The sequence below is a fragment of the Molothrus ater genome, chromosome 22 (genome assembly GCF_012460135.2).
Source record: "Molothrus ater isolate BHLD 08-10-18 breed brown headed cowbird chromosome 22, BPBGC_Mater_1.1, whole genome shotgun sequence".
NCBI classification, from domain to species: Eukaryota; Metazoa; Chordata; class Aves; order Passeriformes; family Icteridae; genus Molothrus; species Molothrus ater.
In genome coordinates, this window is record NC_050499.2 from 4,577,897 (window position 1) to 4,720,350 (window position 142,454).

The 142,454-nt window shown below is 45.7% G+C and overlaps 2 protein-coding genes and 3 non-coding genes across 5 annotated transcripts; all 5 read left to right on the forward strand.

The window, feature by feature from the left end:
• Positions 1 to 57,707: 57,707 nt before the first annotated feature.
• Positions 57,708 to 113,227, forward strand: CLMP (CXADR like membrane protein). The gene is made up of 7 exons (XM_036397535.2): positions 57,708 to 57,829; positions 100,412 to 100,569; positions 101,829 to 102,030; positions 102,802 to 102,969; positions 103,673 to 103,795; positions 107,460 to 107,601; positions 112,044 to 113,227. The coding sequence occupies exons 1-7, from the start codon at positions 57,724 to 57,726 to the stop codon at positions 112,333 to 112,335; spliced, it is 1,191 nt and encodes a 396-aa protein (XP_036253428.1). The 5' UTR covers positions 57,708 to 57,723; the 3' UTR covers positions 112,336 to 113,227.
• Positions 113,228 to 122,544: 9,317 nt separating this feature from the next.
• Positions 122,545 to 128,511, forward strand: HSPA8 (heat shock protein family A (Hsp70) member 8). The gene is made up of 9 exons (XM_036397534.1): positions 122,545 to 122,650; positions 123,699 to 123,908; positions 124,365 to 124,570; positions 124,656 to 124,808; positions 125,434 to 125,989; positions 126,432 to 126,634; positions 126,921 to 127,119; positions 127,384 to 127,616; positions 128,002 to 128,511. The coding sequence occupies exons 2-9, from the start codon at positions 123,704 to 123,706 to the stop codon at positions 128,185 to 128,187; spliced, it is 1,941 nt and encodes a 646-aa protein (XP_036253427.1). The 5' UTR covers positions 122,545 to 122,650; positions 123,699 to 123,703; the 3' UTR covers positions 128,188 to 128,511.
• Positions 126,062 to 126,158, forward strand: LOC118695834 (small nucleolar RNA SNORD14). The gene has a single exon (XR_004981595.1). It is a non-coding gene; the product is annotated as a small nucleolar RNA SNORD14 (small nucleolar RNA).
• Positions 126,749 to 126,845, forward strand: LOC118695836 (small nucleolar RNA SNORD14). The gene has a single exon (XR_004981597.1). It is a non-coding gene; the product is annotated as a small nucleolar RNA SNORD14 (small nucleolar RNA).
• On the forward strand, positions 127,673 to 127,769 carry LOC118695835 (small nucleolar RNA SNORD14). The gene has a single exon (XR_004981596.1). It is a non-coding gene; the product is annotated as a small nucleolar RNA SNORD14 (small nucleolar RNA).
• Positions 128,512 to 142,454: the final 13,943 nt, after the last annotated feature.

A 142,454-nucleotide genomic window follows, 5' to 3' on the forward strand; every position in this document is an offset into this window, starting at 1 on the left:
ATTCCAAATGTATCAGTTTGTTGCCTGTGTTCCTCGGGCTAGCACAGCAATTCCAAATATTTGATAATTTAATTGCACAATTACCATAAAATGCCATTTTCACCGCGGAGGTGGCAGCTCAGAGCCACAAGCAGGGGACATTGTCCACAGGTCTGCAGTGACAATCAGAATTCCAGCGCAGGCAGAGCAGCCACCCCTCAGGGCTGCATTTCCAGCCCTGAATGACCCTGACAGACTGTGGAGTGTTTATTTGTTCTGCTCTAAATCCATCTTCCCCAGACTGCCACGTCCTGTTAGCTCCTCATTTCCCTCCTTCAATCACTTCATTATTTCCATTTCTCTCTGATGCTGATGCATGAACTTACATCTTTTGTCAAACCTGAGCTCTCCCCTTTTAGTGAGAACCTTTGCCTTTTTTTACTTTTTCTACTCTACTTTTTTTTTTGAGCTTATTCCTTAATCCTTCATTCCTTTTTTTACTTTTCTTTTATTGCCTCATTCCTTATTGCAAGACACTCAGGGAGGTGTAGGAGTTCCTGACTTCATTTTCTCCTTAGATCAGAGGAAGCTGATCTACACTTTTCCAGTAAAGCACAACAGTCAGCAGGATTAACCCCTCTAAGAATAAAAAAAACCAAAAGAAAAATCATCTCAGAAACTCAGCCTGGGGCCAAGGGTGCTGAAGAAAGGAACAACACACAAATAATGATCAGCAAGCTCTGCAGAGCTCTCCCAGCAAACACACAGATGGCACACAGACACTCAAATGCTGCACACACATTTCATGACATTTTGGAAGCAGCACATTTGGGTTTGAATACCCCAAGCTGTTACTCAGAGCAGCTTTTTTTTCTTTTTTTCTCCCTTTTTTTTTTTTTTTGCCACCAGCAAAACTCTGCCTCGTTTATTTTCATATTTCAACGCACCCACAGCACAGATCTTTGAGCGTGCTTGTAGTAAAACTATTAACATGGATTTGGATGTTGCTGTGATCACTCTGCTTCTCCCTCTGGAGTCAGAGGGAGCCAGAAGCCAACGGAAAAAGAAAAAGCAATGCATAAACCCATCAGGAGGAGACCTAAAGGATCAGACCCCTTCAGAAACTCTTCCTGTTCCTGGAAGTGCTCCTTGAAGTGACTTTGAGGTGCCTCTGCCAGGTTGGTAAAGCTCTGTAGGAACAGCCCCAGCAGCCCTGAGCTTTCTCTGCCCACCTGTCCTGGATTGCCAAGCACATTGTGTTCTGTCTGCCGTGTGCATGGCAGCTGGCTTCTGCTCAGTGGGCAGTTTGCCTTATCTCTTCCACAATCACTCCTCCCTCTGGGAGACACCTGCTGATAACAGCTACGGAATGTCCCTGCATGGCTGATAAGAACTACAGCATCCCATTGGGAGATGTGAGCCCGGGGGGAGGAGCCAAGCATTCCTACCTGGATATAATCTGGAGATTCTGGAACACCAGCCAAGCATTCCTGCCTGGATATAATCTGGAGATTCTGGAACACCAGCACGGCTTCTGCACTGGATTTCCCAGAGGAGCAGCAGCTGCCTCTTGCCCTGGATCTTCAGAGGCAGAGACTGCACCTTTCTCCAGGATCCCTGCTCCAGCAGAACCAGCCCTGGCACTGCAGGAGGGCTGAGCCACAATTCCAATGGTTCTGCTGCCAACACCCTGACCCACAGGGTGTCAGCCTGGGTTCTGACTCTGGCAGTGTTGGTTTAGTTCACTGCATTGTTTATTTTATCCTTTTCTTTTCCTCCCTATTAAAGAACTTTTATTTCCTGCTCCCATATTTTTTGCCTGAGAGCCCCTTAATTTAAAATTTATAGCGATTCAGAGGGGAGGATTCACATTTTCCATTTCAGGAGAGGCTCCTGCCTTCCTTAGCAGACACTTGGCTTTCCAAACCGAGACACCACCACAGAGAGGTTTTTTGCCATCTTCATTCTTCCCAGCCCATGCAGAAATGAAGATGCCCCAGTTCCCCTTCTAAAATCAGATTCAAACTGTCCCTGGCAGCTCTGCAGCCAGCACAATCCCGCTCCATGGCACTCATACATCAGATTTATGAGTGCTGATATATGCTAATTAAATAAAAGCCATTTCTCAGGTTTTATATTCAGTGGGGTTTTTACTGAGGAAGCAGAGCTGGCCATCCACCAGCTGCCGCAGCAGCCAGGGATAACCCTCACCTGAGCCCTCCTGCAGGGTCTGTGCCAGAAATCAGAGACTCGGTGCTGCCATACCCCAAACAGCCCCTTTAGCCACAAATCCCACAGTTTGTGTAAAGTTTGATCACCTCTCAAAAAAAAAAAAAAATAAAGGCAAAGAAAACACTCCCTCACTCCCTCATGGGCAGGGTTTATGACAGGAATCAGAGACTCAGTTACTGCCATACCCCAAAGAGTCCCTTCAGCCACAAGTCACATTTATTTAAAGTTTTATCGCATCTCAAAAAAGCAGAAGAAAACATTCCCTCGTGGGCAGGGTTTACAGGTTTTGGCCTCCAGCAAATCTCACCCTTCAGGAAGGGGGGGATGTCTCCAGAGAGAGCCGAGCATTAGTAAGCAGATCATCTCAGCTCTAATTACACTTGGCATTCAAACAATATTTTAAACCCAGGATAATTTTGTTTAGGCCTTCACTGACTAATAGAGGAAATAAAAGACATCAATGCTGTGTCCAGCTCTGGGCCCTCAGCTTGGGAAGGACCTTGAGAGTCTTGGATGTGTCCAGAGGGGACAGCGAGGCTGGAGAGGGGCTGGGAACACAAACCCTGAGAGGAACCCCTGAGGGAGCTGGGGGTGCTCAGCCTGGAGAAAAGGAGACTCAGGGGTGCCCCCATCACTGCACAGCTCCTGAAAGGTGCCTGTGCTCAGCTGGGGCTGGGCTCTTTCTCCAGGAGCTGACACAACCAGAGCACACAGCCTCGAGCTGCACAAGGGAAATACAGGCTGGATAGCAGGAAACAGTATTTTCCAAAAAGGGTGATAAAGTTCTGGAATGTTCTGCCCAGGGAGGTGGTGGAGTCCCCATCCCTGGGTGTGTTTAACAAAGCCTGGATGTGGCACTGGGTGCCAGGGTTGAGTTGAGCTGTTGGGGCTTTGATGATCTTTAGGGTCTCTTCCAGCCTGGTCATTCTGTGATTCTCTAAATTCTGTGATAAACATCGCAGAGGGACGACAGGCTGGATTCAGAGCAGAGCTGAACGTCTTCCATCCCTGCACTCCAGGAATTCCTCGTAAATGGGGCAAGGGAAGCTGCAAAAGCCCAGCCTGGGGAGCTTGGCTGCATCTGGAGCACAACCAGCCTCAACAGCCACGGCGGGGGCTCTCAGAAACAAATGTGAAAACCAAAGTGCATTCAGAAATAAACACTGCAGCTCTGGGTTAGGAATGGGTTTCAAGGGCCTGGAATTTGAGCCATGGTACTGAACAACACCAGCTTTAGCAAAAGCCTCTCCAATTTAGTTTTAACCATCCAGCAGTTTTCTTGTCTTGTCCTTACAGTGCCAGTCAAAATTCTTCTGTGTTTAAACTGAGTGCTCAGCGTTTAAACAGATCTTGAGCCATCTCCCCTTTCACATCCAAATTGAAGATTTGAATGCTGTCAGTTGCCATTTCAACAAGTCTGAGATACAATCAACTTAGGACCAGCACTTTGAACTATTTTTAAAATTATTTCTGCCTTCAGTTGCAATGCCTGCAGGAAGCAATAAGCCATATAAAGATATCCCTTATCTTCAATAGATCCAAATAGGCCAACATATAGGATATAGGGTATAGGATTTAGGGGATCCCTTATCTGGCTCCCACACCCATTCTGCTCTTCACACCCCATAAAGCACTGCCGGGAATCCACCTGGCTGCTGGGTTCACTCTGGATTTCAGGGATTGCCAGGAATTCTCCTGGCTGCTGGGTTCACTCTGGATTTCAGGGATTGCCAGGAATCCACCTGGCTGCTGGGTTCACTTTCAATCTTGGGCACTGCCAGGAATCCACCTGGCTGTTCAGTTCACTCTGGATTTCAGGAATTGCCAGGAATTCTCCTGGCTGTTCAGTTCACTCTGGATTTCAGGAATTGCCAGGAATTCTCCTGGCTGTTCAGTTCACTCTGGATTTCAGGAATTGCCAGGAATTCTCCTGGCTGCTGGGTTCACTCTCAATCTTGGGCACTGCCAGGAATCCACCTGGCTGTTCAGTTCACTCTGGATTTCAGGAATTGCCAGGAATCCACCTGGCTGTTCAGCTCACTCTGGATTTCAGGAACTGCCAGCCAGAGGGGACGATGAATGGAAGGATGCAGCCACATGAAAGCACAGCCTGGCAGTGGCAGAGGAACCCTGCCGGGAGCACATTAAAAACAAATCACTGCAGGAGCAGCTCCATTGATTCCTGCAGAGCTGCTCGGGAGCAGGGGGAGCTGGGCTTTGCAATCCAGATAAGCTGGGCTCTGCTACAAGTGTGCTCCCCTGGAAAAACACAACAGGCTCCATGTAAACTGCTAACGAGGTTTAAAAGCTTGTTTTTATCTCAGATGCGCTGCTCCCTGGGAAATTCCTCCTGTCCATCCCCCCCATCACACAACCAGGGATGTCACCAGCACCAGGACAGAGCCATGTGTGTGACAAGGAGCTCCTGGCCAGGGCAGGGCCTGACACTTCAAATGTCGGCAGCTCCTGAGAGCCTGGGCCTTCCTCAAAGACACATTAGGAGATAAAAATCTTATCTGCACAAATAGTAAACATCCAGCTGGCCTGAGCTGCTTTCCCCAGCCCCGGGCTTGGGAGGGCTTGGAGAGGGAGCACAAAGCGCTCTGAGATCTTTGGGGGTTTGGACAGGGAGCATAAAGAGCCCTGAGATCTCTGAGGGTTTGGAAAAGGAGCACAAAGTGCCCTGAGCTCTCTGAGGGTTTGGAAAAGGAGCACAAAGTGCCCTGAACTCTCTGAGAGTTTGGAAAAGGAGCACAAAGACCCCTGAGCTCTCTGAGGGTTTGGAAAGGAGCACAAATATCCCTGAGCCTTGTGAGGGTTTGGAAAAGGAAAACAAAGTCACCCTGAGCTCTCTGAGGGCTCCTTGGCTGAGGGGCTGCATTGGTGCAGAGCATTTCCAGATCTGAGGTGCCACAGACGGCCCAAAATCAGACAAAAACGATGATGGAAGGTGACCTGGCAGGGCAGGGGCTGGAACATTCCCAGTCCCGAGCAGCCCTGCCTTTGGAGCTAAAAGCTTCAGGGACACGGCCTTGTGCTGCTCTCACCAGAGCTGATGAGTGGGGAGATCAGCTCCAGCTCCCTCTGCACCCCAAGGTCTCATTAAAATAAAATTAACAGCTCCTGTCAGACTACCCAGAGCCTCTGTCCACACCAGGCATTCCTTTAACCTTCCCTTGCCTGTGGCACAGGGGGGAATTCTCTCAACACTTAGGCTGCTCTAAAAGGAAATAATTAAGATTTCCCCCTTCTCTATCCAGCCTAGATGCCCAAAGCTTTCCCTGGCAAAGGCAAGGAAGAGCAGATGCTCAGGTCAGGTGAGATTAAAGGGAAATGTCCCATATTCCTGTAAAAGAAAAGGTAGAGACTAAAATGAAAGTCAAGGGAGAAGATCTCAGATTTGATAACTGGTTCTGCTGCTAAAAGTGACAAGAAATTGGCTAAAACGTGGCAGGACCGAAGAACTTGGCTTCAAAAATTACCTTGGCCTGAGGAACTGGTTCCACTCTATTGAATTTATCTTGCCAGCCACTCATACGGCTCAGAAATGAAAATGTGAAATCCTAATTATTTCTTGGGCACCCCAGAGGCAGGAAAAATTAAATATTAGAAGGGAAAAGAATAATGGTAGAAGGAAAAGAAAAAGGGAAGGGAAGGGAAGGGAAGGGAAGGGAAGGGAAGGGAAGGGAAGGGAAGGGAAGGGAAGGGAAGGGAAGGGAAGGGAAGGGAAGGGAAGGGAAGGGAAGGGAAGGGAAGGGAAGGGAAGGGAAGGGAAGGGAAGGGAAGGGAAGGGAAGGGAAGGGAAGGGAAGGGAAGGGAAGGGAAGGGAAGGGAAGGGAAGGGAAGGGAAGGGAAGGGAAGGGAAAGGAAGGGAAAGGAAAGGAAGGGAAAGGAAAGGAAAGGAAAGGAAAGGAAAGGAAAGGAAAGGAAAGGAAAGGAAAGGAAAGGAAAGGAAAGGAAAGGAAAGGAAAGGAAAGGAAAGGAAAGGAAAGGAAAGGAAAGGAAAGGAAAGGAAAGGAAAGGAAAGGAAAGGATCAGGAAGAGCCAAGGAGACATTGATAAATTAGGTTAGAATAAGAAGTTTCTATGTGTGCATCTGGGCTGGGTGACTCATGAGATAAAACATCACCCAGCCAATGGAGCTGTTTGAAGAAGTCTCCAGGGAGGAAAGCAAGGAAAAAGGGAATAAAAATGAGCCAAGACAATGATGTGGATGTTCCTTTCAGTCACAACACAGCCCGAGTGGAGGGTGGGGAGGTGGGTGAGGTGTGTGGGTTGAGACACAAACAAGCATTAAAGGCATTTTGTTCAGCCTGGATCCAGATAAAAGTTTGCAATTTCCAGCTTGGTGATCTGAAACAGATTATTCTGTGAGCATTTCCCAGCACAAAGGGTGGAACTGATTGTGGAAAGGAGCAATTATTCCCTGATGTTCATTAGGGCTGCACCAGCCCCAGCACAGCCACGGAGAACAGCAAACACTCACAAGGGTGGGATGAAGGAGCTGCTGATTTTCTCCATCCTGCTTTCCCAACTTTTCCAGGAGTCCTGTTTCCTGCAGAGCTTTTTCTAGCCCAGGGTCCTGCAGTCCTAAGTGTGATCAAGGACCTGCCATGGCCATGAAACCAGGTCCTGAAAGCTTCTCCCCAGCAGGGCTGGGGGCAAGCCTGCCTGGTTTGGCTCAGGGGTTTGGAGCACACTGCTGTCACCAAGCTTTTCATCTTTATCTCTGCTAATCCCACTAATCTCTTGCTCTTTAGTTAAATTAGGCCCTCAGTAGTTACCAGTATTTCTGCTCTGATGATTCAGAATGGGGTTACAGCAAATCCAATTTCTGTTCCCTCTTGAGTGAAATGTCAGAAGTCTCACTAAAGCAGGTAAGAAATACTAAATTAACCTTTTTTTGTGAGCTTCTGAAGCACCCCACAAGGGAATCCACAAAAAGAAAGGCACATACCCCAAAGAGAACAGACTCTGGACACCTTAACATGAAATTACACAAATTAAATGCTCTCTCCACTGATTTCCTCACCTGTAAAAGAAGGAGAGCATAAAAAAGCATCAGGACTGTAAGTTCTAGGACAAAGCAGCACCACTGAAAGGCAGTGCTGATCCAGGCCTAACAGAGCTGTCATTTCCCTCCCCAGAATTTCAGGTTTCAGGACTAAAACTGGTAACAAGAAGTGGGTTTGCAGCTGGCAGGTAAATGCAGAACAAGCAGGTTCCAAGGCTGAGGAAAGGTGTGAGGAAAGGCTTCAGAGGAAGGACAGCGAGGGGACAGGGGCCAAAGCTGAGCAGAGGAAGGGAGCAGGCAGCAAACCACGGAATAAGAATAGCTTGGGTGAGTTTCTCATTTTGTTTGCCATTAACATGTTACTGAAGAAAAAAATCACCCTGGATTAATGTGTTTCTTGTTCTCTTAGAGCTGCATCCAACAAAAGGAGTTTCCAGAGCAGCCCACAGCTCCAGCCTGATTCTTCCTCTGCCTGGAGTATTTACTGGGCATAAAGTTCCTATTTTGTATTTTCTTGTCATAGAGTTCCTATTTTTGGCTTCACAAGTGCCTTGAGCATCTCATTTCCAGCCCTGGGAGTCTGCCTGAGCTCTACCAAAACCACACTTTCAACTCTCCCAGTCACTGCTCCAAGGCCACAGTCCCTGACACAAATTCTCACAAAGATTTTGTGTCACAAAATCAGACTCTGGGTCACAAAATCCACCTGGATACAACTTTAACAGATTCCAGGTGTACAGAATGCTGTCCAAACTTGAGGTGCAAGGCTCTGGCTTTGACAGAAGCTATCCTTAATATCCTTAATGATATCATGGAGGTAAAAAGGAGGATTGTCCCCTTCAATGTGGACATAACAACATTTAGTTTTTCCATAGATACCCACAGGAAGAGCACCCACTCGGGGTACATTGAAATTCAGATCCTCTTTTAGAAGCAGCCACTTTGAGACCCATTGTGGCATTCACATTCTCTCAAAAATCCCTTTGCCCAGGATTCTTCTCCTGGGAAGCTGAGAAACCTCAGAGAAAAAGGAAAACAATTCTGATCTCATTTGCTTCTCCTGTGTTGTGCTGATGTGGAATGTGTTTGGAGATTGTTCACCCACAGGTGATTGTTCCAGTGGATTCTGCTGGGAGTTGTTTTGACTCTTTGGCCAATCAGGGCCAAGCTGTGTCAGGACTCTGGAGAGAGTCACGAGTTTTCATTCTTATCTTTTTAACATTCTATAAGTATCCTTTTTTTATTCTTTAGTATAGTATAGTTTAGTATTCTTTAATATAAAATAGTACCATAAAGTAATAAATTAACCTTCTGAGAACATGGAGTCAGATTCATCATTCCTTCCTTCGTCTGGGGACAACACAAATACAACAGCAAATCTGTTAAAAAATGACTTTAGCCATTACAGAATCCTGATTTTCAGCCTGGTTTTAACGAGTTTGGGTGTCCATGTGCTTGAGAACCTGCTGGAGCTCCTGCAGGGCCTGGCCCCAGCCCCAGGTGCAGAGGAGCTGCTGCACACTCATGCATGGCTGGGATGTGTTTGGAGATTGTTCACCCACAGGTGATTGTTCCATTGGTTAATGTAAATTGTTTTGATTCATTGGCCAATCGGGGCCAAGCTGTGTCAGGACTCTGGAGAGAGTCACAAGTTTTCATTATTGTCTTTTTAGCCTTCTGTAAGTCTCCTTTCTGTATTCTTCAGTATAGTATTCTTTAATATAACATAGTATCATAAAATAATAGATCAGCCTTCTGAGAACATGGAGTCAGATTCATCATTCCTGCCTTCATCAGGGCATTCCCTGCAAATACAATAACCCGTCACTTAATTGAACTGGAGCCCTCCCTTGCAATAATTAATTGTGCCGGGGAAGTTTCTGGAAAGTGCAATCCAAGCCCCCAGCTGGCGCCTTGCATGTGGGGAATCGCAGGTGGGTGCAATAAACATTCCTCAGCCAGCTCCCTCCCTCCCCAGCGCCTGCAAATGCTCTGCCAGCAAATCCTGGGAGCTGAGAGCTCATTGATCACTTGGGTACAAAAGGAATATTAACCCAGCCGTGCTCGCTCCTGGGAGCGGCCTCAGGCGGGCACTCAGTCACGGGCTGGGCTCTGCAGCTCCACCCCACTCACAGCAGGGCACACAGCAGCTCCTTGATTCATCCTTTATTTCAACACAGATTATCTGGTAATGGTTGAGGCTATTTGTCCATTTTCCCTGCCAGGGAGTTAATTAAAAGTGTAACAAAGAGCAGCACACAGTTCCAGGAGTGAGTTTGTCCTGTGGTGTCATCACAGAACCTAAGGTGGAGATAATGCCAAGTCCCTCCTTCCTGACCCCCAGATTCTCACAAGAGCTACTTCAAATTTTCTATTTGAAGTATTTTATTTTACTTTATTTCATTTTATTTCTCTCTCTTGTGAGAGTAGCTCTTTATCCAAGTCCCTCCTTCCTGACCCCCAGATTCTCACATAAGCTACTTCAAATTTTCTATTTTATTTTATTTTATTACTCTCTTGTGAGAGTAGCTCTTTATCCAAGTCCCTCCTTCCTGACCGCCCAGATTCTCACAAGAGCTACTTCAAATTGTCTCTTTGAAGTGTTTTATTTCATTTTATTACTCTCTCCTGTGAGAGCAGCTCTTTATTCCTGGACAGAGAATCGGGCTGGAGCAAACCTGTGGCTGTGTGCAGTCAGAGCCCTGCCAGCCAGGCATGGGTGCTGCACATGACCTCGTTAGGAATGGAAATGTGGGCGAGAGCTGCAGAAATCTCAGCAGCACCGCAGCCCATCCTGAGCCTTGGCTTCCCCCTCGCTGCCCTACCAGGAGCAGAGACCCCTCCCACCAAAGGCATTGTGAAAATGGGTATTTTATGATTGGCTTTTTGCAGGTATTCAAATGAATATTATATGTCTCATGTTAGAAAGTGATGCTGTATTAATTTTCTTAAGTAGTGTGTTAAATATAGTTTTAGGTTATAACAGTGTTAAAATAGAAACTCTGCTATGTAAGATACATTTTTAAAGACAGGACTCGCAGTGAGCTAGCAGCCACAGGACACCTGAATCATTCAGAGAAAGAGAATTTATTGCTCCATTATCAGGAGAAACGAACTTCTTCCTGCCTCACTCAGGATTCAGAGGGAGAAGCTGACACTGCCCAGACAGAATCCTGTGCTTGAATGGAATTTATGCATCATGGATGAGGTGTATGAATATGCAACAGGCTGCTGCTTTTAAGGGTTAACCCTCTGTTAACGTGGGTCCTTTTTCAGGCTTATTTTGCTCAGAAAAGGTACCCAGACTGTCCCTAAATCTTTGTTTTTATTGTCTCATATTGTCCAAATTATTATTACTCTAATTATATTACTATTTTTATAACCATTTTTAAAATTTACAAACACTAAAAACAATCACTAAAAACAAGTGATTGGCATTTTTCACAGCGCCAACACTTTCAGGTTCTGACTTTGGGTTCTGATTTGGGCTCTGCAGCTCAGCCCAGCAGAGCTCAGGGCAGGATCCACCCTCCTCTGCAGGAGTGACAGGGGGTAGGATGGTCAGGATGGATGGGGATGAGAGATCTCTGCAGCCAGGGCTGGAATTTGGGGTTTATTGCAAAGGGCCTGGGTGCAGGGCCCTGCTGGGAGCTGCCAGGAACAGCTCAGAGCAGGACTGAGAGAAGAGAGGGGAGAGAGGATGAGAGGGTGAGAGAGTAAAAGAGTAAGGGAGTAAAGGGGTGAGAGTGAGGTTCCTGTTACAATACCATAAATCTTCTTCTGTGTTGAATATTCTGATTCTCACTAACCAATCTAGTACAAGATACAAATCCTATAGCATTTCCACACAGCCTATAAGAATCATTACATCACCATCCTGTGTTACATTTTAAACCCTAAAAACTCCTCTTTGGGCCCCTTCTGCCAAGCTGCAGGGTCTGCTCTGCCCCTTGGGCCTGTCTGCAGGCAGAGGGTGTTGTTCCATCAAAAGGGGATCACCTTCAGCAGCCACACCATTGTTTTCCAGTTGTTCAGTAACTGAGGGATCTCAAAGCTTGCTTTCATTTCCATCTCGCTCATAGTTTCCATATTCTCCAAATCTTTTGCCAGGCAATCACATTGATGAGGCTCTCCTGTTTCATCTTCCCCAGCATTCCTCCCCTCGTTGCTGCCTTCCCCAGTTAGCTGGGAGCCAAGGCTGTCACATCGGCTGAGCCCTTCCCGGGTGGATTGGCTCCCTCCTCGCTGCAGGGCCAGGAGGGCAGCGAGGCTCTGCAGCCCCAGGCTCCCTGCCCTTTCCACTGTGCCATGTGTCACAGCCGTGAGTGTCACAGCACAGCAGCCTGCTCTCCCTCATTAGCTTCTCCCGGCAGACACAAGCGCTGGAGGTGCTCCTCGTTATCTCCAAACAGAAATCCCAGCCCCTCTTCCTCCTCTGGTAGGTGAGGAATGCCCTGCTTGACTCTCACAATTGAAAGGTAAATATTATGGATGTGTTAAGAGAGGCTTTATAGGTTTGTAGTGATGTTTCACCCCCCTTTTGTTGTTTTCAGGGAGTAGTCAGCACATCAGAGACACTGGACAGCAAAGGAGTCAATTACAAGACTTTGAGAGAGGCTAAAGGGTTAAAAGGCAAAATATCCACTGTGTGGGTGAGCACAAGGAGGAAAAATCCTTTGCTCCTGGCACTGTAATATTTTCTCTACTCAGAACAGTCTTCTGTTGTATTTTTTGATAAGGTTTATTAAAAACCTTTTTAAATGATTTGAAAGTGAGCAGCATTTCTCACACTCCCAAAACAGCAGGCGCAGGACACGAGCAGCAGCAGCAGGAGGAGGAGGAGGAGGTGGAAAAACTCAGGGCAACAGCTCAGAACTGGGGGGTGGGTCCCAGAAAAGCCTGAAACACCAGAGCACAAACCTAAAACCCAGCATGGGCACCCCCATCTATCCCTCCTGCCTCTTGTGGGAGCAGATCTGAGACTTCAGCTCCTCCAGCCCCGAGTTTCTAGGATATTCCCCTTCCCTTACAATTGTCACTCCATCTTCACCTGGTTTAGACACCCAGGTGTCACCAGCCTGGACCAAAGCAGGATATTCCCCTTCCCTTACAATTGTCACTGTTTTTATCTGGTTTAGACACCCAGGTGTCACCAGGCTGGACCAAAGAAGGACATTTTCCATCCCTTACAATTGTCACTCTGGTTTAGGCAGCCAAGCGTCACCAGCCTGGCCCAAAGCAGGACATTCCCCTTCCCCTACAATTGTCACTCCCTTTTCACCTGGTTTAGACACCCAGGTGTCACCAGGCTGGCCCAAAGCAGGATATTCCCCTTCCCTTACAATTGTCACTCTGTTTTTATGTGGTTTAGACACCCAGGTCTCACCAGCCTGGCTCAAAGCAGGAAATTTCCCTTCCTTACAATTGTCACTCCCTTTTCACCTGGCCAGTTGTCACCAGCCTGGCCCAAAGCAGGACATTTCCCATCCATTACAATTGTCACTCTGTTTTTATGTGGTTTAGACACCCAGGTGTCACCAGCCTGGCCCAAAGCAGGACATTTCCCATCCATTACAATTGTCACTCTGTTTTTGCCTGGTTTAGACACCCAGGTGTCACCAGCCTGGCCCAAAGCAGGACATTTCCCTTCCTTGAAATTCTCACTCCCTTTTCACCTGATTTAGGAGCCAGGTGTCACCAGGCTGAGCCAAAGCAGGACATTTCCAGTCCCTTACAATTGTCACTCCCTTTTCACCTGGTTTAGACAGCCAGGTGTCACCAGCCTTTCTAAAATCCCAATTCCTTTGTGTCCATCTTGCCAAGCAGCCAGGGGACTGGCAAGAAGATGAAGAGAGGCCCAGGAATGGAGAGGAGGCTGGGGAGAGGATGCAGAAGGGCCCAGGGGAGGAAGGGAAGCTGGGGGGAGGATGCAGAGAGGCGTGGGCAGGTGTGAGAAGTGCTGGGAGCAGCACAAAGCTGCTAACAGAAATAAAACTGTGCCTCCACAGGAGCTGGATGAGCTGAAAAACACAACACCTCTGCTGGGTTTGCAGACAGGAGACACCACGTGGGACACACCGCCCCCGGTTCTGGGGCTGCAATTGCAGAGCTGGATCATCCAGCACCTCAGGAGAACCCTCAGACTTGTTTCAACCCACAGCATTATTTGTGCAATTGCAAATAAACACATCAGGGCAGACCCCACAGCAGGGAGATACCCACAAACCCAGGGCTGGGAAGAAGCTGGGACAGAATAATTCTGTGAAAAGGAGCATCAGCAGCCTCTGGCACAGGCTTTAGGACCACTGTGAGGTTTCCCATAGCAGTTTCAAGGCAAATCCCACAACCAGACATGGGGATGGGCCAGCCAGAGGTCTCAGATGACCCAAAGGCAAGGAAAAGGGTTTAGGGTTTAGCTCTCACAGGCTGTCATTGGTTTGGCTGCAAGTAAGAGAGGAAAATGGGCCCAAACCAGGCAAATTTAGGAAGTCTGGAGGAGAGCAAGAGAAAGGAAAAGCTGTAGTGCCAGTCTGGTTCCCACTACAACTGCAGAACATTTTCTGTGTTTGTCATCCCAGCATCCTCCAGAATGGTGCTGGCAGCCACAGGCACAGCTCTGCTCACTCAGCACTGAGAGAGCCCCAAAATCACAGCCACCAATGCCTGACCCTGAATGGAGCCCCAAAATCACAGCCACCAATGCCTGACCCTGAATGGAGCCCCAAAATCACAGCCACCAATGCCTGACCCTGAATGGAGCCCCAGAATCACAGCCACCAATGCCTGACCCTGAATGGAGCCCCAAAATCACAGCCACCAATGCCTGACCCTGAATGGAGCCCCAAAATCAACACCAGCACAGCCAAGAAGTGCCTGACCCTAAATTAAACCCCAAAATCATCACCCAGTACAATCATCAATGCCTGACCCTAAATGGAGCCCCAAAATCACAGCCATCAATGCCTGACCATAAATAAAGGCCCAAAATCAACTCCAGTACAATCAACAAGTGCCTGACCCTAAATGAAGCCCCAAAATCAGCACCAGCACAATAATCAGGTTCTGACCCTAAATGAAGCCCTAAAATCAGCACAATCAACAATTGCCTGACCCTAAATGAAGCCCCAAAATCAGCACCAGCACAATCATCAATACCTGATCCTAAATGAAGCCCCAAAATTAACTCCAGCACAACCATCAATGCCTGACCCTGAATGAGCCTGGTGGAGCAGGGGCAGAGCTCTGTAATAATTCACTTTATCTTTAAATTAAAGTTTAAAACACAGATCCCAGCCTCTGGCAGGGTGGATCCCGCTGTTCATGGAGGGACAAACCCAAGGCCTTTGGGATCCAGGCCAGAGTTTCAAACAAATTTCAAACCAACTGCTCAAATAATTCCAAATAAACATTTGTTAATCTGAAGGTGTGAAAGAGAGAATTCCCCAGTGAGCACAGTGAGTGCACACCTGACCCACTCAAATTCTGTAAGAAAATAATTTATTTCAAAAACCCCAGCGCTAAACCCAAATGTTTTTGACTCCACTCTGCACCTGCATGCCCAATGAAGATTTATCAGAGCATGGAAGCACAGGAGAGTTCCTGATTTGCATCTCATTAGCATGAATGTTTATTGCACTCTGCAGCTCCAGCTCTGATTCCAGGGCGCAATTGGGATAAACTCGTGCCCCACAACCCTTTGGGACAGGCAAAGTGCACAGGGCAGCTGAGCTCCAAATGAAGATAAAAATGGAAAATTGGGGAAAAAAAATTTGAATAAAAAATTGGGAAATATGGTGTTATAATCAGCAATTTTACTTTTTGGCTCAAAAAATAAAACATGCCATAAAAACACTGAAAATGTGACAATTCCTTAGGGGATTGCTGTGCTTTCTCCCTCTTTTTTTCCTACTGTGTTTTTTACTTTCTGCTGCTTCACATTTCTGTTCAGCCCCAAACCAGCTGAAGATTTTTTTTACCTGACCAAGAGCACACAACTCCAGCAACCTCAGCCCTTATCAAATTTGCTGCAAGAGAAATCTTGCATAAATCAAATTTGGTGCAAGAGAAAAGCTTGAAAATCTGGAAGTAATGGAATAAAAAAAATTGGAATAAAAAATCGTGAAGAAGACACCCCAAAAGCCCCATGAGTGTGAATAGTTCTAGTAATCTTAATTAAGATATATTTATAAGTTCCTCGTGTTATTAAAGAGCAACAGATGCTTTGAGTTCTCTGTAAAATAGATCAAACTTAAATTCCCCTTTGACATGTGCACGTCACTGCCTAAAATCCACATTATTCACAGGCAATTCCAAGTTATTTGTCTTCTGTAAATGGAAGTTTTGCAGAAAGTTTAGCAGAACCACAACAGGACCATTCCCTCTCAGGTGTTGCCCTGTGTTTCCTTCTCCTCCTCAGGGTCTCTCTCAAGACTCAGAATTTTTTGGAGACACCAGGGAATCACTCCTGTGTTTGCTGCTTTCCAAAACACCTCATATGATTCTATTATAAAAAATTTAATTAAATATTAAACCAAATTTAGGATTAAATATTATTCAATTATTCACTTGTTAGTTATCCTGGTCTTGGGATCCAAAATTTAGAATTAAATATTATTTAATGATTCACTTGTTAGTTATCCTGGTCTTGGGATCCAAAATTTAGAATTAAATATTATTTAATGATTCACTTGTTAGTTATCCTGGTCTTGGGGTCCAAAATTTAGAATTAAATATTATTCTATTATTCACTTGTTAGTTATCCTGGTCTAGGGGTCCAAAATTTAGAATTTGATATTATTCTATTATTCACTTGTTAGTTATCCTGGTCTTGGAGTCCAAAATTTAGAAAATTTAGAATTAAATATTATTCTATTATTCACTTGTTAGTTATTCTGGTCTTGGGGTCCAAAATTTAGAATTAAATATTATTCTATTATTCACTTGTTAGTTATCCTGGTCTTGGAGTCCAAAATTTAGAAAATTTAGAACTAAATATTATTCTATTATTCACTTGTTAGTTATCCTGGTCTTGGGGTCCAAAATTTAGAATTTAATATTATTCTATTATTCACTTGTTAGTTATCCTGGTCTTGGGGTCCAAAATTTAGAATTAAATATTATTTAATGATTCACTTGTTAGTTATCCTGGTCTTGGGATCCAAAATTTAGAATTAAATATTATTTAATGATTCACTTTTTAGTTGTCCTGGTCTTGGGGTCCGAAATTTAGAATTAAATATTATTCAATTATTCACTTGTTAGTTATCCTGCTCTTGGTCAGGGTTCCAAATACACTCCTGCTTCTCCATGAAGAATCAGAATCTTCTTTATTTTGTGAAATTAAAAGGAATGGAGACTCCAAGCCAGCAGCACCGGGTGGTGTTTGGAAGGCGAGGGATGCAAACCCCACATATTCCCAAGAAATTCAACTTTTTCCACCCCTTCAAGGCTCCTCACTGCTACATCCACACATTTTTCCGTCGTTTTCCTCCTCCATCCTCTCTGCCAAGAACTCCCCCCGACTCCTGGGCACCCTCAGGAGCTGCAGGAGCTCCTTTTGTGCCCCCTCCTGATGCTCTCTGGGCTGGGAGCCCCTGGTCTCTGCCTCCCCAGCTGATAAATTGGCAGATGAATTTGAATGTCCCTGTTTCTCAAGAGAAAATTGGTGCTCTGAGGTGTTGAGACAACGTTCTTTTCAGGATAGGCCAAAAATGGAATTATTTCCACTCTGCTGCTTCCACCTTTAGGGAGGAGAAAAGGCAACAGGAGCTTCCAGGCTCAAACTTTTGGTTTTCCAGGACCAAACTGCCGCCTTGTTGTTTATATTCACAAAATAGGGGTTGTAAAAGGCAAAATAATGACTATTCAGAGCTCATCTAGTCCAGATAAAGCAAGATGCAGATCAGGGTCATTCATGAATAAATGAAATTCTGTAAAAAAAGAATTTACATAAATGAAATAAATGGATTTTACTAAATGAATGTATTTTAATAGATAATTTTACTAAATAAATGTATTTTAATAAATGAAATAAATGTGGTTTGTTTTTTTTTTTTTTTTTTTTTTGTATTTTAAATGAATAAATGTTATTTATTTAACATTTACCCAGTAGTTTCAGGCTTCTTGTGTGGAAAAGGTCAAAAGCAGATGATGGTAACAGCACCTGATATCTCCATATTGACCTTAAATTTCTTTTTCCCTCTTTGCCTCAGCGTGTTCTCATGGAAAATGCACAGAAGCAAAACGGATCAGATATGAAATTAGACAGAATTTTGGTTTAAAATAAATAAAAGACAAGCTCTGGTCACCAATCAATGCTCTTGCATGGAAATTCCATTCACATCCTTGCAAGTGCTCTGAGCAAGAGGACATGAAGCTGTGGAGAAGATTAAAAAGAGCAAAAAGGGAATTTTTCCTAGATCTCAGGTGATGTTTTTTGCTTTCAGTGTGACGTTTCTGTCCAGTTCCCAGCAGTGTGGGAAGGCTGCAGTTGACAGCACCCTGCTCGTATTTCAGAAAGGTTTTCTGTCAAGCATCCCGAGAATCCCAGCTGGCTAAAACCCCAGGATTAACGGTGTCATCTTTTATTCAGGGCCTAATGCTGCTCCTGAGGAGGATCACTGTTAATGAGATTAGCTGGGTGTGCATTTGGAGCTGTGTGTGCTCACAGAATAATCAGAATAAACCCGGCCCAAATCCTGGGCCAGGCTCAGCCCAAACTCCAGCCAAGGATTTTTTGGCAGCCGTTTATTGCTCTCAGTAATGCCTCCTCTCAATATTTGTGTGAATTATAGAATACATTTGGGTTCATCCTGAAAGTACACAAACAACTGGCTGGAAAAAGTGTTGTCCAACTGATACTAATTTGTGGCCAAAGCTGTTCTGAGAGCTCAAATGAGAGGTGTGGACCAACCTAAGCCTGATAACTCCCCTCTAGCTGCTATTTCCAGGGCAATCACCTCCAGGAGGAAGCTAGGAATACTTGTTGACAGGCAGAAAAGCTGCTCAAGACAAGAAGATCAGAAGAAAACCGCCACAGAATGAAGATACGAGAGCAGAGAGAAAGGTTCGGTTTTAAAACTGAGTAGGTGCACAAGTGGTTTGGAATATCCAGGAGGTCCAAAAAATATTAAAAAATATCAAAAAAATAGCCAAAAAATAGCCAAAAATACTCTGTTATCACAGCTGTCTGAACACCCCTTCCTTCCTGCACCAGCCCTTGGTTTGGAGGCTTTTAATGCTCCGAGACACTGAAATCTTGTGGGATGAGCAAAGCCAAAATTCCCCGAATTTCCAATCCCCTCCCAAGCCCACCACAGCCTGTTCCTCAGTCCATGTTAGAGCTCCAATCCCCTCCCAATCCCATCACAGCCTGTTCCTCAGTCCATGTTAGAGCTCCAATCCCTCCCAATCCCATCCCAGCCTGTTCCTCAGTCCATGTTAACAACTCCAATCCCTCCCAATCCCATCACAGCCTGTTCCTCAGTCCATGTTAGAGCTCAAATCCCCTCCCCATCCCATCCCAGCCTGTTCCTCAGTCCATGTTAGAGCTCCAATCCCTCCAAATCCCATCACAGCCTGTTCCTCAGTCCATGTTAACATCTCCAATCCCTCCCAATCCCATCACAGCCTGTTCCTCAGTCCATGCTAACATCTCCAATCCCTCCCAATCCCATCACAGCCTGTTCCTCAGTCCATGCTAACATCTCCAATCCCTCCCAATCCCATCACAGCCTATTCCTCAGTCCATGTTCACAGCTCCAATCCCTCCTAATCCCATCACAGCCTGTTCCTCAGTCCATGTTAATAGCTTTACCAGCAGCAGGGCTGGGCTCTCACTGCACCCTCCAGAGGGGCCATTCCCCCAAGATTTGTACTTTTTATTCCCTCATTTGTCCGCCTGGCTCTGCACCAGTGCTGGTCCCGCTGCTGTGGCCGTGCCTCAGGTGAGGATGGAGCAGGAACTCGGCTCTTACCTGGTTCCCAGTGCTCTGGCAGTGCCTCGGGTGAGGATGGAGCAGGAACTCGGTTCTTACCTGGTTCCCAGTGCTGTGGCAGTGCCTCAGGTGAGGATGGAGCAGGAACTCGGTTCTTACCTGGTGCCTCAGGTGAGATGGAGCAGGAACACGACTCTCACCTTGTTCCCAATGCTGTGGCAGTGCTTCAGGTGAGGATGGCAGCAAGAACTCGGTTCTTACCCAGGTCCCGGTGCTGTGGCAGTGCCTCAGGTGAGGAAGGGAGCAGAAACTGGATTCTTACCTGGCTCCCGGTATTGTGGCAGTGCCCCCCGTGAGGATGAAGCAGGAACTCCATTCTTACCTGGCTCCCGGTGCTGTGGCAGCCCGTGAGGACGGGAGGAGGAACACGGCTCTCACCTCGTTCCCGGTGCTGTCTCAGTGCCTCAGGTGAGGATGGAGCAGGAACTCGGTTCTTACCCGGGTGCCGATGCTGTGGCCGTGCCTCGGGTGAGGATGGCAGCAAGAACACGGCTCTCACCTGGCTCCCAGTGCTGTGGCAGAGCCTCCCGTGCCGGTGGGTGCAGGAACTCGGTTCTTTCCTGGCTCCCGGTGCTTTGGCATCCCGTGAGGATGGAGCAGCAGCTCGGCTCTCACCCGGTGCTGTGGCAGTGCCCCCAGTGAGGATGGGAGCAAGCAGCTCGGTTCTTACCCTGCTCCGGTGCTGTGGCAGTGCCTCAGGTGAGGATGGAGCAGGAACTCGGTTCTTACCCCGCTCCCGGTGCTGTGGCAGTGCCCCCCGTGCCGGAGGCAGCAAGAACACGGCTCTCACCTCGTTCTCGATGCTGTGGCAGTGTCCCCAGTGAGGATGGAGCAGGAACACGGCTCTCACCTCGTTCTCGATGCTGTGGCAGTGTCCCCAGTGAGGATGGAGCAGGAACACGACTCTCACCTCGCTCTCGATGCTGTGGCAGTGTCCCCAGTGAGGATGGAGCAGGAACACGACTCTCACCTCGTTCCCGGTGCTCTGGCAGTGTCCCCAGTGAGGATGGAGCAGGAACACGACTCTCCCCTGGCTCTCATTCATTCAGCAGCCGCGGCCAGCGGGGCATCCCGTGGCGGGGAGGAGGATGCGCTCCGGGGTGCGGGGACGCTCCGGGGGGATGAGAGGCGGCGCAGGCAGCACAGCCCCCCGTGCCGGGGCTCATCTCAGCGCCGAGGACACGCAGAGCGCCCGCACGGCGGCTCGGAGCCTGGGAAAGCCTGTTAACCCTTCCCTGGCTGCGGCGCTGCGAGCGGCGCTCCCGCGTCTCCGGGGATGCGCCCTCCGTGCCCGCCAATCCCGGCGCTCGCAGCCGCGCCTCGCCCACAGCAGGTGGGATTTGGCAGGCTGGAGGCTGAAAAGGTGTCAAACCAGCGATTCCCGCTTTAAAAACCCTAAAAAAGCCCTCATGGGAGAGGTACAAAAACCTGGTTATCAGCAGAACGAGGGGGTGGGTGACCGTGTTCACAGGGGTCCGAGGATGAGGGAAGAGACGAGGATCTGACTCCATGTTTCAGAAGGCTGATTTATTATGATATATATTATATTAAAACTATACTAAAAGAAAAGAAGAAAGGATTTCATCAGAAGGCTGGCTAAGAATAGAATAGCAAAGAATGATAACAAAGGTTTGTGGCTCAGACAGAGTCCGAGCCAGCTGGGCTGTGATTGGCCATTAATGAGAAACAACCACATGAGCCCAATCCCAGATGCACCTGTTGCATTCCACAGCAGCAGATAACCATTGTTTGCATTTTGTTCCTGAGGCCTCTCAGCTTCTCAGGAGGAAAAATCCTAAGGAAAGGATTTTCCATAAAAGATGTCTGTGACAGGGGTGCCTGGACCGACTGAATCCCAAACCCACAGGACTGGAGGTGGAAAGGTGGCTTGGATCTTACAGAGGAGGGGTCTGAATATTTATATTTTCTCCTTTCACAGCAATATTAGAGAGGTTTGGAGCATCTGAGCCCACCATCTGCAGCAGGAATACACTTCCTGGGGAGTTTAAGGATTTCTTTGTTCCCAGAATCAGAGGGGTGAGGGCAACACCTGAGACACACCTGGCAGAAATGTCACAGAGGAGACACAGAAACAGATGAGGTTAATGGGAAATCAGGTCCATTCCAGCATGAAAGCCCTTGCACTGGAGCACACCAGCCCTGCTGCCAGCACAGGCTCAGAGCTCTGATTGATCCTCTCTCTCTCACTGTGATCACTTTCCCTTTGCACATTGCTTTAATTCCATGACAAGAACGATTCAATTTCTCTCTCAACAATGCTTATCCTATTCTATAACATTTCTAAACCAACATTTCTTATCTCAAAGTTAAGAAATTTGAGAAGAAATTTGTTAAGAAATTTGTATACAAATACAGACCATGTAAACCTTCTGTCAAGCTTTAAAAATTCTCTACAGATCCATTTCCCACAAAGACCAAATATTCCTTCCCTAAAAACACACCCTGGGGACTTGGATGCCAAGCTGTCATTAACTGTAATGAATCAAAATCCATTGTGGGGGCTGAGGTTCAGCTGCCTGGTCCTGCTTTAACCAGCCCTGACAGAAGCAGCAGCTCCCATCCTGGTCTTGCCAAGTCTCAGGGGACAGACAGCCTGGCTTGGACAATGTCAGAGAAATGAGACTGGTTTGGAGCAGGCTGGCACAGAGCAAGAAAAAATTAAAATTACAAAGCACATTTCCTCAAAGGCTCCTGCTCAGGACCAAACTCACACCAGCAATGCACCAGGATGAGGGAAATAAAGCACATGGGGAAGGCAGCAGATGGCAAAAAACCTGCACAAAGCAAACCCCAACCATCACATCCCTCCCCTCCAGGACGGGCTAATGCAGGGCTTCCTCCTCCTGTTTGCTCTCAAAGCAAACCTCAGCCTCCCTGTCTGAGTTGTGAGGCAGCCATTGGCAAACCCCAGTGTTTGTGTGGGGACACGTGACTGGGTGCAGCCAGGTTTGTGAGGATTTGAGCAGACTGGAGCCAGGGGTGTCCTAGAAAAACGACTCTGGCCAGCAGAGAGGGGCAGACAAAGCTCAGGCAGGGCTGGAGGTGCTGTCTGCTCTGCTGTCTCAGGCAGGGAACGCCGTCCAAGCAGGGCCAGAGCAGGAGGATCCTTCACCCTGCCCAGCCTGACCCCTGGGAGCTGCTGGGACCCTCCTGGGCACAACAAGGAGAAGGAAAATCTGACATTCCACAACTCCTCCAGGTGGAGAAGTGTCTCCCCGAATTCCCAGGATGGAAGTGCCACTTCACAGAGGGTGGAATTTCCACATTGCTCTGATTTAATGCTGCAAAGCTGCCAAGATTCACCAATGCTGTGGTTACCTCTGGACTGTAGAACACTGACAGGAAACCTGTCACTGTCACATTTTCTGAAAAATCCCTTTGCCAGGATTTCTTCTCCTGGGAAGCTGAGAAGCCTCAGAGAAAAATGAAAACAATAATTATCTGATTTGCTTCTCCTGTGTTTGGCTGCTTTGGAATGTGGTCTGGAGATTGTTTGTACAACATGTGAATTGTTTTGAGTTAATGACCAATCACGGTCAGGCTGTGTCAGACTCTGAGGACAGAGTCAGGAGTTTTTAATTAGGATCTTGTTAAGCCTTCTGTCTCCTTTCTCTCTTCTTTAGTATAGTTTAGTATAGCAATATAATATAATATAATATAATATAATATAATATAATATAATATAATATAATATAATATAATATAATATAATATAATATAATATAATATAATATAATATAATATAATATAATATAATATAATATAATATAATATAATGTAATATAGTATAATATAATATAATGTAATGTAATATAATGTAATATAATATAATATAATGTAATATAATGTAATGTAATATAATATAATGTAATGTAATATAGTATAATGTAATATAATGTAATATAATGTAATATAGTATAATATAATATAATGTAATGTAATATAATGTAATATAATATAATATAATATAATATAATATAATATAATATAATGTAATGTAATGTAATATAATATAATGTAATGTAATGTAATGTAATATAATATAATATAATATAATGTAATATAATATAATGTAATATAATATAATATAATATAATATAATGTAATATAATATAATATAATGTAATATAATATAATATAATATAATATAATATAATGTAATATAATATAATATAATATAATATAATATAATATAATATAATATAATATAATATAATATAATATAATATAATATAACATCATAATATATCATAAAATAATAAATTAGACTTCTAAGAACATGGAGTCAGATTCATCATTCCTTCCTGCCGCAGGGAACCCTGAAAATACCACAGTAACCAGCAGCACACCCATCCCAAAAACCTCACTAAGGTTGTTCTCTCTGATGTTGATCCGGAAAATTTGCTTAATTAACTTTCTCCTGTGAATTTGTCTTCTCAGGAGCACAGCCAGCATGAAGCCCAGCACAGCATCAAGTACAAATAATAAACACAGCACAGCTCCATCCCTTGGCGTCTCACTGAGGAAACTCCTGGCCTGGACGCCTTAAAAAAGCCCAGAACAGCCTGGGAGTGTAAAGCATTTCTCACTCTGTTCTGCAGGCAGAACAATCTGTCTGAAAATCCACATTTTAATCAGAGTCTGGGGTTAGTCTACCCAGACTTGAATAAAAAATGGTGCAGAGGAGCCAGAATTTACCAGGGAAACGCAGCCATTATTCAAGCGCAGCCCTCGCTCCTTTGCTCTGCTGTCTCCATCCCTCTTGCTCTGAGTGCTCCTCTATCAAAAGCAAAGCTGACCCTTTGCAGGAGCCAACTCCTTCATGCATCACCTGCCAGCTCAGAAAAACATCCTTGAAGGGAGCTGTCAGTGCAGAGCTTAAAATACTCTGAGGATGGCAGAGTTGCACGGGGATTTCCACGGGAGCAGACACGGTGACTTTTGGAGGTAACAAATGCAGCAACAGCACCAAAAATCACATTTCTTGTGCTCCCAGCCAGCAGGAGATTGGACATCCAGGGTTTCCACCTGCCTGTTTTCAGATCTAGGGCTCTTCCCTTGGAAAAAGGAGACAAAATCTGTGCCTTGTTTTGCCTCCCTAGGCTCTAATCTCTGTTCTGCAAAGCAGGGAGTCAACACAAAGCCAGCCCAGGGCTTCTGAGAAAGGAATTTGACCTCAAAGACTCATGTGGATGTTGATAAGCTGCAAAAGAAAAACAGTTTCACAAACAGGATTAAAAAAAAAAAACCAAACCCCAAACCTCAAACATTTAACTGAGCCCACCTAGACATGGGATTAAGTCTGTCTGCACAACAGGTTTGTGTTTATTCCCCTCAAATACTGAGCTCTCTGCTAAGACTCAGCTCAAGAGTAACAAAAACCACCAAGTATGTGTGGGTTTTAATGAGGGAAAAAACAATAATTTAAAAAAAAATCAGTCAAAAGCTGCCTTATCACTACACAAGCAGAGTATTCCTAATTCTCTGAGCAGAATTAGCCCCTAAATTGTCTCCAAATGCTGCACTATCAGCCCTTCAAGGCAGAAGTGCAGCATCCCACAAAGGCAGGAACCAAACTGGCAGAGCTGGGATCAGAATTTAGGAGCAGCCCCTGCCCAGGCTGGAGAATTCCCAGTTTTCCCATTGCTTTGCTCTCCACACATCATTTTTAGGGCCGCGCGTTCATTTCTGTCCTGGAGCAAGCAGGGAACGCAGCTGGGAGCTCAGCCCTGCAAGAGCAACTCCTAAATTATAAATTATCCCCAATTCCAGCCAGCCAGGAGCTGCTGGGATTCACTTCTGCTTTTCCAGCTGCCAATTAGAGGGAAAAGCCAAAAAAAGAAAAATAAAAAAAGTCTCATTCTTCACTTGCAAGTTCTTCAGGGAGACCTGAGGGAAAGCGAGATTTCATTCCTCTCATTCCAGCTGCAAAGAGAGCTCTGGGGATTTTGGAAGGAGTTTTGAGTGAGTTAGAGATGGGATTTCTGAGTTTTTATGTGATGTGGTTTATTTTTTGTATTTTCTGTAGGGGTAAGAAGGGTGAGTTTGGTTCACATCTTCACTGTATGGTTTAGAAGGGTCACAAGGCTTCTCTAGTTATAAGATTTTTTAATTAATTAAATATTGTTAACAAGGCTATTTATGGTTTTGACTTAATTTTTAAATATCTCATTTTATGGACTTCTTGTCTAAGTTTTTTAGCTAATCATGTTATGACACACAAATTTATAGTATCACACTTTAAACTTCTTGTTTATTTTTGTAACTCCTTCTATTTTTCTATATCTTAAACTCTAAAACTCTAAATTTTCTTCTACTTAACACATTTCTGCTTTGAATTATAAATTTACATTCTCACTTTAAACACTTAAGTTCAGAAATCTTTTCTAAAGTCTCAAATCAAATGTTGTGTTCAAACTTTAGCTTTTACACCCAAAATTCCGAGAATTCCCTTTATTTCAGATTCCTACAGAGAGCAGAGCGATTTATCTCCCCTCCCACCATCCATAAATTGGAATGTGAGGACTGGGGCAGGAAGAAAGGAAATCCAAGAAGAAATTGAGCAGCTCCTGGTGGTTGGGACGGGGTCCCAAGGGATTTTATGGGATTTCAGAGGTCATTGGGCATCACCTCAATCCCCTTGGGCAGAATTGTCCCTGCTGGGCATGGGTGGAAAATGCAAATCCAGCATTGTCCAGGAGAGTCTGGCTGTGCCCTCTCACCCCAAAAATGGATTTCCCTGCTCTCCTGGGAATCACAGTGCACTCACACCCTGGAAAACGTTACCCCAAAATCCTTTTCTGTTTGCCAGCCCATATTGTACAAGTTAGGCTGCTCAAACAGCTGCACAGAAAAACAAAAAGCTGGTTCAGCTGCTCACAAGGTTGAATTCACAATCTGTCAGCTCATAATTGCTGCACAAACATAAAAGGAGCTCCTCAGAAATGGGATTTTTTTCTGAGACCCAGTGCTTCTGTTAAAAATGCAGGTCCCAGGCTTTGTTCCCATTTCCTTCTGTATTTTTTTTTTAATTGCCATGTGACCAAATTTAGTTTCAAATAAATCAGAAGACAAAATTTGTCTCAGTACCTGCGAGTGCTGAAGCAGAGAAATTAAAGCACAGTTAAGCTGAGGAGAGCTTGAACACACAAACATTAATTTTCCCTCTGAACCATTTCCATGCAGCATTCTTGGTTTAGATGGTTTAGATTATTGGTTTAATGCTTTCCACAGAAGTGAACATTCCTCAGGTTGTGGAGGTCAGGACAGATTTGAAGGAAACTTTTAACAGATTTTTATTTTCTCCAGTTCAATACTCTTTGTAGAAACACTCAGAATTTCTCCAGTGAACCATTCCACTCTGCCCTGACTCATTTTTACTGCAGGCTGCCCACTTAAAACAAGGGAAAAATAATAAAATAAAAAAAAAAAACCCAGATGGGTAATTGGAAGCAAAAAAACCCAAAAAAAGCCCTCATGCCCTGACAACAGAGCTGGGCAAAACAGACTTGGCAGCAAAAGGCTGTGAAAGCTTTGAGGTTTCTTTCCTCAGGAAATAAACCCATTATCTAAACCCTGCATGCTGAAAATGCCTCTATCTTCACTTGGCAGACTCGGGGCTGAACTCAGTGAAACTTCTGGGTATCAGCTCCCCTTGCAATCCTCAACACTTCCACAAGGAGAAGAATCAAAGATGTTAAGGCAACCCAGGCTGTCTGGCACGGCCCTTTCTGATGTGATAAGATCATTTATTCACCTATTTTCAACCTCTGACACCACTCCTGAGAGGTGAAAATCCTGAACTCACATTTTCAAATTCCAGTCTGATGTGTGGTCCCATAAATTCAGGTCCCATAAATTCAGGTCCCATAAATTCAGGTGTAGCCTCAGCTCCTTGGGGTGACCAAATCAAATATTTTTCATCAATATGCCTCTGAGAAGGATTTTTCTCTTCCTATTCATAGTGACACTCAGATTTTTAAGTGAGTTACCTCCTGCACTGTTGAAGAACCTTTTCACTCTCCCATTTTCTGAGAAACTGGGTTCAGTACTGAAGATTAAGCCTGCTTTATAACCCAGCCAGGGCCTTCCAGCAATAAAAATATTTGCAAAAAACACACCTAAGGAAAAAGGGCCCCATCTCCCTTTTGTGTTTGAGCTGTCTGGACTTATCCAAGAGGATGACAACAGTCTGCTCTCCACCTTTCAATCACATCTCAGAATTTGGCAGCTCTAGGGCTGCACTTCCAACCCTTCATCCTCAAATTTTACCTTTTTCCCTTCATCCTCAAATTTTACCTTTTTCCCTTCATCCTCAAATTTTACCTTTTTTTTTTTTTTGTGTGTGAGAAAAGGCCGAGCTTTGTGCCAAGTTCTGCACCAATAAAATCCTGGTGAGGCTCCAGATTTAAACTCAGTGCACAAAAAATTGATTCTGCTTAGTTGTGCACTGGGGAGGGAAAATAAATCCCAGCTCAGGGCAGAATCAGGAGCTGCCCTCTTGAGCCAGAATTCAAGTTATTTTTCAATGTAATGGCCTGAGGAAAAAGGGCCCCATCTCCCTTTTGAGCTGTCTGGACTTATCCAAGAGGATGACAACAGTCTGCTCTCCACCTTTCAATCTCATCTCAGAATTTGGCAGCTCTAGGGCTGCACTTCCAACCCTTCATCCTCAAATTTTACCTTTTTCCCTTCATCCTCAAATTTTAACTTTTTTGTCAGAAAAGGCCGAGCTTTGTGCCAAGTTCTGCACCAATAAAATCCTGGTGAGGCTCCAGATTTAAACTCAGTGCACAGAAAGCTGATTCTGCTTAGTTGTGCATTGGGGAGGGAAAATAAATCCCAGCTCAGGGCAGAATCAGGAGCTGCCCTCTTGAGCCAGAATTCAAGTTATTTTTCAGAGTAATGGCCACAATTGTGGGCTTTTGTTTTAAAGTCAGGCAGAGAAAAGAATCCCAACATCTCCACTGTGGCCCTGTGGTCATTGCCATTGAGGCCAGGAAAAGCAAAAATCTCAAATTCTTCAATTGCATCAGACACAGGCAGGCAGAAGCGAACAATAAATACCAGAGACAGAAAAGTTCACCAGGCCTCAAGGCTTCTTCTTGCAAGGGCTGGGGTGTTAAATAATAAATGGGAGATTAATACAGCTCTCCATCAGCAGGGCAGGCCCTGGGGGAGAGCTCGGGGATGGAGGCTGATTTTATTAGAGCCATTTGGAATATTCCCAGTGTCTGCTCCATCCCAAACCCACCCCACCCAGATAAACACAGCGTCCAAATTTAGCTCTCTCATTTCCCTCCCCTTCCCAGCACTCCCACAAACAAAACCTCGGTTAAAATAAAAAAAAAAAAAAATAAAATAAATTTGCAGCAGCAAAGAGAACAAAGAGAGTGAAAAACCAGCAGGATATCAAGGGTGTTGCTCCTGCTAAGCAGCAGAAGTGCTCCCCTTCAAAATGAGATGAGACAATTCCAATGTGAGAGGAGGAATTGCGTGGAGCACATGGGGAGAGCAGCTCCTGTTTTGGGGGTTTTTTTAACTTTTTCTGCCACATTTCTGCCTAAACTCCCCTTGAGCACCACCAGCCTACCCAAGGCTGCTTTACCCCATCTCCCCTCCAAGCACATTCCCAAACCCCTCTGAGCCCCTGCAGCATTATCCAACACAGAAATTCCCATTATCAAACACAGAAATTCCCATTATCGAACACAGAAATTCCCATTATCCAACACAGACATTCCCATTATCAAACACAGGAATTCCCATTACCACACACAGAAATTCCCATTATCGAACACAGATAATCCCATTATCAAACACAGATATTCCCATTATCAAACACAGAAATTCCCATTTTCAAGCACAAAAATTCCCATTATTAAACACAAAAATTCCCATTATCAAACACAGAAATTCCCATTATCCAACACAGACATTCCCATTATCAAACACAGAAATTCCCTTTAAAATGCTTCCTATTCCATCCAGATCTGCTGCTGCCCTGGAAAGGCTTCAAAGGAGGAATCTTTTTTGGGTTTAAACGAAGTGATTTTGTGTGTGTGTCACCTGGGGAGCCCTGTCAGAGGCAGAAATGGAGCTCAGCTCAATTCCTGCTGCATCCTTTAACTGCCTGATGGTGAAATTTTAGTTTCTCGCAATTCATTGCAGAGCTGTGTCCAGCCAGGGACTGAAATAGAGCTAACAGGCCGCTGTTCCTTTTTTATTATTCCTTTGGGAAGGAAAATCTCTGCCTAAAACCCCAAAAATCCAAGTTCCTTTGCCGTGGCTTCCTCCCATTGCTGCAGGGAGAAGGAAGGATTGATAAAATGGTAGAAAGCTGAACAAATAAATGTGATTTCAGTCCTGGAAGTCAAACCCTCCCCAGTTCCCAAGGGGTTCAAGGTGCAGGCACTAAATGGTGTGGCTGGAGTGCAGATGGACTCAGCTGGAAGCACAGAAATTCCTTTCATCCAAGGGGGAACCTCCCTGTCCCCTCTCTTCCATCTCCCCACAGGGTTATTGCACGTTCTGGTTATTGCAGCGCACTCCAGCCTGCCTGCTTCCACCAGGAAAGGGAAATCCCTTGTTTCACAGGAGCTGGGCAATTCTTCGTTCCAGTAAATTCAGGATGCTGCCTCCTGCAGCAGCCACCAGCCCCGCTGGGAGCTGCAGTGAGGGGTGAAGGAGCTGAAATCCAGGATGAGAATTTCCTCCCTGACCCTCATTTCCTCATGGATTGGCTTCTCCTTGCACACACGGAGGCAGAAAATGTTGTCCCTGTTGCAAACATCCAGAATTATTCTTTAAACTTTTAAACCTAATAACTGATAAAAAATAAATAATGAGAGAGGCATGCCAAGCTTAGTTATGGCAAGCTAAAGAAATCCAGTCCTTAACACAATACACCTGGGAGAAATAATCCAGTGCAGCAGCAAATTTGCTTCTTCTGGAGATAAAGATTGGATTACTTCAGTAGGAGGCAGAGAAAACTCGATATGAAATCTGAGGATTGTCCTAATGCAATGCAAGAGACAAGCCCTTACATGGGAGGATTGAGAGACAGAAAGCACTCGCCTGTCTCAATAAAAAACGCTGGAGAAGCCTGGCAGGAAAAATTCCCTTCAGTTCCTCCAGGATGAAGTGCAGGATTTGAATTTTAAGCTTTCCAGTACAAGACATTTCCATGCAAATTCTTTATTCTGTTGTCTAGATCCAGACTAGCTGAGGCTGAGATTATTTATTCATTTTTCACCCAATGGAAAGTGTTAATATTGCACAGTTTCCTGGGGTAACAGCATTTCAGTCTGTTGAACAGCAAAGTAAAATATTCACAGCAATCAATCTGTGAGATATATCAGCAAAATAAAATATTCACAGCAATCAGTCTGGGAGGATCTATCAGGAAAATAAAATATTCACAGCAATCAATCATGAGGATCTATCAGCAAAATAAAATATTCACAGCAATCAGTCTGGGAGGATCTATCAGGAAAATAAAATATTCACAGCAATCACTCTGGGAGGATCTATCAGCAAAATAAAACATTCACAGCAATCAATCTGTGAGGATCTATCAGGAAAATAAAATATTCACAGCAATCAATCATGAGGAACTATCAGGAAAATAAAATATTCACAGCAATCAGTCTGGGAGGATCTATCAGGAAAATAAAATATTCACAGCAATCAGTCTGGGAGGATCTATCAGGAAAATAAAATATTCACAGCAATCACTCTGGGAGGATCTATCAGGAAAATAAAATATTCACAGCAATCAGTCTGGGAGGATCTACCAGGAAAATAAAATATTCACAGCAATCAATCATGAGGATCTATCAGGAAAATAAAATATTCACAGCAATCAGTCTGGGAGGATCTATCAGCAAAAAGCTTCGGGGGGAAGAAAGATGTGGTGGCATTTGCCAATATTCCCCTTCAGTGTGACAAATTCAAAATAAAACCTAAACTAGGAAACCACAGAGGCCATGGCACAAGTTTTTATTTACCCCCTGCCTTCTGTTTGATTTTAGGCTGCATTGCCGTGATTTTGTGCACGCTCAGGTCACACTGATCTTTCCCCAAGGCCATTTTCTGGGTGAAATTCTGCAAAGAACAGGAGTGTGGGCTGTCTGTAGGGACAGAAGGCAGAGGCAGGGTCAAAACCTCCCTCGTGGGTCCCCCTGATGGGGAGAGCCCGAAAAAGTTCTGTGCCAGGAATGAGACACAGATGGGATGTTTGGTTTTTTGGCCTTCAGGTTGTTGTTTATTTTTCTCTTATCAGAAGTTCTGCACTCTGCCCACATCTCAGCCTTAGTGTACAAAGAGAAGGCACCAAAAGTCACAAGAAACACAGATTCAAGGTCTTTTAAAGCTATTTTGTCCAATTAACTCTTAGAATGTACTTTATTTCTACCAATAACTAATTATTTATCTGTCCACACAACTTCTGCACTGAGGGTCTTTCTAACCAATCACTCTGTGCCCCAACAGTGCAGAAAATGGAGCAGATGAAGAGCAAGAAGGAGCTCAGACAATGCCCCAAATCCTTCATTTCGTCTCCTCTCCACCTCTGTGCAAACCCAGGGCACTGGGAACATTTCTGTCTGCTCTGCCCCAGGGCAGCACTGACTCCGACCCTCATTCGTGGAGAAAGTTTCCTAAAGACTTCAAGATAGACTGGAACCCACAAAAGTGTGGAATGGATTAGAGAGAGCAGTGCAGGTGCATCACTGGGTGAGAAATTGAGGATTTGGGATTTTTAGTGTGCTGTGGATGGCAGCAAGATGGAGGCACAGGGCGCTGTCCTGGGTTTCTCCTTCATGCTGCTTCTTCTTCTCCATGGGTTTGGGTGGCATTTTGTAATTGGGCAGAAAAGTCAGTTCTTAATTGGATGGTTTGGCTTTAAAAGACCTTGGAACAGGAGATTGTGGCCATTTTGTGCCTTGCTGCAGAACTCACGTTGTGAGGCTGTTTTAGTGATAAGAAATAATAAATAAACACCTGAGTCTGAACATGAGCCACTGCCTCAAGTGCCTTCAATCCACACCCAGAGAAATCAATGGTTCCCCAGCCTGACTCATTCTCCCAGTTTAGGTTTTGGGGTTTTTAGTGTGCTGTGGATGGCAGCAAGATGGAGGCACAGGGCGCTGTCCTGGGTTTCTCCTTCACGCTGCTTCTTCCTCCTTCTCCATGGCTTTGGGGGGCATTTTGTAATTGGGCAGAAAAGTCCTCACTGGGGGCTCTGTGGGATCAGTTATTGGGTTAAAAGGGAAAATAATCCAGGTGTCAGCTCTTAATTGGATGGTTTAGTCTTAAAAGTCCTTGTAACAAGAGATTGTGGCCATTTTGTGCCTTGCTGCAGAACTCACGGTTGTGAGGCTGTTTTAGTGATAAGAAATAATAAATAAACACCTGAGTCTGAACATGAACCAGTGCCTCAAGTGCCTTCAATCCACACCCAGAGAAACAGATGCACCTCCGTATTAAAACCACAAAACTCTAAGTTGTTCCCCCTGTGGCAAACTCCACCACTGTCTATTTTCACACACTCGTAGATTCCAATTCATCCCAAAGCCTTGGCAGCTTTCCCCGTGGATGAGGGTTAAAAGCAGTGTTCTCCTGGGGGTCAGGACACCTCAGGACAGGCAGAGGAATATTCCCTGTGCCCCGGGTTCCAACGAGGCAGGGTCACTCTGAGATTTCTGCCGTAATTCACTTTTTCTCCATCCTCCCCTCGGGATTTGGGAGACCCAGAGCAGCCTCTTGGCTGACGGGAGCTTGGGTGGCAAGAAGCATAAAGATGTGTCTGCTGGAATCAAAAAGGGCTCAGCCAGCCTCCAGAGAGCAGAAGGAAAATTAGGAGGAGGTTGGGAGCCCTGGGGGCAGAACTTGTGGCAGGCAGGGCCAGCAGCTCATCCCTTGCTTTGACTGCTAAAGGTTGTGGCAGCTGCAGGTCTGCCAGCCTGCAACAATCCCAATTATTTCCAGTGCTATGGCAAATTATGGACCTTCCAAGGAAGAATCTGTGCCAAACCATCTTTTCATAGCTACAGGGGATGCAGCAAATGTGGAGGGATGAATTCTTTTTGCTGGTATTACCCGGGCTTGTGTTCCCGCTGCAGCTGTGCCCTGCTAGGCTTTGTTACATAAGCCCAGCCAGTGCTTTCCCAGAGGCTGAATTTCTCTTTTTATAGGAAAAAACAGGTTGAATTTCCCTTTTTATAGAAAAAAAACCACCAGGCAGATGCACTCCCCAGGCTGAGCAGGGGGGAAATGAAGCTCTATCACATCAGTGTAGTGAGAATCTGCATTACCTTGACAATTTTCTGTCACAGGCTCCAGCCCTTCCAGCCTCCTTCAGCAGATCTGAGTTTATTTATCTGAACTGGAAAAGGGAATGAGCTTTGCTACATTTTGCTCTGGAAAAAAACAGGGGCAGGAGAGAAGTTTTGAATAAAAAATTCACAGGGCTCAACCCAGCCACTGAAAAATAAGGAGGGATTTTGAAGCAGGTGATGTTAAATTTGAATTTATACAGATCTTGTCCCCCAAATGCAACCCTAAAACACTTTGTAGAAGCATCTTGATTTTTAATCAGCTTCTGAAGGCAGGGTAGTGTTGATGCCTCGTGCAGGCTGGCCTAGAGCAGAGGCTGGGCAGAGCTAAAGAATAAAGCAGGGATTTATTAAAAGGCCTCAATGGATCCACCTTGGGCAGCACAAGAGCCCAGCCAGGGCTGCACCCAAGGTGAACCAAAATGGTCCCAAAATGAACCCAAGATGAACCCAAATGGTCCCAAAATGCACGAGCGCTCCCGGGGTCTCTCCCTTGGATCAGTTCTGCTCCATTTGCATCTTGCAGTTCATTGTCCCATTCCAGCTCCAGCCCATGCAGTCCCATCCTTGTTTTTCTCTCTCCAGCCCACGGGGTTTGTGCTCCTGGGCTGAGATTTGGATCATTTGTCCTTGGTGCCCAGCTGGAGCAGGAATTGTTTTGTCTCCCTGCTCTGTGCCCAGAGCTCAGCATCCCCTGATGTGAGCCCAGACCCACACACTAAAGCAGCACAGAACCTGAAAAATAGAAAATCCAAAACCTGAGGCAGCAGTGTGACACCTGGCAGCTCAGGGTGGGGAATTCTGTGTCCCCCTGGGAAAGAACACAAACTCCCTGCTGGGCAGGTCTGTCCTGGTGGGAATCTCTGGCTCAGGCACAGCTTTAATGTTAACATCTTGGGGTGCAGAGATCAGCTCTTCCCCCATTTTTTACTCACACCCACAGCAGCTCTTCATCACCACCTTCCAGCTCAAATTTGCTTTTCTCTCATGCTCACACCCTTCCCAGCCAGTCTGACACAAAGCACTTTGGTCCAAAAAGCAAAGGATTGCCTGGATCTTGTTCAATGCACAACTCCTGGCTCATTTTGCCTGCAGGGGTTTTTTGTTGCATCCAGCACAGACAAAAGCCTGGGTTTGTGTCAGGGGGCTGGAGGACACTGCTGTGACAGCTGGGAGCAGCTGAGGCTTCCCTGCCATCTGTTCCCTGCGTCCCTGAGCAGGGAATGGCCACTCCAGGAGCTTCTTCATCCTTGTGCAGGGAACAGACACTCCAGGAGCTTCTTCATCCTGGCTTTGCAGGGAATGGCCATTCCAGGAGTATTTTCACCCTATTTTCCTGAGCAGGGAACACCATTCCAGGAGCTTCATCATCCTGTGTCCCTGAGCAGGGAATGGCCATTCCAGGAATTTCTTCATCCTTGTACCGGGAATGGCCATTCCAGGAGCATTTTCATACTGGCTTTGCAGGGAATGGCCATTCCAGGATTTTCTTCATCCTTCTGCTGGGAATGGCCACTCCAGGAGCATTTTCATCCTGGCTTTGCAGGGAATGGCCATTCCAGAAGCTTCTTCATCCTTGTGCAGGGAAGAGACACTCCAGGAGCATTTTCACCCTGTGTCCCTGAGCAGGGAATGGCCACTTCAGGAGCATTTTCATCCTGGCTTTGCAGGGAATGGCCACTCCAGGAGCATTTTCATCCTGGCTTTGCAGGGAATGGCCATTCCAGAAGCTTCTTCATCCTTGTGCAGGGAATGGCCACTCCAGGAGCATTTTCACCCTGTGTCCCTGAGCAGGGAATGGCCACTCCAGGAGCATTTTCATCCTGGCTTTGCAGGGCCCCAGGAATTTTCTTCGGAGATCAAACTCTGGCATTTGGCACCAGGATTGGAGCTCGTTTTGCACCCACAGCACCCCCAAGGGGTTTGTTAAGCAGCACCAGGGCAGGTCACAAGCACTGTAGGACAAAGAGCAACCAATGGTTCCTTTGGTGAAATAACCCAGCTGACAAGACAAAATCTTTGAAATAAAGCAAAAAATAACCTCATTCAGAAGTGCCATCAACACCAACCACCAGGCTCTCACTCCTTCTCACTCCTTCACCCAAAGCCATGAAGAAGAAATCCAACATAAATAATCTACCCTCAGACTTTCTGGGGTCCGTTTAAAAGTCTTTATTTGCTCGTTAACCCAGGCAGGCCTTGCTTAACTTCCACTTCCAGATAAAAATCATGACCCAGAAAAAAATTTTTGCTGTGGGAAGCAGCAATGTTCGTAATTGAAGTGCAGGAGAAGGAAAGATAAAAGCACTGGGGAATGGCATTAAGTTTCTTTGGAGGCCTGGGGAGAAACATATTTAAGCTTTAATGTGGAGTGACATGTGCAGACTTAATAAAGAGTTGTTAGATCATGATCCAGCTTCCTGCATCCTCTGCCCTGAATTCCAAGCATGAAGCACCAGGCTCTGGTCAGAAACACTTCTGCTTTCTCTTTAGGGGCATTGGGTTTCTTTGCCAAGACATTTTGTTTTTCTTTAATCTCTGCTCATCCTGTGCAGCAATTCCTTTATCTCCTGGATAAGCTCCTGCAAAGAAATGAGCTGTAATTCCTGCCCTTTCCTCCTTGGCCCTTGTGAAAAATGTGTATTTTATGATTGGCTTTTCACAAATATTCAAATGAATATTATATGTGTTATGTAGAAAGCGATGCTGTATTAATTTTCTTAAGCAGTGTGTTAAATATAGTTTTAGGTTATAAGTTATGCTTTTAAGGGTTAATCCTCTGTTAGCGTGGGGCCTTTTTCGGGCTTATTTTGCCCAGAAAGAGGCACCCAAACTGTCCTTAACTCTTTGTTTTTATTGTCTCATATTGTCCTAAGTCTAACTGTCCAAAATTTTTATTACTCTAATTGTATTACTATTTTTATAACCATTTTATTACTATTAAACTTTTAAAATTTTAAAAACAAGTGATTGGCGTTTTTCACAGCCCACGAACCTTTCCCAGACTTTTTCCTTCAAATCCTTCCCAGACTTTTTGCTTCCCAGGGTGTGTCGGGCAGCACTGGAAATGTTACCGGCTACATTTCACAGTTCATTATCAGAGCACTTGGACCTCTCCAGGAAAACATCACATTTCCTTGGTGTCCTTCCTTCCATTTCCTTGGTGTCTTTTCCTTCCATTTCCTTGGTGTCTTTCCTTCCATTTCCTTGGTGTCTTTCCTTTCATTTCCTTGGTGTCCTTCCTTCCATTTCCTTGGTGTCTTTCATTTCCTTGGTGTCCTTCCTTCCATTTCCTTGGTATTCTTCCTTTCATTTCCTTGGTGTCTTTTCCTTCCATTTCCTTGGTGTCTTTTCCTTCCATTTCCTTGGTGTCTTTCCTTCCATTTCCTTGGTGTCTTTCCTTTCATTTCCTTGGTGTCCTTCCTTCCATTTCCTTGGTGTCTTTAATTTCCTTGGTTTCCTTCCTTCCATTTCCTGGGTGTCCTTCCTTCCATTTCCTTGGTGTCTTTCATTTCCTTGGTGTCCTTCCTTCCATTTCCTTGGTATTCTTCCTTTCATTTCCTTGGTGTCTTTTCCTTCCATTTCCTTGGTGTCTTTTCCTTCCATTTCCTTGGTGTCTTTCCTTTCATTTCCTTGGTGTCTTTTCCTTCCATTTCCTTGGTGTCTTTTCCTTTCATTTCCTTGGTGTCTTTTCCTTTCATTTCCTTGGTGTCCTTCCTTTCATTTCCTTGGTGTCTTTTCCTTCCATTTCCTTGGTGTCTTTCATTTCCTTGGTGTCTTTTCCTTCCATTTCCTTGGTGTCTTTCCTTTAATTTCCTTGGTGTCTTTTCCTTTCATTTCCTTGGTTTCCTTCCTTTCATTTCCTTGGTGTCTTTTGCTTGCTTTTCTCTGCACCTTTCAGACACAGCCAGATGGAAACAGCATTAAAGCCAAGTGTCTGCTGTGTGTAAGAAACAAACAAACAAAAAAATTTAGAATTCCTTGTAACTTCCATGGGAGGTGAAATTAAAATAAAAAATACTTGCATTGATGCCGAATGTTTTTTATTATTTTGGGGTTAGGGTTGGCTGTAAATTCCACTTTGCAGGAGGTCCGGAGGTTCCAGCTCGGCAGGGGCTCCACCTGCTGGGACACGGGACAGCCTCGGGCTGCCGGACGAGAATGAAAAATATACAACGAAAAATGATTGTATTTTTGAGAGAAATGAGGGATTTGTCCTTCCAAACAAGCTGTGGCGATAAAACCAGCACTGGGAGAGAAAAGAAACAGTGGGAAGGATTCCACTGAGTGATGAATGGGAAAAGAGATTTGCCTTTACAAATAAACTTCAGGTTTGTAATGATAAAGGAAATTGGATATTGAAAGATGAAAGAAACAATGGGGAAGAAAAACCCCTAAATTCCATAAGAATTAAGAATTAAAAGGCAGGGTTATACATGAGAGGGGAATCTCTGGGATCAGGTGTTCTGGGAAGTCTGAACCTCTCAAGTACCTCAGAAATGGGGAAAGAGAGAAGGGAAATGTGGCTGGAAATTGGGATAAAAAGTGGGCTGAGTCCTCCAAAAACTGGAGAGACCCCAGGGGAATGGCCCATGGCCTCTGCCTTGATTGGAATGAAGTTCCAGGACTGCTCTGTCTCCTGTTTGGACATCAACCTCTGGTGTTTGTGGAATGATTTCCCTAACAATTTTCACAAGGATGAAGAAATATGCATTCATTCCTGTCACTTTTTTAAGAACAGCACAGAAAAATCAAATTATTTCGTTTTTTCAAAGGCATCTCATCAATCCTGGGGAGTGGAGCTGTTTCAGGACAGACCCAGATGTTGGAATATCAAGGAGCTCCTTCTCCATGCCTTGTTTTTTGTCCATTTTTGAACTGTGTTGATTAAAGTTGTTAAAAAGCGCTTTGAAATCTCCAGCAAATACCCAGCGCCCAGTGTCCGTGTGATTAAAATTTCCAACTAACGAGCTGCAGTTGGCACTGCATTCCTTTGATATGGATTTGATAGAATTGCCCAGAAAATCCTTTGAAAAATGCGAATTAAAATCTACCAAATAACTCTTGTCTCGCTACAGCAGAAAGAAGAGCGTAAAAAAAAATATTTCTTAACGAGAAAATTGTTGTAAGGCGAGGCTGTAAAAATGGGAATTAAAGAGTTGGGAGCATCCCCTGCTCCCCGGATTTCAGGCCTGCCTCCCAGTCGAGCCCACGAGGTGGCACCATTTCTAAAAGAATAAAATCTCAGGAATGAATTGTTTCATAATCCGTTAACCAGCGGTCAAACACAGCCCCTGAGTTTGGAGAAGTTGGGAGCTGGATTTTCACCCAACAAAACAGCTTTTAAATTCCAATTTTTCCTTTAAACCGAGAAAGAAAAGTAATAAAAAGCTGAGAAAGAAATAAAAAGTTGGATTAGAAAGAAATAAAAAAGTCAGAAAAAAATAAAAATTAAGTATTTTTATAAAATAAAAATAAACAAAAATAAAGAAATAAAAATAGTATAAAAAATAAAATTATAGATGAGAAAAAATTAAAATTATAAAATAAAAATAAAAAATAAATACTTTTCATGAAATAAAAATAAAGAATGAAATAAAAATATTACAAAAATATAAATAAATATTTTCACGAAATAAAAATAAAAATAAAGAACAAAATAAAAATATTATAAAGAAATAAAAATGATAAATTATTTTAAAAATAAAAATTATAGAATTATAAAGAAATTAAAAGTCTGTTCTGCATTTCCACAGCAGAGCAGAGAGCTCAGAGAGGTTCTTCAATGCCCTGAAAAATCAGATTTCACCCAGGCCCCCCTCGGAGGGCCAGGATGAGCCTCACTTCGGTGTCTATAATATAAATATTTTGTTTGAACAGCAGCTGCTGCCTGGATCCAGCTTTAATTAACCGGGGGTGCCCAGAGCTCTCCTGTTGTGCATCTCCTCCCCAGCCCCAATTTCCAGAACAATCCCATCAACAGAGGCGCCCTCATCAGTTCCATTGCTTTTGACGTCTGCCTCAATATTTAATGATGGAGCAGCCCCTGCCTTCCGTCTTCCCATCCCTCGCTCACATTTTTGCCCATTTCCATCTCCAAATGATCAAAATTCTCCCATTTTTTTCCTGCTCAAGCACTGAGGAATGTTGAATTTCCATTCAGCAAAATAATCCCGATTTTCCCCCTCTCCCAGGGGCAGTTTAGCAACGCCAGCACCCACAGAGCATTTCCTGCAGGTTCTAATGAAAATAAAACTGTCCCCACCACAAATGAACAGAGAAGGAGGGAATTGAAAAGCCTGCATTAAGGACAGTGAATTAACGTGTCCTAACTCCTGAAAATCCAACCACGGTGATGCCACCCTTGGACCAAGCTCAACCTTCAGCTGAGACAAAGCTGAGACCAAAGCTAAAATCAGTCCCTGCCTTCAGCTCGTTCTTCTGAGCACAAGGGACAAGCGACAGCCATTTGGGTGATTCATCCATCAATATTGCAGTGATGGGAAAAGAGAATTTATCCTTGATTAACAAAACGAATAATAACAAGAAATAAAAAAATTAATAAATTAAAAATAAATAAAAATAATAAAAAATATAAATAAAGTTAATCATAAATTAAATAAATAATAATAAATTAATCATAAATCAAACAAATAATAATAAATTAAATTGATAATAAATGCAAATAATAAATTAAAATAACCATATAAATAAATAAAAATAAATTAGATTAATAATAATAAATGAAATTAACAATAAATAAAAATAAAATAAAATTATAATGAATATAAATAAATAAAAATTATACTAATTAATAAAATTTATAATAAATAATAATAAATTAAATTAATACTAAATTAAAATAATCTTAGATTAAAATAATAATAAAATAATATAATAATGACAATAAATACAAATAATAAAGTTGATAAGAAATAATAATAAATTAAATTAACACTAAATTAAATTAATAATAAAATAAAATAATAATGGAATAATAATTAATAAAATACTAAAAATTGTTTATCAATTAAATAATAAAAATTGTTTATCAATTAAATAATAAGTGCTCTTGTTTTATTTCAACTCCACTGGATATTCCCAGCCAAGCTGAAGGATCCCAAGGGTTTCCTGCAGAGCATGAAAGCTGCAGGAATCCTGAGCTTGTGCTGCTGAAGATCACCCTGCCCTTCTCCAGGCCGGCTGTAATCGATGTGACAGAGGAGAAGCTGAAACAAGGTGACATTTTCTCCCTCACTGTGCAAAACAGCAGCCGGGAGTGGGTTTGCATTCCCAGAGCACCACAAGCACCTTTCCAGCCCCGGGGAAACATCCCCAGAGCTCCCCCGGCTGCCCGGGCACACGCGGGGCTGGCAGAGCCCTGCGAAGGGGCAGGCTGAGGTTCCCTCCAGAGCAACCACAAAACCGGGCCCAAAACCTGCTCAGATTTTCCCCATCTATGCCAAATTCCCGTTTTCAACCACTAAAATCTTCCCTCGCCTCAGCCCTCCCCCTGACTGCAAGGCAGGCTGTGGGCATCTCCCCATTTCTCCTCCCCACCATTTTCCTGTTGCTTTTCCTGAGCTTCTGTAGAAATCCAGAGTCCCCAGACAGGCCAAAAAGCTGTTCCAAGAAAGGGCCATCCCTTCTCCCGAAATTCCCTGTCCTTTCCAAAGGCCATCCCTTCTCCCAAAATTCCCTGTCCTTTCCAAGAAAGGGCCATCCCTTCTCCCGAAATTCCCTGTCCTTTCCAAAGGCCATCCCTTCTCCTGAAATTCCCTGTCCTTTCCAAAGGCCATCCCTTCTCCCGAAATTCCCTGTCCTTTCCAAGAAAGGGCCATCCCTTCTCCCAAATTCCCTGTCCTTTCCAAAGGCCATCCTTTCTCCCAAAATTCCCTGTCTTTTCCAAGAAAGGGCCATCCCTTCTCCCGAATTTCCCTGTCCCTTCCAAAGGCCATCCCTTCTCCCGAAATTCCCTGTCCTTTCCAAGAAAGGGCCATCCCTTCTCCTGAAATTCCCTGTCTTTTTCAAGAAAGGGCCATCCCTTCTCCCGAAATTCCCTGTCCTTTTCAAGAAAGGGCCATCCCTTCTCCTGAAATTCCCTGTCCTTTCCAAGAAAGGGCCATCCCTTCTCCTGAAATTCCCTGTCCTTTCCAAAGGCCATCCCTTCTCCCGAAATTCCCTGTCCTTTCCAAAGGCCATCCCTTCTCCCGAAATTCCCTGTCCTTTCTCCTCAGGCCAAATGAGTTAATGCCAAGACCCAGCTGGATAAAGCAGCTTGGATCTCTGTTCTCCAAGCCAGACTGAGGGCAGTGAAATAAAACGGGAGAAGATTTTCCCTTCTGGTCAGAATTGGAGGATTAGCTTGTAAAAACTGGGAGGTCCAATTAACACAAGGAGCAGAACCTAACAATGCTCACAGGATCACAGGATCAGAGAATCACAGTCACAGAATCACAGGATCACAGGATCAGAGAATCACAGGAACACCAAATCAGAGAATCACAGAATCAAAGAATCACTGAATTACAAGATCACAGAATCACAGGATCAATCACAGAATCACAGGATCAATCACAGAATCACAGAATCAATCACAGAATCAAAGAATCACAGAATCAGAGAATTACAGGATCACAGAATCATAGGATCAGAGAATAACAGGACCACAGAATCAGAGAATCACAGAATCAAAGAATCACAGAATCACAGAATCAATCACAGAATCACAGAATCACAGAATCACAGAAAGAATCACAGGATCAATCACAGAATCACAGAATCACAGGACCACAGAATCACAGAAAGAATCACAGGATCAATCACAGAATCACAGAATCACAGGACCACAGAATCACAGAATCACAGAAAGAATCACAGGATCAATCACAGAATCACAGAATCACAGGACCACAGAATCACAGGATCAATCAGAAAATCTCAAAATCACAGGATCAGAGAATCACAGAATCACAGGATCAGAGGACCACAAGATCACAGGATGAACTAGGTCAGAAGAGACCTTTGAGACCATCAAGCCAAAGCCATTCTCAGGTGTTCCAGCACTGAGGTGATGCTGCTTTAATGAGTGGTTTCCATGCAATTCCCAAATCCATGATCTGTTCATCAGAAGTTCTGCTGGAAGATAAAGGAATTTCCTCTCTTTTATCTTTCACCAGATGAACTCAGCTCCTTCAGAGCTGTTTGGTTCTTGACTGTTCTTGCACTTCTCCTCCATCTGACCCTGAAGCTTATAAAAATTAACATCCAGAAACCAAGATTGCAACAGAGGAAACAGCAATGCTGACACTCAGTTAGGGGCACAGATCCCAACGGAGCACAAGCTGTGAATTATTCACCAAGCAACATTCAACATTTTCCTTTCCTTTTTTGTGGCCAGACTCTGAAAAAGTCACAGGATGTGGCAGATGATCTGTAACAATCTCCATATCTGGCTGGAACACTTTTTCCTTTTTAACAGGCTTCTAGTTATGTTCAGTAGAGTGAGGAGCTTTATTCAGACACCAAGGGACAGCTCCCAGAAAGTCCAAAAGTCCCAGCAAACATGGAGAAACCCGAATTTTGAGATGCAGATTCAGCTTTAAATTCATGCTCAGCAGAGGGAGGAGCTTTATTCAGACACCAAGGGACAGCTCCCAGAAAAAGCAGCTTTGAGTTCTGTTCTCGTGTCCATTTATGAGGGCAATGAAATAAAATGGGAGAAGACTGTTCCAAGTCCAAAAGTCCCAGCAAACATGGAGAAACCCGAATTCTGAGATGCACATTAGGCTTTAAATTAATGTTCATCAGAGGGAGGAGCTTTATTCAGACACCAGGGGACAGCTCCCAAAAAAAGCAGCTTTGAGTTCTGTTCTCGTGTCCATTTATGAGGGCAATGAAGTAAAATGGGAGAAGACTGTTCCAAGTCCAAGAAGTCCCACCAAACATGGAGAAACCCAATCTTTGAGGTGCACACTTTTAAATTCACATCGGCACCACAGTTTTGATCAGCCCAGGGGACACTGGAGTCGTTCCCCTCCTGCCTCCTCCATTGTGTAACTCCAGCCCCTTGCTGCCCCTCAGACACCCCCAGGCTCCTCTGCAGCCAGGCCCTGGCAGATCTGCTGCCAAATTATTGCCAGGAATGGCTGAACCTGTCAATGCAGAGCTTGGAGTGAGCAGCCGCTCTCAGAGAGTCAATGAACAGAACAAACCACGAATCACCTGACCCTGAGCAGGGCTGGTCTCTGTTTCAGAGCTCTCCTGGATTCCCAGAGATGTTTGGGATATTTGCTGCTCCATCCCTCCATCCTCAACCCTTCAACAGCAGCAAAGCTTTCACTTGGAAGCGACTGAACAAAATAGAGGAGAGGGGAAGGAAGAGTGAGCAGAACAAAGGAGATTTTATCACATTTATGATCACCTGGACAGGTGGAAGTTGTCTCAGCAGAAGGCCCCACCACAGGCTACATTTCCTAGTAGAAAGCACAGCTGCTTTTTGCAACCTTCCTCTAGGTGGAATTCAAAATAAACTCTGGCTCTCCTTCCCTTCTGGAATTCAGAGGATTCAGAACTCCAGTTATTCAGTGAGGGAGCCAAAATTAGCTGCCAAATATGGGTGGTGGTGCGGGAAAAGCTCACAGAGTTTGGAAAAGACCCCAAGGATCGGTAAATTCATTCTCTGGCCGAGCATCCCCTGATGAACCAGAGCAGAGCCCCGAGTGCCACATCCATCCTGGGGAGCCAGAACAGCCAAGGAGACGTGGTAGAAAAGCTGGAGTTAATTTCCTTCTGTTCTGAGAGGCTAAAATCAACTTAAACCCCAGGCTAATATCAAGCAAAGGCCAGACCAGGGCCTGTCCCCTGTGTCAGCAAAACCCCTCCAGGTGTCCACAGCAACATCAGTGATCCTGTGTCCCCCTGTCCCAGAAAATGAACTTTTGCTGAGTTTTCTATCCCAGAAAATGAACCTCGGCTGAGTTTTCTATCCCAGAAAATGAACCTCTGCTGAGTTTTCTGTCCCAGTAAATGAACCTCTGCTGAGTTTTCTATCCCAGAAAATGAAGTTCTGCTGAGTTTTCTCCCCGTTTCCCTCTCCCTGTAAGGAGTGGGAGGCAGCAGCAGGGAAAGGCTCCATCTGCACACTTTGCAGTGCCAGAACCCCTCCCAGCCTCCCCCTGCTCACACACAGCAGGGCACAACTTCCTACAATTTATCTCCCCAGGAGCTTTTTTGCTTCATCATCTCCCAGACATGTTGTTTTGTCTTCAGCTCCAAAGGGACACACGATGTTCTGGGGAAAGATATTTGCATTTTGAAAGCATTTCCATTAACTGGCTTTTCCTCCTTTTTTTTTTTTTTAATTTTTTTTCCCTTTACTTTTTGAAGGTCACATAAATAATTCAGAGCTACATGCTGGAAGAACATGCAAAGCTCAACTTTGGACACGGACTGGAGCTAAAAGAGAGATTTCCATGAGCACAGGATCACAGCTCATCTGAGAGCTGCTCCACTCAGCATGGAAAGCTGTTGTGAAAAACAAAAATCACTTGGTTTTAAAATTTTAAAAGTTTAATAGTAATAAAATGGTTGTAAAATAGTAATACAATTAGAGGGAAAATAATTTGGACAATTGGGATTAGGACAATATCAGACAATAAAAACAAAGAGTAATGGACAGACCAGGCACCTTTTTCTGGGCAAAATAAACCTGAAGAAGGACCCACATTAACAGAGGGTTAACCCTTAAAAGCAACAGCCTGTTGCATATTCATACACCTCATCCATGATGCAGAAATTCCATTCAAACACAGGATTCTGGCTGGGCAGTGTCAGCTTCTTCCTCTGAATCCTCAGTGAGCAGGAAGAAGTTCGTTTCTCCTGATAATGGAGCAATAAATTCTCTTTCTCTGAAAGATTCAGGTGTCCTGTGGCTGCTAGCTCAGTGTGAGTCCTCTCTTTTAAAAAAGGATCTTACACAGCACAGTTTCTACTTTAACATTTTGTTATAACCTAAAACTGTATTTAACACACCACTTAAGAGCATTAATCCAGCATTACTTTCTAACACAGCACATCTAATATTCATTTGGATATTTGAGAAAGGCCAATCGTGAAACAGGCGTTTTCCACAGTGTTCAGGCACAGCAATAGTGCAGCACTGAGCACAAACACACCTGAGCTACTCCAGGGGACTCAGTCGTGCACAGGAGCCCCTGATGCTGTGACTCAGGCAGAGGGTGATCGGCCACCTCGTCTGAGTGCAGAGCTGAGTGACTCAGATCGGAGCTCAGGGCTGTTCGTGCTCTGTGAAATTCCTCAGGAGTGCTGGCCTGGGGTGGGAGATAAAAAATGGAGCCATGAACAGAGTAGATCAAAATATTTGGGTTTATCTTTTATTTCCCCCGCTCTATGGAGTGAAAATTGTTTGGTTTTTTCTCCAATCTCTTAAAGCAGTGCACAGAAATCAGCTGTAAACTCTGCTGGTTATTAAACAAAGCAGCTTCCTCCAAAAAAATCAATACACAGGAGTTCTCCAAAGATATCAATACACAGGAGATCTCCAAAGAAATCAATACACAGGAGTCCTCCAAAGATATCAATACACAGGAGATCTCCAAAGATATCAATACACAGGAGTTCTCCAAAGATATCAATACACAGGAGATCTCCAAAGAAATCAATACACAGGAGTCCTCCAAAGACACCAATACACAGGAGATCTCCAAAGAAATCAATACACAGGAGTTCTCCTTCATCTGGAGCCAGAAAAATTCCACATTACACCTCACCTACACACCTCTTAAACCAAAGTTTCAACGTTTGATTTTATTCCTCTAAGGCAGCACTGGAGAGAAAGGAGCACTCCCTCTGGGGTGGGAATGTACACACTCCTCGCAGGAATTTACACACTCCTAGCAGGAATTTATACACTCCTTGCATGAATGTACACACTCCTTGCAGGAATTTACACAATCCTTGCAGGAATTTACACACTCCTTGCATGAATGTACACACTCCTAGTAGGAATTTACACAATCCTTGCATGAATTTACACAATCCTTGCAGGAATTTACACACTCCTAGCAGGAATGTACACAATCCTTGCATGAATTTACACAATCCTTGCAGGAATTTACACACTCCTCGCAGGAATTTACACACTCCTAACAGGAATTGACACACTCCTTGCAGGAATTTACACACTCCTCGCAGGAATTTACACACTCCTCGCAGGAATTTACACATTCCTCGCAGGAATTTACACACTCCTCGCAGGAATTTACACATTCCTAACAGGAATTGACACACTCCTTGCAGGAATTTACACACTCCTTGCAGGAATTTACACACTCCTCGCAGGAATTTACACACTCCTAACAGGAATTGACACACTCCCTGCATGAATTTACACACTCCTTGCAGGAATTTACACACTCCTAGCAGGAATTGACACACTCCTCGCAGGAATTTACACACTCCTTGCAGGACTTTACACACTCCTAGCAGGAATGTACACACTCCTAGCAGGAATTGACACACTCCTCGCAGGAATTTATACACTCCTTGCATGAATTGACACACTCCTAGCAGGAATGTACACACTCCTAGCAGGAATTGACACACTCCTCGCAGGAATTTATACACTCCTTGCATGAATTGACACACTCCTAGCAGGAATTGACACACTCCTTGCATGAATGTACACACTCCTTGCATGAATTGACACACTCCTAGCAGGAATTTACACACTCCTAACAGGAATTGACACACTCCTTGCAGGAATTTACACACTCCTAGCAGGAATTGACACACTCCTAGCAGGAATGTACACACTCCTCGCAGGAATTGACACACTCCTAGCAGGACTTTACACACTCCTAGCAGGAATTTACACACTCCTCGCAGGAATGTACACACTCCTTGCAGGAATTTACACATTCCTTGCAAGTGGCTGCCTGGAGCTGCCTGAACAGCAGCTGATGGGGAGATTCCCCAGGGACTGGAGCTCCCATTTTTGGGGTTTGCAGGCAACCCCAACAAGGGAAGAGATGAGAATCTTGACTCCGTGTTTCAGAAGGCTGATTTGTTATTTTATTGTATATATTGTATTAAAAAGGCTATACTGAAAGAATAGAAGAAAGGATTTCATCAGAAGGCCAGCATGGAAAGGAATCAATAGTAAAATCTTGTGACTGCTTACAGGCTCGACACAGCTGGACTGTGATTGGCCATTCATTAAAAACAACCACACGAGACCAACCAAAGATGCACCTGCTGCATTCCACAGCAGCAGCAGATAATTATTGTTTGCATTTATTTTCTGAAGCCAGTCAGCTTCTCAAGAGAAAAATCCTAGGAAAAGGATTTTCATCAAATAGGCCTGTGACACCCGCTCACACCCCAACCTGTGCAGTCACAGCGCAGTCAGTGTCGCCTGACCGTTCAGCACAGCCTCAGGCCCTCAAAGACTCCATCTCACCCAAGCCACGGTTCTTTCGCAGGGTTGATTAATTCCCTGAAATTCATTGCCATGACAAAAGACGCGAGTGCTGCCCAAGCCAGACCTGTCAGGTTTCTGTTCGGAGCAGGGAATGAGTCACCTAAACCTGGGATCCACTTTCCTGCAGCATCTGTTCCTTATCTGGGGGCAGAGCAGTGACACCGAGCATCATCTCACACTCGGGAGGCACCGCGAGGTGCAGCTGGTACCCCGGAGGGGTGAGCCAAAGGCTGCTCTGAGCAGCCTGCTCCAGTGCCAGGAGAAGGAAAATCCTGCTCCAGTGCCAGGAGAAGGAAAATCCTGCTCCTGGAGAAGGAAATTCCCTCTGCTCCTGCCAAAGGCGCCGTGTTCTGAGTGAGAGGAATGGAATGAGGATGAAGAAAAGGAGATTTTTTCATGCACAACCTCCCTTTCCACCCTCCATCCTCCTCCCCCTGCACACCCCAGCCCTGTGGGATGTGAATTTATTTTTCTAGAGGAAAGCCCTTAGAGGGGGTTCCCCTTTGAGAGGAATGAGGGGTTTGTGTTTCCAAACCAGCTGTGGGGCTGCTGGTGCATAAAACCAGCACTGGGAGAGAAAAGAAACAATGGGAAGGATTCCACTGATTGATGAATGGAAAAAGAGATTTGCTTTTACAAATAAACTTCAGGTTTGCTGATCAATGAAATTAGACATTGAAAGATGAAAGAAACAATGGGGGAAACCTCTAAATTCCATAAGAATTAAAAATGAAAAGGCAGGGTTATACATTAGAGGGAAATCTCTGGGATCAGGTGTTCGGGGAAGTCTGAACCTCTCAAGTACCTCAGAAATGGGGAAAGAGAGAAGGGAAATGTGGCTGGGAAATTGGGATAAAAAGGAGGCTGAGTCCTCCAAAAATTGCAGAGACCCCAGGGAATGCCCCATGGCCTCTGCCTTGATTGGAATAAAGTCCCAGGACTGCTCTGTCTCCTTTTTGGACATCAACCTCTGGTGTTTGTGGGTGAATTTTCCTGACACTGGCCAAGGCTCTGTGTTCTGAGTGACTGTGCTGCAGTGTACAAACCACATCTCTCCCCCACGCTGAACCATTTCCATGCCTGACCTCTCTGTCCTTTCCCCTCCCCTCCACCTTTTAAAAATATTTTGCATTTTAAGTCGCTCGTGAAAAAAATGTTTGAGTTTGGAGCTTTTCCAGGTTGGAGCCTTCACGTCCCTGTCAGCAGAAGCCTCTGAGTTAAGAGAAAGAAATTTGCAAAAATCTGACACCTGCCACTTTCCATTGAGCTTTGGGTGGAAAATGTCCCTGGCCTCTTCCATTTTTAATGTCAGAGCCAGCCTGGCGGAAAAGATTACCTCAGGTAAAGTCATTGGGAACAGGAGCTGCTGCCAAAGCCCTCCCTGCTCACAGCTCCTCCTTCTCCAGGGATAATCCTCCACAGGGAGCTGCACACAGCCCCCACAGCCAGGATTTCTGCTCTCAGGGCGGTTTGGGAGCCCGGGAACGAATCCTGATGGGATTCTCCTCACCAGAAAAGGGGCAGTGTCCTCTTTGAAATTCCTTCACAAGAAAAAACATCTCATTTCTGGAGCTGGAAGAGAACAGAAGAGGATTTGTGCTCTCCTGGTGCATTTGGGAGTCCAGGATCCAATCCTGATGGGATTCTCCTGTGCCCTCTGCAATTCCTTCACAAGAACAACCAGCTCATGTCAGGATCTAAAAGAGAGCAGAAGAGGATTTCTGCTCTCGGGGGTATTTGGGAGCCCAGGAATGAATCCTGGTGGTGTTCTCCTCACCAGGAATGGGGCAGTGTCCTCTTGGAAATCCTTCACAAGAAAAACCAGCCCATTTCAGGATCTGGAAGAGAACAGAAGAGGATTTCTGCTCTCAGGGGGTATTTGTGAGGCCAGAACCCAACCCTGATGGGATTCTCCTGGCCAGGAATGGGGCAGAGTGTCCTCTTTGAAATTCTTTCACAAGAAAAACCAGCTAATTTCAGGATCTGGATGCTAATAGAATAGGATTTCTGTTCTCCTGGTGTATCTGGGAGCCCAGAACCCAACCCTGATGGGATTCTCCTCACCAGGAATGGGGCAGTGTCCTCTTTGAAATCCTTCACAAGAAAAACCAGCCCATTTCAGGAGCTGGAATAGAAGAGGATTTCTGCTCTCAGTTGGTGTTTGTGAGTCCAGAACCCAGTCCTGATGGGATTCTCCTCACTAGGAACAGGGCAGAGTGTCACTGACATTCCTTCACAAGAGAAAACCAGCCGATTTCAGGATCTGGAAGAGAACAGAACGGGATTTCTGCTCTCAGGGGGTATTTGGGGGCCCAGGACCCAACCCTGATGGGATTCTCCTGTGCCCTCTGCAATTCCTTCAGAAGAAAGACCAGCTCATTTCAGGACCACAAAGAGAACAGAACAGGATTTCTGCTCTCCAGGTGTATTTGGGAGCCCAGCATCCAATCCTGGTAGGATTCTCCTTGGCAGGAATGAGGCAGGGTGTCCTCTCTGGAATTCCTTCAGAAGAAAACTCAGCTCGTTTCAGGAGTTAGAAGAGAACAGAAGAGGATTTCTGCTCTCAGGGGGCATTTGTGAGGCCAGAACCCAGTCCTGGTGGGATTCTCCTCTCCAGGAACAGGGCAGGCTCTGTGCCCTCACTGAAATTCCTTCTGGCTCCTTTCAGGAGCTGGAAGAGAGGCAGTGCAGGAACCTCCACTTCACAGGGATTTCACAGCTCTCAAATGCCCCTTTGAGAGCTGTCAAATGTCTTCAAGGGTAGAATTTCCTTAGGAAAAAGTCTGGTTTGATCCCAAATCTGTAGGATTGTGTATTTTAGCCCTCCCCAGCCCGGGGTCCAGTAATAATTAATGAACAGCCTCCTCCTCTTCTACATATCAGCACTTCCAGAGCTTTTTTTGTGCTGCAAACTGGGGAGAAAAAAAAGCATCTGAGGATCTATCAGAGCTTCCTAGAGCCAGAAAGTGATTGGGTATATTCCACATTTGTATAGAGGCTGCTCAGCTTCAGGTTTAAATAGATTTGGATTAGAAGCGAATCTCATGGAAACACTTGGATTCCCTCCTCAGTTCCCTGGAGAGACCAAGACCTCCATCCCAGCAGAGGCTGGAGACCCAAAAGAGCAGAATTCCTCCTCAGGAAGGAGCTCCAGGATCATCAGGGCTGTGCCACCAGGCTACAAGAAAAGCAGACAAATCCAAATTAAACTAATGCTGCCTTGGAGGGGATGCATTTCTGATTAGGGCTCAGTCCAAAGCCTGAAGGCTGCCTAAATCTCACTAGACAACAACCAGGTCACTCAGACATAGAAACCTGGAAGGAACAAGGAATTCCTGAAGGAAACTCAGTAACAGAATAGTTGAAAAATGCTTCCCTTGTTATCTGTACAAGATAGAACAGTTGTGGCATGACTGGAGCAAGATGTTGCCAGGTAGCACAGTAAATAAGGCTCATCTAATTAGTACTGGACTAATTACTTTAAAAAAAACCTTGGTCCTTCTGAAAAAAAAAATAGGATTTAAGTTCTGCCAGAGCTCCCATCCCTGCCAGCACATGGAGAACCCAGCTCTGCTGTCACAGGCATCTTTTATGGAAAATCCTTTCCTTAGGATTTTTTTCCTCCTGAGAAGCTGAGAGGCCTCAGGAACAAAATGCAAACAATGGTTATCTGCTGCTGTGGAATGCAACAGGTGCATCTGGGATTGGGCTCATGTGGTTGTTTCTGATTAATGGCCAATCACAGCCCAGCTGGCTCGGACAGAGAGCTGAGCCCCAAGCTTTTGTTATCATTCTTGGTTATTCTATTCTTAGCCAGCCTTCTGAGGGAATCCTTTCTTCTATTCTTTTAGTATAGTTTTAATGTAATATGTATCATAAAATAATAAATCAAGACATCTGAAACATGGAGTCAGATCCTCGTCTCTTCCCTCATCCTGGGACCCCTGTGAGCACCACCATACTCTGCTTCCTTCCCTGCATGGGCTCTTTGGGTATTCCTGCAGTCCCTGCTCCCCCCAGGACTCTCCAGGCTGGCCTGAGCCCCTGGCAGGGCTGGGCACCCTGACTCAGGCAGGAGGAGCCCATGGAGAGGGGTCAGGGCAGGCTCACACAGCCCCTCTCAGCCTAATGGATTCCTTTAGCACAACACAAATTCCCTTTTATAATCCAGTCCTCAGAACCGTGCTCCAAGTGCCACTTGGAGCTGAATATTATAACTTGAATGTTCCAAAATAGAAGGAAATAAAAGCAAAAGAGATGTCATTCTTTCCTCTCTGATGCCATGAGATACTGATGCTCTTTATTTATTGATGGAGCGCTCTCACTCCAATCTAGCAATCTCAACATCTTCATGAATATTTCTGTGCACAGGGGAAGGAGATCCTTCTGCTTCTTGCCTTTCTGCTGGGACCATGAAAAAAAATTGGTTTCCTTTGAGATGCTGGGCTGTTGTCATTTGTCTGCCAAGGAACAGGAGCAAACTCACCTTGGCTCTCTGCTCTGCCTGAACTCCTTGAAATCCACAGAAATCCAGGTTCAAGTAGCCAGGAAGATCTTGGAAAAATATTAATTTAATAATGATTCATTCCCAGCATGGCAGGGGCCGTTCCAAACCCTTGAACCAGGAATGGTGACAGGAGGAGAGGAACAGAACAGGGACTCCTGAGGGTGATTTATCAGCCCCATGTGAAGGAAAAAAGGGGGAATGGGATTCCCTCATGAATGGTGCTGGATGGGTCAGTCCAACACTGATCTGAAATGGGAATTCCAGCAGGAACCCGGGTCCAGAGTCTCAGAGAGGAGAGAAACAGCTCTGCTGTCAGAAGAGATGAAACCAGAGCAGACAGGGGCAGCTCCTGCTCAGCTCCTGCCCCTCCTGGGAGGAAAGGGCAGCTCCCTGCTGCCTGGCCTGAGCAGTTATCCCAATATTCCCATTATTCCCTGTGCTATTTTCTGGGTCCCCCAAGGCAGGAAGGAAAGAGGAATCTGACTCTATGTTCTTAGAAGGCTAATTTATTATTTTATTATATTACATTATATTAAAGAATACTATACTAAACTATACTAAAGGATAGAGAAAGGATACGGGCAGAAGGCTAAAAGATAATAATGAAAAATTTGTGACTCTCTTCTCAGAGTCTGACACAGCCTGACAGTGATTGTTCATTAAGTTAAAACAATTCACACGAAACCAATCAAACTCTGACCAGTTGTCCAAACACCTTCCAAAGCAGCAAAACACAGGAGAAGCAATCAGATAAATTCTTGTTTTCATTTTTCTCTGAGGCTTCTCAGCTTCCCAGGAGAAGAAATCCTGGCAAAAGGTTTTTTCAGAAAATGTGACGGTGACAATTCCCATTATTCCCATTAACCCCACTCCTGCCTCTCCCAGGCTGCCCCAATGCCCAAACAATTTGCTCAGAGCCCAGAGAAGAGCAGGGGAGCATGAGGGAAGCGATGAGACCTTTCCTGCTGTGTCCCTGCCTTTTTATTCCACTGCTCCAGCTCTTGTGAGGGCTGAATTTCATCCACTCCTCCAACACTGACAGGGAAACCTCTAAGAGCAGCTCCCTTGTGCTCATTCAAGATTTCCTCTCTCCTCTGCAGTGTCCTCTGGGTTTAAATGGCTTTGATTGGTGCACCTGGGACTGTCAGGAGAGGTTCAGGGAACAAAATGCTGATTTGTATAATTATTAGTGAGCAGGAAGCTTCCCAGGTGTCCTTCAGTCAGTGTCACCACCCCAGTGGCCACACTGGAGCCCTGATGGGAGCTGAAGGAGCAGCTCTGGGAGCCCTCACTCCTGGCACTTCACATTAAATTAGTAATGCCCGTTAAATGGGGATCTTAGCTGGCATTATTTAAACATAACCTCGCAGGACATCGGCCTGGAGCAGCTGCAGCACAGAGTGAGGGGTGATGCAGCTCAGCCATGCATGAGTGTGCAGCAGCTCCTCTGTGCCTGGGGCTGGGGCCAGGCCCTGCAGGAGCTCCAGCAGGTTCTCAAGCACATGGACACCCAAACTCATTAAAACCAGGCTGAAAATCAGGATTTGGTAATGGATTCAAACATTTTTTAACAGCTTTGATATTGCATTTACATTGCCCCCAGATGGAGGAAGGAATGGTGAATCTGACTCTATGTTTTCAGAAGGTTGATTTATTATTTTATGATACTCTATTATATTAAAGAATACTAAACTATACTAAAGAATATAGGAAGGATACTTACAGACTATATTATATTAAAGATATACTAAACTATACTGAAGAATACAGGAAGGATACTTGCAGAATGTTAAAAAGATAATAATGAAAACTTGTGACTCTTTCCAGAGTCCCAGCACAGCTTGGCACTGATTGGCCAATGAGTCAAAATAATTCACACTAGACACCAATAAAATAATCACTTTTTGGACAAACAATCTCCAAACACATTCCACGTGAGCAAAACACAGGAGAAGCAAATGAGATAAAATTGTTTTCCTTTTTCTCGGAGGCTTCTCAGCTTCCCAGGAGAAAAAATCCTGGGCAAAGGGATTTTTCCAGAAAATGTGAATGTGGCAATTTGAGGCCTTCCATTTGTAGGTACCTTCCTTAAATATCAAGAATCTGAGTTTAGGCGCCCAAAAATCTCAGGGATTTCAGGGAATCTTATAAGAAATAGAAGGAATATGGAAGGAAAAGAGAAGGAAATAGAAGGAAAATGGAAGTAAATAGGAGGAGACTGGAAGGAAATAGAAGGAATGGAGAAGGAAGTAAAAGGAATAGAGAAGGAAATAGAAGGAATATGGAAAAAATAGAAAGAATATGGAAAAATATAGAAGGACAATAGAAGGAATATGGAAAGAAATAGAAGGAATATAGAAGAAATATGGAAGGAAATGGAAGGAATGGAGAAAGAAACAGAATGAATAGGGAAAGAAATAGTGAGTGCTGAGCCTCATTGAAGGGATATTTTCCTGCTGATACTAAATGACTAATTGTGCTTTTATAATCAATTATTGAAGCCTGGATGAGAGAGGAGAGCTCCTTCAACAACCACTGCTGTACAAAGCAGGCTCTGGCTCCCACAAAATACAAATCAGCCTTTCCTCCAGTGGCTGATTGTGAAAAGAAATCTGTGTCAAGGGTTCTATTTCTCCCCTAACATTTTTTGTTGTCTCTTTTGAGGTTTGTTTGTGTCATTTGGGGTTTTTCCCCCCTTGTATTCTTGGTGTTTTATTTCAGTTGCCACCCCAAAAAATGGAACAAAAATGGGTTTTTGCTCAAGAGATTCAAAGTGATGAATGAATTTTGTTCTTTTTTATCAAGAAGCTGCTCAGATCATTTAAATCGAGTGAGAGAAGTTTATACAGGCAATCTTGAAGAAGGGACAAAAAGGAATCAGCACCAGGGGGGAGTCAACAGCAATAGTAGGAGTTTTGGGCAGAAAATGCAGCTTTTGGATAAGTTTTGGGTGGTGGGGACATTAAAACACCACTGAGAAGAGAATGAGCAGCTCTGCAGCACTGGGGAACAGCTCGGGCTCAAGGATGTGATTCCTTGGAGGAGGAAGGGCAGAGTGAAAGGAATAAATTGATAGAGGGGCAATCAAAACTTCATTTTAAAATAAAGTTTTGAAGCTTTAAACCTTCTTTACAAATGAAGTTTTGTTTGGGGGAGGTGGGCAGGCAGTGCAGGGTGCCAGCACTCCTCTGCCTCTCCCTGGGGAGGAATTGATCCCATTAAATGCATCAGGGAATTCGCAGCAGAGCCAGGGACATCTTCTGTCACACCCCTAATGCACAGAGACAGGCTCAGTGCTGCCTGGCCTGCAGAAAAATGAATTTTTCTCCATTGATTCGTGTCCTGCTCTGAGAATCAAGGGGGGTTTAGGTGCATCATTAAGGAAATCAGGTTTGGTCAAGCGTGTGGGGAAAAGTTCTGGAGGAATCTTGGGATTTGGTTATGTGGGATGGACAGAGCTGCTCTGTGGGAACTGTGATATCCACCCAATCTAGATTAGAGTTGGCTAATCAGGCTATATTAGATAAAAATGCTGTTTAAAATGTTGTGATACAGGGAGGAAATCAGTTCTGGAGAGGAGGAGCCAAATGCTGCTCCTGTCTCCATCTGAGGCTGGAAGGGGCAAACAAAACTTGGATGAAACTGGGTGCACAAAGATGATTTTTGTTCTTTTACTCTCTCTGGATCTATCGAGGTTTTGTTTCCAGGACTCAAAGATCCAGCTTCTGATCTTTGTTGTCTTCCCATAAATACCTGCAGAGCTCAGTCATCAACACCAAATTCCTTCAGAGCTTCCAAGAGTTGTGCCCCTCGTTGAGAGCTTCATAAATATTTCTGTATTTCATAAAAAATGAACTGAAGGTGACCAAAAGAATCACCAAGCCCAGCAGCTCCTGGCTTTGCACAGGGTTTGTTTTCATCCCTGGAGAGGCTGAGCAGCATTTTATCCCTGATTTTTTTTTTTTTGTTAGGCAAAGTATAGAGAAATGGTGTGTGGGTGGAGTAACACAGGGAAAGGAAAGAAAGCTTGGAGAAGTGGAGTGTGATGTCCCAAACCACAGGCTGGCAGCCTTGCCCATGGTTTGCTGCCTTCCTGCAGGCTTTACAAACACTTTCATAACTGTTCTGAGGGGAGGAATTTCTGCTCTGCACTCCAAGGCATCGAGGTGGGTAAATCTGCTTTATCTCCCTTCTGCTGTGCAGGCTGGGCGTTTCTTTATGGGGTACCTGAGGTAATTTTAAACATTTGCTCCTTTGCGTGAGGGTGAAGCTGAAGCTGGGCTTTAGAGGTGTAAAGGTGTCTCTTGTGTGCCTTAAAATGCCCTTTGGGAGGGAGTTCAAACTCACTCCCCGTAGCCACCAATTTCTGCTTGATTGAGCTTTGCCCTCATCGGTGAAGCGCAGCTACGACAAGAAATTAAATCAGTTTTTAGGGGATTTCTTTCCCTCCTGAAAACACAAAAAGAAAACCACGCAGCAGGAAGAGAGAGGGTTCAGCAAGCCTGAAATCTCCAATTTCCAGTGCAGAAAAGAGCCCAGAGCTAATGCATCCAGGGGAGCGTGTTTGTCCTCCTGAGGAGCTTTTTCCAGGACTCTCCCTCCAACCCCTGAGTGTCAAATCTGATTTTTTTTTTTTCCATGCTGGATTTTTTTTCTCTTTTTTTTTTTTTTTTTTCTTGCCGCCTCCAAACTTAACTGTTTTGCCACTGGAGAAATCCTCTTGTTTCTCTGTTAAATATCTGTATTCTATGCTGGAAATCAAGCTCTACCTCACCCACATGACTGGTCTTCACTATTAATCCCAGCTGATGGCAGGGAGGGGCTCTAGTGGGAGGCAGCCATGTGGTGAACATTGAGCTCAGTGTTTTCCCCCTGCTTCTCTCCTCTCCAGACAGGCAAAATTGTTCTGTGCTGCCGTGGATGTGAAGTCCTCTCCGTGCTGCTTCTCCCCCAGAAACTCCCAGGGCCTTGAATCTGCAGCCCTCAAAAAAACAAAAAAAAAAAGAAATCTGGCTGGATCTGGCTGGAAGATGGAGCAGGGGATGAATAGCAGGAGGGAAGAAAGAGTGAAGTTGGTGATTTTTCTGGCACATGGATGCAATTACACTCAGTGCATTCCAGAGGCGTTCCTGTGAATGCTCTGCAGGTCTGCCTGCTGTCCTTGGGAGAGAGGAAGAAAAAAGGAGGACAAGTCCCTCTTGCTGGGAGACGGAATGTCTGCATTTTCAATCCTCTTCTTAGGTAGGTTGGCTTTTTTTTGGTGTTGTTTGCTTTTTATTTAATCAAACTTCCACCGGTCTGCTCCGTGTGCCTGAAATTCATCGCTGGCGAGTTGGAGAAAAGGGCTTTGTAAGGAGGAAACTTTTGTGGAAAACTGTGAATTTCAGTGGTGTTTGAGCTCTGATCCTTTTCTGGTTGCTTTATGAGCAGGTTGACAGCCGGAGATCTCTGATTAATCCAAATTAATTTTAAAAAGTGCTGGTCAAACAGGCTCATTTGGGAACGTGTGTTTGTTGTTTGAAGAGAGCAGCGCTTTTCAGGGATAAAGGAGAGAGGGGCTTGGAGCTCTTGGGCAAAACAAGGTTGAATAAAATGTCTTTGTTTCAGGCAGAGTGTCAAATTTGTGTAACTGTGTGGAATTGTTGGGCACTGAGCGTTCAGATGTTGAAAAGAAAAAGGAGTTATTGTTTGCAAGGGGTGGCTGAGATTAGAAACAGATGTGTTGGAGTGCAGCAGGGGGAGAAAGGGATGAGAGAAGGGGGAAGGAGACAGAGAAAAGAGAGAGGGGCTGATTTGTTGAGGAGGAGAGAATGGGAAAAGAGGAAAGAGGGAAAAGAGAGTGAAGGAAAGCTGGAGGGAAAAGAGTTGGCAGCCCTGAGGTGTCTGAGGGGCTCCTGTGCCTCCCTCCTGCTCAGCCCGTGCTGCTGACAGCGCCAGCCCTGCCTGGGCAAACCCTGCCCCTTCCAGGACCCGCTGGGCGCTGGGACCTGGCACAGGTGTGGGCTGGGCTCTGCCTCCCTGCCAGGAGCTGGGGCAGGGGCACAGCAGAAATGGGATTCTTGAACAGCTCCAAAGGATTGTGGCAGGCAAAGCCCAGTTCAAGGCTCCCAGGTGCGGGATGTGGACTGGAGAGGGAGGTCTGGTGATCAAATTCAATCAATTTGTGCAGCTGCTGATAAATGGAGAAGTGGCTTTGGCCCTGGGGATTGGGAAGGTTTTTTCCTCGGTTGGGCCCTGAGGTTTTCTGTGCTTTCTCTGTGCTGGGGTCTGGGTGTGCTGGGGGATCTGGGCACTGCAGGCAGCGCTCTGTGCCCTTTGTGCCCATCTGCTCATTTGTGCCTCTCTGTGGTGGGCAGCGCTTGAGAGAGGGCTCAGCCCTTCAGGACGTGGCTCTGTGGAAATTTGGGACACAGAGGGGGGGGTTGCTCACCTTGCTGATGGAGACAATGGGGACTGCAGTCTTTGATCCCATTCAGCTGCTGAATATTCCAATTTGTGGAAGGTTTAGGGTGAGAGGAACAAACTGTTGCTGCAGAAAAGGTGGGTTTGTCTGTAATATAACAACAACTCAGCTTTGCTGCTTTTATCTATAAAACACAAGTGGCTTTATCAATTGTCTTGGTTTACAAGGCAGCTGTTTGCTAGGGAAGGCAGGAAGCCTTCCTGGAATGGAGAATTTAAATTATCAACGTGTCCTCAGCATCTCCACCATGACAGGAACACAGGAATGCCCAACAAAAGACACTCTGCCCCCACCTGGAGTCAGCTTCCTCAGCCTCTCCTGTCCAAGCACTGGTGAGGGGAGAACTGTCCTCAAATCTCAGAGCAAAACTTGGAATTTTTGTTTCCTGGCCCTGCAGTGGGCACTGAACTTTACCTGAGCTTTACCTACCCTGCCAGCAGAGGACTTGCTCTTCCTGCTCCTTGGCCAGCTTTGCTCACCAATATTAGAAGCAAGTCCAGGGAAAAGGAAGGAAATGTTGTGGTTCCCTGCTCCTGGATCCTCCTGAGCACAGGGAGGCTGGGGAGTCTGATTTGCTGGCTAAAGCCAGGATTTTCTGCAGTAAAAATCTACAGAACTGCCAGGAATGTCTTGCTGCTTTTTTTTTTTTTTTTTGCTGATAAAGTGAAGACTAATGTGGAAAAACCCAGGTTTTAGAGAAGCCTGGAGAGGAAGGTTTGTGTTTTCATCATTAAACATCCCAGAAACGTGGCTAATATACACAAGTCTTGTCTTTTCCACTGTTTACCTCTCCGGGGCACACGAGCAGCTGTGTGAGGAGACAGGAAACAGGGGCCAATCTGTTTGAAGGAGACTTTACTCAAACAGGACAAGATGAAAGGCTTGGCTGAGTGTGGACAAGAGCTCACTTTGCCAGGAGAGGCTGAGGAGGGGACGGTGGCCCTGTGAGCTCTACATGACTGTGACCAGCTGAGCAGTGAGAATCAGGTGTCACAAACTCCCTTTGTGCCACTGCACCCTCCAAAAGCAGAATTTTGAAGTGGTTCTTCGCTCCAGAGTGGAAAGAGTTCGTAATAGGGTGTTGCATTTTTCACCCAATAAAGAAGTAGCCAAAGTTTTCATTGAAATGTGTTCCTGAATTGGTTTAAATTTTATGGGGTGGGAAATCTCCGCCTTTCCCCCACTCCAAGTCAATCACGAGTGTTTCTAATGACTGACAATGAAGGAAACAATGAAGGAAAAAGATGATTTTTCTCGTGATCAGAACAGCTTGGAGGGGTGATTATTTGTATGCCTGGCTCTGTCACAGGTTCCATGTGCTCTGTCACTGGTTCCCTGTGCTTTGTCACAGATTCTGTGTGCTCTACCACTGGTTCCATCTGGTTCCCTGAGCTCTGTCACTGGTTCCCTGTGCTCTGTCACTGGTTCCATGTGCTCTTTACTGGTTTCCTGTGCTCTGTTACTCGTTTCTTGCTCTGTCACTGGTTCCCTGTGCTCTGTCACTGGTTTCTTGCTCTTTACTGGTTCCCTGAGCTCTTTACTGGTTCCCTGAGCTCTTTACTGGTTCCCTGAGCTCTGTCACTGGTTCCCTGAGCTCTGTCACTGGTTCCATGTGCTCTGTCACTGGTTTCTTGCTCTGTCACTGGTTCCGTGTGCTCTGTCACAGATTCTGTGTGCTCTGTCACAGGTTCCATGTCTGTCATTGGTTTCCTGGGCTCTGTCACTGGTTCTGTGTGCTCTGTCACAGATTCTGTGTGCTCTGTCACTGGTTTCTTGCACTTTACTGGTTCCCTGTGCTCTGTCACTGGTTCCCTGAGCTCTGTCACTGGTTCCATGTGCTCTGTCACTGGTTTCTTGCTCTTTACTGGTTCCCTGTGCTCTGTCACTGGTTCCATGTGCTCTGTCACTGGTTCCCTGTGCTCTGTCACTGGTTTCTTGCACTTTACTGGTTCCCTGAGCTCTGTCACTGGTTCCCTGTGCTCTGTCACCGGTTTCCTGTGCTTTTTCCTTGGCTGGGGCTGCTCTGAGTGCTCTGCCCTGCAGGCGCTGCTGCCTTTGGGGGTCAGAGCAGGAGCTGTGCCACCCCCAGCCCCTCACCCACCTTTGCCATCCTGCTGGGCACTGGCCCCTTCCAGCAGCGCTGGGGGCCACTCACCACAGTGAAGGAAAAGCAGCACCTCACCAGTGAGAGGAATGAGGGATTTGTCTTTCCAAACCAGCTGTGGGGCTGCTGGGAGATAAAACCAGCACTGGGAGAGAAAAGAAACAATGGGAAGGATCCCACTGAGTGATGAATGGAATAAGAGATTTGCTTTTACAGATAAACTGTAGGTTTGCTGATAAACAAAATTAGGCATTGGGAGATGAAAGAAACAATGGGGAAGAAAAACCCCTAAATGCTGTAAGAATTAAAAATTAAAAGGGAGGGTTATACATTAGAGGGGAATCTTTGAGAAATCTTCAGTATCAGGTGTTCTGGGAAGTCTGAACCTCTCAAGTACCTCAGAAATGGGGAAGAGAGAGAAGGCAAATGTGGCTGGGAAATTGGGATAAAAAGGAGGCTGCATCCTCCAAAAATTGAGAGACCCCAGGGGAATGGCCCATGGCCTCTGCCTTGATTGGAATAAAGTTCCAGGACTCCTCTGTCTCCTTTTTGGACATAAACCTCTGGTGTTTGTGGGTGAATTTTCCTAACACCAGCGATTCTGTGGGAGCCCTGTGGGAGCTGGGGTCACTCTGGGGCGCTGCTGAGGGTCAGGGTCCCTGCAGAGCAGCTCAGCTTTGCCCTGCACGCTCTGAGCTCAGGGATCTCTTTCAGCACCATCCCAGGGCTCTGACCCTGCCGTGCTGAGCCCCAGCTCCTCCTGTCTCACTGCACAGCCAAAAGGTTCTGGAGCAGCTCCTTGCAGGCCCTGCTGGCGTGAGGAATTGCCTCTGACAGCCGGCATTTGCCCAGGTATCCACGGCTGGTAGCTGGGAAATCCGAGCTGATGCAGAGCTGGGGCTGCCCGGGGCTGTGCTCTGCTGGGAAACCCTCCTGTTCCTGCTCCCAAACCCTCCTGTTCCTGCTCCCCAAACCCCACTGTTCCTGCTCCCAAACCCCTCTGTTCCTGCTCCCAAACCCCCCTGTTCCTGCTCCCAAACCCCCCTGTTCCTGCTCCCAAACCCCCCTGTTCCTGCTCCCCAAACCCTCCTGTTCCTGCTCCCCAAACCCTCCTGTTCCTGCTCCCCAAACCCTCCTGTTCCTGCTCCCCAAACCCCACTGTTCCTGCTCCCCAAACCCCACTGTTCCTGCTCCCCAAACCCCTCTGTTCCTGCTCCCCAAACCCCTCTGTTCCTGCTCCCCAAACCCCTCTGTTCCTGCTCCCCAAACCCCTCTGTTCCTGCTCCCCAAACCCCACTGTTCCTGCTCCCCAAATCCCCCTGTTCCTGCTCCCCAAATCCCACTGTTCCTGCTCCCCAAACCCCCCTGTTCCTGCTCCCCAAACCCCCCTGTTCCTGCTCCCCAAACCCCCCTGTTCCTGCTCCCCAAACCCCACTGTTCCCGCTCCCCAAACCCTCCTGTCCTGGCCCACAACAAAGCAGAACCCACTGGGACAGTTGGTTTTTCAAGAAGTGCCCCCACTCTCAGTGGGAATTGGGGATTTAGTGGGTGTTTCTCCCTAGCACTTTGTGGAAACCAAGGGGGCAGATTTCAGAGAGCTTAAAACAAACTGAATGGATTTTTATTTCCCAAAAACCAAAAGAGAGAGATTTCAGGTTCCTTCAAAGTTTATGGTTCTGTATTCCTGCTGATTTCCCAGGAGTGAAAACCAAAGGAAATAGTTTTTAGGTTGTTTAGAACAAAGCTTGTAGACTTTTATTCCTGCTGATTTCCCAGAAATAGTAGAAAGCAAAGGAGATTGTTTTCAGGTTGCCTAAAACAAAAGTTAGGGGCCTCTATTTCTGCTGATTTTCCAGATATTTCCAGAATTTCTCAGTGATAACTGGAAAATAGCAAATATCTTATATATTTTTGTTTTCTTTGGCTCCTTCTCTTGCCTTTGACTGTTCCATGGTGTTGCAGGTTGGTGGTACAAGAGCTTTGCCTCGCTTTTTTCTAACATTTAGCACCAACCTTGGCTCAGAATTGGTGTAAAAAAAAAAAGAAAAGAAAAAAAAAAGAAAATAAAGAAAAAGAAAATTAAAAAAAAAAAAAGAAAAGAACAAAAAGCCAACCTGCAGCTGGGAAAAGAAGTTTTGTGTGTGATTTTGTGTCTTGATTTCACTTCCCTTTTGTCACTGGCTCCTGCAGGAATGCAGGGAACTTGCTGGTGTATTTAGCTTTTCAAAAGGACTGTTCTCCCCAGGACAGCTTCGTGGAATTGATAATAATTCTCTCAAATTCCAAGAGCAGGCAACAAAACATCAACTGTGAGTGATATTCATTATCTGTTAGAAGAATTAAACTTGGGTTTCCTTCCAAGCCTTCATCAGAGCACAGCTCTGGGAATACCTGAGGAAAGGGAATAAAGGAGAGCAGGGGGGATTAAAAGGAGCCAGACATGACTGAGCTGCTCTCTGGCAGAATATCAGGGTTAACTCTCCTCTGAGACACTCCAGCTCTTCCAAAGCCAGGGATGGTTTGCATCAAATATTTGCTGTCGAGACGCTTGATGATGAATTGCCTGTTTTTCTCTAGTGGTGCTTTGTTTTGTATGAAATAGTTGGGATTTTTAACATCTAACACCAAATAAACTTTATTTTGGAGGGGTTTTTTTTAATCCAGAAAGGACATTTTACCATGAGGAGGAAAAGGAAGAAAACCTGCCAGAAAGAGGCAAAGCAGCCAAATTTGTGGAGGAAAAAAAATTCATTTTTATGGGAAGTAGAGGCAGAGGGGGGGCAACTTTTCTGAATTTCCCATGGAAAACAAGCGATGTTTTAGCTTTGTACCCACCCTGGCTTTGTCCCCTCCATGCAGAATTAGTGGTTTGGTTCTGGGGGGCCTGGCCCACCTCAGAATGACATTTTTGTGTGAGAGCAGCACAAGTTTCTGGCCAGAAACGCCACTGCACAACGGCAGGGAGGGATCCTGGTGTTTGTCCTGAGGATCACAACCAGCACTCCTGCTCTCCTCCAGGCAAACGCGGGGCTCTGCAGGGGATCCAGCACCTCTGCAGCCTGGAATTTGTTTTCACAGCCAAACGATAGAGATTTAAACACTCTTAAATGTGTTTGGAAAATCTTTGAAGTCTAAATCTTTGTTACACTGGGCTGAAATTTGTGTGTGATGCCAGTAAAATTGGTGTTACAATGCTACAAATGGTGCTGCCAGCTGCTTTCTGTGCCTTTTCCCCACAATTTTAGTCAAAACACACCTTGAATTCCTAATTAAACAGTGCCCTGTGTCAGCCCAGGCTGCAGGCAGAGTTTGTGCCTCTGAAATCTGTTTTATTGTGCTGCAGAAGAGGCTGCTCCGGGCGCAGAAGGAGCTTGGTGGTGCCTTGTTGAAAAGATGAATGGGTCTGGTTTGGTTGTTTTTTGTGTTTGGGATTTTTTTTTTGGTTATGTTTTCTGGGGTTGTTTGGTTTTTGTTTTTTTTTTTTTGTTTGTTTGTTTGTTTGTAGGTTTTTTGGGGTTTTTTGTGGGGCTTTTTGGGGGGATTTTTTTGTTTTGGTTTTTTTTTTTGGTTTTTTGTGGGTTGTTTGGTTTGGTTTGGTTTTGGGTTTTCTTGGGGTTTTCTTGGTTTTGTTTTTTTTTTATTATTTTTTGTTTTGGTGTGTTTTTTGGTTTTTTTTTTGTTTTTTTTTTTTTTTTTTGTTTTGTTTTGTTTTTTTTTTTTTTCCCCCAAAGCTGTGCCTTCATTTGTTTTTAGAAAAGCTCAGTTTACAGAAGCAGCCCAGCAAAAAGTCAAGGGTGAAGCCAGGTCAGGGAGGTCTGGGATGGAGCCTCAGACGCCAGGACAGCGCGGGATGCAGGGCAGGAAGCACAACAATGGAAAATGTGCGAGAAGTCACCAAGCACGGGGCTGGATTCCAGCTCCCCCATCTCCCTCCTCCCCTCAGCACTGCTGGGGGCAGTGGCAGCCACCTCTGGGCTCTGCCACTTTTGGTCCAGCCCCACCAGGGCTAAAATGTGTTGGCTTTGAGTGCAACAAGGACCTGGAGCCCTGCGCTGGGTTATCCACCCAGAATGAAGCTGCTCCTCCTGGCCAGAGATACCCTGGTCCTGGAAAAGGAGGATGGGCACCAGGCCAGGCTCTCCTAAACCTCACCTTGGCACCCTGGATTATTTATCTGGCTCCTTAACGAGCTCTGGCTCTTCTTTGCAACGAGTTGTAAAGAGAACAGAGCAGCTTGAAGGTGCTGGATGGACAGAAAGCCACAAAACCCATCCTGTCCTCATCGGCTCCTTCCCTTCCTCCAGGAAATCATTTGGCAGCTGAAAAAAGGCAAATATTTCACTGAGAACTTCCCAGCCCCAGCCCCAGGGTGTCAGATTTGCTGTCCCAAGGGGATCAATACCCATCACATCCTCTTTCTCCTCTCTGGAGCTGCCAGGTTTGGGGTTTTTTTGGGGTTTTTTGTGGCAGGAAAACTGTCAGGATCTCTTGCTTGTGAGAGTGACCCCAAGAAGAGTTGGAAAGTCTCTTTTCCCAGCCTGGTGCTTGAAGAAGGAGTCAGGGCTCTTCATTTCTCCTTCTCAAGGTTGTTCATTGTTCCTTACCTATAAAATTCTTTCTCCTGCCCTGCCAGGTCCATCCAGCAGGACAGTTCCAGGCACTGTGCCTGCCCCCAGGGCAGGGTTATGTCTTTGTACTAAAAACTACCTGTACAATGTTTACAATGACTTCCCAATACCCATCACCTGTGTTAGACACTGAGCTTCTACTCTAAACCAATCCCAAAGTGCCACCATCACAGCAGAAGATGGAGGCCAAGAAGCAGGAGAAAGGCTGGATGTGCCCGTGCTCACAGGGGGCTGAGGATGAGGGAAGAGACGAGGATCTGACTCCATGTTACACAAGGCTGATTTATTATTTTATGATATATATTCTATTAAAACTATACTAAAAGAATAGAAGAAAGGATTTCATCAGAAGGCTGGCTAAGAATAGAAAAAGAAAGAATGATAACAAAGGCTTGTGGCTCGGCTTCCTGTCTGAGCCAGCTGGGCTGTGATTGGCCATTAATCAGAAACAACCACATCACAACATCACAGCAGAAGATGGAGGCCAAGAAGAAGGAGAAAGGCTGGACATGCCCAGATTCCTCCATCTTGCCCCCTGAACCCCCATTCTAAAAACCCCAAAATTCTACTTTTTCACCCCATGATAAATTCACCATCACTCTACTTAATTTGCCGTGGCTTGCAGATCTTCATCTAAGGTTGGTGATTTGCTCCACGGGTCATAATCAGACCCACAGGGGCATCCTGGGCTCTGTGCCAGGGTCTCTGAGCCCCCTGGCAGGGTCCTGGCCGTCCTGGACAGCCAGAGGGGTGTGCTGGGTTCCCAGAGCAAACCGGGCTGAGCCCTGGCTGGGTGCAGAGGTTGGAGCTCAGGTTTGTGCCTGCAGCTGAGGGAAAAGGTCACTGAGGATTGGGTGGGTTTGTGACATTGCCTGGCAGGAGGGAGGCTGCTCTGAAATGGAGCGTGCAGGGTTAGAGGCAAGGGATGACCACGGCTTGGTCACTCCAAGAGAGAGAATTTATTCCCTTTTTATTCCCTCCACTTTGCACAGAGAGCATTCAAAGCACATCTGAGACAGGGGGAAGCTCACACACAGGTGGGTGCACGCTGCAGAGGGTGATGGAGCACTTGGAACACCTCTAAATTAAAGTCATTTTAACTTAAAGGCATTTTCCTCCTGATCCATCCCCAACTGTGGGCACAGCAGTGATGTGCAGATCTTTAACAAACAGCAGAATCCAAGCTGAAATCCTTCACCTGCCACCTGGAGGGACTTGGCTTTATTTTCTAAAAAATTCTGATATTTATCACCTATTAATGTTTTTTTTTTTTTTTTGTACCACTGTGCTGATGTTAAAAACAGGACCACACTCCTGGTACTGTATCTCTTCTAAGTCCCCTTTTAACTCCGTTAACAATAACCAAACTAACAGGATATTCTTAACAATTACCCACTGTTTTACAGCCGTTTCTAACCCATTTTTAACCCTGAGGAGCTCCACTGGTGGTGTGAAGTGCTGCTGTGCTCTCAGAGAAACCTCTCAGAAAGGAAATCCTGGGCTCTGAGTTGCTTCATGCTGCAGATGAAAAAAGGAAAATGAGTTTTTAACAAATGCGTGGAGCGTATGGTGGCTGCGAGATCTTTTGAACAGATTCTTTCCCCACGTGCCTGGATGGGCTGTTAGGAGCCCTTTTCAGAAATGTAAAACAAAAAGAGAATTACTCCATTCCACTCCCTCTGTGCTTCAGCAAAATATTGGAATGAGGTGGCTTTCCAGTATTAGGAATGTTGGAGGTGGGTGCTGATGAGTGTCACAGATTACTCAGCCTGTGGTTTTCCTTGCAGATGTGACAGAATTTCAAAGGTCACAGCAATGTTTAATAGAGACTTGGGCTTTTATTGGCCAGGTAGGGCCAGAAATCACAGGGTGCCTTTGTGTGTGTTTGTGCTTTCATCCAACACAGCCAGCCTGGAATATTGAACTGAACCAGAGCCAGGCACTTCTTCTTTTTTTTTATTTCATTAAAAAAAAAAATTGCAGGGTTTTCAACCTTGAAGGCAAATCACTTTATGACTTCATTGTTTAAATTTAGGTTTTGTTTTGCGGGGGGATCGTTAGACTCGAAGCAAAAGCCTTGTAGCCCAGGGACTGTCACTTCTGATTACTTCCAGTGACACTTCCAATTATTTCCAATCACAATTCCAGGGACAAGAGGGAAAAAAAAAAAAAAAAGGAGCCATGTTCTCCAACACCAGGGCTTTATTTTCCCCTTTCCTTTTCCCTGCACAGCATTTCTGGGAGCTGTGCAGGGAGAGGTGCAGAGGCGGGTTTGGAGCAGGAATTCCAGGCTGGATGTGCTGCACTGAGGCTGTGGGGTGCTGGGGATGCTGCTCTGGACCCTGCCTTGCTGAGAACATTGCCTGGTGCTGCCCAGGCCCTGGCTGGCACTGGCACTGCCCCCAGAGCAGCAGCAGCAGCAGCGGGCTCAGCATCCCTGCCCCTCCTGGGAGCTGCACAGGAGCTGCTCCTGCAGAGCAGGACACAACATGGGACACAGGGACCTGCTGGGAGAGCTTGGGTGACCCCCAGCCACGCAAAACCCTGGGTTTGGTGCAGTGAGTTTGGCCCAGAGACACAAAAAATGCTGGGGGAGCTTGAGGGACAAAAGAATCTACTGGGAGGGCTTGAGTGATTCCCAGGGACACCAAACCCAGGGCTTGGTGCAGAGTGTTTGGCCCAGGGACACAAAAATCTGCTGGGAGAGCTTGGGTGACTCCCAGGGACACCAAACCCAGGATTTGGTGCAGAGTGTTTGGCCCAGGGACACAAAAATTCTGCTGGGAGAGCTTGAGGGACACAGGAATCTCCTGGGGGGCTCAAGTGATTTCCAGAGACACCAAAACCCAGGATTTGGTGCAGAGTGTTTGGCACAGGGATGAAATAATCTTCTGGGGGAGTTCAGGTGACTCCTGGGGACACCAAACCCAGGATTTGGTGCAGTGAGTTTGGCCCAGGGATGCAGGAATCTGCTGTGAGAGCTCAGGTGACTTCCAAGGACACCAAAATCCAGGATTTGGTAGAGAGTGTTTGGCCCAGGGACACAAAAAAATCTCTGTGAGAGCTTGAGAGACTCCCAGGGACACCAAAACAGAATTTGGTGCAATGAGTTTGGGCCAGGGACACAAAAAGGACCTTGGGACACTGAGCACATCCAGAGGGGGCAGCGAGGCTGGAGAGGGGCTGGGAACACAAACCCTGAGAGGAACCCCTGAGGGAGCTGGGGGTGCTCAGCCTGGAGAAAAGGAGACTCAGGGGTGCCCCCATCACTGCACAGCTCCTGAAAGGTGCCTGTGCTCAGCTGGGGCTGGGCTCTTTCTCCAGGAGCTGACACAACCAGAGCACACAGCCTCGAGCTGCACCAAGGGAAATACAGGGTGGATAGCAGGGAAAAGTCTTTCCCAGAAAGGTTGATAAAGTTCTGGAGTGTTCTGCCCAGGGAGGTGGTGGAGTCCCCATCCCTGGGTGTGTTTAACAAAGCCTGGATGTGGCTCTGGGTGCCAGGGTTGAGTTGAGGGGTTGGGGCTGGGCTGGACTCTGTGATCTTTAGGGTCTCTTCCAACCTGGTCATTCTGTGAGTTCTGTGATTCTGGGAATTCTGTGATTCTGGGAATTCTGTGATTGTGTGAAAGGAGCTGTTTGGATCCATCCAATTCCATGGAGATGCTCCCACAGTGCAGCTTTGTCTGTGGTCTCTGCTCTGGGCGAATCCTCTCCCGTTTCCATTGTTTCAAGCTCTTGCTTGGAGACAAAGGGAATTTTAGCCACACAAAGCAGAGCTTTTTTGTGTTGACAAATGCCATGATTTTTAATTTTTTTTTCTATTCAAAGGGGAATATGAAGCAATGGTGAGTGTCTTCTGGTCAAAGAAGAATTCAGGATGTTGAGGTTCCAGCCTGGATTTTGCCAGTGATTCATGATTTAGCGGTTCAGGACTCATTTTTAAATGCCTGCTCATTGTGAGTGTCTCCATTTCACTGGAAATTGAATATACTCGGGAATTTGAGAGTGTGGGGCCACCCAAGCTGGGTCACACCAAAGGAGGTGGCACTTGGGGTGACATTTGATGTGTCCTTTAATCACCCCAGGTGTCTCAGTGTCGACTAAAGCTTTATATTTTTGTGGTTTAGATGTGTTAGGAAAATTCATCCACAAACACCAGAGGTTGGTGTCCAAAAAGGAGACAGAGCAGTCCTGGAACTTTATTCCAATCAAGGCAGAGGCCATGGGCCATTGCCCTGGGGTCTCTCCAATTTTTGGAGGACGCAGCCTCCTTTTTATCCCAATTTCCCAGCCACATTTCCCTTCTCTCTTTCCCCATTGTCTGAGGTACTTGAGAGGTTCAGACTTCCCAGAACACCTGATCCCAGAGATTCCCCTCTCATGTATAACCCTCCCTTTTCATTTTTAATTCTGATGGAATTTAGGGGTTTTTCTTCCCCATTGTTTCTTTCATCTTTCAATGTCCAATTTCATTGATCAGCAAACCCAAAGTTTATTTGTAAATCTCTTTTCCCATTCATCAATCATTGGGACCTTTCCCATTGTTTCTTTTCTCTGCCAGTGCTGGTTTTATCTCCCAGCAGCCCCACAGCTGGTTTGGAAAGACAAATCCCTCATTCCTCTCACTTAAATCAAGAGAATGTTAAATGAATTTAAAAAACTAATTATCTGCTGTGAGTGATTTACCACTGTGCCTTCCCACCCTTTTTCACCATCCCCTAACAGAGGCTGTGCTGGGCAGAACGTTGTCCTTTATTTGGAGCAATAAAATTCCGTTTCCCCGAGGAGAACCCTTGGAATGCAAACCCTTTTTATCACTTTTCAATGGCACATGACATATGCAGGAGCCTTTCCCCCGCCCTGTGATGCAAACCCAAGTGTGCAGCATCTCCCTTTGCTGCTGGCTGCAGCTTTTCCCTCCATTCCTGCCCTCGGGGTTGTCCTCTCAATATTTCCTTTTCTTCCAGCCTGCCCAGACAAACCAGCAGCTCCAGCAGCCCCTGGCAGCCTCGGTGCTGGAGCTCTTTTATCTCTGTGTGCTCGTCTTCTCTCCAGGGTCTGGGGCTTTTAGAAGCTTTTCTGGGGTCTGGGATTCTCTGTTTCTGTTGTCTCTCCACACTGAAAGCTCCTGGTTTAGCAAGTCGGGCTCAGGAACAGCTCCAGCCCATGGAAGGCAAAATAATTTCCAGTTCCTGCAAGGATGGAGCTGATTCAGGCAGGAGTTAGCACTGCTCCTCCACCCTTGCTGCTGATTTAAATGCTGCTTCATTTTTTATGATCATCTTGTAAAAGCAGAACAGAGGGGGCGGGGGGGGGGAAACTCCAAATACTAGAGAGCAAATAAATTGTGTTTTTCTAAAATATCTGTGTGGGGATTGGAACAGAGCTCGCTCAATGCTCTCTCCTGGAAAAGACGGAATAGGATCTGCCTGACAGGGAGAGTTAATTGCCTCAAAACTCCTGGGTTTAGGAGTTTGTGCTGTTCTTGCCTCTGAGGAGATCCAGTTCTCTTCTCCCCTCGCTGATTTAACGTCCCAGCTCTGTTGTGACTTCTGCTGTGCCTCTGAGAGCTTTTAATTCATGCAGGGGACGCAGTGTGTGGTCTCCTCGTTAGCAGAGCTGATAATCTTATCAGCAAGGGAGGGAGAGGCTGTCAGAGGCTCTGGGGCTGCTCTGGGTGAGGAGAAGGAGCTGGGTTTGGGTTTAGGCTGGCTCTGTGAGGAAAGGGCAGGAGCAGCTCTGAATTCCTGCTCTGCTCATGGTTTGAATTCATTCAGGGCTTTATTTTTCTGTGTCAGCACTGTCAGAGCCTATAATCCTCAAGCAAAAGAGGCCAGCCCAGCCCAGCCCAGCAAGAGAAGGACTCGGTGAGGAATCCCCTTCAGCAAGGATGTGACAAGCAGACTGACAATGTAGAAGAAAGGGGGGGGGAAAAATATCCTGAGCCAATATGCATAAAATTAGGGCCTGATTATGAGGCAGAATTAAAAATAAACCGGGCAGAATTGCCCTGGTGGAGGGAGCTGGTGGAGCTGCAGCACGGGCAGCTCCTGGTGCCAACAGCAGTCATTGAGCAGGTGATGATGATGATGATGAGGGTGCCTAAAAATCCTCCCTGGCTGCTGGAGCCAGGCAGGCAGGGTTGGATGGAGCAGAGAAATGGAATTTCTTTTAAAAAATCACTTGAAACAGCAGCCACTGCTCGTGTCCTCCTGTCCTATGGAGTTGTGCATAATGGATGAACGTGCTGGGAGACGCCAGGGAAAATGTCCTGGGAGCTGGGGGGATGAAAAACCCGGGAACATCAGGGCTGGGCTGGGCTCTGGGGCTCAGACAGGTTCTCCTGGTGGGCAGAGGAGCTCTGAGCTGGATCTGCCCCTCAGGTGTCCTGGAAAACGGAGCAGGAGAGCAGGACACCCCCCTCGAGCTCCAGGTGGGGCTGGAGACTTCCTGCAGGAGCAGTGGTGACTGAAGCACAGAAAACGGCATTTAAAACGTGGGTTTATAGCGAAAAAGTCAGAATTCTTTGTAAGGAGGCAGGATGGGAAGACAGAAAATTGTGGTTTTTCTTCCAGTTCCAGTGGTGACCGTGTCATCTACTGGAATGAAAATTTTACTGCTAAAATTCCCTGCTGTCATTGATTAACTCATCTCCTCTCATCCTGCTGTTGATGAGCTCATCTCACCTCACCTCCAGTCCCACAAGCTGCTTTTAACAAATCCTTTTGGAGCCCCAGTGGTAAAAATTTTTTTTAAAAAAAGGGAAATGTCTCATTATGTAATGGAATTTCTGGTCTTGAGACAAAATGGGGAGTATTGGTAAATAATTTGATGATGGTTTTTTATCAGGCTGCCCTTTTCAAAGGGCTCACAGCTGCTGTCTGCTTGCATTTGTATTTGGTGTCGCTGGGATGGAGCTGTGCCCTGACAGAGGCAGCTCTTGCAGCATTTAGGGAAGAAGGCTTTGAAATCTTAAGGAGCCACACGAGCCCTTGCCTGAATTCTTTATAAATTTTGTAGGAAACACACTCAACCAATACTTCCTAAAAGAGGAAATGCTTGAGTCCTGTCTCCTGTGTTTAGAATAAACAGAGTCCAGATAATTTAATCTAAAAGGAAAATGCTCTTTTGAGGATAAACAGCCTGAATAAAACATTTCTGAGCAAAGCCGTGGTTCACATCCCCCCCAGAGCAGTTTGGATCCTGCAGGACGCCAGGAGCAGCTCTGAGCAGGGAATTGGCCTCAGCCCAGCCCAAATCCTGCTCAGGACACCCTGTCCTGCCTGGCACCTCCCAAAAACCCCCCTGCATCAACCGGGACCCACAGCTGGGCACATCTGGTTCTCAGAAATGTCCAATATTGCCTGGCAGACACTTTGGGGCTGTTTCTGGAGGTTAATGAGGGCCAGATGGACACTGGGGCAGTCTGGGCTGCTCTAATCTGCAGCTCTTTGATTGTGTTGATTTTATTTTTATTTTCTTTATCCCCTCTCTACTAAGCAAAAATAACAAACAATTTCCAGTGGGATGAAGCTGTGGCTGCTTTCTGCTGGGCTGGAGGAGCCCAGGAGGGCAAATCCAGGCTGGAAAGGGGGAAATGAGGGATTCCTGGCACTCCATTAAATAAAAACTCCTGCTTTTATTTTATTTTATTTTATTTTATTTTATTTTATTTTATTTTATTTTATTTTATTTTATTTTATTTTTTTTTTTTTTTTTTTTTTTTTTTTTTTCTTTATCTCTTCTCTACAATGCAAAACCAGCAATTTCCAGTGTGATGAAGCTGTTGCTCTTTTCTGCTGAGCTGGCTGGGCTGGAGGAGCCCAGGAGGGCAAATCCAGGCTGGAAAGGGGGAAATGAGGGATTCCTGGCACTGCAGATGCAGCAAGAAGAGCAAACAGGGATGGGAATTGTCAGGGCAAGAGTCACACATGGGAGGGTCCTGGGTGCCAGGATGTGGTACAGAAAAATAGGGACAGTCAGGGCTGGGATACCGCTGGTTTCCAGTTATTTCAAATTTACTACATATAAAAAATCTATATATAATATATAAAAATATAAATATTATATATATATAAGTATTTAAATATTAACTATTTAGAATAATGGGAATCCGGTAATTTTAAATATTCCTTAGCATGAGGAAAAAAATCCAGCTAAAAGCCAGTTATTTTAAAAATATTCAATATTTTTAATAACTGGAAACCTCATAACTGACACTTTAACTTTGCCTGTTCACTTGTTCCCAGTTATTTTAAAGATTTCTTTGCTTGTTAGCTGCCTTCCATTTATTTCAAATATTTTCTTAACTTGTTAGTTTGTTTCTAGTTACTTCAAATATTCACTTTGCCTGTTGGCTTGTTTCCAATTATTTTAAATATTTACTTAACCTGTTAGCTTGTTTCTAGTTATTTAAAATATTCCTTTGCTTGTTAGCTTGTTTCTACTTATAATAAAGACTCACTTTGTCTGTTATCTTGTTTCCAGATATTTACAATATATCACTTTACCTGTTAGCTAGTTTCCAGTTATTTAAAATCCTCCTTTACCTGTTAGTTTGTTTCTAATTATTTAAAATATTCCTTCACCTGTTAGCTAGTTTCTAGTTATAATAAATATTCTCTTTGTTATCTTGTTTCCAGATATTTACAATATATCACTTTACCTGTTAGCTTGTTTCCAGTTATTTAAAATCCTCCTTTACCTGTTAGTTTGTTTCTAATTTAAAATATTTTAAATATTTAAATATATTTAAAATATTTAAATATATTTAAAATATTCCTTTACCTGTTAGCTAGTTTCCAGTTATTTAAAATCCTCCTTTACCTGTTAGTTTGTTTCTAATTTAAAATATTTAAATTATTTAAATATATTTAAAATATTTAAATATATTTAAAATATTCCTTTACCTGTTAGCTTGTTTCCAGTTATTTAAAATCCTGTTTCCAGTTATTTCTGACACCTCAGCTGTTGTTTTGTTTCCAGTCCTTCCCAGGAGCAGGTTTGAGGCAATAACCCCCAACAGGGTAAAAGCTGCAGCGCTGCCTTTTCCTGGGCTGGTTTTTCCCCATCCCCAGGAGCCAATTCCCCCATTTTCCCTGGATTGTCCCTGCCCAGATCAGCCCTGGAAGGAAAATATTTCAAATGTTGCTGATACTGTTTTATTTAACATTTATTTACTGTTTCGTTTAATTGATTTTTTAATTTAATGATTTATTTTTTTTTAGTATTTTGCTGATACTGTTTTATTAAACTGTTTTATTGAGCTCCAAACCTGTCTTCTAAAGGATTTGAGGGACTGAGTGCTCAGAATAAAAATTAGGATTCTGTTTGGCCTTGATGGGATGGACCCAGCTTGTCATGGGAAAAAGGGAACCAGACTGGGGAGGGAACTTGAGCTGAGATTTTTCATGGTCAACATCTGAGTGAAAATAAAAACTACAGACAGTTTATGGATCTGAACTGCTGAGTTTGAGTGGATCTGGTGTTGAGCTGAGATTTTTCATGTTTTGTGGCCAACATCTGAGTGAAAATAAAAACTGCAGACAGTTTATGGATCTGAACTGCTGAGTTTGAGTGGATCTGGTGTTGAGCTGAGATTTTTCATGTTTTGTGGGCCAACATCTGAGTGAAAATAAAAACTGCAGACCCTGGCTGATTTTGTGGATCTGAACTGCTGAGTTTGAGTGGATCTGATGCTGGCTGTGCTAAAGGCAAGAGGTTTTCTCAAAGGGATGGAGGAGTTGGAACAAAAACGCTCTGAGGAGCCTTTGAGGGTCTGAGCTCTGGTTTTGGGACAGTTTTGTCAACATGATGGAGGAACAAAAAGGGTCTGAGGAGCCTTTGAGGGTCTGAGCTCTGGCTTTGGGACAGTTTTGTCAACATGGTGGAGGAACAAAAAGGGTCTGAGGAATATAAGTATAATAATAATATATTTATAATAATATTTATTATTATTATTTCTATATAATGGTATTATTATTTATCATTTTTTGTTATGTTTTAAAAATTATTTTATTTTATTTTATTTTAATCCTTTCGCTACTAAGCAAAAATAACAAACAATTTCTGTGGAATTTGTAGGCAACCCCGACAAGGGAAGAGATGAGAATCTTGACTCCATGTTTCAGAAGGCTGATTTATTCTCTATGATATATATTATATTAAAAGAAAATTAGATAAAAAAGCTATACTAAAAGAATAGAGAAAGGAGACATCAGAAAGTTAGCAAAGAAAGGAATGAATAATAAAAATCTTATGACTGACTCAGAGTCTGGCACAGCTGGCTGTCATTGGTCATTTATTAAAAACAATTCACATGCAACCATCCAAAGATGCCGCTGTTGATGAACATCTCCAGACTATGTCCCACAGCCATCAGATAATTTTTTTTACATTTATTTTCTGAGGTTTCTCAGCTTCTCAGAATCAAAATCCTAGCAAAAGGATTTTTCAGAAAATCTGTCACATTCCAGAGCAAATATTCCTGGCTGAGTGTGCAGGTGAGCAGCAGGCTGGGTTACACCCGCCCAGATGGACAGTGCTGGGATAATCCTCCCTCCTTTCGGGGAATCTAAACTCATGGAGTCATGGAAATTCCAGCCTGGCTTCTCGATGAGCCCTGGATCCTGACAGCACCTGACAGCTGGGGCTGGTCCCTGCTCAGGGACAGGGCAGCCCCTGCTGCCCTGCAGAGCCTCTGAGAACCCTCCAGAACAGGGATTGGAGCTGGGAGTTTGGCAAATGCAGGGTAGAAACTGAATTTCAAGCCATTTTCTGTTTCAGTTTTCTGTTTCACAAAGAAAAAGATGCTGCTGGAGCTGCAGGCTGCAAATGCTGTGGTGAATGGTGTGGCCTCTGCTGCACTGAAACCTGCTGGAACTCCATGGAAATCCCCAGTTCTGTCCTGACAGCTCTATTGCTAAACAGTGCAGTTCATTTCTGCAGTTTGATTACTGGTTGGGACTAAAATTGTGCACTTAACATTGTTCACCCCATTTGAACTATTATGAGCTTAAAATCCCTTAAAATTCTGAGCTAAAGCTGCTTCTGCATCACCATCAAATGCAAATATAGGCACAGAAATTTGTTTTAATGACTGCACCGAGTCAGTTGTTGGACTCTAAAAAAGGCCATGCAGGTGCCTGACTCACTTTCCTGTTTTATTTCAGTTTGTCTCTTCAAATATCTTTGGTGACCCATCTCAGTTTCATATTAGAGGCCTGACTTCTCCTCAGCGTTATAATTTGTTCTAAAGATACCCACAAGGCTGCTTTTGTTCTCGTGAGAAACCCCAGGGAGTTTGAGGCTTTGTCAACCCCACCAGCTCTTTAAAATAACATTTAGCAAACACAAGTTCAGGAAAAATAAAGGGCCAGAGGGGCTGGAATGCAAGTCCAGGCTGCTGAAGGGGTGGCATTTAAGTGGGTTTGAAATTGTGAGGAGTTGCACTGCAAAAAAAAAAATCCTTCAGCTGTTTGTTTTTTCCCCCAGCCACTCAATAACATAAATATTTTAAGTCCCAAATTGCCTTTTATGAGTTTCTTCATCAGTCTTAACTTGCCTGGTGTCCCCTTTTGCACACAAATTTAAAGATGCCACAATCACAACTTGGTTATTCTTTATGAAATACCTAAATAAGAGATATCCTTGGCACTGCAAAAAAACCTTCAGGTGTTTGTTTTTTTCCACAGATGCTCAATAACTTAAATATTTTAAGTCCCAAATTCTCTTTTATGAGTTCCTTCATCAGTCTTGACTTGCCTGGTGTCTCTTTTTGTACACAAATTTTAAGATGCAATAATCACAACTTGGTTATTTTTTATGCAGCACCTAAATAAAAGATATCCTTGGCACTGCAAAAAAAACCTTCAGCTGTTTGATTTTTTTCCCCAGTTATCCAATAACCTAAATATTTTAAGTCCCAAGTACTCTTGTATTAGTTCCTCCGTCAGTCTTAACTTGTCTGGTGTCTCCTTTAGCACACAAACTTTAAGATGCAATAATCACAACTTGGTTATTTTTTATGCAGCACCTAAATAAAAGATATCCTTGGCTAATGCCAATAATATCAAGCCACATCTCCAGCTGGCATCTGGAATTTGCCCAATTTTTAGCCAGAAAAAAGAGCAGAATTGAATTTTTGCTAAGTGGTAATTTGGCCTTAGATGTGAAAGCTTCAGATGTTCTATTTTTCAATGCCTCTGGAACAGAGTCCCCACATCCTTCCAAGAGCAGGGGAGGCTTGTTTGTAGCATTTATCCCGAATTGTTTATTTATTTCATCTTACAAGTTCTTTGGGGGGGAATCTCTGATCAGCTGGGCGATGGCAGCAAACAGGAAGCCGTGACATTAAAAGTAATTGACATTAAAATGTTGTGACATTAAAATGAATCACGTTTGATGGATGTTGGAGACTGAACCCACAGCGCTCGCGGGTTCGTGTTCCAGCAGGCTCCGACATTCACTCTGCCCCTCAGCTCCTGCAGCGTTTATGTAACTGCTCTCCCCTCTGGAACTGGGAGCTCCTGGAGGGCGCTGGGAGCGCAAGGAGAAGGGATTTCCTTGGAATTCTCCACCTGGGAATGGGAGGTGGAAAAGCCCTTTTAGTCCCCATCCAGGGAATCTGAGTCAGATATTCAGGATTGGCACAGACAAGGCCATGCTGGGGTCTTACTCAGCGCAAGATGAGGACAAAAAGGAAAATTTTGGGGTCTAAATCGCCATGAGACAAAGAAAAATGGGATAATTTTGGGGTCTTAGTCAGCACCATGAGATGAAAATAAAAGGGATCATTTTGGGTTTCTAATTAGCACCATGAGACAAAGAAAAAAAAAGGATCATTTTGGGTTCTTAATCAGCATCAAGAAATGAAAATAGAAGGGATCATTTTGGGTTCCTAATCAGCGCCATGAGATGAAGATAAAGATCATTTTGGGGTCTTAATTAAAACCATGAGACGAAGACAGAAAGGATCATTTTGGGTTCTTAATCACCATGAGACAAAGAAAAAAAGGATCATTTTGGGGTCTTAATCAGAACCACAATATGAGGAAAAAAGGATCATTTTGGGGTCTTAATCAGAACCACAATATGAGGATAAAAAGGATCATTTTGGGGTCTTAATCAGAACCACAATATGAAGATAGGAAAGATCATTTTGGGGTCCTAATCAGCAGAAGATAGAGAGGATCATTTTGGGTTCTTAATTAACACCATAGGATGAAGATAAAAAGTATAATTTTGGGTTCTCAATCACTGTGAAACCAAGAAAAAAAGGATCATTTTGGGTTCTTTATCAGCACCATGAGATGAAGATAAAAAGGATCATTTTGGGTTTTTAATCATCACCAAGACATGAAGATAGAAGGGGTCGTTTTGAGTTCTTAATTACCATGAGACAAAGAAAAAAAGAATCATTTTGGGTTTTTAATCAGCCCCATGAGATGAAGCCAGAAGGGATCATTTTGCTCATCCATCCTTGGGATGTTGGAGCAGAGCTGCTGGAACTGGTGTGGAGCCTTTGTTCCCTGTGCTGTGACAATTCCAAGCAGAAAAACCTTGCAAAAAAAAACCCCAAACCCCCAAAAAACCCCCTTGGCCCTTGCAGTGTAAACAGGGCCGTTTCTTGTTGCCATTTTTAGCAATAATGGGGAAATATTTCATTCCTGTAACAGCAGTGCCAGGTTCAGGAGGAAACATTCCCAGCTGCCAGCTCAGCTCCCGCGGCACCAGCACGGAGTGAAAAGAAATTGAGATTTTCCCTTCAGGGCCTGCAGCTCCTCAGAGCTGCAGGGGCCGTAGCAAACCTGATTTTACAGCCAGGAGCGTGGGAGTGCCAGGAATAACCATTAATTCCGTATTTCTGGGGGCAAGAACCGTGTGAAAACTCCTCCAAAGTGGGGAGAGCTGAGGCAGAGCTCACCTAGAGCTTCTCCCTGCAGGCAGGGAGCGAGGCAGGGATGCAGCATTTTGTGCTTCCAGGACATTTTCCAGCTGCCTTTTTTAGCCATGTGGAGCTGGAGGGGCCTCAGAAGAAGGAAGGGATGGTTTGGGCAGGAAGCCAGGTGCCTCCTCACAGCCTGAGCTCAGGGCTGGCTTCGCTCTCTCTCTTAGCTGGAAATCAGGAAGAATGAGCTGATTTTGGGGGTTTCTTCCCTTCCCACTGTGGGCTGTGTGAGATGCCAATCTCTGGATGTCAGCACAGCTTTTTTTCCCATGATACCTTGCACGAAACTCCATAAAATTTGTATTTTTTTGAAGCAGGAAGACTGGAGGCCATCAATTAATCTGGAGTTAAAGCTTGGCCTCATTGTTAGGGGACTGAAATCTGCCAGCAGCCAGGTGAGAGGTTCCCTTGGCACGGAGCTTGGGGATTGCAGATTCATCCCAAAATCTGCCACAGGCTGGGTTCCTCCCAACCCTGTTACACCCTGAGTCACCCACTGTCTGTTCAATATCTGATTTTTTCCCTTGCAAACTGAAAACAGGAGGAGCTGGGAGCTTCAGTGAAGGGAGCACAGAGGTTTTAGCAGGGGGAGTTGTGATTTTTGTCCTTTTTTATTGCCCAGGTGGCACTGCGGGATGTCTTTGCTCGTGCAAGAAGTGAAAATAAAGAGGTTTAAAACAATAAAAAATGCCAATACTGAACACTCCTTTGCATGGAGCTTGTGCATTGTAGATTCATCCCAAAATCTGCCACAGGCTGGATTCATCCCAGCCTTGGTCATTCCTGCTGTATCCTGAGTTACCCACTGTGCTTTCAATATCTGATTTTTTCCCTTGCAAACTGAAAACAGGGGGAGCTGGGAGCTTCAGTGAAGGGAGCACAGAGGTTTTAGCAGGGGGGAGTTGTGATTTTTGTCCCTTTTTATTGCCCACGTGGCACTGTGGGATGTCTTTGCTCGTGCAAGAAGGAAAAGTGAAAATAAGGAGGTTTAAAACTGTAAATAATGCCAATACTGAACACAGTATTTCCTTTTCTGGGCAATTTTCTGCTTCTCTTTGGTGCTACATCCCTGAGAGAGGCTTAGAGTTGGAAGGGACCCATCAGGATCATCAAATGCAGCACAGGACACCCCAACAATCCCCCCACGAGAGGTTATCGCCAATTCCCAGATTTGGGAAGTAAAAATCAGTTAAAAATGAACTTTTTGGGGGCTGTTCTGCAGAGGTGCTGGAGATTTCCAGCTGGGGATGCTGCCCTGGGTGAAGGGGCTGAGGGTGAACAGCAGAGCCCAGGGTGCTCAGTGCTTTCATCTGGGATTTCTTCTCCCTGAAAATGCCTTTGGAAAGCAAGGGGGAGAAGCTGGGGCGGCTCCTATTACAGAAAAAATGGCTTTTCATAGAGAATTCAAACCAGAAAAAAACCCCATGAGTGCTGCACAGAGCAGCCAAACATTTTGGTGGCTTCTCGTGGCCATTCTGGCTCCAGCACTCTGGGAATTTTCAAAGCCAGAATGGACCCGGTGGAACAGTAAATTGTAATAATTCAAATTCCTTGCAGGGAAGGAGATTTTGTGGGGTTTGCAGATGTAAACCTGGGGCTGTTTGCATTTCCAGGCTCACAAGAGGGAATGGAGCCAAAGGAAGCAAACTGGGCTGGTTGAGTTTCCCAATTCTTGCCTCAATTCCCCAAATTAAAGCTTTGAATAATATCAGGGACTCTGCTAAAGTAAAACCTTAATATTTGCACATTTTGTGCCTCTTTTTGTGCTGCTTTGTGGCCAGTTCATGATTTATTAACAGTCATTTTTTTGGCACCTTGAAATGTCACTGCTGCCCAAGTAAATATTGGGAAAACCCCAACATTTCATGGAAGTTCGTACTTGAAAAGTCATAAAACAATATCAGGTGATGGATCTGATCACTCACTTGTTTATTTTCCTCTCTATGTGATGGGAAAAAAACCGGTCCTGGAGTGGAAGTGGGGACAGCTGGGACCTGTTCACAGACGCTGTCAGCACAAAAAGGGGCTGAAATCATCAAATTTCAGCAGGGAAAGAGGCTGAATTCATCAAATTTCAGCGGGACAGAGGCTGAATTCCTCACATTCTGAGCTCAGCTGTCCCACAGACCACCCAGGCCAGGTTTGGAGCTCTTAGGGAGCCCCCTGTCCCTGCTGGGGGTGCCTGGGATCACTGTGGTGCCACCAGCCGGGGCGTTCAGGGGCTCCTCTGCACTGGGCAAGAGCTCTCCGTGCTTTTGGGGCAGTTTAGGGGTTCCAGTGAAGCCTGGGGGTTCAAAGGGTGGGATTTGACTCTCAGGGATCTGTCTCTGACTCCAGGCTTGGAGCTTGGCACAGAACAGTGGGAATTGGAAGGGATTTCTGAGGGTTTCTGACTCCAGCTCAGCCAGTCCAGTTTGGAACAGCCCCAAGGATGCTGATCCCACAACCTGTGAGGTCTCATCCATGATCCCACAACCTGTGAGGTCTCATCCATGATCCTACAACTGTGAGCCCTTATCCATGATCCCACACGCAACCTGTGAGCTCCCATTCCATGATTCCACAACCTGTGAGCCCTCATTTCACAATTCCAAAACCTGTGAGCTCTTATTCCATGATCCTACAATCTGTGAATCCCCATTCCATGATCCCATAACCTGTGAGCCCTTATTCCATGATTCTGTGAGCTCTTATTCCATGATCCTACAATCTGTGAGCCCTATTCCACGATCCCACAACCTCTGAGCTCATGTTCTGATCCCACAACCTGTGAGCCCCCATTCCATGATTCTCTGAGCCCCCATTCCAGTGCCTGACCGCTCTCACTGTGATTTCTTCCCCTGAAATCTGTCTGGGATTCCCCTGTTTAGGATTTCCCCCATCCACCTCTGAGAAGTCTGGCTCTGATTCCTTTAATTTTCTCGTTCCCCCTGTCAGCTTTACCCATTCCCCCCGAGGCACTGCAGCTTTTCTCACTCAGATTGGAAAGGACAGAAGTGAGATCAGAGAAGCTGCAGCTTGTCCAGGAAACCCAGCCCGTGCAGCAGGGCTCCAGATTCTGCTTTAGCTCCAGCTAAAACCTTGTGTGAGACAAACGCTGCAATGAGCCCAGGCAAAGGTGGCCAAGGGACTGAGGCTCTGCTTGGAGCAGGAATTTGGATTGGAGTTTCTTGGGAATTTTTTGAAACATAATATAATAATATAATATAATATAATATAATATAATATAATATAATATAATATAATATAATATAATATAATATAATATACATTACTTATATATTATATATAATATATATTAAAATATATATAATAAAATAATAATATACCTAATAAAATCTATATTTGGATTTGGAATTATATATATTGGAATTATATTGGAATTTGGATTGGGGTTTCTTGGGAATTTTTTGAAATATTATATTCTATTAATTACATTACATATATATATATATCTATATTATAATACAATATATTATAGTAATAATAATTTGAATTTTTTGACTCCTCTGTCCTGAGGTTCTAAAGCACTGCTGGTCAAACCGAGCTCTCACTTTATGGCAGGTGTTACAGGAATTCTCTTGTCCTCAAAGTGTGGCTCTGAACGATGATGTTTTGATCAAGCACAATCTAAAATAGCTGTTCCCAAGAAGGGAATGGTGTGGTACAGTCTGGTTTTTGTTTTCTCCAATCTTTTCCAATATTTCTTCAGCATCAGCTTTGTGATGTGTCAGGGCTGTGGCTGAAACCGCTCCTGGTGCTGAGGAAATCAGCTGCTCCAGCCATGGTGGGGACCTCAGCCTGACTCACACATGGGAAACCTTCAGTGGTGGCTGCAGTGAGGTAGAAAAATCACAAAGAACATTTTCATAAAACCTTCCTGCCCTGCCTTTCTTCCAAGGCTTTGCAAGTTCCCTGTGAAAGCAATCCTGGTGTGAGCAGTTTGTTAACATAACAATCTATTCCTGGGTGAAAAACAACCAGCACCTGCATAAACTGGTTTCACACAGTTGGAGAAATGAAAACTGTCTCTCACAAACAACTTTTCCTCACGTACACCCCGAGGGGTTGGAGTGACCAATCCAGAATTGGATTGGAGCGACCAATCCAGAACTGGATTGGAGCGACCAATACAGAATTGATTATTAACCAAGAATTGGCAAGAAAGCTGCTGACCAATTGGAGTCCCACAGGAGGTCTGTAAAACTGAATAGAAAGGAGTTGTGTGAATAAACAAGGGGCTTTGCCACCATGAAGGAAATGGAGTCCATGTGAATTATTCCCATAATGGTGCTGGTTTCAAGGTTTCAAGGCCTGGGAGATGGGCTGGGAAGGAGGGGGGAGCCCAGCCTGGCTCTGAGAGCCCCCATTGCTCCTGGCCTCGCTCCTCCATCCTGCCCTGACCTTCCCAGCGTGGTGGGGAAGATGAAACAGGAAAGCCTTATCAATGTGATTGCCTGGCAAAAGATTTTGGGAATATGGAAACTATGAGCGAGATTGAAATGAAAGCAAGCTTTGAGATCCCTCAGTTACTGAACAACTGGAAAACAATGGTGTGGCTGCTGAAGGTGATCCCCTTTTGATGGAACAACACCCTCTGCTTGCAGGCAGCCCCAAGGGGCAGAGCAGACCCTACAGCTTGGCAGAAGGGGCCCAAAGAGGAGTTTTTAGGGTTTAAAATGTAACACAGGATGGTGATGTAATGATTCTTATAGGCTGCATGGAAATGCTGTAGGATTTGTATCTTGTACTAGATTGGTTAGTGAGAATCAGAATATTCAACACAGAAGAAGATTTATGGTGTTGTAACAGGAACCTCGCTCTCTTACCCTTTTACTCTCTCACCCTCTCATCCTCTCTCCCCTCTCTCCTCTCAGGCCTGCTCTCAGCTGTGCCTGGCAGCTCCCAGCAGGGCCCTGCACTTGGCCCTTTGCAATAAACCCCAAATTCCAGCCCTGGCTGCAGAGATCTCTCGTCCCCATCCATCCTGACCGTGTTACCCCCCTCGCTCCTGCTCCAGCGTGTTTCCCCAAAGGTGCCTGACCTTTTCACATCCCATCAGCAGAACGCTTCAGCTGCTGCCTGAGTCCCATTTTCACCTCCTGCTCCTCCTCCTCCACTCCTGCTGGCTCAGTGCTCCTCTGCAGGGCTCCCTGACGTGCTGTAGCTCTCAGCCAGGCGTTTTTTAGGCTGATCCCCAATTCCTGTCCTTCCAAAGGGCTCTGCCTCACTCGGGGCATCCCTGGCTGCAGGGATCCTGTGCCAAGGAGCTGCTTTGCTCTTTCCCAGCAAAGGTCACAGGAACACTTGGCAGGAGCCATGTTCGACATCTTCTGGCTGGGGGTGGCCCCCAGCCATGGCCCCGGGCTTGCACGGATCCTCTGCTCTGCAGGACCCTTGGTATTTGCAGAATGAAAAATCCCTGTAACAGCTCAGCTGCGGGCAGGGGAGCCCGTGCTGGGCAGGGAGGAGCATCTGCTTCCTTCCCAGCCTTCACTCCCTGGCACTTGTTAGGAAAATTCACCGACAAACACCAGAGGTTGGTGTCCAAAAAGGAGACAGAGCAGTCCTGGGACTTTATTCCAATCAAGGCAGAGGCCATGGGGCATTCCCCTGGGGTCTCTCCAGTTTTTGGAGGGTGCAGCCTCCTTTTTATCCCAATTTCCAGCCACATTTCCCTTCTCTCTTTCCCCATTTCTCAGGCACTTGAGAGGTTCAGACTTCCCAGAACACCTGATCCCAAAGATTCCCCTCTCATGTATAACCCTGCCTTTTAATTTTTAATTCTTATGGAATTTAGGGTTTTCCCCCATTGTTTCTGACATCTTTCAATGTCAAATTTCATTGATCAGGAAACCTAAAGTTTATTTGTAAAAGCAAATCTCTTTTCCCATTCATCAGTCAGTGGAATCCTTCGTCAGAAATGTGTTTTTTCAGAACATAGGGATGTATTCAGGTTACCTTGAAAATATTTTGGCACAACCAAAAGGCAGCCTGGAAAAGTGAAGAGGAAGTACTTAGGATAGTCTAAGAAGAAAGGAGAAATTTTTGTTTCTTTTCTCTCCCAGTGCTGGTTTTATCTCCCAGCAGCCCCACAGCTGGTTTGGAAAGACAAATCCCTCATTCCTCTCACACTGGGTGTGACATCAGTGCTGGGCTGAGCTCCCTGCCTCTGGAACTCATCCCTCTCTGGCCCCTCCTGCACTTTGCAGGTTTGATTTTCTACCTCAAGGAATGCCAAAGGTTTATTTTTGGTCTTCCCACCTGTATTTTTGACAGGCTGTTAAAAGTTGGAACTGAAAGTTGTAATTTGAGCGTCTTCCTGAGAGAAAGGAAATCGAGCTGCTTTCTGCTTTAGTCCTCCTGCCTTTTGCAAACATCTGACTTGGTGACTTAACTCGTGCTTTGAACTTTTAAAGATCCGGATTTTGGCACATCTACACTAAAACTGAAGAGGTTTCTAAGTTAATAAGCAAAAAAATCCCAAAGGCAACCAATAAACATGATTTGAAGAAAACCAACAAACACAATTTCCCAGAAGTTTTTAAATCTCCCAAAATTTTGATGGAAGCAAAAAAAAAAAAAAAATCCAATATTTCTTCATTTTCTGAGGCTGTTCCTTAGGCTGAAAATATTGCTGCACTTTTTATTGTGTATGGCCGTGCCCTTTTTAGGTTTGTGGGCTTTTGTCAAGTGGAATGGATCCAGAAGTTGGAATTTGGCATCTTCAGCTCCCAGGCTGGAACCCTGTGGGGAGCAGAATCCCCCTCGGGCCTTTTTCACTACAGGAGAACACCTTGGGTCAAGAAAACAAAACTATAAATATAAATATAATCATAAATATATATTTATATAAACATATAAATATATGAATATATAAAATATTTATATATAAATATATAAATATATAAACATATGCATATATGAACTTATAAACATATATTGATATAAACATATAAATATATAAATATATGAATATATAAATATATATTAGAAATATGTATTAGAAACATATATTATGTATAAATATATATGTATGTATAAATATATATATAAATATGTATAAATATATATATATTTATGCATATATATATGTATAAATATATATATAAATGTATATATGTATATACATATACATGTATAAATATATGTATATGTATAAATATATATATAAATACGCAGGAATCAATCATACTTTGTGTTAAATAACATTTTCTGTTTCCTGTGCCTGATTTTCCCCGAATTCCAGCATTTTAGGATTGCTTGCAGCAGCTGCGCAGCGCTGTCAGTTAAAAGAGCTGCTGTGCTCCCCTTTGGAGAGGGGGAATTCTTTCCAAATTGGGTTTTGTTTCATTTTAAAGTTCTCATGGGTGTTCAGTCCAATCCTTGGCTTGTGAGTGCTGTTGGGACGGAATTTGGGATCACCTGGGGCCAGGTGAGGCTCACACAGGGTGGGCAGTGAATTCCCTGGGAGATCCCAGCTCCCTGAAACGCTCCTGGGGTCCCTTCCAGCCCTTCCGTGGGGTTTGCACTCCTCAGCAATCCCCACTGGCGGTGCGGATTCACAGACGGCGTTTGCAGCCCCACGTCCACGCTGAGCCCAGTGCGCTCTGCAGAGCCCCAAGCCCTGCCAGGAGTGGAAAAAGTGAGGGAAAAGCTGCTCATGTTCTCAGAGTGCGCCTGCAGCTGGCACGGGGCTCTGCCAAACTCCAGGGGAAGTGCAGGGAGGGAGCTCAGCCCCTGGGAGGAGAACCAAAAATCTGAATTTCTGGTTCATACGAAAGCCTGTGAAAAATGAGGATTAAAGAATGAGGTTCCTTTCATTTTCTTACCTCTGGATTAGGAATATTTTAAATAACTGGAAACAAGCTACCAGGCAAAGGAATATTTAAAATAACTGGAAACAAACTAACAGGTTAAGTAAATATTTAAAATAACTGGAAACAAGCTAAAAGGCAAAGGAATATTTAAAATAACTAGAAACAAGCTAACAGGTTAAGTAAATATTTAAAATAACTGGAAACAAGCTAACAGGTAAAGGAATATTTGAAATAACTGGAAACAAACTAACAGGTAAAGGAATATTTAAAATAACTAGAAACAAGCTAACAGGTTAAGTAAATATATAAAATAACTGGAAACAAGCCAACAGGCATAGTATCTTAAGTAACTAGAAATAAGGTAACAGGCTAAAGAATATGTTTAATAATGGATAACTGGCTAACAGGCAAAGTGAATATTTTAAATAACTAGGAACAAGCTAACAAGTTCAGGAAATATTTTAAATAACTGGAAACCAGCTAACAGCTTAAGTGAATATTTAAAATAACTGGACAAAGTAATTGACCCTGCCTACAACAGAATTGAGGAGAAGGAGGCTGCAAGCAGTGGGTTGACACTGTTGATGCCTCAGGATTTCAGCTTTTCTATTTTCCATCCATTTGTGACCTGCAGTTCTTTAGTGTAGAACTCTGAACTCCACACACAGTGGGAGCTGCTGCTTCCCCATTTGGGGCAGACACAACAATTCCTCTCCAGGATTTCAGCTTTTCTATTTTCCATCTATTTGAAAGAGATGGTGTATGTTTAATACTAATGCTACTACTACCAATAATAATAAATTCTATTTAATAATAGTATATTATTATATTTTTCATCTATTTGTAACCCTGCAGTTCTTTAGTGTAGAACTCTGAACTCCACACACAGTGGGAGCTGCTGCTTCCCCATTTGGGGCAGACACAACAATTCCTCTCCAGGCCTGGCAATCAAGGACACCTCACTGCCTCAGGGCCCAGAGATGGGAACAAAAGGGACTTGGGGGCAGCAAACTTGGGGTCAATGACTTCATCAGCTGCAGCTGGAATTGGCAGATTCACCCCCAAAATGCAAATGGACCAAACTTATAAAAGTGTGAAACCTGTGACCAATTGTCCATTTTTGGGTGTGGGCCCTGGAGGGCTTCATCTGCCCTAAATACCTGAAAACCTGAAGGAATAACAAATTTTTATCCTCTCAATTTTGCCTGGCCTCTGTTTTTAGGTAGCCCCAAAAGGCACCAGTGTGGCCGCCACCACTCTGGGCGAAGCTGCTGCTGCTCAGCCCCTACAGTTGCACCTTGGCTCCATCTCTGGAGCCTTGCAGAGCTCAGCATCTCCCTCACAAGGCTTCTGGGGGTGATGGGGAGGAGCTGCTGCTGCTCACTTGGTGCCTTGGGGCGGCCGTGGCCGAGGTTTGAGGCTGAGTGGAGATGAAAAGTGACAGAGTGTTAATACATTAGGCATTCATTTTGTATCATATTAGTGGTGCTTGTAGTGGGTAAGTGAGATGTCAGAGCCTGTTATGTGCAATTAGGAGCCCACAACTGAACATCCCATGGAAGTTACAGGGATGTGAGAGGAATGAGGGATTTGTCTTTCCAAACGAGCTGTGGGGCTGCTGGTGGATAAAACCAGCACTGGGAGATAAAAGAAACAATGGGAGCTGATTGATGAATGGAATAAGAGATTTGCTTTTACAAATAAACGGTAGGTTTGCTGATAAACAAGACAATTAGACATTGAAAAATGAAAGAAACAATGGGGAAGAAAAACCCCTAAATTCCATAAGAATTAAAAATTAAAAGGCAGGGTTATACATTAGAGGGGAATCTTTAGTATCAGGCGCATCTCTGTACCTCAATCTGAACATCTCAAGTACCTCAGCCAATGGGGAAAAACCCCTAAATTCCATAAGAATTAAGAATTAAAAGCCAGGGTTATACATTAGAGGGAAATCTCTGGGATCAGGTGTTCTGGGAAGTCTGAACCTCTCAAGTACCTCAGAAATGGGGAAAGAGAGAAGGGAAATGTGGCTGGAAATTGGGATAAAAAGGAGGCTGAGTCCTCCAAAACTCGGAGAGACCCCAGGGGAATGGCCCATGGCCTCTGCCTTGATTGGAATAAAGTTCCAGGACTGCTCTGTCTCCTTTTGGACATCAACCTCTGGTGTTTGTGGGTGAATTTTCCTAACAAGTGTCAGGGCTGAGCAGGGAGTGAAGGCTGGGCCTCAAAACTGCACCAAACCCTGCTGGAAATGGGACCAGAGGCATCTCTGCTCTGCACAGAGCAGCCAAATATTTTGGTGGCTTCTCATGGCAATTCTGGCTCCAGAACTCTGGGAATTTTGGAAGCCAGAATGAACCCGTGGGTGTAAATTGTGATATTTCAAATTCCTTGCAGGAAAGATTTTGTGGGGTTTGCAGATGTAAACCTGGGGCTGTTTGCACTTCCAGGCTCACAAGAGGGAATGGAGCCAAAGGGGCAAACTGGGCTGGTTGAGTTTCCCAATTCTTGCCTCAATTCCCTCCTGCAGGGAGGGATGAAGCTCACCCTGATGAGAAAAACCTCAAGTGTGAAAACCTCAAGTGTGAAAACCTCAAGTGTGAAAACCTTGAGTTTCCTGGTCCCTTTTTGGGCAAGTTCCGAACAAGCTGAATTTCCAGGACACCAAGCAGCAGAAGAGCACAAGCAGTTCACTGCCTTCTGATTGAAATCTTGATGCGAAGGGATGGGAAAGGGAGAATGAATCCTCAGCACAATAACATTTTTATTGGGAATCCTTATCAATCTCTCAAGTCTCTTCCAATCTCCTCAGTTTTCAGGGTTAGCTGATGCAACCTTCTCCTTGGATTTCAGAATGGGTGAGGAAAGATCTGATGGACAAATACTGCTTTGAAAACAGTTTTGTTGCTGTCTCTTTGGGTTTGTATTCTGGATTCTGCTCCGTGTCTGCCTTGGGCAGAGAACTTCATTTCTGTGTGCCTTCATTTGTGTGTCCCTGAACTGACAGCAACGAGAGATTCCCTGCGAGACTGAGGCCTAAGAATATTCCTCAGACAAAAGAAACCCTAGAAATGATCACTGAAACCATCTTCCTCCTCTTAATCCTTCTGAAACCAGGTGAAAGAGTGAAATTTCTGATGTTTAGGGATGGAATTTTTAGGTCTTCTTGCCTTCAGACCTTTAAGGTACACAAAGCAACCCAAAAACGCCTGGGGAAAAAAAGGGAATATCAGAGAAACATAACAGGGAAATAAATAACAGGGAAATAACAGGGAAATAATAACAGGGAAATAACAGGGAAATAATAACAGGGAAAGAAACCCTAGAAACGATCACTGAAACCATCTTCCTCCTCTTAATCCTTCTGAAACCAGGTGAAAGAGTGAAATTTGTGATGTTTAGGGATGGAATTTTTAGGTTTTCTTGCCTTCAGACCTTTAAGGTACACAAAGCAACCCAGAAATGCCGGGAAAAAAGGGAATATCAGAGATCCATGGGTGCTTCTTCCCTCCAGGAGTGCGAGATCTGCCCTGCAGGATTCCCAGCTGCATCGCTGAGAGGCTTGGCTGAGCTGGTGCTGGGAGCAGGAGACGCCTGGGCCAATGCCCTGATAAAATTACCTGGACCAAGGGCAAAGGGATTTCACACATTCCTGTGCACGGGCACTCCCTGAACCCTTAAACTGGGAGACGCAGGGCTGGAGCCTTGCTTTCTGCTCTTGGCTCTCCAGGGATGGAAAGCAGAATCTCCTGCTTGCAGTGGGGTTTTTAAAAGTGCAGGGAGAGAATGGAGAGCGCTGAATCCAGAGCTGCTGCCTGCCTGGGAGGCTCCTTGGCCAAGGGAAGGCTGCAGTGCTTTATTTCCCAATATCCCCAAGCCTCTCTAGACTTTGGGCTCCGTGTGGGCTGGTGCTGCAAGTAAACTCTGCCATTTTCAGAGACAGAATTCTGCCTTTTTATTGCAAAATTTAGTTGCACGTGGTCGCTGGGTACTGCAGGATTCATTTTTCACTTGTCTTTAATCCATAAGGGAATCCTGAGGATTTCCCTGAGGAATACTGAACCTTCCTCTGGGGGCATTTGATGAACCACCTCGTTTAGACTCCAGGAACAGTGAATTTACACAGGGAAGAGTGAATTTACTCACACCACACTGGTGCTGTGCTGGTACAGCCACCCCAAATCCCCTCCCTGGCTCATCCAGGATTTCCAAGTGAAGGATTGCTGGGCACTGCTGATATTCCTGCTGGTAAAGCACCACCAGCCCAATTCCAGCCCCGCTCCTGTTGCAAACCTCTAAAAAGCAGAGGTTTTGCTCTGCTTTTGTTGGTTTTCCTGCTCTCCCTGGCCTTGCTCCCTCCTCTGCAGTCTCAATTCCAAACTCTTCACGTCACCGCTTGGAAGCTGGGCCGCGTGCAGGACTGTGCTCTGTTTGCACAGCTCCCCCAGCCTCAGCACATGTGGTTCCAATTCCAGAGGCTCTGCAGGGCTGTGTGCATGGGGATGGGGCCGGCCTGACCCCTCTCCTTCACCTCAGGGAGGGGGAGCCGTCCCTTATCCAGCATCTTTCCTATTTGGGATGCTCTTGCGCGGCCACCAAAGGGGAGGCGGCTGCAGGCAGCGTGCTGGGGCCAGCCCGTGGTCACTGGGAGCACTGGGGCTCTCTGCAGAAGACAACCCTTGGCCTGTGTGGCTGTGCCAGCCAAGGAACACAGCGAGCAGATGTCCCAGGGCACAGCCTGTGCTCCCTCAATGACCCTCGGGAGGCTGCGGCCGCCTCCAGGCTCCCTCCCCGGTGCAAGGAATGCACAGAGCTGTCTGCAAGGAGACGCTGCCTGCTGTTTATTTTGGCCTGAAATGCTGTCAGGGTAACTGTGAGGGCTGCTGTGGTCTGAGCATGAGTGGGGCTGTCGACCTTTTTGGGTTCTGCTCATAGCTCTGGGATGAAACAGCACAGCTTTGCCTCGTCCCGCTTTACCCACAGCAAAAGCTGGGGGAGGAATCCAAGGGGACGTGAAACCCTTTGTGTCTGACCAGCACAGCGGGGGAAGAGGTTTTGTTTCTCCAGAGTTCGATTTTAAGGCCCTCTGAGCCTCAAATGCTGGAGTGTGGAACTCTCTGCAGTGTCCCCCAGCTCCCCGGCCACGCCAGCAGCCCTGCAAAGTCTGACTGCACACGGAATTCCTTGGCCATAAAAGTCATTGTCAGCCTCCTGCTCCAGCAGCTGAAATCCTGAATCTGCTGATTGCAAAACGCTCAGGGCCTTTCTCGTCAGCACTGGATGGGGGGCGAGCTCTTGTTGTTAGAGCAACTCAGTAAATCATTTCCTATAAGGCTCCAGCAAGAGGAGACTCCAACAGATGTGAAACATCCAAAATTCCTGGCATGAGGGAGTGGTTCAGAGCTGCAACATGGCAGGCTGTCCTTTTTGTTTTGAACTCCCAAACACATCATTCCTGCACAGGCCTCATTTAGACACATCCTGTTTTCAGACACTTTGATTTTAGCACAAAACTGTGAGGCAAATGAAGGATTATCCAGCTGAAGGAACACCCTGGTGTAGTCCTGTGCATGTTTATTCTCTCTGGGCTGGTTTAAGTAGGAAGTTTTTGCTTATTTGTGTTGTTTTTACTAAAATGAAGTATTTCAGGAGTTCAGGTCTGGCTGAGAGCAGCAATAGCAGGGGATTTCTGCATGCACTGAGGTGTTCTTATCCAACAGCCTGGATTTTGGGAAGAGTGGGTGAGTCAGGACCACAGGGAATTCATAAAATCACAGAATCCCCAGGTTGGAAGAGACCCTAAAGATCATCGAGTCCAACCCCTCAACTCAACCCTGGCACCCAGTGCCACATCCAGGCTTTGTTAAACACACCCAGGGATGGGGACTCCGCCTCCCTGGGCAGAACATTCCAGAACTTTATCACCCTTGCTGGAAAAAGCCTTTTCCTAATAACCAACCTACCTTCTTGTGAGACATAAACTTTGAGGAATTTAGGGATTTTAGAGGAGCTGAGGTTTTAGTTAGAGATCAGCTTTATTGGAGTTAATTAAAATCAATGGGTAGGCCCTGATGAAGTTAAGAGTTAGCAGTTAACTAATAATTGATTGCTTGGCAACACAATGCTGGGTTAGCTGGGTTTATAATGAAGAATACAGAAACTGATAAATGGCTTTTAGGAACATAAGACAATTGTGGGACTCCTCTGTTCTGAAACCAAGTGAAGATGGGGAATGGGAGTTCTACCAAGGGTTCATTTGTCAGATTTGCATTGAAAATGTAGAAAGGTCAGAAGGAGGAAGACTTCATTTACTTCCTCATTTTGGGACCCCTCCCCATGAAAGGGACCAGTGACCCATTTCAAGGAACAAACTACACATGCTTAATGGCTTTTGAACTAATTACCATGCTTAATGACTTTTGAACTAATTACCATACAGAGCGGGGAATGGGATGTACCAAAGTTATGAACCTGTATTTGTATTTTGGGTATTCAATACCTGTATAGATAAAAGGTCTCTGTAATCACCTGTAAATTGAGGTGTGTATTTGGGAGCTATTCCACAGTAAACACACACTTTCTAACTTTAAACTGTTCGAGAGTTTTTGTCTGTCACAGTTGGATATCAGTACTAGGTCAATATCCATATTTTTAATAAATCGCTTGGAAAGATCCCCTTTTCCCTCGGAGGAGTGGCACAGAGGTGAGGGTGACTCTTAGGGGGATGCCAGGGAGGGAAGCCCTGCCTGCAGGGGACAGCTCTGTGCAGGGAGGATGAGATGTGCCCCTGTCACACCTGCACCCAGCCCGGGCTGTGATCTTAACCAACAACAGCAGGCTCAGCACCCATCGCAGGTGAGCTGGGAATTGTTCAGACAGGCCACAAACTCTGTGTGTGTGTGTGTGTGGATAAATTTTCCTCAGCAGCAGATCCCAGGCGTTTCCTGAGTCACCTCCAACCTCTGGAGCTGCAGGAAAATCACAGGTTGCATTTCTGCTCCTCCCTGGACATCAGGAATATTCTGGTGCAAATCTCATCTTTGATAAAAAGCCAAAATAAATCACAAAAAGCGTTGCTGAAGGACAAACTGCACAGATGTTCCTGAAGAAGCTGAAATTTTTCAAAACCTCTTCTGGATATTCACATTTTAAGAGAGCTTGGCTTGGCCTTGGGTGTGGTTTGGGCTGAGCTTACAAAGCTTTATTGTGCATTTCTTTTATCCCGATTCTCTGAATCTTTTCTAGGCTGTTCCTCCTGATTCCAGCAGTTAAGTGATACAGCACAACCTATTACTTTTTAAATAGCAGAATCTATTTTTAGCATTGCTCCCTAATTCAAACCTTCTGAACCTACTGAAAGATTTAAGTCTGGAAGCTCTTTAGCTTTTAGGGTTGGGAATTTGCCCACAAATAAAAACGTCAGCAAAGCATTTGTTTCCCCTTTGATTCTGCTTGTCTGGTGATGTATATTTGATGTTGGGGTATGTGGGGTGTGTGTACACACATTTAACTGTAACAGGTATGGAAACCCTCTGGGCTTCAGCACAGCATGGACATAAAAATGTGGGATCCTGGAAGGATTCAGGCATGAAAACTCTGCTTTGGGGGGGACAGAATTTGTGATAAGGCCAAACACAGCCTCGGTTCACTCAGCATTTGCTGCTTGCTGTGTTGCACAGGCTCCTTCCCTCTGCATCCATTTCAAAGGGCTGATTCTGCTGAAATTCAGCCCCTTTTATGACATACACTCACAATGAGGAGTCCTTAAAACATTGTTGAAACGAGTTCTGAGGAATTCCTCAAGCCTGACATCTTTGCTGAGGGATCCAGCCTGTTGTCCATATTTATTTCTTTTTAATTTATTTAAACTCTGCCATGTGTGCAAGGCAGAAGGGGCTGAGAGGGCTAAAAACCCCTTGGAGTCCTTCCCCTGATCAATCCGGGCAGTGTCTGGATGGTTTTGGGCTTGATTAAAATCTTTGTTGCTGTGTTTCCCTTGGAGATTTCAACACGGGGAGGGATGAGAGGATGGCTGTGGCTGTCTGCAGGGTGTGGGGTGAGTTATTGTCCCGGGAACAATGCAGGGAACAGTCACACAGGGTCACCCAAAGCCTTCAGGCCAACGCTTCCAAAAGCATTTTAAAACAACCAAAAAAAAAAAAAAAAAAAAAAAGAACAAAAAAAAAAAAGAGTTGGGTAAGCAGGAAAAGCAATGCCACCTCCTCCTGGAGTCATGGGACAGGAGCTGAGCTGTGGCAGTTCCAGCTGTGGGTTTCTCTGGGTCTGGATCGAAGGCACTTGAGGCAGTGGCTCATGTTTGGACTCAGCTGTTTATTGTTTCTTCTCAGTAAAATAATTTCACAACCGTGAGTTCTGCAGCAAGGCACAAAATGGCCACAATCTCTTGTTACAAGGACTTTTAAGACTAAACCATCCAATTAAGAGCTGACACCTGTATTATTTTCCCTTTTAACCCAATAACTGATCCCACAGAGCCCCCAGTGAGGACTTTCCTGCCCAGTTACAAAATGCCACCCAAAGCCAAGAAGAAGAAGGAAGAAGCAGCATGAAGGAGAAACCCAGGACAGCGCCCTGTGCCCTCCATCTTGCTGCCATCCACAGCACACTAAAAACCCCAAAGCCTAAACTGGGAGAATGAGTCAGGTCTGGATTGAAGGCACTTGAGACATCACACTCAGGTGTTCATTATTTCTTATCAGTGAAACAGTCTCACTACTGTGAGTTCTGCAGCTTTTCATTAGAAGGCACAAAATGGCCAACAATCTCCTGTTCCAAGGTCATTTAAGACTAAACTATTCAATTAAGAACTGGCACCTGGATTATTTCCCTTTTAACCCAATAACTGATCCCACAGAGCCCCCAGTGAGGCCTTTTCTGCCCAATTACAAAATGCCACCCAAACCCATGGAGAAGAAGAAGCAGCATGAAGGAGAAACCAGGATAACACCCTGTGCCCTCCATCTTCCATCCACAGCACACTAAAAACCCCAAATCCTCAATTTCTCACCCAGTGATGCACCTGCACTGCTCTCTGTAATCCATTTCACACTTTTGTGCGTTCCAGTCTATCTTGAAGTCTTTAGGAAACTTTCTCCATGGATGAGGGTCGGAGTCAGTGCTGCCCTGGGGCCAGGGCACCCCAGAGCAGGCACAGAAATGTTCCCAGTGCCTGGGTTTGCACACTGAGTGAAGCCACAGGCAGCAATTCCCAAATTCCTGAGAGCACAAAGAGCTGCCCACAGGATGTGGAAGGGAGCAGAGGCTTTGCTGGGCAAGAACTGTGGAGCCTGCAGAAATGTGGCCCTGCTTTTGGACGTGATTTCTGGGAAAATCATCCCTTTTTTCATCCATCGTGTGCGGGATCCAGCCCTTGAGGCCACCCAGGGCTGGGGAGCTTTGTGAGGGAAGGTTTGGAGCAGCACAGGGATAAATAAATCCCTTTGCAGCCCCTGCCCTGTGTCCTGGCCAGTGCTGCTGGAAGGGGCAGACGCTCCTCTGGCAGTCTTTTAAATGAAACCTCAACTTTTAACCATGGAAATGGTTGACACCTTATTTATCTGTTAAAAATCTCATTTACTTCAACTTTTAACTGTGAAAATGGTTGAAACCTTATTTATCTATTAAAAATCTCATTTACTTCCACTTTTAACCATGGAAATGGTTAAAACCTTATTTATCTATTAAAAACCTCATTTATTTGGGCTTTCCTTGCAAGGCCTCGCCTACACAAATACAACTTCAGAGAGTGTTTGTTCTTCTTTGGATAATCAAACCTAGAAGGGACCTGCATCCATTTCTACTCCTTTTTCTCTCCTGTGCCATGAATTCCTGCACATTTCTACACCTAAATCGCCATCTCATCCCTGTTTGCTGCAGTAAAACCCTACCCAAACTGCGGGAAATATGAGATTTGTTCATGTTGAGGCCTTTCGGGATTTTTTGTGGGTAATTTCTCTACCTGGCTCTCATGTTGGGTTATTGTAAGAGGCTGTTTTATCTTCCTTTCAGCATGAGGTTGACTGGAGGGAAATAAAGTGAGACTCCTGTCTGGAGAACCTGCAAAATTTAAACTCCTGTGGGAGTTTTCAGGCATTGGTAAAGCGCTAATAAGGATTAAAGAGACAAATCAGGGGGTTGTAAATAAGATTTTTTTTTTTCTTCATAATGTTATGGAAAAGTTTGCACGGTGTGTGAGTTTGGTTATTGGGTCAGTGATGAATCAGCTCCAAATTATTTCTGATTTCTTTGAAAAAAATAAAGGGTGATGTGGGAATTTGTCACTATTCCACTGGATGTCTCCCTGGCCTTTCTCCCCATTTAGAAGAGGAGTTTATAAGCACAGGGCTCTTCCTCAAATCCACAGACAACTCCTGGGAGCAGCAAGAATCCCTCTAAGGTGTGAGCTCTGCTAAACCAAGCCTATCTAAACCAGAAAAGAACGAAAACTGCCATAACCTCGCAGAAAAAAACCCCATAATTTTACACGAAAAACCTCGATCAGGGTTAAGCTTAAAAACTCCAAACACCTCCCGAGGTTGTGCACGGACCCTCAGAGCTCCACAGGGCTTGGAAAAAGCGGCAGATGTGGCGTGAATGTCCCGGTTGCGGCGCCTAAATTAAGATTATTGATCAGCGATGTGGCTGCGCTAATGAGGGCAGCCCGCAGCAACGCGAGCTGCAGGGAAAAGCTGGATCCGTCCTGGGCAGGAATTGTGATTGTATTTGGCAGATGGAGCTTCGAGAGCAGCGGATCCAGTGATAAACTGGATTGTTTCTCCCTTTAAAGCAAGCAGCTGATGTGGCTGGGAAGGAGCTCTCACTGGGGGAGAGCTGAAGGCTCCACCTGTCCTAAAATTCTGAATATTTCATGGAGTGGATGATAATTCTGGGTAAAGTGTTCGGGAAGGAGAAATTAAATCTCCGAATCTCAGCAGCTGAGGGATGGTTGTGGTAACTCGGAGGCAGAGCTGAGGATGGGAGCAGGGATAGAAGGAATTTTCTAAAAGTTGCTCCTGAAGAAATGGAAAAAAATGAGGGAGAGTCGCGTTGGGTGTCAATTTTCTGTCTGCTTTTCACTTGAAGGTTCAGGATCCACTGTTTAAATAGCATAAAAGTATATAAATAGTACATAATAATATTAAAAATACAGGAATAAATCCAGCCTGAGTAATGGGAACCTCTTGTGCTGCTGCTCTGTCCTCCAGGACTGTGTGTCCAGCCACACGTGGCACTTCCCAGTGCTCTGAACTTCCCCAGTTTTCAGCACTTTCGCAATATTTGGCCCAGGAAGCAAAATATTTAAATATTTCCTCCCACATCATTTCACAGGGGGAAAAAAAAAATAAAAACAAAACAGTTTTAGGGTTTTGTTCAGAACAGCAAAACTGCAGAACAACTCAAGAGAAGATCTGCACCCCACAGGCAAAGGGCAGCAGTGCCCCAGGGAAATCTGGGTGGGGAATTTTTGCTTTTGACCCCAAGGCCTGGAACCTTCCCTCGCTCTGATCTTTTGGGTCAGTTTTGACTGACTTGGAGCTCCCCACGCTGGGCCCACGTTTCCAGGCTGGAGATGGGCACAGCCAGGAGCTGGTGGTGGAATTTTTGCGCCGTTTTCAGTGGATGCAGAGCAAAAGCTCGAGCAGAGAGCGCCCGAGGCAGCGCTGGCCCCACATCCCATGCGCAGCATCTCCGGGGCCGCTTTGGGGGCCTGCCCGGCCCTTTTGGGGGATTTGTCTCGCATCCCACGGGCTCTGCTTCCCTCTAGCGGCTTCGCTCGGCGCTTCCCTTTTTGTTTCTTTTTTAGATCCTGACAGACCAAAAAAAGCTCATAGGGTTTGGGGTTTTTTTGGCGCTGCTATTCAAAGTTACTTCCCAATACTACTTATTCCACGCTTTTCTTAAGTTTAACCCTCTTCTTCCCAGGCTGGTTTCTTATTTCTGATATTCATAATATTTCTGATATGCATAATATTTCTGATATGCATAATATTTCTGATATAGATATCTTTCAGAATACATAATATTTCTAATAAATATCTTTCTGATATACATAATATTTCTTATGTATATATTTCTGATATGCATAATATTTCTTATATAGATATCTTTCAGAATACATAATTACATAATATTTCTAATAAATATCTTTCTGATATACATAATATTTCTGATGTATATATTTCTGATATGCATAATATTTCTGGTATAGATATCTTTCAGAATACATAATTACATAATATTTCTAATAAATATCTTTCTGATATACATAATATTTCTGATGTATATATTTCTGATATGCATAATATTTCTGGTATATATATTTCTGCTATAAATAATATTTCTGATATGTATTTCTGATATGCATAATATTTCTGATATGCATAATATTTCTGATATACATAATATTTCTGACATATAGATATTTCAGATATACATAATATTTCTGATATACATATTTCTGATATACATAATATTTCTGACATATATATATTTCTGATATACAGTATTTTGAAGCATTTCCATATTCTTTCATGGTGTTAAATTGAAGCTGCTTGTCCCAAGCTCCCATTCTAAAAACCCCAAAAAATCTATTTATCACCCCGTGACAAACTAGCTCTTACTCTACTTAAACTTTCTTGACTTGCAATTCTCCATCTAAGGTTGGTAATTGTTTTTTCCAAGGGCTCAATCAAAGGCACAGGGGTCTGGGGCTCTGTGCCAAGGTCTCTGAGCCCCCTGGGCAGGGTCTCGAGTCCTCCAGGGCAGCCAGAGCGATTCCCTGGGTTCTGACATCTGGCCAATTTGGAGATTGAAATTTGAAATTTGTCTTCCAGCTTCCTGTTCCGTTTGGCTCAGCGAGGCTCAGACTGAGTTCAAGAGGGTGGCAGAAGAAAACGTGACCCTGCCCTGCCACCACCGCCTGGGGCTGCTGGAGCAGGGCAGCCTGGACATCGAGTGGCTGCTGCACATCTCCGAGACCGTGCAGAAAGCGGTGGGTTTGCTCAGAAAATCACTTTATTTCTGCCCTCACGCCACCAGGCCTCCGTTTCCCAGCTGCTGTGATGATCTTTGCAGGCTGCTCTGATGAGGAGAGCAGGGTTGGGGGAAACAAAGCTGATTTAGAGAGATTTAGAATGTGGGAAAGTTATTCGATGCCTAATGTGGATCAGGTTGGGTTACAATGGATTTTTTTTTTTTTTAATGTAGTCAGTCTTCATTAGGTCAGGTTCAGAAGCGCCCTTCAGACTTTCAAAATAACCTTGGCTTTTACAGTTTTTGATTCCTTGGTTTCAGTACAACACAGATGTGAAAAACGCCAATCACTTGTTTTTAGAATTTTAAAAGTTTAATGGCAATAAAATGGTGATAAAAATAGTAATACAATTAGAGTAATAATAATTTGGACAATTGGAATTAGGACAATATGAGACAATAGAAACAAAGAGTTACAGACAGTCCGGGTACCTTTTCTGGGCAGCAGAAAAGGGACCCAGGTTAACAGAGGATTAACCCTTAAAAGCAGTAGCCTGTTGCATATTCATACACCTCATCCATGATGCAGAAATTCCATTCAAACACAGGATTCTGTCTGGGCAGTGTCAGCTTCTTCCTCTGAATCCTGACAGCGTTGTCCTGCCTCAATGAGGCAGGCAGAAGTTCATTTCTCCTGATAATGGCGCAATAAATTCTCTTTCTCTGAAAGATTCAGGTGTCCTGTGGCTGCTATCTCACTGCAAATCCTTTCTTTAAGAAAAAAGTATCCTACATAATGTATTTTCTCTTTTAACATTTTGTTATAACCTAAAACTGTATTTACTACACTACTTAAGAGAATTAATCCAACATTACTTTCTAACACAACACATATAATATTCATTTGAATATTTGAGAAAAGCCAATCATAAAATACATGCATTTCTCACAACACAGTAGTTTAGTCTTTATAAAAATGAGGTCTGCAGGGACTTAAATTAGCACAGCCAAAGCTCCACGCTGCTTTGATGTGTTGTGGCACAAACTGATGCCTGTTTTCACACTTGTGCAGTGCCCAATATAAACATCCAGCAGAAATAAATGCACTTTTTGCACCATTCTCAGGACAGAACCCAGGTTTTCTTCCCCACCCTGCCCCAGGCTTCCTGGGTGACCCTTGCCAAGTCACTCCCCTGAGATGTGCAGCTCCTGGAAATGCTCAGATTTGTTGTTCCACGTGAAAAGAAAAGGGCAGCTCACTGTCTGCTCTGCTCCCAGGTGATCACCTACTCTGGGGGCCGTGTTTATGATGACCTGAACGAGGAGCAGAAGGGCCGTGTCTCCTTCACCTCCAACTTCCTGGCTGGAGATGCATCCCTGCAAATCATCTCCCTGCAGTCCAGCGACGCAGGGAAATACATCTGCAAGGTCAAGAACGCCGGCCAGTACGAGTGGGCTCGCATCACCCTCAAGGTCGTGGGTAAGGGCAGCTCCTTGTTCTTCCAAAAGGGGGAAAAAAGGAGAAATCCAGACTCAGTTCCTTGGGAGAGATTGGTTTCAGCAGGGTAGAAATACACTAAGACACCTCAAGATAGGGTTTCAGTGCTCAGCTCGATAGCTGCCTTTTCATTTTTTGGCCACAGGAAGAGCCTAAAGAACTGGTCTGAGGTGTGATAGCACTGAACCAAGTACTGAACCCTCAAAAAAATCCATAAGGATCATCTCATGCACAATGGCTCCATCAAGGTTCCCATCTGATTACAAATCTTCCAGCAGATTCCTGCCTAGCACAAAGACACCTCGAGATCTTTATGAAGGAAAAGGAAAAGGAAAGGAAAAGGAAAAGGAAAAGGAAAGGAAAGGAAAGGAAAGGAAAGGAAAGGAAAGGAAAGGAAAGGAAAGGAAAGGAAAGGAAAGGAAAGGAAAGGAAAGGAAAGGAAAGGAAAGGAAAGGAAAGGAAAGGAAAGGAAAGGAAAGGAAAGGAAAGGAAAGGAAAGGAAAGGAAAGGAAAGGAAAGGAAAGGAAAGGAAAGGAAAGGAAAGGAAAGGAAAGGAAAGGAAAGGAAAGGAAAAAAATGAAAGAGAAGAAAGGAAAATGGAAAAAGGAGTTTTAGTCCCCTGAAATCATCACTGGTGCGATTCCTTCACGCATTCCAGGGAAGGCAGATCTTTGTGAAGCTGTTTAAATGCCAAATGAAAGTTTCCAGAGAGCAAGCTCTGCTGTGATGCCCTGACCTGTGTTCTCCTTGTAGAGAAACCCTCCAAGCCCAAGTGCTGGCTGGAGGGGGAGCTGCTGGAGGGGAAGGAGCTGTCCCTGCAGTGCCGCTCCGCCTCGGGCACGGCCCCCATCTCCTACCGCTGGCAGCGCCTCAGCGAGGAGGACGAGAGGGCCGAGCAGCTGCCGCCCGGCTCCAGAGTCAGTGAGTCCGGCCTGGGCTTCCCTCGAGGCTGGGATCGCGGGGGGGATGCTCCAACACTGCTGCAACAGTGCTGCGGCTGCGCCGGGGGCTGCTCCACCTCTCCCCCTTCCTTCATTTCTCCTCTCTTTCCCCCTTCTTTCATTTCTCCTCTCTTTCCCCCTTCTTTCTCCCTTCTTTCTCCCTTCTTTCCCCCTTCTTTCCCCTTTCTTTCCCCCTTCTTTCCACTTTCTTTCTCCCTTCTTTCTTCCTTCTTTCCCTCTCCTTTCTCCCTTCTTTCTTCCTTCTTTCCCTCTCCTTTCTCCCTTCTTTCTCCTTTCTTTCCTCCCTTCTTTCCCCCTTATATCTCCCTTTCCCTTTGCTTTCCCCCTTCTTTCTTCCTTCTTCCCTCTTCTTTCTTCCTTCTTTCTCCTTTCTTTCTCCCTTTTTTCTCCCTTCTTTCTTCCTAGTTTCTTCCTTCTTTTCCCTTTCTTTCCCCCTTCCTTCTTCCTTCCTTCTTCCCTCTTCTTTCCTCCTTCTCTCTCCCTTCTTTCTCCCTTCTTTCTCCCTTCCTCCTTCTTCCCCCTTTTTTCTTCTTTCCTTCCCCCCCGTGGCATTTTTCCGGAGCTGATTTCACCCCACAGATCAATTCGCTCCTCTCTGCACTGCCCACAGCTGAAATTCCTCCCTCCGTCTGATTAACCCCAGCGGTGTTTTCCCCTCGCAGACATCTCGAACCCCGGGCAGGTTCTGCTGAAGAACCTGACGCAGATGAGCACGGGGCTGTACCAGTGCGTGGCCACCAACGAGGCGGGGCAGGAGAGCTGCGTGCTGCAGGTGACGGTGCAGCGTAAGTACCGCCCTGGGCAGGGACAGACACCACAGACACCCCTGATGGCCGGAGAGGGGACACAGCAGAGATTTATTGAAATGTGGATATTGATCCAGCACTGGTATCCAACTGCGAGGGACAAAAACTCTCTGAGTTTAGAGTTAGAAAGTGTGTGTTTATTGTGGGATAGCTCCCAATACACAGCACAATTCACAGGTGATCACAGAGCCCTTTTAGCTATACAAGTATTGAATACCAAAATACAAATGCATGTTCATAACTTTGGTACATCCCATTCCCAATATGGATATTGATCTAGTGCCAATATCCAAAAACTCTCTAACATTTTGGAGTTATAAAGTGTGTGTTTATTGTGGGATAGCTCCCAAATACACAGCACAATTTACAGGTGATCACAGAGCCCTTTTATCTGTACAAGTATTGAATACCAAAATACAAATGCATGTTCATAACTCTGGTACATCCCATTCCCAATATGGATATTGATCTAGTACTGATATCCAACTGTGACGGACAAAAACTCTTTAACATTTTGGAGTTATAAAGTGTGTGTTTATTGTGGAATAACTCCCAAATACACAGCACAATTTACAGGTGATCACAGAGCCCTTTTATCTATACAGGTATTGAATACCCAAAGTACAAATGCATGTTCATAACTTTGGTACATCCCATTCCCAATAGGGATATTGATCTAGTACTGATATCCAACTGTGAGGGACAAAAACTCTTTAACATTTTGGAGTTACAAAGTGTGTATTTATTATGGGATAGCTCCCAAATACACAGCACAATTTACAGGTGATTACAGAGCCCTTTTATCTGTACAAGTATTGAGTACCCAAAGTACAAATGCATGTTCATAACTTTGGTACATCCCATTCCCAATATGGATATTGATCGAGTACCAATATCCAAAAACTCTCTGACAGTTTAAAGTTAACAAAGTGTTTGTTTATTGTGGGATAGCTCCCAAACACACAGCACAATTTACAGGTGATTACAGAGCCCTTTTATCTACACAGGTATTGAGTACCCAAAATACAAATACAGGTTCATAACTTTGGTACATCCCATTCCCAATAGGGATATTGATCCAGTACTGATATCCAACTGTGACAGACAAAAACTCTCGAACAGTTTGGAGTTACGAAGTGTAAGTTTATTGTGTGTGAAAAACGCCAATCACTTGTTTTTAGAATTTTAAAAGTTTAATAGTAATAAAATGGTGATAAAAATAGTAATACAATTAGAGTAATAATAATTTGGACAATTGGAATTAGGACAATATGAGACAATAGAAACAAAGAGTTACAGACAGTCCGGGTACCTTTTCTGGGCAGCACGAGCCTGAAAAAGGCCCCACGTTAACAGAGGATTAACCCTTAAAAGCAACAGCCTGTTGATATTCATACACCTCGTACATGATGCAGAAATTCCATTCAAACACAGGATTCTGGCTGGGCAGTGTCAGCTTCTTCCTCTGAATCCTGACAGCGCCTTCGAGGCAGGAAGAAGTTAATTTCTTCTGATAATGGAGCAATAAATTCTCCTTTTCTGAAAGATTCAGGTGTCCTGTGGCTGCTAGCTCACTGCCAGTCCTTTCTTTAAAAAAAGCATCCTACACGGCATCGTTTCTATTTCAACATTTTTTATAACCTAAAACTATATTTAGCACACTACTTAAGAGCATTAATACAGCATCACTTTCTAACACAACACATCTAATATTCATTTTAATATTTGAGAAAAGCCAATCATAAAATACATGCATTTTTCACATTGTGGGATAGCTCCCAAATACACACCTCAATTTACAGGTGATTACGGAGTCCTTTTATCTATACAGGTATTGAATACCCAAAATACAAATACAGGTTCATAACTTTGGTACATCCCATTCCCCGCTCTGTATGGTAATTAGTTCAAAAGTCATTAAGCATGGTAATTAGTTCAAAAGCCATTAAGCATGCGCAGTTTGTTCCTTGAAATGGGTCGGTGGTCCTTTTCATGGGGAGGGGTCCCAAAATGAGGAAGTAAACACAGGATAACTTGCAGGACAAAAAGTAACTTTTGACATAAGTTAATCAGGTTTAGCCCTTTGTGTCCTGAGCAGCAGAGGCCAAAATCGCCCGAGGAGCCCCCCGAGGGTGTGTGCAGCCCCGGGCAGGGTGTCTTTCACATCTGCATACCGGGAAAGGGTGGAGGTCATCACCCCCAGCCAAACAATGGAGCTCAGCAGCTCCCGAAGCTGGGCCTGCTGTGATAAGGCTCCCAACAAAGAAGTCTCCTCCTGGAGATTCCACAGCTTTGGAATTTTTCTGCCCAGCCAAGCCTGAAATAACTGGAATATGGAATAAGGAAAACCGGTTTGCCTCGGGCATGTGAAGTAAAAGCGTCCAGGCGGCTTTTCTGGCAATTGGACTGAACTGGTTTAAAACCTCGCTTGGCTTTGCTAAACCCTCCCGAGGGACTGAGTTTAAGGAAACACCTTTCAGCCAGGCCCAGCCTGACCACTTTCATCCAAAAAGGTCGTCACAAACTATCAGCCAAGGGCCCATCACCCATGGGAAATGTTCCCGCATTACTCGGCTGGTTTGGATGAAAAAGGCCCTGCCCAGGATGGTTTCCTCTCCTGCTTTGTCTGCCTCAGCCAGGTCACTTACCCTCCTCATTTGAATAATTAATTTCAGAATAGGGCTGTAATCATTCAAGGGACTTGAAGGGGGGAACAAAATCCTCATGGGGAAACGTTAAGAGATTAAACATTCCTCTGCCATCACCTCTGCCCCGGTGCTGCCTGGCGCTGTGTTCCACACAGGGGCTGCCCTGGCTTTGTGTTTGCTGTGTTTTTACACTCTTAGAAGGGAATTTTTCCTCCTTATTTCAACTCCAATTTCAGAATAGGGCTGTAATCATTCAAGGAAGTTGAAGGGGGGAACAAAATCCTCATGGGGAAACATTAAGAGATTAAAAATTCCTCTGCCTGGGGTGCTGTGTTCCACACAGGGGCTGCCCTGCCTTTGTCTTTGCTGTGATTTTTCCTCCTTATTTCAACTCCAATTTCAGAATAGGGCTGTAATCATTCAAGGGAGTTGAAGGGGGGAACAAAATCCTCATGGGGAAACATGAAGAGATTAAAAATTCCTCTGCCTTGGGTGCTGTGTTCCACACAGGGGCTGCCCTGCCTTTGTCTTTGCTGTGATTTTTCCTCCTTATTTCAACTCCAATTTCAGAATAGGGCTGTAATCATTCAAGGGGAGTTGAAGGGGGGAAAAATGTCTTCATAGGGAAACATGAAGAAATTAAACATTCCTCTGCCTTGGGTGCTGTGTTCCACACAGGGGCTGCCCTGCCTTTGTCTTTGCTGTATTTTTACACTCTTAGAAGGGGATTTTCCCTCCTTATTTCAACTCTGCCCCACAGCTGAAGGCCCAGCTCCTGTGGTTTCACCTTTGCAGAGGCGACTGCTTCACTCCCTGCCAGCTCAGCTTAGCTGGAGATAAACTGGTTCAACTTCTGTGTGGAGACACACCTCAAAAATGAACTCCAGCGTGCTGCCCCGAGTTATTCCCTATGCTGGGACTTGCAGCACGGACTAAAAACTCACCACGCCAACAAGGGCTCACCAATAAATCTGGGGGTTTTTTTTGGACAACAGATGCACAAAACATCAGCATGATCGCCGGGGCGGTGTGCGGAGTGGTGGTGGGGCTCTGCCTCCTGTTCCTCGTGGTGAGGCTGACCATAAGGAGGAAAGAAAAGAAGAGATACGAGGAGGAGGAGGCACCCAATGAGATCAGGTAACGCCTTTCGGTCAATGCCACCTCCCACACTCCCTGCCCGCACTTTCCCACCGCGGTTTTTACTACCTGCAGGCAGCTTTGAGCGTCCTCGCAGGTTGTTCTAAAAAGCTTTTTTTTTTTTTAAGTCTCTGTGAAACATCGCGGGCAAATTTCGTGACTGTGAGAATCTTTGTGAAGACTTCCCGGAAAATCGGATTAAAGTCACCCCTCCTCTCCCCCGGCAAATTAGCACAAACCTCACCCAACCGTTCTCTCTCACATTTGTAATTTCGGTATTTTGAAGCATTTGCATATTCCTTTATAGTGTTAAATTGAAGCTGCTTGTCCGCCGTGGTTCTGAGAGGGTTTGGGGCTGGTTTCCTTTCCTTCTTTCTTTTCTTTGTCTTTCCTTTCTTTCCCACTCTTCTTCCCTCACTTCTCCTCTTCTTTCCCCCCTCTTCCCACCTTCTTTCCCCTTTCTTTCCCCCCTATTTTCTCCCTTCTTTTCCCCCTCTTTCCACCTTCTTTTCCTCTTCTTTCTTCCTCCCTTCTTTCCTTCCTCTTTCCCCCTCTTTCTACCTTCTTTTCACCTTCTTTCTTTCCTCTTCCCCCTTCTTTCTTCCTTCTTTTCCCTTCTTCCCACCCTCTTTCCCCCATTTCTCTCTTATTTTCCCTCTTTTCCCTTCTTTTCTCCTCTCTTCTCCTCTTCCCTTCTTTCCTCTTTCATTTTTTCTTCCTTCTTTCCACCTCTTCTTCCCTTCTTTCCCCACCTTTTTTCCCCCATTTCCCCCTTTTTCCTTCCTTCTTCCTCCCTCCTTTTCCCCTTCTTCCTCCCTTCTTTTCCCCCTTCTTCCTCCCTTCTTTCCCCCTTCTTTCCCCACCTTTTTCCCCCATTTCCCTCCCTTCTTTCCCCCTCCTTTTCCCCTTCTTCCTCCCTTCTTTTCCCCCTTCTTCCTCCCTTCTTTCCCCCTTCTTTCCCCACATTTTTCCCCCATTTCCCTCCCTTCTTTCCCCCTCCTTTTCCCCCTTCTTCCTCCCTTCTTTCCCCCTTCTTTCCCTACCTTTTTTCCCCCATTTCCCTCCCTTCTTTTCCCCCTTCTTCCTCCCTTCTTTCCCCCCTTCTTCCTCCCTTCTTTTCCCCCTTCTTCCTCCCTTCTTTCCCCTTTTTCCCTTTCATTTCCAGCTCCTATCTGGCACACAGTTCAGCCACATTCTCTGAGCCCTCCTTGAGCCTTTGGAACAACTGTTCTCCCGGATTTAGCTCTGGATGAGCGCAGAGGAGGAGCAGGAGCTCTGGGAGCGCTGACTCCCGTTCCTGGAGCTCATCCGTTCCCCGCCCCTGAGCTCCGCTAAGCCGAGCCTGGGCTCCAGCCAAGCCAGCCTGAGCTCCTCAGGAAGGAAAGCGCTGGAAAATCTATTTCCAGGAATGACTCTGAGCTGCTGCTGCTGCTGCTGCCTCCAAGAAGCAAAGCCCTGATCCATCTTTAGGTCCGCCTGTGCGGCCACCTGGCCCCGTGTGACATCTCTGCCCCACCAGGCGCTTCTGTAATCCCTTCAGCTGCTGATCCCTCTCAGCTCGTTCATCTTCTCTCCCCTTCTTTTTCCTCTTCTTTCTCCCTTCCTTCCCCTGCTTTTCTCCCTTCTTTCCCCCTTCTTACTCTTCCCTTCTTGTTCATTTTCTTCCCCCTTCTTTTTCCTGTTTCTTCCCCTTTCTTTTTCCTCTTCCTTCCCCCTTCTTTCCCCTGCTTTTCTCCTTTCTTTCCCCCTCCTTACCCTCCCCTTCTTTTTCATCTTCTCTCCCCTTCTTTTTCCTATTCTTTCTCCTTTCTTTCCTCTGCTTTTCTCCCTTTCCCCCCTTCTTTTTCCTCTTCTTTCTCCTTTCTTTCCCCCACTTTTCTCCCTATTTTCCCACTTCTTACCCTCCCCTTTTTCCCCCCCTTCTTCCCCATTCTTTTCCCTCTTCTTTCTCCCTTCTTTCCCCCACTTTTCTCCTTTCTTTCCCCCAGTTTTCTCTCTATTTCCCCCCTTCTTACCCTCCCCTTCTTTTTCATCTTCTCTCCCCTTCTTTTTCCTATTCTTTCTCCTTTCTTTCCTCTGCTTTTCTCCCTTCTTTCCCCATTCTTTTTCCTCTTCTTTCTCCTTTCTTTCCCCACTTTTCTCCCTATTTTCTCCCTTCTTACCCTCCCCTTCTTTTTCATCTTCTCTCCCCTTCTTTTTCCTATTCTTTCTCTTCTTTCCTCTGCTTTTCTCCCTTCTTTCCCCCTTCTTTTTCCTCTTCTTTCCCCCTTCTTTCCCTCCCCTTCTTTTCCCTCTTTTCCCCCTTTTTTTTCCCTCTTCTTTCTCCTTTCTTTCCCCCACTTTTCTCCCTATTTTCCCACTTCTTACCCTCCCCCTTTCCCCCCCCCTTCTTCCCCATTCTTTTCCCTCTTCTTTCTCCCTTCTTTCCCCCACTTTTCTCCTTTCTTTCCCCACTTTTTCTCACTATTTCCCCCCTTCTTACCCTCCCCTTCTTTTTCATCTTCTCTCCCCTTCTTTTTCCTATTCTTTCTCCTTTCTTTCCTCTGCTTTTCTCCCTTCTTTTCCCCTTCTTTTTCATCTTCTCCCCCTTCTTTTCCCTTTCTTTCTCCTCTGCTTTCCCCCTTCTTTCTCCTCTTCTTTTTCCTTTCTTTCCCCACTTTTCTCCCTATTTTCCCACTTCTTACACTCCCCTTTTCTCTCTTCTTTCTCCCTTCTTTCCCCCACTTTTCTCCTTTCTTCCCCCCATTTTTCTCACTATTTCCCCCCTTCTTTTTCACCTTCTCCCCCCTTCTTCTCCCTCTTCTTCCCCCCTCTCCCCCCCCTTCCTCCCCAAGGCAATCTCTGCCGGTTCCTTCCCCTTTTCCTGTCTCCTTTCCATCTGGAGCCTCTCTGCTATCACCTTTCACGCCTGCCCGTTCCATCCTCCCCCTCCTTGTCCCTCTCTCTCTCTGCCAGGCCCCGCTTGTGGCGCTTCTCTCCGTGCCCACGGGGCAGCTTTGGAGTGGATGAACCGGTTTCAGGCCTTCCTGCCCAGCCCGTTTGCCGTTCAGAGCCCACGCAGAGCCGGGTGTGAGCAGCGTGTGTTTATTCCAGACTGATTCACCAACACTCTGCGGGGCGGTGGGAGTTCAGTCCATCGAGTTACACAGCAGAGTCTGGACAGCTTGCAGGGCTTTCAATTAATCCCCCCTTTCTTTCCCCGAGCAAATTAGCACCAACTGTTTGCTCTCGCGTTTGTGAGGTCGGTATTTTGAAGAATTTGCATATTCTTTTATGGTGGTAAAACTGCTCGTCCGTTGTGGTTCTGAGACGGTTTGGGGGTGGTTTTCTTTCCTTCTTTCTTTTTTTTTTCTTTCCTTTATTTCCCCCTCTTCTTCCCTTCTTTCCCCCCTTCTTACCCTCCCCTTCTTTTTCCTCTTATTTCTCCTATCTTTTTCCTCTGCTTTTCCCCCTTCTTTTTCCTTTTATTTCCTCCTTCTTTTTTCCTTTTATTTCTCCTTCTTTTTCCTCTTCTTTCTCCCACTTCCCCCACTTTTCTCCCATTTCCCCCCTTCTTACCCTCCCCTTCTTTTTCATCTTCTTCCCCGTTTTTTTTCTCTGCTTTCCCCCTCCTTTTCTTCTTCTTTCTCCCTTCTTTTTCTTCTTCTTTCTCCCTTCTTTCCCCCACTTTTCTCCCTTCTTTCCCTTCTTATCTTCCCCTTCTTTTTCCTCTTATTTCCCCCTTCTTTTTCCTGTTCTTTCTCCTCTGCTTTCCCCCTCCTTTTCCCTCTTATTTCTCCCTTCTTTCCCCCTTCTTACCCTCCCCTTCTTTTTCCTCTTCTTTCTCCCTTCTTTCTCCTCTGCTTTCCCCCTTCGTCTTCTCTTCTTTCTCCTTTGCATTTCCCCTTCTTTTTCCACTCCTATCTCCTTTCTTTCCTCCACTTTTCTCCCTTCTTTCCCTCTTACCCTCCCCTTCTTTCTCCCTTCTTTCCTCCACTATTCTTCCTTCTTTCCCCCTTCTTACTCTCCCCTTCTTTTTCCTCTTCTTCCCCCTTCCTTTTCCCTCTTCTTTCCCCCTTCTTTTTCCTCTTCTTTCTCCTCTGCCTTCCCTCTTCTTTTTCCTCTTCTTTCTCCTCTTCTTTCCCCCTTCTTTTTCCTCTTCTTTCTCCTCTGCTTTCTCCCTTCTTTTTCCTCTACTTCCCCCTTCCTTTTTCCTCTGCTTTCCATCTTCTTTTTCCTCTTCTCCCCCCTTCCTTTTCCTCTTCTTTCCCCCTTCTTTTTCCTCTTCTTTCTCCTCTGCTTTCCCCCCTTCTTTTTCCTCTTCTCCCCCCTTCCTTTTCCTCTTCTTCCTCCCATCCTTTCCCCCTCTTTCCCGCACTCGGGGCCGTTCCCACAGCAATCCCCGGGTCACCGGAGCATTTCCCGCACCGTTTGACGCCCGTGTGTGCTGTGCTCCCTCGCAGGGAAGACGCCGAGGCACCCAAGGCTCATCTCGTCAAACCCAGCTCCTCCTCCTCGGGCTCCCGCAGCTCCCGCTCGGGTTCCTCCTCCACCCGGTCCACAGCCAACAGTGCCTCCCGCAGCCAGCGGACTTTGTCCACCGAAGCCACTCCTCACCTCACCCCGCCCCAGTACAGCCAGCGGCAGCTGGACAGGAAAGAAGAACCCAAAAAAGCCGATTACAACCACCTGGTGAAGGTGGCAGTGCCGGCCGCGATGGTGCCCGCGCAGAGCCGCGCGTTCCAAACCGTGTGAGCATCCCCGGAGCGTCCGCGCCCCGCAGCGCCGCTCGCACAGCACCGGGGAAATGCGAACATTGGCAAAGCACCGGGGAAATGCGAACATTGCCTCGGCACCGGGGAAATGCGAACATCGCCACGGCACCGGGGAAATGCGAACATTGCCACGGCACCGGGGAAATGCGAACATCGCCACGGCACCGGGGAAATGCGAACATTGCCACGGCACCAGGGAAATGCGAACATTGCCTCGGCACCGGGGAAATGCGAACATTGCCTCGGCACCGGGGAAATGCGAACATCGCCACGGCACCGGGGAAATGCGAACATCGCCACGGCACCGGGGAAATGCGAACATCGCCACGGCACCGGGGAAATGCGAACATCGGCACGGCACCGGGGAAATCCCTCAATCGTCACAGCACCGGCCACTCAGCAGCGCTAGGATAGCGAGGGCTGCTCCTGGCAGCTTCATCATGATCACTCGGGACTGTTCACACCGCCAGAGCCCTCCCACTCCTTTCTGAGCGTCACTGAGGTTCAGACCCTTCTGATTCTGACACAGAAAGATTTGAGAAAGATCTTAAGGAAAAAAAATTATTGGAGGGAAAAGGGATCTTCTTTTTAAATTATATTTTTTGTTGTTTTTTTTCCCTTTAAAAATGAGCATTAAAAACCTACGGCAGCAAAGCTGTGCTGTCAAATGAAACTGTGTGAGTGAAAAGAAGCCAATCCTCTGATTCTGATAGAGAAAGATTTGAGAAAGATCTTAAGAAAGAATGATTGGAGGGAAAAGGGAGCTTCTTTTTAAATTTTGCTGTTGTTGTTTTCCCTTTGAAAATAGAACATTGAGCATTAAAACCCTACGGCAGCAAAGCTGTGCTGTCAAGTGAAACTGTGAGTGAAAAGAAGCCAACCCTCTGATTTTGATACAGAAAGATTTGAGAAAGATCTTAAGGAAAAAAATATTGGAGGGAAAAGGGAGCTTCTTTTTAAATTATATTTTTTGTTGGTTTTTTTCCCATTGAAAATGAGCATTAAAAACCTACAGCAGCAAAGCTGTGCTGCCGAGTGAAACTGTGTGAGTGAAAAGAAGCCAACCGTCTGATTCTGATAAAGATTTAAGAAAGATCTTCTTAAAAAAAAATATTGGAGGGAAAAGGGATCTTCTTTTAAAATTTTGTTGTTGTTGTTGTTTTTTTCCCTTTGAAAATAGAACATTGAGCATTAAAACCCTACAGCAGCAAAGCTGTGCTGTCGAGTGAAACTGTGAGTGAAAAGAAGCCAACCCTCTGATTCTGATAGAGAAAGATTTAAGAAAGATCTTAAGAAAGAATATTGGAGGGAAAAGGGAGCTTCTTTTTAAATTATCTCTTTTTTTTTTGTTAGGTTTTTTCCCTTTCAAAATGAGCATTAAAACCCTACGGCAGCAAAGCTGTGCTGTCGAGTGAAACAGTGTGAGTGAAAAGAAGCCAACCCTCAGGATTTTTTAAAAGGGACCAGCAAAGACTTAAAGATGCATAATATTCCAGAGAGGTTTTGTGGGCAGGGAGAAGTCTCTTGGACTGGGTTTGGGGACGTTTCTCGAAGATGTGCTGTCTTAGGTGAAGATTTTGAGGCTGAGGGTGTCCAGCCAGGTGCTCCACATTTTCTGCATTCAGTGAAATACTGGAGGCTTTAACTGAAGTGGAAATTAAAGGATCACCCCCAAAGGACAAGAGATGAAGCATTAAGGTGTCTGAACTAAACTCTACAAAAGACAAAGGACCTTTTCTGTCAAGAAAACAGAGGTGCTTTAATTGCCAGAATAAACTTCGGGCCAGGAGCCTGACTCTGCTTCCACGGGCAGCACTGCAGGGCCACGAGAGCCCCTCTGAGCCTTAGAGAGAGGAGAACTGGGCACTGAACCCAGCAGGGAGGCAGTGCCCACCTGGGGGGGTCACCAAGGGACCAGAAAGCCTGGATGGAGCCTTGGGAAGAGCTCTCAGCCGCTGCCAGCTGCAGGAGTGGCCAGGTGTGTGCTGGAGAAGCCTGAGGGAAAGTTCTCAGCCAGACCGAGGGAGCAGCACCCCCCAGCTGAGCCCAGGGCAGGCCCGGAGGGTTCCCTGGCCGAGGAAACACACCTGGGACAGGTAAACAAGCACAAAATGCTGCTCCCAGCAGGACACCCTTGTGTGAGCTCTCCCACTTCTACACCAAATGCTGGGCCAGGGCTGAGGCTCAAACCTTTAGCAAGACTCTTAAAAAATGGCAAGAATTGTAAAAACTATTTTTTGTGAGCAACCAGGTTAAGCATTTCCACAGAATATGAAGTTAGGGAAGGATGGGAGGTAGGGGCAGATGCAGAATTCTGTCACTGATTTTCCCTCCGAAGGACTTGGCTCTGAGCACTGCTACACACAAGACACTGAGCTTGTAGGTTCTAGATTCCTGTATCCCTAGACTGGTGATTTTCTGTTTCAAAATTAGGGTGTTTGGGTGTTTTTTTCCCCTCTGGAGGGAGGGAAAGGGTTTCTCCAATTTGTGGAAAGAGCCTACAGAAGATGGCTGAGCACAGAAGAACCACAGATCTGTAATTCTTGCACTCCAGGACTGTCATTAATCTCCTTTTCTGACTGAGACCCAGAATTTCCAATTTCTATACTTCTAATTTCTATACTTCTAATTTCTATACTTCTAATTTCTATACTTCTTTGACAACCTGATCAAAGCCAAGCCCTGCTTGGGCTACTTCCACATGGGAAAGAGTTTCCAAACTTGCCCTGTACTATGTGAGAACTCCCCTTCCTAGGAGCAGTCCCTCAAAATTCCGCTGCTTTCTCTACCCCAGATTTAACCCTTGGCAGGACAAATTCCTGGTGCTGTGCAGGGAAAACCATCCCAGTTTCAATAAGCCCTGGCATGAGGTTTTTGACAAGTTGCTCCAGCTGGGGGTGGATGCTCTGTCCTGGATTCCATCCTGGCCCAGCTGGGTGGGAAGCAGCAGCTCTGGGATCCCTCTGCAGTTGGTTTTCTCCTGAGCCCTGAAGGTTCAGGTGCTTCAAAGCACTCCTGGGCCACTCCAGAGCTGGGAAAATTCCAAAAGGAGGCACAGGATGGTGAGAGGAGCCTGGGGGTTGTTCTGTGGGTGCTCACAGTGCTGAACATTCCCTGTGCTGCGCCTCAGCGATGGCTTCTCCTTCAGCCAGGTTTTATGAGAGAACTTATCACACCTGAGATAGCCCAGCCACCCCAAACGGCACCAAATCAGCAGGATGGCTTCTGTGGTAGGGCTGGAAACAGAAAAAGATTTAATAAAAGGCAAAATAACAAAGCTCTTACAGAGAAAAAACGAGCCAAGGGCAAGAGGCTCTTGCTCCTGCTAAAACCCCCCACAAAAGGGGGTTCTCTTCTTTTTCTAGTTCTCTTCTCTTTCTAGTTCTCTTCTCTTTCTAGTTCTCCTCTATTTCTAGTTTTCTTCTCTTTCTAGTTCTCTTCTTTTTCTAGTTCTCTTCTCTTTCTAGTTCTCCTCTATTTCTAGTTCTCTTCTTTTTCTAGTTCTCTTCTCTTTCTAGTTCTCCTCTATTTCTAGTTTTCTTCTCTTTCTAGTTCTCTTCTCTTTCTAGTTCTCTTCTTTTTCTAGTTATCTTCTTTTTCTAGTTCTCCTCTATTTCTAGTTCTCCTCTATTTCTAGTTCTCTTCTCTTTCTAGTTCTCTTCTCTTTCTAGTTCTCTTTCTCTTCTTTTTCTAGTGAATTACCCAGGCCAGACCTCTTGGCCTCTGTCCACTCAGCCAGCCCCAGCTCTGAGGCGAAGTCCAAAAGCTCCTATGAGGCGTCTTTGTACCAAAACGGGAGAGAAACTTCTGGGCCTTTTGCCTTTTTAAGCAGACAAGGAACAATTCGGCCACTCTGCCAACAAAGGGGACATTCCCCCAGCTGAGGATCCTCACCCTGAGCACAGAGGCCCGGGAGGGCTCTCCCTGAGTGCCTTCCCCGAGCCCCCAGGAGCTGCTCAGCACAACAAACCCAGCCCGGCAGCCCCAACAGCCTGGGAGCCAAAGGGGCAGCCTTGATCCCAGCCCGGGCTGGCAATGAGCGGAGAGGAGCCTCTGCAGCCGGCAGGGAGCAGAATCTGCCCTGGCAGGATTTCCTGGAGCCCTTGGGCAGCCCTGGCAGCCTCTGCTGCTGTGGAACCTCGTGCTGAGAGCTCTGGGGGCTTGGGGAGGGTCAGAATCCTGCTCTGGGGGATCCATCCTGGCTGCTCCAGGCCCTGTTGGTTCAGAATTCCCAGGCCCTGGGATGGATGAAATTCTTGAAATTGCTTTTTCAAATAATTTTATACTTTGCTGTTTGAATAGCTTCTAAACGAGGGCTAGCATCCCTCCTTAGGGTGCTGAGGCTGTTTCTGTTCTTTTTACAGCATAAAATAGTTTGTGTGAAAGGTTAGCACAAAATGCCCTTGAAGCTACTATTGGCCCTCAATCTAAAGGGTGAAAAGTTAACACAAAATACCCTTAAATCTACTATTGCCCCCCAGTCTAAAGGGTGAAAAGTTAACACAAAATGCCCTTAAATCCACTATTGCCCCCCAGTCTAAAGGGTGAAAAGTTAACACAAAATGCCCTTAAATCCACTATTGCCCCCCAGTCTAAAGGGTGAAAGGTTAACACAAAATGCCCTTAAATCCACTATTGCCCCCCAGTCTAAAGGGTGAAAAGTTAACACAAAATGCCCTTAAATCCACTATTGCCCCCCACCTATTCAATGCCCCCAAAACAACCATTCCTTTACTATTTGCTTTCCTTTTTCACTGTCACTCTGGGCTTGTTGGGATGCAGGAGATGTCCAGGTGTCAGCCTCAGCCCACACACACATCAGTGACTCACAGGGAAGGGAACAGTTCCTCACCAAAGGGATCATTCCAAGGGATTCCATTTTCCAAGCCCCAGCCCACCAGGAGTTGCACTAGGGAAGCAAACAAGCCAAACCTTGTTTTGTAAAATAGTGTATTAAAGCATTTACTGTCATATACCAGCTATTAATGAATTGTGTGATTAAATGCCTACATTTAATGTTACGTAGCTTTTTGTTTCTCAGCAGCTAAACTAAGCTTCCATCTCTGCTACCTGCTACGATTGGTGTACTTGTACTGTGTCTGAACAACTCAGAGGAAAGCAAATATTTATTATTGATTCCTTTGAATCAATGATTTAATAATTTTTTTTTTGGTTTTGGTTGGTTGTTTTATAAATAAAGGTGCTGCAGCTGAAGTGCTGCAGCTCAACTCAACTCGTACCATTTTCTGGGGTGTGATGGGTTTCATGCTGTCAAGCTGAATCCAAAGGGGGAAAAAAAAAGGCTGGAGTTAAAAATATCATTTTTAAGCTAAGCTAAGCAGGCCTATGTGCACATTTGCATGGGAAGCGTGGGGAAGCTGGGCTTTTTTTCCTGGGTATTTTTCAGTCTAAATGAGGTGACATTTCACAAAAGATGTGAAAGCCTGGGTGATGCATGGAGGCAAATGTGGTTTTATTTGGGGATAAACCCCGGATATTTGGGTATATCTGGGTATATTGGGGATATTTGAGGTTCTGGGATATTTTGGCTGAGGATGCAGGTGCTGGAAGCCAACCTGGTAAATAAATAATATTCGGGATATTTGAGGTTCTGGGATATTTTGGCTGAGGATGCAGGCGCTGGAAGCCAACCTGGTAAATAAATAATTTATTTATTTATATATATTATATATATAAAAATAAATAATTTATTTATTTATATATATTATATATATATATATTTATATATATATTCGGGATATATATATTTATATATATATTCAGGATATTCGGGATATTTGAGGTTCTGGGATATTCTGGCTGAGGATGCAGGTGCTGGAAGCCAACCTGGTAAATAAATAATATTCGGGATATTCGGGATATTTGAGGTTCTGGGATATTCTGGCTGAGGATGCAGGTGCTGGAAGCCAACCTGGTAAATAAATAATTTATTTATTTATATATATTATATATATATATTTATATATATATTCGGGATATATATATTAATATATATATTCGGGATATTCGGGATATTTGAGGTTCTGGGATATTTTGGCTGAGGATGCAGGTGCTGGAAGCCACCCTGGTAAATCAATAATGCCAGCACAACAACCCCTGGTGGCTTCACCCTCGCCCTGCCGTGACCTTCCTGCCGAACCGGCTCCGAGGTGAGCAGGAAACCTTGAGCTGCGCTCGGCCCGTCCGGATCTCCGCAGACAAACCCGGGGGCAGCTCACAGCAATGCAGGCAGGGCGGGTGGGATTTAGGGGAGCTGAAGGGGCCGTGCTTGGTTCTCTCTCAGCCTTCTCTTCCCCCAGGGTGTTCGCGGAGGGGTCCGGACATCGACAATCCTCCTGGCTGAAATTATTGCAAAAATTAATGCAACGTAATTAGTATTTAAAACAAAAGCGGGTGACAACACAGCGGTCTCGCAGGTGTGGCCTGTCTGTCCCTAATTCAAGTGCAAATCTGCTCCTGCTCCCGGTGGAGCTGGTGACATTAAAAACCCCGGTGAGTTCAGAGAGGAGCTGTGCAGTTGCGGACTTCTGTAGAGGATCGGGAATTTGGGGTTATTTTTAACCCGGAGCAGTTTGTCCTGACACGCTGAGAGGGGGGAACCCCTTGGGAAAGGGAAGGGAGGGCCTTGGAAATGGGGGATTTGCAAACTTCAGCGGATGCAAGTGTTATAGAAATGTAAGTGCTGCTGTGGTGAGCAGCAGGAATGCCTTTGATCGTCTCCCTTCTCCTCCCAATCCTGCTTCAAACGCTGAAAGGAGAAGCAGTGCTAGATCCTCGATACACTAAATTCACTCCCCAAAATAACGTCTCAATCCATAATTAATAAAAAAAAAAAAAAAACAAACCAAAACCAACTCCACACTGAATCCTTAAAGGAAATACTTCAGCCTGCCAAGCTTTAATGGATGTGATATCAAGCAAACGAGCTCCTTTTGTCCAGTTTAACAGCCTCTAATTTCTGACGGGATGAGTCATTGCAAACCGGCCTCCTCCCTGCACTGACTCACGGCAGTTTCACCGCCTCCCCCCGGGTGCCCGCTCATCCCAGAGTCACTGGGGCATCCCCGGCTGCTATTCTGAGGTGCCACCGCAATTCCCCCCGCGCTTTTAAAAAAATCAACCCCAAAAAACCGCCCCAAAGGCCAACAGCAGGGGGGCTGCGCTGGGCTCGGCGGGAGTTACACTGAGGAGCATCTCTGGAGTAACCCTGGAGCAGAGCAGCACAGCAGGCTGTACTATGGACACGGGGGAGTGTGCTTTGCACACCTCAGTGGGAGTTACACTGAGGAGCATCTCTGGAGTAACTTTGGAGCAGAACAGCAGAGCAGGCTGTACTATGGACAGGGTGCAGTGTGCTTTGCACACCTCAGTGGGAGTTACACTGAGGAGCATCTCTGGAGTAACCCTGGAGCAGAGCAGCACAGCAGGCTGTACTATGGACAGGGTGCAGTGTGCTTTGCACACTTTATCACTTTGCTTAGTGGGAATTAAAGTGAGGAGCATCTGTGGAGTAACCCTGGAGCAGAACAGAACAGCACAGCAGGCTGTACTCTGGACAGGGTGGAGTGTGCTTTGCACACCTCACCTGGCCAGGTGTAGCTGCCTTTACCTCAGGAGGCACAGCTGGTGCTCCATGACACAGAGCCCCTTCCTTCCCCTGCCCTGCCTGTACCCTTCTGCACCAAATCCCAGCTCCAAACCCTTCCCTTGGATGCCACCCCAAAATCCCAGCTCCAAACCCTTCCCTTGGATGCCACCCCAAAATCCCAGCTCCAAACCCTTCCCTTGGATGCCACCCCAAAATCCCAGCTCCAAACCCTTCCCTTGGATGCCACCCCAAAATCCCAGCTCCAAACCCTTCCCTTGGATGCCACCCCAAAATCCCAGCTCCAAACCCTTCCCTTGGATGCCACCCCAAAATCCCAGCTCCAAACCCTTCCCTTGGATGCCACCCCAAAATCCCAGCTCAAATTTCAGCCCTGAGCAGGAGCAGGAGGCACAAACTGGCAGGACAGCAGCGTCCCTGTGGGGCCAGCGCTGCTCCTGGTGTGGGACTGGTTCTGTGGGCTGGCTCTGGGTCACCACTGAGCCAGGGCACTGCGTCATATCCCCTCGTTTTGTCACCCCAAAGTGCCCAGGAAAAGGGACGTTGCCACCCTTATCTCAGGATGTGGCTTGCACACAGGAATTATCACAGACACACACAGGGAGCAGGCTGAGGGATCTGCTCCTGCGCTGGGTTTTTAAGTGTTACCAAGAGCATTTTTGTCTAAAGTTAATCTGGGAGAACCTGAAATGCTCTTTTGTGCTGTTTTTACCCTTTTTCATGGAAGAGATCTCTCTTTTCTTTTACCCCTTTTGAGGAAGAGATCTCCACCACTGGACAGCGAAGACAGAACTTTGGGAGGGGTTAAAGGGTTAAAAAGGGTAAAACCTCCATTGTGAGGGGGCTGAGCACATGGCAGGGAAAATCTTTTGCTCCTGGCACCTTTTTTCTCTATTCAGAAAAGGTAACCTTTGTTCTCTATTCAGTCTTGTGTTGTATTTTTGATAAGGGTTAATAATCCTTCCTAACCTATGAAAAGTGAGCAGCTGTTTCTCACTCTGCCTTGCCTGTTTTCCCCCTGTGCCCTGTGCCAGAGCCTGGCCAGGACTCGGTGTTTGTGTTCCCTGCTCCCAGAGCCTCCCTGGCCTTTATTCCCTGTAAATATTGGATGTAGTCACAGCCCTGAGCGTGACCTCAGGTGATTCCCGACCTCTGCCCCGCTCCCCTCATCCCCAGGGACACCAAAAACCCCCGGTTTTCCACCATTTCCCCTCCCAAATGTTAGGAAAATTCACCCACAAACACCAGAGGTTGATGTCCAAAAAGGAGACAGAGCAATCCTGGAACTTTATTCCAATCAAGGGAGAGGCCATGGGGCATTGCCCTGGGATCTCTGAGATTTTTGGAGGACTCAGCCTCCTTTTTAATCCAAATTCCCAGCCACATTTCCCTTCTCTCTTTCCCCATTTCTGAGGAACTTGAGAGGTTCAGATTCCCTGATCCCAAAGATTCCCCTCTAACACATAACCCTTTTAATTTTCAATTCTTACTGAATTTAGGGTTTTTCTTCCCCATTGTTTCTTTCACCTTTCAACGTCCAAATTAATTTAGCAGCAAACCTAAAGTTTATTTGTACAAGCAAATATCTTTTTGCATTCACCACTCAGTGGAATTCTTCCCATTGTTTCCTTTCTCTCCCAGTGCTGATTCAATCTCTCAGCAGACCCACAGCTGGTTTGGAAACACAAATCCACTGTTCCTCTCACAAATAAATTAATTCATGCTGGGAGCTGCGTTACCCACACGCCAAGGGGTGACAGCCTGTCCCGGGCCTGGACTCAGGTTCCTGATGGATGGGAATATTTAGGACTAATTATAAAATGTGGAGATGCTGAAATGGCTTTCTCTCTGTGGAATAAGCAGCTCCAGTGGCTAAAACACCCCAAACACGGCTTCCTCCGGGAGAAAGCCCGCGGGGTGAAGCGGGGAACGCCTGTGCCGTGCAGGAGGGAACATGGAGGATGCAGATTATTGTACTCGGGGGATTTGCTGAGCACACGCTGCGGGAAACGCCCGGCGATGGCTGCGGCTACGAGATCGGGGAACGCCGCCGTTCCTGAGGGGAAGGAGGGACCCCAGCGGGCACAGGAGGATCCCGGGGGCTGCGCCCAGGCTCGCCCCTCATGGCGCCGCCATCTTGCGCTTCCCCTTCCCCGCCGCTCTCCTTCCCCACCGCCCTCTATGCAAATCACCCGCCATTCCCGCGCGCCGATTGGCCCCTCCCGCCCCATTGCGAAATACGCAAATAAAGACCTGGCGCGCCGCGCGGCGATTGGCTGAAAAGCCCGCCAGCTCCCCGCACCACGCCTTCCGCTTGTGTCGTCACCAGCAATGCGGGCTCTGATTGGTCAAAGTGCGAGGAAAGGCGCGCCTACCGCGGGGTTTGGGGGGGCGCGGGGAAAGCGCATGAAGGTTCGAGAAAGCGGGGCCGGCCGGCGCGCAACGCCCCCTTCCGGCGCGCGTCACGCAAGACAGGGACCAATCACTGACGGGCAGAGGGGAGGGATCCACGCGCTGATTGGTCAGAGCTGCGCGAGGGAGGCGTGGCCTTCTGGAAGGTTCTGGGCGGGTATAAAAAGGCAGCGCGGCGGTCGCGGGGCATTGAGCGAGCCGGAGCCGAGCTGAGAGGCTGCCCAGTGTGTGAACGAGAGACCGGGCCGGACTGCGGGTAACGGGGCTGGGGGGACACCACGCGGCACGGGAGGGGCGAGCGGGGACGCGGCTGCCTTCGGATGGCCTAGGGCGGGTACCGGAGGCAACTTTGGGGTGCCCTGGAAAAGGCGGAGGGCCCTCCCGGGCGATTTTATGTCCTCAGGAACCGTTGTGCTGCGGGGATAGGGAGGGAATAGCGACTACTGACCTATCTTAGGCCGCTGGGGTGTTTTTTTTTTTTAATCCTGGTCTTTCCGTATTTATCTCTTTAATGCGGTTTTCCGCGGGAGGGGGAGGAGCGGGGACTCCGCTTTATTCCCCCCCCCCCCCCCCATCCTTTTAGGTTCTGCTGAGACGGGGGAGGGGAGAAGAGGGAGGGCTCCAGGAGCCGCAGCGCCCATCTTACCTCGCTGGGGGGCGGCCTGGGGCGGTGCCGGGGCATAGCGGGTGCTGCAGTGCCCGGGGGTGGAGAACGGCCACGTGTGGGATCCGAAGGGGACGGCTCCAAGGGGGGGGTCGGTGTCTCACGGGGCTGCGGCTGTGCTGGCACACGCGGCCCGCCCGGCAGGGACTCCATTTCCCGGCAGCCCTTGGACACGCCCCGCCGCCAGCGTCACGGTGCGCGGGCGGCGCGGGGCACGCTGGGAGTTGGAGTCTCTCGTCACGTGGTGCGGGGGACGCCAAGCGGCGGAGGCGGGGAATGCACCCGGTGTGCGCGGCTGGGCCCACGTGGGATAACGGGGCTGCAATTCCGGTATCATCCGGAGCTCAAAACGGGTCAGACCGGAAAGGATCCGGTTACCGCCCCTTGCAATGGGACACAGTCCACTAGAACAGGCTGCTCCCAGCCCCACCATCCTGCCCTTAAACATTTAAAAACAGAAATTGCCGCAATTTTTCTATGCGAGCTATATCAGTTTCACTTTTAACTAAAATACTCTTATTTTTCGTTTTATTTTAGCCCCATCTAGCCTGCCCTTGAACATTATAAAAAAGACAATTTCTTTGGTCAAGCTTCATCTTCACTTTCAGCTAAATTATTCTTATTTTTCTTGCTTTTTCAGACAAGATGTCGAAGGGACCAGCTGTCGGGATTGATCTTGGCACCACCTATTCCTGTGTTGGCGTGTTCCAGCATGGGAAGGTGGAGATCATTGCCAATGACCAGGGCAACCGCACCACACCGAGCTACGTGGCCTTCACAGACACAGAGAGACTCATCGGTGATGCTGCCAAGAACCAGGTGGCCATGAACCCAACCAACACAGTCTTTGGTGAGGCTGCAGGATTGGCACTTTATTTAGTGGTTAAAGAGATTTTATCCTGAAAAAAAAAATAGAAAAAAATCCATTTTTTAGTGAATTACTAAGAGTAAGTTTACGTACTTGAATTACTTTTAGCCAGAATGAAGTTGTGATATTAAAAGCTAAAATTTGTTGGAGGCGAGGAAAATATTTGCCCTGCAGTTGTTTTTTCAGGGTAGTTAGTCTTTAGTAATCTTAACCAGTTGTTTCAATCTGGTTTATGGCTCAACATTTACGGTATTTTAGAGGTAATAGCATTGAATTTATGCATGTAAAAGAAATAAAATTCTGTGTTTGTATCTGAGTCTTAACAGGGAAGTAATAATGCTAAGGATGGTGATCTAGGATGTTTCACATATTTAGTAAGAATATTAGGGTTTTAATTAGAAATGGCCATTATTAATGCATTTAACCGTTGTTTTCCAGATGCAAAGCGGTTGATTGGGCGCAGGTTCGATGACTCCGTGGTGCAGTCGGACATGAAGCACTGGCCCTTCACTGTGGTGAACGATGCTGGCAGGCCCAAGGTGCAGGTCGAGTACAAAGGCGAGACCAAGAGTTTCTACCCAGAAGAAATCTCCTCCATGGTTTTAACCAAAATGAAGGAAATTGCAGAGGCCTATCTCGGAAAGGTGAGGCTGGGGCTGAAGTGGGGTGTGCTAGGCAGTTGTGTGTGAGCATTGCCAGCCCTGACTGAGCTGTTTGCTGTGTTTGCAGACTGTTACCAATGCTGTAGTGACTGTCCCAGCCTATTTCAACGACTCCCAGCGCCAGGCCACCAAAGATGCTGGAACCATTGCAGGGCTCAACGTCCTGAGAATCATCAACGAGCCCACAGCAGCTGCCATTGCCTATGGGCTGGACAAGAAGGTATGGAGGGGTCCTGTCACTGGTGTGTTTTATGAAAAATCCTTTTGCTAATATCTTATCTGAGAGGCCTCAGAAGCAAAGTGTAAATAATAACTATATGTTGCTGTGGAATGCAACAGGTGCATCTTTGATTGGTCTCATGTGGTTGTTTTTAATTAATGGCCAATCACAGCCCAGCTGTCTTAAAGCAGAACAGCACAGCAGCCTGTACTCTGGACAGGGTGGAGTGTGCTGTGCACCCATGAGTGGGAATTACACTGGGGAGACTTTTTGGTCAGCCACAAGATTTTAGTGTCATTCTTTTCTATTCCTTGCTAGCTTTCTGATGAAATATTTTCTTTATTATTTCAGTATAGTTTTAACATACAATTTTATTTTCATATATAATAAAGTATCATACATATATAATAAAATAATGCATCATAAAATATCATATATCATAAAGTAATAAATCAGCCTTCTGAAACACAGAGTCGATTTTCTTCCCTCATGCTGAGACCTCTGAATGCTGCCCCAGGGTCACTGTGCCTGGCCAGTGAGGAAGGTGTTTCAGTGTAGGAATTTCAGTGTAGGTGTTTCAAGTAGGAATTAAGCACTGAAAGTGTTTTTGTAATGTTTTCTGCAGGTTGGTGCTGAGAGAAACGTCCTCATCTTTGACCTGGGCGGCGGCACCTTCGACGTGTCCATCCTGACCATCGAAGACGGCATCTTCGAGGTGAAATCCACGGCGGGGGACACCCACCTGGGCGGGGAGGACTTCGACAACCGCATGGTGAACCACTTCATCGCCGAGTTCAAGCGCAAGCACAAGAAGGACATCAGCGAGAACAAGCGCGCCGTGCGCCGCCTGCGCACCGCCTGCGAGCGCGCCAAGCGCACCCTGTCCTCCTCCACCCAGGCCAGCATCGAGATCGACTCCCTCTACGAGGGCATCGACTTCTACACCTCCATCACCAGGGCTCGCTTCGAGGAGCTCAACGCCGACCTGTTCCGGGGCACGCTGGACCCCGTGGAGAAGGCGCTGAGGGACGCCAAGCTGGACAAGTCTCAGATCCACGACATCGTGCTGGTCGGGGGCTCCACGCGCATCCCCAAGATCCAGAAGCTGCTGCAGGACTTCTTCAACGGCAAAGAGCTCAACAAGAGCATCAACCCTGATGAGGCTGTGGCCTATGGGGCAGGTAATTAATCCCTTCACTTAGTGATGTAGGCCTGGGTTTCCCACCTCAATCCTGTAGGAGTTCCCCTTGGACTTGCAATGATGAATCAGATTCCAAAGCCATTCGTAGTTTCCACCAGAAGTCGAAAGGCTTGTGATGGTGCAAGTACCTTCCTTGGATGTCTGAGCGAGCCCTGTGCATCAGCACAGCTCACAGGGGATGTTCTGCAGGGGTTTTTGTGCAGCCCTGTGCATCAGCACAGCTCACAGGGGATGTTCTGCAGGGGTTTTTGTGCAGCCCTGTGCATCAGCACAGCTCACAGGGGATGTTCTGCACGGGGTTTTAGTGCATCAGCACAGCTCACAGGGGGATGTTTTAGAGGGGTTTAGTGCAGCCCTGTGCATCAGCACAGCTCACAGGGGATGTTCTGCAGGGTTTTAATGCTGTGTCTCTCTCCCCTCAGCTGTGCAGGCTGCCATCCTGTCTGGAGACAAGTCTGAGAATGTGCAGGACCTGCTGCTGCTGGATGTGACTCCCCTGTCCCTGGGTATTGAGACAGCTGGAGGGGTCATGACCGTGCTGATCAAGCGCAACACCACCATCCCCACCAAGCAGACCCAGACCTTCACAACTTACTCTGACAACCAGCCAGGAGTGCTGATCCAGGTGAGCAGAGAGCCCTAGAGTAGCAACAACACACTGTCAGTGCTTTCACTGGCTAACATTTCAAGTAATTATTAGGCCAGAGGTGTTAAACTCCTGTAATTTGTAAACTCCTGGTTGCTGTGATGAAAGTGACTCCAAAGCCATTCGTAGTTTCCACCAGAAGTCGAAAGACTGGTGTTGGTCCAAGTACCTTCCTTGGATGTCTGAGCGACCACATCCCTTCAGGACAGTAATTAATTAACCCATTACGACTTTAATGACATAATGTGATGGTTTTTCTCCTTAGGTGTATGAAGGAGAACGTGCTATGACTAAGGACAACAACCTGCTGGGCAAGTTTGAGCTGACTGGCATTCCCCCTGCTCCCAGAGGGGTCCCTCAGATCGAGGTCACCTTTGACATCGATGCCAATGGCATCCTGAACGTGTCTGCTGTGGACAAGAGCACTGGCAAGGAGAACAAGATCACCATCACAAATGACAAGGGTGAGGATCTGCTGTCCTGAGGGTGGTGGCAGAGCACATGAAAATGGATTTGTCAAGCTCTGCCTGCTGTTTGTCAGAATGTGATGTAATCAGATTTCTGTTGGTGTGAGCCTTTTTTTAAGTTGTGTGGTACATGATGATTTATTAAGAAGGGCATGTTGTGGGTCTCTTCTGTGCCCCCAGATTTAAATTGTGTAATGTTTGAGAATTGGAGATCATTCACTAACAAAGGAGGTCCTGACTCATGATTTGTGTTCTCTGCAGGCCGGCTGAGCAAGGAGGACATTGAGAGGATGGTGCAGGAGGCAGAGAAGTACAAGGCAGAGGATGAGAAGCAGAGGGATAAGGTGTCCTCCAAGAACTCCCTGGAGTCCTACGCCTTCAACATGAAAGCCACTGTGGAGGATGAGAAGCTCCAGGGCAAGATCTCTGACGATGACAAGCAGAAAATCCTGGACAAATGCAATGAGATCATCAACTGGCTGGACAAGAACCAGGTTTGTCAGGGTGCATGTTGGGTTCCACAGGGCAGTGAGAGCTGCAGGGGCACTGGTTGCTGTGATGAAAGAGATTCCAAAGCCATTCGTAGTTTCCACCAGAAGTCGAAAGACTGGTGTTGGTCCAAGTACCTTCCTTGGATGTCTGAGCGACCACAGCTGGGCAGCACAGAGAGTTCCAATCCCCCTCCCAGGATCATGTTCAGGAGCAATGTTGAGATGCCAAACCAAGCAGGAATAGTTGTGCCTCTGATGCAAGTCTGGCTTGCTGCTGGGGCCAAACCCTGGTGGGGATTGTTGAAACGTGTAACCCAGGCTGTGCTGCTTCCTCCTGGGCTGTGCCCACCGAGCAGAAGCGGCTGAGCTCTCGTTTCTCTCCTTGCAGACGGCCGAGAAGGAGGAGTTTGAGCACCAGCAGAAGGAGCTGGAGAAGGTTTGCAACCCCATCATCACCAAGCTGTACCAGAGCGCAGGAGGGATGCCCGGGGGGATGCCTGGAGGATTCCCTGGGGGTGGAGCTCCTCCCTCCGGGGGAGCCTCCTCTGGCCCCACCATCGAGGAGGTGGACTAAGGACGCTGGGAGATGCATTCCACTGGCAGTTGGTGTTGGAGGAGACCCCCAGTCTGGGGGTTGGAGTGAAGGACCCAATCCTGTAGGCACATCTGGGTTTATTTTGCCAGATTAATAACTCCATAACTGAGCTGCTGTAAAAAAAAAAGAAAAGAGGAAAAAAAATTAAAAACGGAACAAAACCATTTTTTTTCTTTTCTGGGCATTTTAAATACTTGAAAGTGTGCGCAGGTGGGAGATGAAAACCATTGCACTTTACAGTACTGTAAATGAGTGGGAATGCAATTCATGTCCTAAAGAATAAAAACTATTTAATGGGCATCACACTGTCTCTGCCTTCACTTGTTTGTACCAGCTGACCAGTGCAAATAAAAGGAAAAAAATCCCTAAATGCAAATAATTGTGATGCTGAGCTGAGCATGATCCATGTGGGTATTGCAGTGGGAAAAGGGGTTTGGAACCAGGTGCTGCTTTGAGCATTTGGGGGCTGGGTGGATTTTTAAAAGGGGTTACTGACCTGTGGCAGAAAATCTAGGAATTAACCAGGGTCGAAAAGACCTTTAACATCAAGGCCAACCTAGGAACTGCATCCTGCAAGTACAAGAAGAACTGAATAATTAGTTTTTCTTGAAGGAATTACTGAAGTATCTCAATTTGTTGGATGAGGCAGGTGACTGGAGGTGGAGAATTCACTGGCCAGGGAGAGGTCTGGGTCATATTTTCAGCAATACCTGCCTGAAATAATAGCTATTGCGAAAACTATTACTCGTAATATTTTACTAATATATTTTATGCAAATATTTAAAGAAAATTTTTACATAATATTTTATGGCAAAACTCCATTGGCTGTATGTATAAATGTGTTTATTTAGTACCAGTGGAGGAGCAATTAATTTGCAGCCAAAATCAGAACATTCCTAGAGCAGTAGCAGTTGGAAGGAGCCTTGGGAGAGATGATCCTGTCAGGCTGAAAAATATTTTGTGTTAGAGACCCTCTCACACTGTGGCACAGTGCAGTGATTTCCATCCCTGAGCCATTCCTGAGTCCTGCCCCAAGATCCCGGCAGAAATCCTCCCCTCAAACCCTGATCCTCCAAGTTCCAAGTGTTTTCCTTCTTTTTTTTGGGCTGTGCCAGAGCTGGGTGGGCACGGTAGGTTGACGTGAAAATTTAATGGGGAAAATTTAATGGGGAAAATTAAAACTCTTAATCACGGAATTCCTTCCCTGCTTCAGGGTTCAGCCTTTCCTCGGCAAGCTGGGATCCAGAACATTCCATTGTCCCCTTCCTTCTCCTTCCTCAGCTCCATCAGCCCCCACCACGCTCTGGGACATCCCTGGGCTGATTCGGGGTCAGAACCACCCCTGGGTGCTCATCCCTGTTCTACCCCAAACACCTCTGGAGAAATCCACCTGTCCCATCCCAATCCAGGTGCCTTTGGCCCGGGACAGACTGGAACGGGTGTCCTTGGTGTCCCCACACTGCACTGCCAGCTCTGAGACCCCCCTAATAATAACCAGGGAATAATGAAAAATTAATTAATCGCATAAAACTGAGGTGGAAATTAGAAGGATTTAAATAAATTTTAATTTGGGGATACTGCTGGTACTGCTGGTGCTGGGCCACCAGATAGCAGCACCTGCCCATGGAATCACAGAGGTCCCTTTTTTTTGGGGACATCACTTTTGTGGGTCCCTTTTTTTGGTTGTCCATCAGGGTTTGGATTGCATCACCCCAAATTATTTATGGTGTTTAATCTAATTAATTATAAATATAATCCAGAGCAGCACCTCCCATTAATTGTGTACAAGGTTTTTTGTTGCCTTGAGGGCCATGAAATCAGGTTTGGAAAGTGGTGGTGGTGGTTTAGGGTATTGAGTGGGTGAAGGGAGTTGCTGGGAGCTGTCAGAGCTCTGGCTCACCCCCACAGCCCGGTGGGGCTCGGGGAGGGGGGTTCGGAGGGAAAATCCCACAAGCACAGCACAGGTCTGGGACATGGGGGGCTCAGAGGGGACAGCAGGAGCTGCTGCAGGGCCCTGCAGCCACGGCAGCGCCTCAACCGGGGCAGAAGGGGAACAAATGAGTGAAAACAATAACGAATTTGGGGGATTTTTGCATTGATCACAATAAGGAAACATCCCTAAAAAAAACAGGAAAAAAAAAAATAAAAACCCTTCAGGAGAGGTGAGACCTGGATGTAAGGAAGGGCATGGACGGAAATTGCAGTTGGAGGCTTTCATTATAGGAGGAATTTAAAAGCGAAATGCAGCTGAGTCAGGAGTGCCTGAGCCCAGCTTGTCTTGGTGTTTCCATGCCCTAAAGGACTCTGGGGCTGTTCTGTTCAGCTTAAATCAGCAGCCTGTGCTCTGCTGGAATTCCGCATTGCCCAGGATGCCTCCGGAGCCAAACTGGCACCGGTGCCAACTCGGGCTGGTTTGGCAGTGCCAGGTGGCTCCTGCAGTCTGCCATCAGCAACCTGGGATGGTTAGAAGTTCAAGAGTTTTGTTTGCCAGGGAAAAGGACTCCAGAAGTTCAAGGGTTTTGTTTGCCAGGGAAAAGGCCTGGTGTTGGTGTTTGGAGCCTGTGGCCCGGGGTGGCCGGTGGCTCCTGGAATTCCACATTGGCCAGGATGGCTCCCAGACCCAAGCTGGCACCAGTGCCAACTTGGGCTGGTGTGGCAGTGCCAGGTGGCTCCTGCAATCTGCCATCAGCAACCTGAGCAGGTGAGTTTGGTTCCCCAGGTAAAAGGCCTGGTGCTGGTGTTTGGAGCCTGTGGCCCAGGGTGGCCGGGTGGCTCCTGGAATTCCACATTGCTCAGGATTCCTCCCAGAGCCAAGCTGGTAACTCGGGCTGGTTGGCAGTGCCAGGTGGCTCCTGCAGTCTGCCATCAGCAACCTGAGCAGGTGAGTTCTGTTCTCCAGGTAAAAGGCCTGGTGTTGGTGTTTGGAGCCTGTGGCCCGGGGTGGCCGGGTGGCTCCTGGAATTCTGCATTGCCCAGGATGCCTCCCAGACCCAAACTGGGACCAGTGCCAGCTCGGGCTGGTTGGCAGTGCCAGGTGGCTCTTGCAGTCTGCCATCAGCAACCTGAGCAGGTGAGTTTGGCTCCCCAGGTAAAAGGCCCGGGGTTGGTGTTCAGGGTTGTGTGGCCCAGAGTGGCCGGGTGGCTCCTGGAATTCCACATTTTGCAGGATGCCTCCAGGAGCAGGCAGTGCCTCAGACAGGCCCGGATCAGTGGGTTTGAGCCAAGGCAGTAGAGAATCAGGGCCTGGGCTGCCTCAGGTGGGGCTGGGGTCTCAGGGACTGCACAGGGATGGGCTTGTTGTGAGCCACAGCAGAAAATAACTGAAATAAAGTGTTTTTCTGGACACAGCCACGTTCCATGTATTTTTGGGGATTATTCAGCATTTAAAAGCAGCAACATGGCACCTAATCCTGGCACCTGGGTGCCAGGTCTGTGTTTATTCCTAATCCTGTACCTAACAAGGGGTGGGTTTATTCCTAATCCTGTACCTAACAAAGTCTGGGTTTGTACCTAATCCTGGTACCTAATAAAATGTGGGTTTATTCCTAATCCTGGTACCTAACAAAGTCTGTGTTTTGCCTATTCCTGTACCTAACCAGGTGTGGGTTTACACCTATTCCTGGTACCTAACAAGGCCTGGGTTTATTCCTGTTCCTGTACCTAACAAGGGATTGGTCTATTCCTAATCCTGTACCTAATAAAGTGTGGGTTTATTCCTAATCCTGTACCTAACACGGCGTGGGTTTTACCTAATCCTGCTCCTATCAAGGAATGGATTTATTCCTAATCCTGTACCTAACAAAGTCTGGGTTTATTCCTAATCCTGGTACCTAATAAAGTGTGGGTTTATTCCTAATCCTGTACCTAATAAATTCTGGGTTTTGCCTATTCCTGTACCTAACAAGGTGTGGGTTTACACCTAGTTCTGGTACCTAACAAGGTGTGGGTTTATTCCTGTTCCTGTACCTAACAAAGCCTGGGTTTATTCCCCGCTCTTTTCCCAGCACACACAGGCGCTCAGCACCCTCCTCCTCCTCCTCCTCCTCCTCCTCCTCCTCCCTGCTCTTCCTCCTCTCTCCCTCATCACCACCATCCCCTCCCTGCGGGTTTCCCACCAGTGCCTGCCTCTCTTCCCAGGAATGATTTCCCACCGGGCAGCAGGGCTGATTTCACTCATCAAATCTCCCTGCAATCTTCCCACATGAAATGTTTGCCCGGCCCCACAAAGCACACCGAGTGTTAACGTGTCACAAGCTGCCTGCAGACAGCATTAGGCTGTAATTTGAAAGTGAGTGAAGTGATAATGCCACGCTCCCTGCTTTTGTGAGCCTGCATTAATGCAGCTCTGCCAGCACCAGGCATCGACTGCCACTAATAGTGTGAGGGAGGGTGGCAAAATTGGGGCTGATGCAGGAAATAAAGGGTATTGACCAGCCCACTGCAGTGCCACAGCGGCCTTTAATCTATTACTGCCCTTGATGGGGGTGTTTTAATGCAGCTTTAGTGTCAATCACATTTGCAGTCCCCACTCTGCCTGCTGGGAGCTGGGGTCAGGCTGTGCCTCAGAGCTCATGGGTATTGATCGTGGCCAGGCTCAGGGCTCTGGGTTATAATTATTTCATTAAACCATTTAATGGTTATCAAATATGAACCCCTCTCCTGTTCCATTTAGGAATTATTGCAATTGTTAATCCATGTCAAGCTTATTTTAGTGAAATTGGTTGATGCTCCCAAGTGCTGCTGTGCCCCTGCCTGTGGATTGATCCCAGGAGAGCCCCTCTCCCGTGGCTCCCGCTGGGATTTGGGGTGGGATCCCAGTGATCCTGCATTAAACATCATCCCAAATAACAACAGGCACAGCCTGGTCCCCTCTCAGAGCTGATTTTTGGTGGGGTCACAGTGGAGGAGACGCTGGGGCTCTTTCCTTACACCAGAACCTGGAGGAACAGGTTGGAGCCAGGGCAGGGTTAGGCTGGATTTGGGGAAAGGTTCCTCCCCCAGAGGGAATGGGCACGGCCCCGAGGCTGCCGGAGCTCCAGGGATGTCTGGGTTCTGTGGGGTTGTTCTGGTGTCTGTGCATGGCCAGGGGTTGGATTCAACCCTTGTGGCCCCCTCCCAGTTTAGGATATTTTGTGACTCTTTGGGAGCACATTCCGTGCCTCAGTTTCCCATGGAATTGCACTTTCTTTGTTCTTCTGGGGTTTAGGGATGAAAAGGGCAAATTGTGACCAAAATCCTCCTCTTTTTCAGACAGGCTGTTCACGCCTGTAAAGGAGGGAGAAAATTCCCCTTCCAAAGTGTTCTTGAATCCTTCATGAGAAGACAAAAAATTCTGATGTTTTTCCCTTAGAACCTTTATGAGAACACAAACAATTCTGATGTTTTTCCCTTAGAACCAGAGCGTGGCTGCATCCCAGCTGCTCCCAAATGCCTGAGGCAGCTTTCAGAGCACAGGCTGCTGCTGCTGCTGCTGCTGCAGGAGCTTTTCCCTCTTCCCAAGGTGTTTTATTCTCCACATGAGCACCTTGAACTGGTGTGTTCATGGTTCAAGGGGAGTCTGGGGGCTCCTCTTGGTTCCTCACCCTCCAGAAGTTCAAGAGTTGCTCCTGGCATGAACTTTGTGGGGTTTGGGGCTTGGTTTTTAATGTTAAAGTGAATCGCGAGTTCCTCTCCACCTCACTTTTCCTCCTCATTACGCCAGGGTTTAATTCCTGGAACTGGGAAACCCCAGAGGAGCTGTGGGAGTCCCAGGGACTCTCATCAGCTGCCCCAGGGCACCCTCCTGCCCTTTCTCCCAGCCCAAATCACACAGAGGGATAAAAACTGAACCAGCCCAGGTGTGGGGAGCCTTTGGAATGCATTTGTATTCCAGATCCATTGGAGCCTGTATTCCTTGGCACCTTTCCATGAAAGCCCTGGATGCTCTGGAAGAAGCTACATCTTAATTTGAACAAAGTGATTCCAGTTTCTGTGGGCAGGCAGTGCAGTTCCTGCAGAGTCCTTTATCAGTATTCTGTGCTGCCTCCTGGCAGCTGCTCATTTGCTGTTGCCTCAACCTGTGCTGACCTCATTTTCTCTCACAGAGCAGAGAAGGATTTGGTAAAAATTAGTTATATTAGTGGCTCCCGATCCAGCCAGTTTATTTGTGATATGACAAATATTTCAGCCATTAGGATCTTTCCATCTCTTAGCAGCTTAAATGCACTCACTTATATTCCAAATCACTGCTTAATTTAAAAGCCTATTTGTGCAGATTGGCTCAGGCAGGGAAAAAACCTGCGGAACACTCACCCCTCCAAAGAGGGCTGTGGGATTGGATCCCCACTCCATAACTTCACAGAGCCTCTAATCACTGTGAGCACGTCAGGAGCACAGCAATTCCACGGAGAGAGGGTGGGAACACAGAAATTCCATGGAGGGAGGGCAGGAGCACAGCAATTCCATGGAAGGAACACAGCAATTCCATGGAGAGAGAGTGGGAACACAGCAATTCCATGGAGGAAGAGCAGGAACACAGCAATTCCATGGAGGTAGAGCAGGAACACAGCAATTCCACGGAGAGAGGGTGGGAACACAGAAATTCCATGGAGGGAGGGCAGGAGCACAGCAATTCCATGGAAGGAACACAGCAATTCCATGGAGAGAGGGTGGGAACACAGCAATTCCATGGAGGAAGAGCAGGAACACAGCAATTCCATGGAGGGAGGGCAGGAACACAGCAATTCCATGGAGGGAGGGCAGGAACACAGCAATTCCATGGAGAGAGAGGGGCAACACAGCAATTCCATGGAGGAAGAGCAGGAACACAGCAATTCCATGGAGTGAGGGAAGGAACACAGCAATTCCATGGAGGAAGAGCAGGAACACAGCAATTCCATGGAGGGAGGGTGGGAACACAGCAATTCCATGGAGGAAGGGTGGGAACGCAGCAATTCCATGGAGGAAGGGTGGGAACACAGCAATTCCATGGAAGGAGAGCAGGAACACAGCAATTCCATGGAAGGAGAGCAGGAACACAGCAATTCCATGGAGGGAGGGCAGGAGCACAGCAATTCCATGGAGGAAAGCAGGAACACAGCAATTCCATGGAGGGAGGGCAGGAGCACAGCAATTCCATGGAAGGAACACAGCAATTCCATGGAGAGAGGGGGGCAGGAGCTGGGGCTGCAGGCCATGGGTGGACGCTGCTGCCTCCCCTGCTGGCCGTGCCTCAGTTTCCCCTCCTGATGCCCTGGGAAGGAGGCTGGACAGAGTTAAAGAATCAAACAGATATTTATGAAAAGACGTCTGTGCAAACCCAGGGCACTGGGAACATTTCTGTGCCTGCTCTGGGGTGCCCTGGCCCCAGGGCAGCACTGACTCCAACCCTCATTCGTGGAGAAAGTTTCCTAAAGACCTCAAGATAGACTGGAACCCACAAAAGTGTGAAATGGATTACAGAGAGCAGTGCAGGTGCATCACTGGGTGAGAAATTGAGGATTTGGGATTTTTAGTGTGCTGTGGATGGCAGCAAGATGGAGGCACAGGGCGCTGTCCTGGGTTTCTCCTTCATGCTGCTTCTTCTCCATGGGTTTGGGTGGCATTTTGTAATTGGGCAGAAAAGTCAGTTCTTAATTGGATAGTTTGGCTTTAAAAGACCTTGGAACAAGAGATTGTGGCCATTTTGTGCCTTGCTGCAGAACTCACGGTTGTGAGGCTGTTTTATTGATAAGAAATAATAAATAAACACCTGAGTCTGAGCATGAACCACTGCCTCAAGTGCCTTCAATCCAGACCCAGAGAAACCCACAGCTGGAACTGCCACAGACCTCAATGGATCCGCCTTGGGCAGCACAAGAGCCCAGCCAGGGCTGCACCCAAGATGAACCAAAACGGTCCCAAAATGAACCCATGAGGAACCCAAATGGTCCCAAAATGCACGAGCGCTCCCGGGGTCTCTCCCTGGGATCAGTTCTGCTCCATTTGCATCTTGCAGTTCATTGTCCCATTCCAGCTCCAGCCCATGCAGTCCCATCCTTGTTTTTCTCTCTCCAGCCCACGGTGTTTGTGCTCTTGGGCTGAGATTTGGATCATTTGTCCTTGGTGCCCAGCTGGAGCAGGAATTGTTTTGGAATTTCTGCTTGTGTCAGCTGGGATGTTTGAACTCTAATTTAAACACAAAATAGCTCTAAATTTTCTAAATTTTTACAGTAGGCCGTGGCAGAGGATTCTGACTGAAAAGAATTAACCTTGAAAAATTCTCCTGCACCTTTCATAATTAAGGAGTGATGGGAGACACATTTAATTGCAGGGCAAAGCTTCACAAATGAGAGCAAAGTGCAATTCTTGCTCAGCCTCACTCCTCAACTTGCAAGGCTCTGGGAGTTCAGATGCTGATGGAAGTGCATCGATTTTCCCCTATATTGAAAGCTTCCAAAAAAAAAAAAACCCACCAAAAACCCTCCTCAACAAAAAAATAAACCCCAACCCACCTCCTGGGCTGCAAGTCCCATGGTTCCAATTAAAATCACCTGTTAACTTAAAAAGGTCCCTTTTTAAAAAGGGTTTAAAAGATTTTCATTTAATTGATCCAATGTAAAATGCTCTTTACAATTACCACTATAAACTACTTGTTTCCCACTGAGTAAGACCCAATTTGAGATGTTTATCAAGACTTTGCACTCTTTCCACTCTCCATACTGAGTTCTTGAATTCTTTATTGACAGCCTGCATCTGCCAGCCAGGGATATTTTTAGTTTGTGGCAGGAAAGCTTTTAAAAGGTTCTAATGGTTTGATTTTGCAGGCTCTGTGGCCTCAAGGAAGAAATCAGCTCTAAATGGCCCCGTGAGTGCTGGGTGCTCCTCATTTCAGAGCAGGAAAATGCCAGGGTTTCACCAATTTCTCAGTATTTCCATCAGGGTTTAGTGCAAAAATCACCCTCCCCCTCAGATTTCTGGAATTTTTATCTCCTACCATGAACTTCTTTACAATTAATAAAATTGTGGCGCTGGTTGTGGAACCCTCCTCAGCCTCTGACTTGGACTGTGGGGTTTGTTTTGAACTTTGGGGCTGATCCCTTCAAACCCAGAATATTCCATGATTTGTCCTCAAAATATTTATTATTATTATTATTATTATTATTATTATTATTATTATTATTATTATTATTATTATTATTATTATTATTATTGAATATAACATATAGTATCTAATAATAATAATAAAAATGTGATATAATAATGAAATAATAATGAAATACCAACAATACTAACAATACTAACAATAAAAATAATAGCAATAACAATAATAATAATAATAATAATAATAATAATAATAATAATAATAATAATAATAAATAATTCAATTGAGGTGAGTTTGCTGTACAAAACCCATTTATCTGACCCCATTTGCTGCCTCATTGTGCAGATTTAATTTCATTTTTTCAGCAGGAAAAGGATCCAGAAATCAAAGCCCACCTTGTTTGGAGCCTTGGGGCATTTCAGTCCGGGGAGTTTCTCTGGGAAAAGAAGAATTCTCCAATTTTTCATCCCAAGATCGTTGAATTCTTGCAGAGTTTCAAGAAATCAAACAATTCCTGTATCCCCAGCTCTCAGAGCTTGTGAAATACGAATATTTTAGCAGCAAAAATCCCTTTTTCTGCAGATTTACACCTTTGACCCCTCAGGCTGCAGGAGCCAGGGAGCTGGGAATTGGCTTTTCCCAGAAAAACTGGGAAAAATGGGGAAAAAACTGGGAAAAACTGGAAAAATTGGGAAATACTGGGGGAAAACTGGGGAAAATTGGGAAAAACTGGGGGAAAACTGGGGAAAACTGGGAAATACTGGGAAATACTGGGAAAAAACTGGAGGGGGGGAAACTGGGGGAAAACTGGGGGAAAAGTGGAAAAATTGGGAAATACTGGGAAAACCTGGGGAAAATTGGAAAAAACTGGTAAATACTGGGAAAAAATGGGGGAAAACTGGAAAAAATTGGGAAGAAAACTGGGAAAAAACTGGGGGGAAATTGGGAAAAATTAGGAAAAAACCTGGGGAAAAACTGGGAAAAAAACTGGGAAAAAAACTGGGGAAAAAACTGGGAAAAAAACTGGGAAAAAAACTGGGGAAAAACTGGGATTTGTGAGTCCTTCAGGCACCCAAAGGAAAGAGATTTTTCCCCCTGGCAGTCAGCATGGATAGAATTGAAGAAACATCACCCCAGGAGAGATTTTTTTTTTCCTTGTAAACCCATTTGTGTCTCCATTAAAGAGAAGGAAAACTCTTCCTTTCGGCCCCTACACCTTGAGCATCATCCCCAAAAATAAAAATAAGAATAAAAATAAAAATATAAATAAAAAATAAAAATAAAAGTAAAAATAAAAACAAAAATAAAAATAAAAATAAAAGTAAAAGTAAAACTAAAACTAAAAATAAAAGTAAAAATAAAAATAAAAATAAAAGTAAAAAGAAAAGTAAAAATAAAAATAAAAATAAAAATAAAAGTAAAAATAAAAGTAAAAATAAAAGTAAAAATAAAAATGAAAAATAAAAATAAAAATAAAAGTAAAAATAAAAGTAAAAATAAAAATAAAAATAAAAATAAAAAATGAAAAATGAAAAATAAAAATAAAAATAAAAATAAAAAATAAAAATAAAGCACAACCCTCCCAAAACAGGGGCTGGCATCTCCTGCACTCTGCTCTGCCTGCATTTCAGCCTTTCTCTAACATTATTTTTTGGGAAAAAGCGCCATTTTTGGCTTTTTTTTTGTGGTTCTCTCAGCATCAATCCCTCAATTTCTCATTAATAAATCCTATTTTAAATGTGTTTAAACCCAGCCCAGCTCTCTGACCTGGGCTTGCTGCCCCTCCTAAATTTCCAAACTTAAATTAAACTTAAATTTCCAAATTACCCCAATTACAGTTTTCGATAAGCACAGAGTTTGTTTCCACACTTTAAATTCAATTTCTGGACCAAGAGAGAAAACCTTGCAGCCCCTGACTAATTACAAACCACAACATTTTCAAGTGTCCAGCACCAAGGTGATAAATATGGGCATAATTATGGGGTTATTGTGGGGGCTTAATTAGGAGAGCTTAATTAGCTCCTTTTTCCCAATTTTCATCGAGGAGCTCAGAAAAATCAAATGGAAAATATTTTCATTTAAAAGGCATTCCCAGCACAGGGGTGCTAGAAGAGATTTAATTATTCATTAATAACTACAAGGAGGGGCAAACACCTTTTTTGTGCCAGGAAGGGGAAAAAATGGGGCTGTGAGCCCAAAAATGAGCGTCCAGCAGCTTGAACCTGAGATCTGGGGTCAGTCTGTGAAGAATTTTGGGATTCCTCTCCTCAGCTTTGCTGAGGTTTCATTTGCAAACTTTAATTTGCAAAATTTGGGGGTTTGGGGGGATGAGGCGTTGCTGTGAACTGCCAAGGAGAGCCTGGGCTCCCCAAGCTCCCCAAATTTCCTGATTTTGGTCCCAAATTTCCTCTTTTTAGGTCCCCTAACGCCACAAATTTCCTGATTTTTGGTCCCAGGTACCCAAATTTCCCAGGTTTAGGTTCCCAAGAACCCCAAATTTCCTGGTTTTAGGTCCCCAAGCAACGCAAATTTCCTTTCTTTTGGTCCTCAAGCACCCCAAATTTTCTGATTTTAGGTCTCCAAGCACTCAAATTTCCTCTTTTTAGCTCCCCTAGCACCACAAATTTCCTGATTTTTCATCCTCAAGCACCCTGAATTTTCTGGCTGTTGGTTCTCAAGCACTCCAAATTTCCTGGTCTTTGTCCCCAAGAACCCCAAATTTTCTGGTTTTAGGTCCTCAAGCAAACCAAATTCCCTGGGGTTTGTCCCCTAGCACCCCAAATTTCCTGGTTTTAGGTCCTCAAGCACCCAAAATTTCCTGATTTCTGGTCTTCAAGCCCCCTGAATTTTCTGGTTGTTGGTCCCCAAGCACCCCAAATTTCCCAATTTTTTGTCCTCAAGCACCCCAAATTTCCTCTTTTTAGGTCTCTAAGCACCACAAATTTCCTGTTTTTTGGTCCCCAAGAATCCCAAATTTCATGATTTTAGGTCTCCAAGCACCCCAAATTTCCTCTTTTTAGCTCCCCTAGCACCACAAATTTCCTGATTTTTCATCCTCAAGCGCCCTGAATTTTCTGGCTGTTGGTTCTCAAGCACCCCAAATTTCCTGGTTTTGGTCCCCAGGCTTCACAAATTTCCCCAATTTTTGGTCCCCAAGTTCTACTCCATGTGCAGGAGTGCCCTGATGAAGCAGCACAACCCCATCTGATTCACCCAAGCACCCAAAATCTCCTCTTCTTTTTTTTTGCCCCCAAAGCACCCAAACTCCATCATTTTGGTCCCAAATCTTCCCAAATTTCCTGCTTTTTGCTCCCTCCGGCTGCGCAGCGCTCAGGGGCTGTTCCAGGAACATCTGAGGGCGTTTGGACACCAAGGAGCCGAGCTCTGCTCATCCCAGCACCCTCCAAAGGGAAAAGGGAGGCTTTGAGGGGCAGCTTGGAATTCAGGTGCCCAGGGTCTCACTGAGTCTTTCTGCTGCTGAAATTTGAAATCTCTGTGCTGCCAGAGCCTCCTTGGAGCTGCCAGGGGCGGATGGAGCCTGGGAAACTCCCTCTGTGCATCCCCTGGGATCTTCATCCTCTGGCTGTGGGAAGAAAACCCCAAAAAATGCTCGTTTTCCTTCAGGTTAAACAAAATAACCAATCCCTGACGGCCACAAGCCACGTTTAACATCCCAGCCTCTGGCTAAAGGGGAAAAAACCCCAAAAATATTCATTTTCCTTAAAGTTAACATCCTTTAAGTTACCCTAACATCCCTAAAGTTAACATTCCTTAATGTTTAACATCCCAGCCTCTGGCTGTGGGAATAAAACCCCAAAAAATGCTCGTTTTCCTTCAGGTTAAACAAAATAACCAACCCCTGATGGCCACAAGCCATGTTTAACATCCCAGCCTCTGGCTAAAGGGGAAAAATCCTCAAAAATATTCATTTTCCTTAAAGCTAAACAAAATAACCAATCCCTGATAGCCACAAGCCACGTTTAACATCTCAGCCTCTGGCTAAAGGGGAAAAATCCTCAAAAATATTCATTTTCCTTAAAGCTAAACAAAATAACCAATCCCTGACGGCCACAAGCCACGTTTAACATCTCAGCCTCTGGCTGTGGGAATAAAACCCCAAAAAATGCTCGTTTTCCTTCAGGTTAAACAAAATAACCAATCCCTGATGGCCACAAGCTATATTTAACATCTCAGCCTCTGGCTAAAGGGGAAAAACCCTCAAAAATATTCATTTTCCTTAAAGTTAAACAAAATAACCAATTCCTGATCCGGCTGGAGTGGTGGCAACAGGGCACAAGCCATGTTTAACATCTCAGCCTCTGGCTGTGGGAATAAAACCTCAGAAAATGCTCGTTTTCCTTCAAGTTAAACAAAATAACCAATTCCTGATGGCCACAAGCCACGTTTAACATCTCAGCCTCTGGCTAAAGGGGAAAAAACCCTCAAAAATATTCATTTTCCTTAAAGTTAAACAAAATAACCAATCCCTGATGGCCACAAGCCACGTTTAACATCTCAGCCTCTGGCTAAAGGGGAAAAAACCTCAAAAATATTAATTTTCCTTAAAGTTAAACAAAATAACCAATCCCTTATCTGGTTGGAGCGGTGGCCGCAGGGCACAAGCCATGTTTAACATCTCAGCCTCTGGCTGTGGGAATAAAACCTCAAAAAATGCTTATTTTCCTTAAAGCTAAACAAAATGACCAATTCCTGATCTGGTTGGAGTGGTGGCAGCAGGGCACAAGCCATGTTTAACATCCCAGCCTCTGGCTAAAGGGAAAAAACCTCAGAAAATGCTCGTTTTCCTTCAGGTTAAACAAAATAACCAATTCCTGATGGCCACAAGCCATGTTTAACATCCCAGCCTCTGGCTAAAGGGGAAAAACCCTCAAAAATATTCATTTTCCTTCAGGTTAAACAAAATAACCAATCCCTGATGGCCACAAGCCATGTTTAACATCCCAGCCTCTGGCTAAAGGGGAAAAACCCTCAAAAATATTCATTTTCCTTAAAGCTAAACAAAATAACCAATCCCCGATGGCTGCTGGCGTGGTGGCAACAGGGCACAAGAAATATTTAACATCTCTGGGATTTTTGGGGGGTTTTTTGTGGGGTTTTTGTTTTTTTTTTTCCCCAAGGTGCTGCACATCCCCCTGGATTTGGCTGCTCATTTGCTGGCCCTGAA

Bases quoted from the DNA above. Each gene is read 5' to 3' on its own strand.
- HSPA8 (XM_036397534.1), top strand. From the start codon at position 123,704: ATGTCGAAGGGACCAGCTGTCGGGATTGATCTTGGCACCACCTATTCC. The intron at 123,909-124,364 runs GTGAGGCTGCAG...GTTGTTTTCCAG, and splicing joins CCCAACCAACACAGTCTTTG to ATGCAAAGCGGTTGATTGGG. The intron at 125,990-126,431 runs GTAATTAATCCC...CTCTCCCCTCAG, and splicing joins GGCTGTGGCCTATGGGGCAG to CTGTGCAGGCTGCCATCCTG.
- CLMP (XM_036397535.2), top strand. From the start codon at position 57,724: ATGCTCTGCAGGTCTGCCTGCTGTCCTTGGGAGAGAGGAAGAAAAAAG. The intron at 100,570-101,828 runs GTGGGTTTGCTC...CTCTGCTCCCAG, and splicing joins CCGAGACCGTGCAGAAAGCG to GTGATCACCTACTCTGGGGG. The intron at 103,796-107,459 runs GTAAGTACCGCC...TTTGGACAACAG, and splicing joins GCTGCAGGTGACGGTGCAGC to ATGCACAAAACATCAGCATG.